Here is a 142,239-nt window from a genome sequence, read left to right as displayed (position 1 = left end):
TTATTGCTGTTGAGGCTCCTATAGCTGCAGCAGTTACTCTTTATCAGAAAATATTATGTATGTCGAGTAGCTGCTGTGTTGGTTTGCTTTCCTTGCATCTTGTAGCTGACTAAAAATAGCTTTCAAAGCCAGTTGTTCCAGGAATATTGCGCTGATTTGAAATATATGACCTCAGAATAAGACTCTTATGTGATCTGATGTTTGTGTGTGTATGTGTGATGCCGTATTCATATGAGGTGTGTGTTTATGTGTGTGTGTATTAGTGCATGTTTATGTGTGTTTGTGTCTTTTAGCCACACAGAGGAAACCTGGGACACTTTGTGCCCCCTAGAGAGAAAGAGACGGAGAGATCCAGTCTGGCAGGCTGACTAACTGTGTGTCTCACCTCAGCTGTGTCAGCCCCACAAGGTCAGCCTGGAAGACACTCGGACTGGCTGGTGGCCAGGGGATTAAAGTTCACACTACAGGAAACACTAACAGGGTCATTATGGGGTCAGACAGACCTGACTTCATCTGTCAGTTTTAATCTCTGAAACTCTTTATTTATCCAGATGGAATAGGTGTAAATGGTGTGGCGGCAATCAGGTGGAAGCAGGTGCTAACAGCTACTCAGTCAGCTGAGAGCCCTGTAGAGGAGTCAGGTAGGGCAGACAGACAGGAGGAGGCAGCGTGTTGGAATGTCCTCTGTAAAGCTAACACTACTCTACTGGTGGGTCACCGGACATCAAGTAGCTCAGTGTATTAGCGCCTCAGTGAGACATATAACTGACTGGTTTAATTCAATACTTCTACAGTCTACAGATGTAGCATGACACACACACACACTGTACACACACACTCAGTGTACACACACAGAGAAGCAAACCCCCCAGAGAGAGAAAGGGGGGAGACAAGGCCACAGACTCTGATAAAGAGAGCGAGCGCCCAGAGACGGCTGCTGTATTTAAACTCCATTACCACCAATGTCTCACTAATTAAACCCGTGTTTTAATTAGGATTTGGACAGCCAGGAAAAGAGGAGGGATAATACAATGCATTAATCCAACACAATGTTGGGAATGTACTTCAGGTTCCCTTTGTCCCTTTGTCACCCCCAGGAAGGATTCACAGTGTGTGTGTGTGTGTGTGTGTGTGTGTGTGTGTGTGTGTGTGTGTGTGTGTTGAAGTCAGAAGTTTACATGGTTTTAGCAAATCCATTTAAACTCAGTTTTTCACAATTCCTGACATTTAATCCTAGTAAAAATTCCCTATTTTAGGTCAGTTAGGATCACCACTTTATTTTAAGAATGTGAAATGTCAGAATAATAGTAGAGAGACTGATTTATTTCAGCTTTAATTTCTTTCATCACATTCCCAGTGGGTCAGAAGTTTACATACACTCAATTAGAATTTGGTAGCATTGCCTTTAAATTGTTAACTTGGGTCAAACGTCTCAAGTAGCCTTCCACAAGCTTCCCACAATAAGTTGGGTGAATTTTAGCCCATTCCTCCTGACAGAGCTGGTGTAACTGAGTCAGGTTTGTAGACCTCCTTGCGCACACGCTTTGTCAGTTTTGCCCACAAATTGTCTGTAGGATTGAGGTCAGGGCTTTGCGATGGCCACTCGAATACCTTGACTTTGTTGTCCTTATGCCACTTTGCCACAACTTTGGAAGTATGCTTGGGGTCATTGTCCATTTGGAAGACCCAATTGTGACCAAGCTTTAACTTCCTGACTGATGTCTTGAGATGTTGCTTCAATATATCCACATAATTTCCCTCCCTCATGATGCCATCTAGTTTGTGAAGTGCACCAGTCCCCTCTACAGCAAAGAACCCCCACAACATGATGCTGCCACCCCCGTGCTTCACGGTTGGGATGTGGTTCTTCGGCTTGCAAGCCTCCCCCTTTTTCCTCCAAACATAACGATGGTCATTAGGGCCAAACAGTTCTATTTTTGTTTCATCAGACCAGAGGACATTTCTCCAAGTACAATCTTTTTCCCCATGTGCAGTTGCAAACCGTAGTCTGGATTTTTTATGGCGGTTTTGGAGCAGTGGCTTCTTCCTTGCTGAGCGGCCTTTCAATTTTGGACTCATTTTACTGTGGATATTTCCTCCTGCACTTATCGCACCAAAGTACGTTCATCTCTAGGAGACAGAAGGCGTCTCCTTCCTGAGTGGTATGACGGCTGCATGGTCCTATTATTTGTACAGATGAACGTGGCACCTTCAGGTGTATGGAAATTGCTCCCAAGGATGAACCTGTCACGACTTCGGCCGAAGTTGGCTCTCCTGCCTGTTCGGGCGGTGCTCGGCGGTCGTCGCCGTCTTACTAGCCGCTACCGATCCCTTTATCGTTTGTCTGTTGGTTTTGTCTTATTAGTTTCACCTGTGTTTATTTTGGTTTAATTAGCTTCCCTATATGTAGTAGTTTGACCCGCCCTTGTTTTGTGCGGGATTGTCTTTATGTTACGTGTGTGCATGTTAGGTAGTGGTGGATTGTCTTTGTTACGTGTGTGCATGTTAGGTAGTGGTGGATTGTCTTTATGTTACGTGTGTGCGTGTTAGGTAGTGGTGGATTGTCTTTATGTTACGTGTGTGCGTGTTAGGTAGTGGTGGATTGTCTTTATGTTACGTGTGTGCGTGTTAGGTAGTGGTGGATTGTCTTTATGTTACGTGTGTGCGTGTTAGGTAGTGGTGGATTGTCTTTGTTACGTGTGTGCATGTTAGGTAGTGGTGGATTGTCTTTATGTTACGTGTGTGCGTGTTAGGTAGTGGTGGATTGTCTTTATGTTACGTGTGTGCGTGTTAGGTAGTGGTGGATTGTCTTTATGTTACGTGTGTGCGTGTTAGGTAGTGGTGGATTGTCTTTATGTTACGTGTGTGCGTGTTAGGTAGTGGTGGATTGTCTTTATGTTACGTGGGTGCGTGTTAGGTAGTGGTGGATTGTCTTTATGTTACGTGTGTGCGTGTTAGGTAGTGGTGGATTGTCTTTATGTTACGTGTGTGCGTGTTAGGTAGTGGTGGATTGTCTTAATGTTACGTGTGTGCATGTTAGGTAGTGGTGGATTGTCTTTATGTTACGTGTGTGCGTGTTAGGTAGTGGTGTATTGTCTTAATGTTACGTGTGTGCATGTTAGGTAGTGGTGGATTGTCTTAATGTTACGTGTGTGCATGTTAGGTAGTGGTGGATTGTCTTTTCTTTACTTGACACCCTGTGGTTTTGGGGTTGTCTTGTATAGTGTCCTGCGCCCTGTATTTTGTTGGGCTTATTATTTTGGTGTGCAAGAGTAAAGCACTTCAACTCAGTTACTCTCTGCGTCTGATTCCTGCACCCACCTAGTCCCACGTGACAGAACCAGACTTGTGGAGGTCTACAATTATTTTTCTTGGCTAATTTCCCATGATGTCAAGCAAAGAGGCACTGAGTTTGAAGGTATGCCTTGAAATACATCCACAGGTACACCTCCAATTGACTCAAATTATGTCAATTAGCCTATCAGAAGCTTCTAAATCCATGACATCATTTCCTGGAATTTTCCAAGCTGTTTAAAGGCATTGTCAACTTAGTGTTTGTAACCTTCTGACCCACTGGAATTATGATACAGTGAATTATAAGTGAAATAATCTGTCTGTAAACAATTGTTGGAAAATTGACTTGTGTCATGCACAAAGTAGATGTCCTAACCAACTTGCCAAAACTATAGTTTGTTAACAAGAAATCTGTGGAGTGGTCGAAAAACAAGTTTTAATGACTCCAACCTAAGTGTATGTAAACTTATGTGTGATTCTATTTGTGGGTGTATGTTGAGTAGCAGTGTCTTGTGGTCAGTCAGTGAAGTGATGCTCTTCTCTCTAACACAGTTAGACAGTAATGATTAGCCTACTGTTTTATGACTGTTTAGTGTTACAGCCAAAGTCACACCTTATCCCCCTGACCATGCTTCTCCCTCTCTCTATTGGCAGTGTGATGGAACTTGTATTTACATTGCCAAATCAAATTCAAACGACGTATCTCTCTTCTCTTCTTGTTCTTCTTGTTCTTCTCTCTCTCTGTCTCTCTCTCTGTCTCTCTCTCTGTCTCTCTCTCTGTCTCTCTCTCTGTCTCTCTCTCTGTCTCTCTCTCTGTCTCTCTGTCTCTCTGTCTCTCTGTCTCTCTGTCTCTCTGTCTCTCTGTCTCTCTCTCTGTCTCTCTCTCTGTCTCTCTCTCTGTCTCTCTCTCTGTCTCTCTCTCTGTCTCTCTCTCTGTCTCTCTCTCTGTCTCTCTCTCTGTCTCTCTGTCTCTGTCTCTCTCTGTCTCTCTGTGTGTGTGTGTTTTAGCGGCAGATGGAGTGCCAGTAAAGGATGGGGAACAGGTAAGCCTGACATTCAGGTCTTTAACTATCACTCTTAATTCACACAGCTCAGCCACCCTGTTACACCCAATGGCTCCAGCAGTGGGGTGCTCACTATTCCACGAATGGGGATCTTGATCCAAGATGGTGACCAACATCAACTTTAGCTCTCTACTACTGAAGCCATGAGTGCTACTGCATCTGCTTGTAGAGTAGCTAGCTAGCGCACATGTTGCTGTTGGTTTGCTAACTTCCTCTACACTCAAAATGGCTGCTGTAGCTGGAAGGAGAACCAACCTCTGTGGTTGGCTAGTTGCTGGTGCTATGACGTCTGCTGCTTCTCTGTCACGCCTCAGTGCTGGCTCACTGTAGAACAGTAGGGGCATCACCCACCTCTCCTCCTCTCACTCCATCCCTCACTACTCTCCTCTCAGATCCTTTCCTCTCCACTTCTCCTTTCAAGTCCTCTCTCCTCTCCTTCCTTTTGAGATACTGTTACTAAAATGATCTTCAGCACTTCTTGGATGATTTTGTGGCAGAAGAAAGAGGACCATTTAAATTGAAACTGAATGTACTGTACTGTGGATCGATCATGTGTTTCTCCTGACACACTTGCCCTTCAAACATGTAATAAAAAAAGAGTGGGGGAGAGAGAGAGAGAAAGAGACACAGACAGACAGACAGAGTGTAACAATCAGAGAAAGAACATGAGAGCTAGGTTTTCTGGAGACTGAACACATCTGTATGGGGACATGGCACCATGCCGTCCTGCTGGTCCCGGCTCTGGTATTGTCAGGAACAATTCAGCTGATACAGGACTCAAGAGGTGGTGTGACAGACGCTGGTGCTTATCTAGACTGTCACCATCCCCCTTCTGTTAGCCTGCTCCTCAGCCACCTGTCTGTGTGTCTGTGTGTCTGTGTGTCTGTCTGTGTGTCTCTCTCTCTGCAGACACAGATCTCACCAGAGAGGACACTGACACCTCTACCATCAGCCAGCTTACATCAGTTATAACACAAGCACGCACACACACACACGCCCCCACACACACATAGATTGCACACACACACGCGCACACATAAACACATGTGCACGCATTCACACACACATTCACAAACACGCACATTCACACACACGCACATTCACACACACGCCTACACGCTTGCACACAGACACTTCTGTATCAGCCCCCCCACTGGCTTGGATGTGTGTTTGGCTCAGTGCTTGGTGTGGCAGACGTAACCAGAGGAGGAAATGAGAGGAGAGAGAGAATCATTCAGTCATAACATATTCACTCTGCTGTACTATGGAACTGATCAGCCTTTCAACCCCTCCCTTCTCTCTGTCGCTCTGGACCTTGAATCTACTCCTCCTCCATCTTTCTGGTCTTTGACTCTTCTCCTCCTCTGTCTTTCTGGTCTTTGACTCTTCTCCTCCTCTGTCTTTCTGGTCTTTGTCTCCTCTCCTCCTCTCTCTTTCTGGTAATTGACTCTCCTCCTCCTCTATCTTTCTGGTAATTGACTCTCCTCCTCCTCTATCTTTCTGGTCTTTGTCTCCTCTACTCTGTCTTTCTGGTCTTTGTCTCCTCTCCTCTATCTTTCTGGTCTTTGTCTCCTCTCCTCTGTCTTTCTGGTCTTTGACTCCTCTCCTCTGTCTTTCTGGTCTTTGTCTCCTCTCCTCTGTCTTTCTGGTCTTTGTCTCCTCTCCTCTGTCTTTCTGGTCTTTGTCTCCTCTCCTCTATCCTTCTGGTCTTTGTCGCTCATCCTCTATCTTTCTGGTCTTTGTCTCCTCTATCTTTCTGGTCTTTGTCTCCTCTCCTCTGTCTTTCTGGTCTTTGACTCTCCTCCTCCTCTCTCTTTCTGGTCTTTGACTCCTCTCCTCCTCTCTCTTTCTGGTAATTGACTCTCCTCATCCTCTGTCTTTCTGGTCTTTGTCTCCTCTCCTCTGTCTTTCTGGCCTTTGTCTCTTCTCCTGTCTTTCTGGCCTTTGTCTCCTCTCCTCCTGTCTTCCTGGCCTTTGTCTCCTCTCCTCCTCTATTTCTGGCCTTTGTCTCCTCTCCTCCTCTGTCTTTCTGGCCTTCGTCTCCTCTCCTCCTCTGTCTTTCTGGTCTTTGACTCCTCTGTCTTTCTGGTCTTTGACCCTTCTCCACCTCTTTCTTTCTGGTCTTTGACTCCTCTCCTCTGTCTTTCTGGCCTTTGTCTCTTCTCCTGTCTTTCTGGCCTTTGTCTCCTCTCCTCCTGTCTTCCTGGCCTTTGTCTCCTCTCCTCCTCTATTTCTGGCCTTTGTCTCCTCTCCTCCTCTGTCTTTCTGGCCTTCGTCTCCTCTCCTCCTCTGTCTTTCTGGTCTTTGACTCCTCTGTCTTTCTGGTCTTTGACCCTTCTCCACCTCTTTCTTTCTGGTCTTTGACTCCTCTCCTCTGTCTTTCTGGTCTTTGACCCTTCTCCACCTCTGTCTTTCTGGTCTTTGACTCCTCTCCTCTAAAACCCTATATTTGTCTCTCGGTGTTCTTCTCCCTCTTTCCCTCTCCTATCCTTCTTTCTATTTCTGCATGTTGGTTTTACTACTCTACCCCTGTCACTATCACTACTCTCGTCCTCCTCTTTGTCTCCTCCCATTTCTTCCATGCATGTGTACGTCTTTCTCTCCTTCTCTCTTGTTCCTACTCTCTTCCTCTCTCCTGCTCCTTCTTTCCCCATCCCTCTCTCCTCCTATTTTTCTCCTTCAGCATGGATGTTCAGACTTTTCATGGGAAGGAATCAATGTAAGTGTTGTGACATCATTCCTTCATCTACCTTTATTTCTCTATCTTATCTTTCTCTATTTGTTTTGATTTACTTGATTTAACTCACCTTAGGTAACCTACTACTTTGTCCCCTCACTCCCCCTCCCATCTAACTCTCTCTATACCGTATCGTTAACTCTCGCAACACTTCCCATAATGCACTTCAGCACTGTCAAGCAGGAAGTTGTTCGAACAACGACCTTGGGAAATGTTGATTTTTTTTGTCAAATGATGACATTGTTTCTTTTTGACGCTGTATTAACCCAATATCGACCTAACTTCTCCTCTCACCTACCCTCTGAACTATGTGTGCTTCTGTGGCACACATCTCTTCCTCCATCTCTCTATCATCCTCTTCCCTCGCTCCTCTAGCTGTCTATGGAAGACACCACGTCCATCCTGCCTCGTCTGAAGAGGAACAACTCCAATAACTACGGGATCGGTGCTCTGGCTAAGTCCTCACTGACAGGTGTGTCAGGTGTGTGTCTGTCCTGTAACTGGTAAACTGACCCCATGTCAGCTCCCGCCTGGACAGGCGCTGGAGCCAACATGGCCCCAGAGTGGGTTCCCCTGATTCACTTCCTTTCTTCATAATGATAATACTCATCAATGGCTGACCCCCCAGTCATTGGTGGAATATCACTTAAACCTAACGATAACCCTATAAAAAAATACACTACCCACAGTACATTGTTATGTGGCTTGTTGAGTTAACAAGAGGTGAGTGGGAGGTGTAGTTGTTTGTCTGTTAAGTGGTTGTGAAGCAGCGTTGAACTACTCTAGTGTCTGTGTGATGTGTCTACTGTCTCTGAGTGTAGTCTGAGTTTGTGTCTGTGTGTTACAGTGTGTATAACTGTGTAATGTGCATTGTGCACTGCGCAGTGTGGTGCAGTTGAAATGTGCAGTGAAGTGTATTGGAATGTAGTGAACTGCTAACTCATCATATATTGACTTGGACACATTAATTACTGAGCAAAGCCATAATGTAACCAGCAGACAGAATACAGACCGTCATGGCGGAACATGATTTCTAAAGTAGAGTGTCTTCCGCAGTGCACTGTATGCATCAGCTGAGGATGTCTTAACAGACACTGCAGGGGGAGTGGGGTTTCTGCTTAGCCAGCGCAGGCAGCTTAGCAGAGGTGTGAAAGCTATCATGTCAACAAGCCAACCTCTCATTACTGACACGCCTCTGGCCATCTCACCCCAATTAACCTCCTCTGTCCCATGATGCACCTCTCCTAGAGTAGACGTATCCATTTGCTCCTCCCTGTGCCCCATCATACTCCTCGGTTCCACGCGTCATCTCATCTACATTATAAGCATCTTCTCCCTATTCATTTAGCCATGAATCTAAAGCATGTTCATTAAGCCGCTCATTTAACCACTCATCCAGAGGCCCTTATCAGCACCAGCTAAATACTGACAGTATCAGACAGACCTAAATGTGGAATAATAACATCTCATCTGTTTCCTTCCCCCTCTCTCTCCAACCTGATGCCTGTCTCCTAACTCCCCCAAACTCCACATTCACCCCTTCTCTAAACCCCTTAATATCCCTCCAACCCTCCCTTAATCCACTGTCACCCTTCTAACCCTCCCCAATACCCGCATCAATCCCTACATCCCTCTTCACTTCTCCCCCCTCCCCAGGTGTGAATCGCTCCATGAAGGACAAGGTGACCAAGCCTACATCCATGGCCCAAGGCCGGATGGCACACATGATCGAGTGGCAGAACTGGGACATGTCTGTGGTGGGCCCGGGGGGTGTCTCCGTCCCACGCAAGTCCACGGCAGAGCAGGAGATGGAGAGACGGTTAGAGAGCGACGCCTACAGCGACCTCAGCGACGGGGAGAAAGAGGCTCGCTTCGCCGCAGGTCAGAGGGGGAGGGGAATTTGTCACTGTGAGAGGAGACAGAAGCAATAAGAGTGGTTGATGCTGATTTATACCCCCAGGGTGGTGTTCAGAGGAAATGCTCACAAAATGAAGCCTTTAGGAAAAAGGGTTCTCATGTGTTGAACCCCACATCATAACCAGACTGGTTATAGGTTAACTAATCAGCATGGCATAACACCAGCCAAATATATCAATATTGGCCTAGGCAAAGCATAACCATAGATATTAGACTACATATTAAATCTTTATTTAAATTAGCCATAGATATTAAATCATTAAGGCGCTGAGGGAAGGCAGCAGCCAACTGAGCCGTTACAATGACCCTGACTTACCCTCTGCACTCCAGGTATCCTGCAGCAGTTTGCCATCTCCCAGGCAACGCTCATGGCCTGGACCTCCATGGATGGAGAGAGCATGAGGTCAGGGTCTAACCAGGGCAGTGTGGCCCACCTCAGCGAGGTTAACCAGGAAAGCATCACCAGCCGAGGTAAGGGACTACAAATATGGCCTCTAAACCAGCATGTATCAGCCGAGATAAGGGACTACAAATATGACCTCTAAACAACCATATGTCAGTTGAGGTAAAGGACTATAAATATGGCATCTAAACCAGCATGTATCAGTCGAGGTAAGGGACTACAAATATGCTTGACAAACTTCAGTAGCACCAATCAACTAGGGCAACCAAGTTTAAGGGATAGTTTAAGGAGCTAAACAGGATCCTGCACTGCGGAACCTTGTCTAAAATGTGCAGACAAACACGTTCATGCATAGGCTTGAGATCAGGCAACGCTGGAGTGTAGTGTGTGGGCTACACTATGCGTCGTTTTGCTCAGTAACGAAGGCATCTTATTCCGTCTCAGCCTGGAGGGTTAACGCTGTGCTAATTTCAGATTCACAAACACAGCCTGGGGGAATGCAAGACCAGGGATTTCCACTGTATAAATAGTCCACTTGGTCATTATTATTCCACATCGCTGTGCTGTCCGTTACGGTGCTCCTGTATTTCTCCTTCTCATGCAAAGAGGCGTTCAGACATGGAGACATGTTGAAATCATAATGTGGTTTTCTCCCTGTGGTTTGTTATTGAGAGATAACAAATGGCCTTGAGGCTGTGTGATGATCATTAGTTGAATCACAACTTCAGGCCAGTTATTTCATGTAATTATATTGAAGTCAAATAACTGTAGAATGTTAGTATTAAACATGATTTGGATGTCTCTGGATGTATTTTGACAGTTTTGAGTCATCATTAAAGTGATATCATGTGAGGTTGCCGGCATGATGCTTGCTAACTCTTAGCGCTGCCATATCAACTCAGCACACCATGAGGCTCTTTTGTCAGATTATGTGAACTCAGCAAAAAAAGAAACGTCCTCTCACTGTCAACTGCGTTTATTTTCAGCAAACTTAACGTGTATATTTGTATGAACAAATTCAACAACCGAAACATAAACTGAACAAGTTTCACAGGCATGTGACTAACAGAAATGGAATAATGTGTCCCTGAACAAAAGGGGGTCAAAATCAAAAGTAACAGTGAGTATCTGGGGTGGCCACCAGCTGCATTAAGTATTGCAGTGCATCTCCTCCTCATGGACTGCATCAGATTTGTCAGTTCTTGTTGTGAGATGTTACCCCACTCTTCCACCAAGGCACCTGCAAGTTCCCAGACATTTCTGGGGGGGAATGGCCCTAGCCCTCACCCTCCAATCCAACAGGTCCCAGACGTGCTCAATGGGATTGAGATCAATCAAATCAAATCAAATGTATTTATATAGCCCTTCGTACATCAGCTGATATCTCAAAGTGCTGTACAGAAACCCAGCCTAAAACCCCAAAAAGCAAGCAATGGAGATGGAGTGGAGATTATAACAGAACATGGCCAAGATGTTCAAATGTTCATAAATGACCAGCATGGTCAAAATAATAGGTCTGGGACAGGTAGCACGTCCGGTGAACAGGTCAGGATTCCATAGCCGCAGGCAGAACAGTTGAAACTGGAGCAGCAGCACGGCCAGGTGGACTGGGGACAGCAAGGAGTCATCATGCCAGGTAGTTCTGAGGCATGGTCCTAGGGCTCAGGTCCTCCGAGAGAGAGAAAGAAAGAGAATTAGAGAGAGCATACTTAAATTCACACAGGACACCGGATAAGACAGGAGAAGTACTCCAGATATAACAAACTGACCCTTGCCCCCCGACACATAAACTGCTGCAGCATAAATACTGGATGCTGAGACAGGAGGGGTCAGGAGACACTGTGGCCCCATCCGATGATACCCCCGGACAGGGCCAAACAGGAAGGATATAACCCCACCCACTTTGCCAAAGCACAGCCCCCACACCACTAGAGGGATATCTTCAACCACCAACTTACCATCCTGAGACAAGGCCGAGTATAGCCCACAAAGATCTCTGCCACGGCACAACCCAAGGGGGGGCGCCAACCCAGAAAGGAAGATCACATCAGTGACTCAACCCACTCAAGTGACGCACCCCTCCTAGGGACAGCATGAAAGAGCACCAGTAAGCCAGTGACTCTGGCCCCTGTAATAGGGTTAGAGGCAGAGAATCCCAGTGGAAAGAGGGGAACCGGTCAGGCAGAGACAGCAAGGGCTGTTCGTTGCTCCAGAGCCTTTCCGTTCACCTTCCCACTCCTGGGCCAGACTACACTCAATCATATGACCCACTGAAGAGATGAGTCTTCAGTAAAGACTTAAAGGTTGAGACCGAGTTTGCGTCTCTCACATGGGTAGGCAGACCATTCCATAAAAATGGAGCTCTATACGAGAAAGCCCTGTCTCCAGCTGTTTGCTTAGAAATTCTAGGGACAATTAGGAGGCCTGCGTCTTGTGACCGTAGCGTACGTGTAGGTATGTACGACAGGACCAAATCAGAGAGATAGGTAGGAGCAAGCCCATGTAACGTTTTGTAGGTTAGCAGTAAAACCTTAATCAGCCCTTGCCTTGACAGGAAGCCAGTGTAGGGAGGCTAGCACTGGAGTAATATGATAAAAAAATGTGGTTCCAGTCAGGATTCTAGCAGCCGTATTTAGCACTAACTGAAGTTTATTTAGTGCTTTATCCAGGTAGCCGGAAAGTAGAGCATTGCAGTAGTCTAATGTAGAAGTAAAAAAAGCATGGATGAATTTTTCTGCATAATTTTTGGACAGAAAGTTTCTGATTTTTGCAATGTTACGTAGATGGAAAAAAAGCTGTCCTTGAAACAGTCTTGATATGTTCGTCAAAAGAGAGATCAGGGTCCAGAGTAACGCCGAGGTCCTTCAGTTTTATTTGAGACGACTGTACAACCATTAAGATTAATTGTCAGATTCAACAGAAGATCTCCTTGTTTCTTGGGACCTAGAACAAGCATCTCTGTTTTGTCCAAGTTTAAAAGTAGAAAGTTTGCAGCCATCCACTTCCTTATGTCTGAAACACAGGCTTCTAGCAAGGGCAATTTTGGGGCTTCACTATGTTTCATTGAAATGTACAGCTGTGTGTCATTCGCATAGCAGTGAAAGTTAACATTATGTTTTCGAATGACATCCCCAAGAGGTAAAATATATAGTGAAAACAAAAGTCCTAAAACGGAACCTTGAGGAACACCGAAATTTACAGTTGATTTGTCAGAGGACAAACCATTCACAGAGACAAACTGATATATTTCTGACAGATAAGATCTAAACCAGGCCAGATCCGGGCTCTTCGCTGGCCATGGCAGAACACTGACATTCTTGTCTTGCAGGAAATCACTCACAGAACGAGCAGTATGGCTGGTGGCATTGTCATGCTGGAGGGTCATGTCAGGATGAGCCTGCAGGAAGGGTACCATGTGAGGGAGGAGGATGTCTGTAATGCACAGTGTTTAGATTGCCTGCAATGACAACAAGCTCAGTCTGATGATGCTGTGACACACCGCCCCAGACCATGACGGACCCTCCACCTCCAAATCGGTCCCGCTCCAGAGTACAGGCCTCGGTGTAATGCTCATTCCTTCAACAATAAGCGTGAATCCGACATCACCCCTGGTGAGACAAAACCTTGACTCGTCAGTGAAGAGCACTTTTTGTCTGGTCCAGCGACGGTGGGTTTGACCCATAGGCGAGGTTGTTGCCAGTGATGCCTACAAGCCCTCAGTCCAGCCTCTCTCAGCCTATTGCAGACAGTCTGAGCACTGATGGAGGGATTGTGCATTCCTGTTGTAACTCTGGCAGTTGTTGTTTCCATCCTGTAACTGTCTCTCAGGTGTGATGTTTGGATGTACCGATCCTGTCCAGGTGTTGTTACACGTGGTCTGCCACTGCGAGGATGATTAGCTGTCCATCCTGTCTCCCTGTAGTGCTGTCTTAAGCATCTCACAGTACGGACATTGCAATTTATTTCCCTGGCCACATCTGCAGTCCTTATGCCTCTTTGCAGCATGTCTAAGGCACGTTCACGCAGATGAGCAGGGACCCTGGGCATCTTTCTTTTGGTGTTTTTCAGAGTCCGTAGAAAGGCCTCTTTAGTGTCCTAAGTTGGTCATTAACTGTGACGATAACTGTGACCCTGCATACCGTCTGTAAGCTGTTCCACAGGTGCATGTTCATTAATTGTTCATGGTTCATTGAACAAGCATGGGAAACAGTGTTTAAACCCTTTACAATGAAGATCTGTGAAGTTATTTGGATTTTTACTAATTATCTTTGAAAGACAGGGTCCTGAAAAATGGATGTTTCTTTTTTTGCTGAGTTTATATACACCATTCCTCTATCAGAAACTTGTTTGGCCAATGTCCCAAAGACATTTCTGTGAATAAGTGTGATTTACCTCATCCTTTTGTGTTTGACAGCCTTTTTGTACATAACAGCATTGGCAACACATAAACTGATATATTCTTCCATTTATTTTCCTCCTTCGCACAAAATGTCTACCATACTTCAAAAGTTTTAATGTGGTTATCAGTCAGTGGGGGATATTAGTTGCCTTGTTCATCCGTAACAAAACCAGATTGGAATATGAGATGGCAAAAACTACCATGACTTTCCCTTATTCATATCAGCCGTGCTATTGGCTGAATTATATGTCATTTTAATGCAGCGCAGACAGACTCCCCAATGGCTATACAGAGTCATAATGCTGATGTATTGGACTACTCGGTGTAGCTACACTTGGTGTCTGTCTGGGGATTGTTCAAGTAAAGTCATTTTCTCAATTATATATTTGGGTGTGGGAGGGTTGGGGTGTCCCCCAGGGATATCACACGATTCCTCTTCAGGTTTCCTCTTCCTCTGATGTCAGCATTGTAGATTTATTTGCAGTTTGATGTCCATGAGGTCCAATGTAGTGCATCCGTCAAGGACAACCAACCGTTTATCCCGCCTCTTCACTCTTCTATTTTCTCGTTCTTTTCATCCTCTCAGACCAGATATTGCACCACTCCTCTGCGGACATGTGGCCCAACACCTATGTCGCCCAGGGCCTCTACTGCCTCTCCTCCTCTGACGCCTGGGAGCCAATCAGCAACGAGCCCTCCGGAGTGGCCTCTCCCGCTGCTGGCTCCTACGTGATGCAGCAGGGCGGGACTTCCTGTGATGGGTATGATGGGAACGCGTTGCAGCAGCAGCAGCAGCAGCAGTTCAACCTACAGCAGCAGAGTCAGCTCCAGCAGCTGCAGCAGCTACAACAGATACAGCACTACCAGCAACAGCAGCTCCTGTATCAGCAACAACAGGTGAGGGAAAATCAACAGTCTAATATGAGAGGGAAGTAATAACAATCTATTTCCATGGATAGACAATATTCATTCATGGCGTAGTCCGGCGGCTGACGTGGGTTTTTCTCTTTTTTCTCTGGGGTATTTTGAACGAGACAAGAATACTGATCAATACATTATTCATCAATACATTATTGTATCTCACTTCTTAGACAACAAAATGACCCTGTCCCTTTCAATCCAACATTACGCTTAAAGGAAGAAACATCCCTTATCCACAGATTTAGGATCATATTTCCAGATTTTTTACCATTAGGGGGATAAACAAATATCTGATCCTGTATCAGTGGTGAAGGGGAGCCTCTACCTACCTAAGTCTCCTCATTGTCTCGTCCTTCTCTCAACAGTCTCTGGAGCAAAGGCTGCACAGCGCCAACCACTCGTTGCAAGCCACGCCCAACAGCACCATCCACAGCCTGGCCCCTGCTACCCACGCCCCATTGGTGGACCTGTGGGGGGCGGGTCAGACAGAGTCCTATCAAGCGGATATTGGAGGGTACAACATAGGCGTGGCAGCGGTGGTGGAGGCGGCTTTGAATGTTCCGTCTGGGGATGAGGGGGCGGGGACAGACCATTCCCATCTGCTGGAGCAGCAGGAGGAGGAAGATGAACTGAAGGTGAGGTCATATCAGATCACAGGGTCATCATGGCCCAGTTTTTCAAAAGTTATCTATCTGGATTTCGTCTATCGGATAGGATTAAATGCATAGAAATAAAATGAATAGAACGGGAGTCCTCATTCAAGACAATGATTGATACATTCTATTCATTATATTTCTATGCATTTAATCCAGAGATTTATTTTTTTTTAAACTGGGCACTGAGGTCATATCAGTGCAGATAGGTACATCCTTGATGCTTTATAAAAATACAATTCTACATTGTAGAATAATAGTGAGAGCATCAAAATTATGAAATAACACATATGGAATCATGTAGTTACCAAAAAGTGTTGAACAAATCAAAATATATGTTATATTTCAGATTCTTCAACGTAGCCACCCTTTGCCTTGATGACAGCTTTGCACACTCTTGTCATTCTCTCAATCTCTCTTCCAGTCACCTGGAATGCATTTCAATTAACAGGTGTGCCTTGTTGAAAGTTAATTTGTGGGAATTCTTTCCTTCTTAATGCGTTTGAGCCAATCAGTTGTGATAAGGTAGGGTGGGTATACAGAAGATAGCCCTATTTGGTAAATGACCAAGTCCTGCCGAGGTGGCAGGGTAGCCTAGTGGTCAGAGTGTTGGACTAGTAACTGGAAGGTTGTAAGTTCAAACCCCCGAGCTGACAAGGTACAAATCTGTCGTTCTGCCCCTAGGCCGTCATTGAAAATAAGAATTTGTTCTTAACTGACTTGCCTAGTTAAATAAAGATAAAAAAATATTATGGCAAGAACAGCTCAAATAAGCAAAAAGAAACAACCGTCCATCTTTCCTTTAAGATATGAAGGTCAGTCAATCCGTAAAATTTCAAGATCTTTGAAAGTTTCTTCAATTGCAGTCGCAAAAACCAACAAGTGCTATGATGAAACTGGCTCTCATGAGGACCACCACAGGAAAGGAAGAACCAGAGTTACCTCTGCTGCAGAGGATAAGGTCATTAGAGTTACCAGCATCAGAAACTGCAGCCCAAATAAATGCTTCACAGAGTTCAAGTAGACACAGACACATCTCAACGTCAACTATTCAGAGTAGACTGCGTGAATCAGGCCTTCAGTAGAAACACTAGTAAAGGACAGCAATAATAAGAAGATACTTACTTGGGCCAAGAAACATGAGCAATGGAAATTAGACCGGTGGAAATCTGTCCTTTGGTCTGATGAGTCCAAATTTGAGATATTTGGTTCCAACCGCTGTGTCTTTGAGACGCAGAGTAGTTGAACGGATGATCTCTGCATGTGTGGTTCCCACCATGAAGCATGGAGGAGGAGGTGTGATGGTGTGCTTTGCTGGTGACACTGTCAGTGATTTACTTGTAATTCAAGGCACACTTAACCAGCATGGCTACCACAGCATTCTGCAGCGATAGTGGGATTATCATTTGTTTTTCAACAGGACAATGACCCAACACACCTACAGGCTGTGTAAATGCTATTTAACCAAGGAGAGTGATGGAGTACTTCATCAGATGACCTGACCTCCACAATCACCAGACCTCAACCCAGTTGAGATGGTTTGGGATGAGTTGGACAGCAGAGTGAAGGAAAAGCAACCAACAAGTACTCAGCATACGTGGCGGCTCCTTCAAGGTTCCAGGTGAAGCTGGTTGAGAGAATGCCAAGAGTGTGCAAAGCTGTCATAGTACATGATTCCATATGTTATTTCATAGTTTTAATGTCTTCACTATTATTCTACAATGTAGAAAATAGTGAAAATTAAGAAAAACCCTTGAATGAGTAGGTGTGTCAACTTTTGACTGGTACTGTATGACAGGGAGACATTTCCATCTGAACTCATGAATAAACCCTTGCTTTCTCCTCTCCGTGGTCAGAGAATCATGTGGTATCTGTTATATTCTAAACATTTATATCTGACCAAGCCCCTGCTCTGTCCCCTGAACAGGACGAGGAGGTGACACTCTGCATGGAGCCGGAGTCTGCCACTCTAACACAGAGAGATGAAGCCATCACCTCCGGGGGCAGTAGTCCTGGGCAACGTAGTCCGGGGCGCAGTAGTCCGGGGCAACCACCAGCACAGCAAATCACAGAGCGGAAGGCCTCTGATGTCAGCTGTGGAGCCATCCAGATGCTGGAGGAGAAGGAAGAGAAGCAGGGGTCCACTGTTGCTGCCATGGCAACCAACTGATTGACAGATTGTCCTGAGAAACGTGACAGACTGACCCTTGGCGTCAGGAATGACTGAGCCTTATAATTAAATATTTATCAATAAATATGTTCCTTTTTCAGGTATCAAACACATTTTTGATGGGATATAAACTCTTGTGACCACTGAAGAGCAGAGGAGGAAGATTGGAAACAGACTCACGCAGTGACAACAGCTGGTCCAACGGACAACTTTTTTTTGGAAGCCTCACATTCCCAGACAGAAGGAGGAGGGAGGGATGAATAGAGGGAGGGGGAAAAAGACTGAGCGAGAAAAAGGAGGTATGAGGGGACGATAAAAAGAAGAGGAGCAGCTGAGCTTGAGACATTTGCATCAGGAAGAGGAAACGGAGGAGGAGGGAATTGAAACGCGCATGCTTTTTAAACAAACGACTTTATCCAGTCCAGCGTCAAATATGATAATGATCATTAAATCTATAGTAATAAAACATTATCATGACAACAATGATTTTCTAACAAAGAAAACAATCATGACAACACAAAAATCTATGTATAAGTGAATGATAAAAGAATATATATCAAAATCACTGTTTTTACAACACTATCTCTCAATGGGAGAACTACTCTGTTTACAGCTTACACTCAACACATCAAATAGAATAATGTCAACCCCCTAACTTGAAGAACAGAAACACTCACAAGTTATACCCTCTCCTCTTATGTCATTCACATCTAGCATCCACAACACTTATAGAACTAACTGCACGAATACAGAGCAACTTTAGTAGGTTGAGTTCATCATAACCCCCTAAAAATTACACCTATTCAATTATCCCCAAAAATGATTTAAATCCAAATTGGCTCTCTGCAACCTAACCACTGCAGTGAAATCTACTTGAACCCTCCTAACACAGTTAGAAAGACAACAACGTTACCATGTTGCTGTGTTCTCCAGATGTCCAAGGCACATAAAGGCTGCAGGCCTGTCGGCCACACACACAGCACTGCACAGTTAAAGGAATGTACTGTACAGTAAGATAGTGTGCTTCCTACTCTGTCTTTCCGTATGTTTCTTCAGAATACTATGGAGTACCTGTCCTATATTGAACTGTATAGACTTTGCACTGAACCAGAGAAGACTCAGGGCATGGAGCTCCTTGTAGTCTGCTTGACTGTGCATCATGACTGACAGGTCCGTGTCATGGAGTGAATGGTGAAGAGACAGCGCTGTAGTAGTGAATCCCTTTGTACTGATGCCATCCAACAGATCAGAGGCAGCCTTTGGACTCTGTCACACGTCAATGTCCTTGATTACTGTTCAGAAAGAGCCCTTAGCATCACCAAGAACCAAAACAGAACCACTAGACAAGATGGATTCTGAGCTGTTGTTCCAGGTTCCAAACTAGAGATGGCTGGAGGAAGAGGGAATGCTCTGGAATGTTTTGGTACCAACAGAAAGAGGATTTAGATTGAGATGTGCTTCTGTTTTAACCCAGATTGTTGTTTTGATGTCAGCTCTTGGGGACAATACCAAGCTTTTCTTTGTGGAGAAAAGATGAGGAGAAAATGTTTCTCTGAATGGTGTAGGTTAGAGCTGTTTGAATTGGGTGCTGATTCTTAGAAGGGAAAAAACACATCTTCAAAATTGTAACTAATTAGTGAGGAGCCAAACCCAGGTCTCCTAAACGGCTTGTGGCCACTACTGTCAGATAGATGTAAATACTAATGAGAGAGGATATAAACCATCTCTCACAGTCCCCACTGCAACAGTTTCTTTATTTTCTACACGTCTCAGTCCCAGCTCTTTCCTTTGGGAATCTTCCTGAGCTCCCAAATGAAGCGTATTGCGTTTAGATTGGTTTCTATCACCACACAAGTAAAAGGAAAAGGATAGTGGAATGTCAACATTGTAAATAGTGTGAACGTTAAAATATTGGATATCGGAATACTGTTATAAAATAATGCAAAGGACCTACTTTGACTGGGTTTAAGGAGAACATTGAAGTCATTCAGGGAATAGAGCTGAATACTAGAACCAAACACTAGAACCGAACAGAACCGGTATCTTCCTGTTCATGGTGACTACAGCGATGGAGCAGAACTCTGCCTGAGTCGAGTGTGACGTTTGAGTTAGCGTGTGTATTTCCTGAAGAGGAAAGTGTGTATCCCAACGGAGGAATGGTAGTGAAGTTCAGAGACATGATAGAATAGTGGAATTTTGGAGATACTGGTCTGGAGTATCTGTGCACGTGTCACTAATAAAAACCACAACAATAGCAGTTATTATTATTAGTAGTATTCTTATTCATATCATTATGAATATTATTATTATTATTAATATTATTATTATGTGACGGAGAACAACTTTCTCCTTTCACTCTGATGATTGTGTGAAAAAAACTTTTAAGATAGAAAAAAGGTTTATTGACTTGAATTCATGAACTTATTGATTGATTATTTATGCAATGTTGGGACAATGTTTATTTTTCTACTGAATGATTGACATACCCCTCCAGTATAAGACAGAATATGTGTGGTTGATGTAGAGCAGTTTCCTGTTGGTTGGGGCTCTCTCTGATCCGACAAACAGACAGTGATTATAATACCCTAGGCCAGTGGTGGAAACTTCTGGAGGGCTTCATTGTGGCCACAATTCATTGTAATCAGTTGTGTTAAAGCTGGGCCGGAACAAAACCCTGCACACACTGACTGCATCCCTCCAGGACAAGGGTTAAGGTTAAGGTTACCCACCTCTTCCCTGGAGCTGTCCATCATGAAACACACAATGATGTCATTTATATAGTCATAACCAGTCATGAAGATTCATGTCACAGCTGCCATGATCACCCAGGCAATGACAACGCAACCTCAACCACACAACTTCCTTTAGGCTACTAGTCATAAGTGTCCATCAGCTGCCATGACACGTGTGACGTGTCTGCAAGACAGGATGCACATTGGTGTTAGAACTAACCAAGGCTAGGAGTCTATCCTGACCACGTGACCTGACCAGGATAGACTCAGCGCCCCTACTTCTAACAGATGGTTCTGGTGAGCTGCAACCTTGTGGTGTTCTTCAGTTTGTGTTATGCATTAGTCTTCACCTGTCTGTCTCAGACTGGCTCTGAGAGCTACAACCTACAGGATGTCTTTACCCAACCACTCTTATTCATTTATTTATTTCATGATTATTTGGGGGGAGGAATAACATGACAGCCTGTACATAGTTTATTATTTATTGTAGGTAAGTCTTTTTGAAGCAGTATTGTTCTGTGTGTTGTCCTTGGGACTTTCTGTAGTGATAGACCTTTGACCCCAGAGAGATTGTTCTGCTTCTTTGAAAGCACCAACATGGACCCAGAGAATGATACTACTTCAACAAAGATATTTTATTGATTTTTGGATAATTAAGAACTTAATAATTGAATAAACTAATAACAAGAAGCCAAATGTATTTCCTTGATGTTCCTGTTTATTGATTGTCTTTGTTGATTGATTGACTGATTGATTTCCAGTTGATTTCTTATTATGTATGATTCTACTGCCATCTTTCAATACGTAACTTGTCTGCAGGCAGTCTTCTTGCCTTTCTACCCCTTGCTTTCTCTCTTTGTACCGGTTCTGTATATTTGTGTCTCTGTCTGTCCGAGTCTGTCTGTCCATGTAGTTGTCTGTTTTATAGTTGGAAGAATCACTGCCAGAAAACATTGCTTAAAAAAATCTGACAGATTGACCAAAGGTGGATTTGAGGCAAACAGACATTTTAAAAAAATTATGTAGTCAGTTGGAACTGTGTGGCACAGAACCCTGAGGTAAATACACTTGTATACAATTGGGTTGATTGAATGTTTTAATTTGAGATGATCAATGTAAACTGGCAAGACCAGTATATTAAAGCCCATACCTATGCATGCTTATGGGAAGGTTGTGACGGGATGGTTCTTCCACGTGGTCTCCCCTCCCTTCCTCCTCGGCCGTAAACCTATATCTTTCTCTCTTCCTCCCCCTCTCTCTTTCCCCTGCACGAGCGAACACCCTCTTCCATCCCTTTCTCCTCTACTCCATTCTCTTTCTTCTCCCCTCCTCCCCTCCGCCCCAAATAAAATAAAAACAGCGGAGAAAGAGCAAATAAACTCAAAGAGAATCCTGATGTGTATGTGTGTGGACGTCTTTGAACAGTGAGAAGGGACATTGTTTTTTATATTGTGAGGATGAGGAACGTCACCGAAAGCGTGCTTTTCTTTATGGTCAGTGAACACGGAGATGCAAAGCCTGTTGGGGCTTTGTGACGCAGTTCTTCTATCATGTTTCCATTCCCTCCCTGGCAACCCCAAACACTAGGTGTTTTCATCCTGAATACATGACAGTGCATCCATCCTTCCTGCCTTCATGTACAGTGCCTTGCGAAAGTATTCGGCCCCCTTGAACTTTGCGACCTTTTGCCACATTTCAGGCTTCAAACATGAAGATATAAAACTGTATTTTTTTGTGAAGAATCAACAACAAGTGGGACACAATCATGAAGTGGAACGACATTTATTGGATATTTCAAACTTTTTTAACAAATCAAAAACTGAAAAATTGGGCGTGCAAAATTATTCAGCCCCTTTACTTTCAGTGCAGCAAACTCTCTCCAGAAGTTCAGTGAGAATCTCTGAATGATCCAATGTTGACCTAAATGACTAATGATGATAATCCACCTGTGTGTAATCAAGTCTCCGTATAAATGCACCTGCACTGTGATAGTCTCAGAGGTCCGTTAAAAGCGCAGAGAGCATCATGAAGAACAAGGAACACACCAGGCAGGTCCGGGATAATGTTGTGAAGAAGTTTAAAGCCGGATTTGGATACAAAAAGATTTCCCAACCTTTAAACATCCCAAGGAGCACTGTGCAAGCGATAATATTAAAATGGAAGGAGTATCAGACCACTGCAAATCTACCAAGACCTGGCCGTCCCTCTAAACTTTCAGCTCATACAAGGAGAAGACTGATCAGAGATGCAGCCAAGAGGCCCATGATCACTCTGGATGAACTGCAGAGATCTACAGCTGAGGTGGGAGACTCTGTCCATAGGACAACAATCAGTCGTATATTGCACAAATCTGGCCTTTATGGAAGAGTGGCAAGAAGAAAGCCATTTCTTAAAGATATCCATAAAAAGTGTTGTTTAAAGTTTGCCACAAGCCACCTGGGAGACACACCAAACATGTGGAAGAAGGTGCTCTGGTCAGATGAAACCAAAATGGAACTTTTTGGCAACAATGCAAAACGTTATGTTTGGCGTAAAAGCAACACAGCTCATCACCCTGAACACACCATCCCCACTGTCAAACATGGTGGTGGCAGCATCATGGTTTGGGCCTGCTTTTCTTCAGCAGGGACAGGGAAGATGGTTAAAATTGATGGGAAGATGGATGGAGCCAAATACAGGACCATTCTGGAAGAAAACCTGATGGAGTCTGCAAAAGACCTGAGACTGGGACGGAGATTTGTCTTCCAACAAGACAATGATCCAAAACATAAAGCAAAATCTACAATGGAGTGGTTCAAAAATAAACATATCCAGGTGTTAGAATGGCCAAGTCAAAGTCCAGACCTGAATCCAATCGAGAATCTGTGGAAAGAACTGAAAACTGCTGTTCACAAATGCTCTCCATCCAACCTCACTGAGCTCGAGCTGTTTTGCAAGGAGGAATGGGAAAAAATGTCAGTCTCTCGATGTGCAAAACTGATAGAGACATACCCCAAGCGACTTACAGCTGTAATCGCAGCAAAAGGTGGCGCCACAAAGTATTAACTTAAGGGGGCTGAATAATTTTGCACGCCCAATTTTTCAGTTTTTGATTTGTTAAAGCAAGGCACTGTATGGTAGTGTAGAAAACTTGCTGGTATACATCAGGGATTACTTAAAGGATGGATAGATTTTTTAAGTACTCATATAGGGCCCCAGCCTGGTAGCCAGATCTGTTTCTTGTTCAGCCAACTTCTTGGTCAAATGCCAAAGATGACAATCACAGAAACAGCTGCAATCGTCCTGCTGGGGACTGGCAACCATGGTTGAAGCCTACAGTTAAACCTCCCTGTCTGTCATTATGGTGTCAGGAGAATGTTAATGTCAAACAAATTCCCAGAGACTTGTTTCTCCTGGCTCTTCTCTTCTCGTGTGTGTGTGTGTGTGTGTGTGTGTGTGTGTGTGTGTGTGTGTGTGTGTGTGTGTGTGTGTGTGTGTGTGTGTGTGTGTGTGTGTGTGTGTGTGTGTGTGTGTGTGTGTGTGTGTGTGTGTGTGTGTGTGACTAAAATACACTGTTGACCTTCTCAGCTGGAAGTGTTTATTCGTCCACAGCCTTTCTATAGACACACTTTTAAGAGACTGGAGTGAACAGTGCATCTGGTATTATGCTGGAGCTGATTATTGCCCTGCTCCATTGCTGCTTATTTTAGAGCAAGTCCAAAGAAATGTTACTGAAAACAATATTTATTGTATTCCATAAGAATAGTAGATAGGCAACGGTACGAACAATTTCAATATTTACTTTAGTGGTTACAGTAATCATTTAAAGCCTGTATATTCATTAATCAGTAAACGTTCAATCGATTTGATGAAATATAAATCAGTCCATTGACAGACATGGTCATGATTAATGATGTGATTTCATTATCAAACATTTCATTGCTGTCATATACAGTGCCATAAAGATACATGGAGTTCAGTGATACAGACATACACTACCATGTAGCTACAAACACATTCATACATTCAACAATACCGGGACAAGGAGACCAACAATGATAGGTACAGATGAAGAACTTAGAACATCTGTCCATTTTTGTAGTTTGAAAGACACGGAGAGAGACCTGAGAAACTGAAATAGTGAAAAGGAATAGGCTGTCTGTCTTGAGTAGAAAAAAATAATTAAAGATGAGTGAGATCCACAGAAAAATAAGGAAAGAGGCTACCATGGTACAAAAAGTATTATTAGCTACTAGAAATTCCAAAACTACAAGTCCCAGAAGCACTGTGTACACCTGTTCTTCCTGCTCCCTGAAAGCTGAACATCTTCAGAGCCTCGAATGAGCCTGCACAGAACTCCATTACCCAGGATGCACCTTGACACCCTCTCACTGAATGAGGCCAGAGAGGTCTTGATTTAAGAAACAGAATCCACAGAATTCCCTCAGTCGCCATCTAAATCGGCTCTTCAGAATCTTTGTTCTCCCTATCTCCATCCGTATCCGGCACGGTAGGAAGGGATGACACAATGAAGACACGAGTGGAGGAGGAGGGTGGTGAGGTGGGGGAGACGGGGGAGGAAGGCTCCTGAGGGAGACAGTCTGTCCCTTCGCTGTTGGGGGTGGAGGTATCACACTCTGCACCTGCACTGGAGCCACCTGCTCCTCCTGTGTTCCCCCTGGGTTCTTCCTGAGCCTCATCCATGTCACCCTTTCCCTCTGTCCTAACCACCTCATCCTTCCACCTTTCCATCTCTTCCTCCCTCTTTTCTCCATCTCTACCCTTTTCTTCCTTAACCTCCCACCTAAACCCCTCGCCCCCTTCCTTCCTCTTCCCCCCCTCACCCCACAGCTCCCTCTTCCTGGTGGGGGAGGAGGGGGTGGTGGGAGGAGCCTCATGCTTCTTGGCTTTACGGTTGGCATTTCTGAAACTGGCCAGAGGGGGGCGCAATCTCACCCCACTAAGGGTGGAGCCCTCGATGGCCTTCTGCAACTGTGAGAGGTAAGAGCGAGGGAGAGATAGAGAAGGAGACATTAAAGGGGAGAGATAAATAGAGGGGGAGAAGAGAAAAGGGATGGCGAAGAGAAAAGGGGAGAGAGAGATAAAGAAAGAGGGGAGGGAAATAGAGATAGAGATGGAGGGTGAGAGAGGAAGGGAAAGAGAGTGAATAGAAGTGGTTAACATAGCATGTCATAACACAAGCAAAGCATGTTAATACAGGTTTTACTGTGACGTTGTGATAAGTCAGAGACGAACACAGTTGATGGTGTAATAGTGTGACTCACTATTCGAGTACAACAGAACAGCAAAGCAACAGCCAACTGAACAGGCTCCATGTATTTGTATGTGTATTTATTATGGATGCTCATTTCTTCCTGCCAAGGCAGCAGCTACTCTTCCTGAGGTCCAAACAAGATTAAGGCGATTAAATCACCTAAAAATGTAACAGTACATCATACAACACATTACTAGACCACTACTCTACCACTACATATCTACAATACAAAATGTATAATTTTACAATGTACATGTGTGTAAACTGTGTGTGTTAGCGTGTGTGTGTGTTTGCGTATGTGTCTCTTCACAGTCCACGTTGTTCCTTATGTAGTATTGCACACGTCTGTTCTGGACTTGGGGACTGTGAAGAGACCCCTGGTGGACAGGCGTGTGGGGTATGAATGAGTGTCTGAGCTGTGTGCTAATTGTTTTAACAGACAGCTCAGTGCTTTCAACACGTCAATACCTCTCACTAAGACATGTAGTGATGCAGTCAATCTCTCCTCTACTTTGAGCCAGTAGAGATTGACATGCATGTTAATGATGTTAGCTCTCCATGTACATATGTTCTTCTATGTGGCACTTGACCATATGACTGGGCAGTAGTCCAGGTGTGACACAGCTAGGGCCTGTAGGACTTGTGCTACGGGGCAGGAGTAATTTAGTTCAGTTATCTTTGCCTTCTTGGGTACAGGAACGATGGTAGCCATCTTGAAGCATATGGGGATAGCAGACTGGGATAGGGAGAGATTGAAAATGTTCGTAAACACACCAGCCAGCTGGTCCGTGCATGCTCTGAGGACGCGGCTAGGGATGCCATCTGGGCCTGCTGCCTTGAGAGGGTTAACACGTTTAAATGTTTTACTCACATCTGCCACTGAGAAGGAGGGGGGGGGGGGGGGGGGTCTTTGTTAGCGAGTCGCGACGGTTTCACTGTATTATCCTCAAAGCTGGCAAAGAAGGTGTTTTGTTTGTCTGGAAGCGTGACATCAGCATCCATGACGTTGCTGTTTTTGTTTTGTAGTCCGTGATTTCCTGTAGACCCTGCCACATATGTCTCGTGTCTGAGCCGTTTAATTGCGACTCCACCTTGTCCCTGTACCTGCATTTCGCTTGTTTGATTGCCCTGTGGAGGGAATAACTACACTTTTTATATTCAGCCATATCACCAGACCTCTTTCCATGGTTAAATGCGGTGGTTCGCTCTTTCAGTTTTGTGCAAATGCCGCCATCCGTCCACAGTTTCTGGTTTGGGTAGGTTTTAATAGTCACCGTGGGTACGACATCTCCAATGCACTTATTTATACACGCACTCACCCAGTCAGCGCCAATGTCATTCTCTGAGGCTGACTGGAACACATTCCAGTCCGCATGATAAAAACAATCTTGGAGCGTTGCTTCTGATTGGTCAGACCAGCATTGAATGGTTCTCGTCATTGGTATATCCTGTTTGAGTTTCTGTCTATAAGCCGGGACGAGCAAGATGGCGTCGTGGTCGGATTTGGAGGGCGGGGGAGGGCTTTGTTTGCATCGCGGAGGTTAGAGGAGCAGTGGTCGAGAGTATTACTACATGTTGTGCAATCAATATGCTGATAAGATTTAGGTAACATTGATCTCAAATTTGCTGTGTTGAAATCTCCAGCTACAATAAACGCAGCCTTCGGGTATATAGTTTCCAGTATACATAGAGTACAGTGAAGTTCCTTGTGTGCCGTCTTGGTGTTCTTAGTATCAATTTCTCTCAGCCAATCATCAGTAATTTGTGTAAGTGCTGTACATGCTGAGTGCCCTTCTCTATAAGCATGCTGAAAGTAATTTGTTTACTGTGATATAGCATTGTCTCTGGTCAAAAATGTTTTTCAAACGTCTACTAAGGGTTGGTAGCAGGCTGATTGGTTGGCTGTTTGAACCAGTAAAGGGTGCTTTGCTATTCTTGGGTACCGGAATGACTTTTGCTTCTCTCCAGGCCTGATGGCGCATGCTTTCCTGTAGGATTAGTTTAAAGAGATGGCAAATAAGAGTGGCCATATCATCCGCTATCATCCTCAGTCATTTTCCATCCAAGTTGTCAGACCCAGGTGGTTTGTCATTGTTGATAGACAACAATAATGTTTTTACCTCATCCACACTCACTTTACGGAATTAAAAAGGACAACGCTTGTCTTTCATAATTTGGTCAGTTATGCATGGATGTGTAGGTTCAGAGTTTGCTGTTGGCATGGCATTCCTCAGTTTGCTAATCTTGGCAATGTAATTACTGTGACACTGTGAGATCATCATCAGAGAACGATGACAGAGAGGCAGAACAAATGGACAAGCTGTGTGAGAGAGACAGAGAGAAAGAGAGATAGAGATAGAGAGAGAGAGAGAGAGCTTGTGTGATCTCACCTACGACTCCCACCAGTTTCCCAATGCTGGTAACCTAGGCATGACTGAGACCCAGCAAGGAGAACAAAGTGTGGGTCTGTCAGAGAGAGAGGGAGGCATATTTGTCAATATCCTACAGCATGTAGTGTTTATAATGTCTTAAAGTAGCTACATAAGAGCACAAGGTGCTAGCTACAGTTGATACCTTGTGAAGGGGGGTTCTCTCCACCAGTTGAAAGGTGGAAGGATCAATCCATATCTCCTCCATACTGATTGGCTTATCCAACTCTTCTTCTTCCCAGGCTTTGATCTGCATTAGCCAATCAGAGAGCAGAGAGGGTGATTGACAACATAAAGAGGGAGTAATAATTTATGATATTTGATTCTACTCGTGGAATCCTTTTAGTGCTAGATGAAGTGCCCAGGTTAGGGTGTAGAGGTCAGGGATCAGGGGTTAAAGGTTGATCAGGGTGAGTGAGACACATTACCTCCTCTGAGGACATGGTGTCAGTGAGTGGAGGTGGGGTGGATTCCTGGAGAGAGGAAAAGAGAGAGAGGAAGAGATAGAGGAAGAGAGAGGGAGAGAGAAAGAGAGAGAGAAAGAAAAGAAGGAGTGTGAGACAGAGGGGGGTGTTGGTTTAGAGATTTTAGTTATTTTCTCCCTCCAGGTTTATAAAGTGTCAGATCAGATGCCCCCTTGTGGTGCTATTTCTCCATCACACAGAATGACAAAGTTGCTAATTACATATCATATCATACATTATAGCAAGGTCATGCCATTGACGTGAGCGTGTGTCCCCTACTGGACAGAATGTGATATTGCTCTTCTTTGAGCTACCAGAGGAACGCTTGAGGTTGATGTTGGCCTTAACCACAGATCCAGGATCAGGTTGCCCTAAACACCAATCCAAACCTCAACCATTATGGGAATGAAAAACCTCTTCTAATATATCTGACCCTGTATCAGTGGTATCATCCAACCTATATCTTGATATGGAATGATACCTGAGCTTCAGCCTGGCTGGTTGAGGAAGAGGAGAAGAGGCGCTGAAATATTCCCCTCACAGACTGGAGGGAACGCTTCTCTGAAAGACAGGACAGACATTTAGAAGTGAGTACATTGGGTAAACATTCTCACTCCAACACAATACTTATTTTCCACCATAATTTGAAAATAAATTCATTAAAAATCCTACAATGTGATTTTCTGGATTTTTTTTCTCATTTTGTCTGTCATAGTTGAAGTGTACCTATGATGAAAATGACAGGCCTCTCTCATCTTTTTAAGTGGGAGAACTTGCACAATTGGTGGCTGACTAAATACTTTTTTGCCCCACTGTATATCTCACTGGTCACCCCCAAAGCCAATTCCTCCTTTGGTCGTCTTTCCTCCCAGTTCTCTGCTGCCAATGACTGGAATGAACTGCAAAAATCTCTGAAGCTGGAGACTCACATCTCCCTCACTAACTTTAAGCACCAGCTGTAAGAGCAGCTCACAGATCACTGCACATGTACATATCCTATCTGTAAACAGCCCATCTATCTACCTACCTCATCCCCATACTGTATTTATTTATTTATCTTGCTCCTTTGCACCCCAGTATCATCAACAGCACCATTCCAGTGTTTAATTGCTATATTGTAATTACATCGCCACCATGGCCTATTTATTGCCTTAACTTACTTCGTTTGCACTCACTGTATATAGACTTTTTGTTTTCTTTTGTTCTACTGTATTATTGACTGTATGTTTTGTTTATTCCATGTGTAACTCTGTGTTGTTGTATGTGTCGAATTGCTACACTTTATCTTGGCCAGGTCGCAGTTGCAAATGAGAACTTGTTCTCAACTAGCCTACCTGGTTAAATAAAGGTGAAATAAAATGTTTAAAAAATTAAATTATTAACTTGTATTAGCTAACACAACGTACCTTTGGGGCGGCAGGGTAGCCTAGTGGTTAGAGCGTTGGACTAGTAACTGGAAGGTTGCAAGTTCAAACCCCCGAGCTGACAAAGTACAAATCTGTCGTTCTGCCCCTGAACACTGTTTCTTATTTTCCTCATTGAAAATAAGAATTTGTTCTTAACTGACTTGCCTAGTTAAATAAAGGTAAAAAAAATAAATTAAAAATTAAAAATTGGAACACAGGAGTGATGGTTGCTGATAATGGGCCTCTGTACGCCTATGTAGATATTCCATAAAATCTGCCGTTTCCAGCTGCAATAGTCATTTACAACATTAACAATATCTACACTGTATTTCTGATCAATTTGATGTGATTTTAATGGACAAAAAATGTGCATTTCTTTAAAAAACAAGGACATTTCTAAGTGATCCCAAACTTTTGAACGGTAGTGTGTATACTCGTAATAAGACAAAGCAATTGGCCTATTAAAATGTTTATCTGTCTCCATAAAGATAATTAGCAATATGCAAGAGACTATGGTTGAGTTACACTAATAGACAATGAATAATAAACATCTGAGTTGTTTGGACTCAAAACCTGAGTTGTTGACCAATAGTATTACTGTAAAGTTAACCTCCAATCAGATGTCAGACCTACATGATGTAACCTCTCAGAGGTGTGACAATGGGGGTTGGCAAGACCAACACAGAGAATGCTGAATTCCGAAGATAACACATAGCAAATTATTGCATACAGCTGATAAGAAGAGCCACTTCTGGGGCTTCCCTGCAACAGCAGCAAGGCAAGATGAGACTTCAGAGGAGACTCACCAATGACAGCATAGCCCCCGGGGAGGATGCGATAAACTATCCCATCAAACAGGATACCGTTTGGGAAGAGAGTGGCCATGATCTCCCTACCAGACGCCCAAATGCTGCCCCTGGGGGAGAGGGATTTATAGGCAATACATGGATTTATAAAAGGTTATTCTATAAGTCATGAACATAAACTCTAATAAGCTCAATAATGCTCTCTGACCTCTCCAGCCATGAACTGGCCGAATCCAGGAGGAAAGGTCAGGGTGGCGATGACAAACGTCACTGCACCTGAGTAGATCAACCGACTGAACACACACAATCGCACAAACACACACGCATGCGCACAAACACACACACACAACACACAATATTATTAAACAACTGGGATACTCAGCCTTTATAACAAACCACAATGTCATTACTTAAATGTGAAGCATTTTAGGGTAATAACGTAAATTGTCAGGAATCTCATCCCAGTTCATTGTCTGGCTGTCAGGCTGTTGAGTTCATGGCAGGACACCTCTACTGCTCTGCCCCTCCTAATGTGTGAGCTCAATGTACCTTGACTGGTGAGTCAATGGCTAAGTGAATGTGTCTAACTGGGTGAATGGCTGGCTGTTAAGCCCTGCTTGTCTGGGTCAATGTCGTGTAACAGATTACTTTGGAAGAAGAGGCTACCCAAATGAAACTCATCTGGAATGGAATGTGGAAAGTGTCAGGGATCTGGGTAATAGTGTCTGCTAAGCATTACAATTGTGAAGACATTTGAGTGAGTGTAACAGTGTGTGTGTACTGTGTGTATGTACTGTGTGTACATATTGTGTGTATGTACTGTGTGTATGTACTGTGTGTACGTATTGTGTGTATGTACTGTGTGTATGTACTGTGTGTACGTATTGTGTGTACGTAATGGGTGTATGTACTGTGTGTATGTACTGTGTGTATGTACTGTGTGTGTGTACTGTTTGTGTGTACTGTTTGTGTGTACTGTGTGTATGTACTGTGTGTATGTACTGTGTGTATGTACTGTTTGTGTGTATGTACTGTGTGTATGTACTGTGTGTGTGTACTGTGTGTGTGTACTGTGTGTATGTACTGTGTGTGTGTACTGTGTGTGTGTACTGTGTGTGTGTGTACTGTGTGTATGTACTGTGTGTATGTACTGTGTGTATGTACTGTGTGTGTGTACTGTGTGTGTGTACTGTGTGTATGTACTGTGTGTATGTACTGTGTGTATGTACTGTGTGTGTGTACTGTGTGTGTACTGTGTGTATGTACTGTGTGTATGTACTGTGTGTGTGTACTGTGTGTGTGTACTGTGTGTGTGTGTACTGTGTGTATGTACTGTGTGTATGTACTGTGTGTGTGTACTGTGTGTGTGTACTGTGTGTGTGTACTGTGTGTGTGTACTGTGTGTGTGTGTACTGTGTGTGTGTGTACTGTGTGTGTGTGTGTACTGTGTGTGTGTGTACTGTGTGTATGTACTATGTGTATGTACTGTGTGTGTGTACTGTGTGTGTGAACTGTGTGTATGTACTGTGTGTATGTACTGTGTGTATGTACTGTGTGTGTGTACTGTTTGTGTGTACTGTTTGTGTGTACTGTGTGTATGTACTGTGTGTATGTACTGTGTGTATGTACTGTGTGTGTGTACTGTTTGTGTGTACTGTGTGTATGTACTGTGTGTGTGTACTGTGTGTATGTACTGGGTGTATGTACTGTGTGTATGTACTGTGTGTGTGTACTGTTTGTGTGAACTGTGTGTATGTACTGTGTGTGTGTACTGTGTGTGTGTACTGTGTGTGTGTGTACTGTGTGTGTGTGTGTACTGTGTGTGTGTGTACTGTGTGTATGTACTGTGTGTATGTACTGTGTGTATGTACTGTGTGTGTGTGTACTGTGTGTGTGTACTGTGTGTGTGTACTGTGTGTGTGTGTACTGTGTGTGTGTGTGTACTGTGTGTGTGTGTACTGTGTGTATGTACTATGTGTATGTACTGTGTGTGTGTACTGTGTGTGTGAACTGTGTGTATGTACTGTGTGTATGTACTGTGTGTGTGTACTATGTGTATGTATGCGAGTGCGTGCGTGCGTGATGTCTCATTGCTTGGTCAGAAAGCGCGTGAGAGACGTCTGTCTCCTCATCACTAGAACCACCTGTCTGTTCAGGTAGACAAAGAAGGCCCCCAGGAACCCACAGGAGATTCTACAACAGACAGACAGGGGACAGAGAGTCAGGGACCTACAGGAGATTCTACAACAGACAGACAGGGGACAGAGAGTCAGGAACCCACAGGGGATTCTACAACAGACAGACAGGGGACAGAGAGTCAGGAACCTACAGGAAATTCTACAACAGACAGACAGGGGACAGAGAGTCAGGAACCCACAGGAGATTCTACAACAGGGAGTCAGGAAGACACACACAATCCCATTGATCCCCACACCATCACTAAGTGAGTGCAGTTCAGTTGAAGACTGTAGGGTCTAAAGGGGGTGTGTAGAATGTTTACTAAGCGCTCTCACCCAATGATAGCGAAGGCTGGGAGCTCCTGCAGGTCAAAGGGAAAATCCATCCGGAAGTTGGTCCGGAAAAGAGCTGTGATGGTGACTGTGACAGGGACAGCGAGAGAGTGAAACTGATCCTATTCTAAAACACCTGGCATGAATAAACATATGACATCATCATGAGAGGGAAGGTGTACAGTGGGATTCAGTTGTTTTGCTTACCAGCAAAATGAGTGAATCAGAGACATGACTGTCGGCAAGATGAATGGAGAATATAAAATACAATATTTGAAATGTGTTTCCATGCTATGCTAAGGCTATCAAAGCACTGTAGATTACTGTTACAGGAAGGGGAGAGGGGGGGTTAGAGGGACAGAGATAAAGGGATGTAGAGAGAGATAGAGAGGGTTAGAGGGACAGAGAGGGATGTAGAGAGAGATATAGGGGGTTAGAGGGACAGAGAGGGATGTAGAGAGAGATAGAGGGGGTTAGATGGAGATAAAGGGATGTAGAGAGAGATAGAGAGGGTTAGAGGGACAGAGAGGGATGTAGAGAGAGATAGAGGGGGTTAGAGGGAGAGAGAGGGATGTAGAGAGAGATATAGGGGGTTAGATGGAGAGAGAGGGATGTAGAGAGAGATATAGGGGGTTAGAGGGAGAGAAAGGGATGTAGAGAGAGATAGAGGGGGTTAGAGGGAGAGAGAGAGAGGGGGGGATGTAGAGAGAGATATAGGGAGTTAGAGGGAGAGAAAGGGATGTAGAGAGAGATAGAATGGGTTAGAGGGAGAGAAAGGGATGTAGAGAGAGATATAGGGGGTTAGAGGGAGAGAGAGAGATATAGGGGGTTAGAGGCAGAGAGGGATGTAGAGAGAGATAGAGGGGGTTAGAGGGAGAGAGAGGGATGTAGAGAGAGATATAGGGGGTTAGAGGGAGAGAAAGGGATGTAGAGAGAGATAGAGGGGGTTAGAGGGAGAGAGAGAGAGAGGGGGGTGTAGAGAGAGATATAGGGAGTTAGAGGGAGAGAAAGGGATGTAGAGAGAGAGAATGGGTTAGAGGGAGAGAGAGATGTAGAGAGAGATATAGGGGGTTAGAGGGAGAGAGAGAGAGATATGGGGGGGTTAGAGGGAGAGAGAGGGATGTAGAGAGAGAGGGGGTTAGAGGGAGAGAGAGGGATGTAGAGAGAGATATAGGGGGTTAGAGGGAGAGAGAGAGGGGGATGTAGAGAAAGATATAGGGGGTTAGCGGGAGAGAGAGGGATGTAGAGAGAGATATAGGGGGTTAGAGGGAGAGAGAGAGGGGGATGTAGAGAGAGATATAGTGGGTTAGAGGGAGAGAGAGGGATGTAGAGAGAGAGGGGGTTCGAGGGAGAGAGAGAGGGGGATGTAGAGAAAGATATATGGGGTTAGAGGGAGAGAGAGGGATGTAGAGAGAGATATAGGGGGTTAGAGGGAGAGAGAGGGATGTAGAGAGATATAGGGGGTTAGAGGGAGAGAGAGAGGGGGATGTAGAGAAAGATATAGGGGGTTAGAGGGAGAGAGAGAGGGGGATGTAGAGAGAGATATAGGGGGTTAGAGGGAGAGAGAGAGGGGGATGTAGGGAGAGATATAGGGGGTTAGAGAGAGATGTAGAGAGAGATATAGGGGGTTAGAGGGAGAGAGAGAGATATATAGGGGGTTAGAGGCAGAGAGAGAGAAAGAGGGGGATGTAGAGAGAGATATGGGGGGTTAGAGGGAGAGAGAGGGATGTAGAGAGAGAGGGGGTTAGAGGGAGAGAGAGGGATGTAGAGAGAGATAGAGGGGGTTAGAGGGAGAGAGAGAGGGGGATGTATATATAGGGGGTTAGAGGGAGAGAGAGGAATGTATGTGGAGAGAGAGGAATGTATGTAGAGAGAGAGGGAGTTAGAGGGAGAGAGAGGGATGTAGAGAGAAATATAGGGGGTTAGAGGGAGAGAGAGAAGGGGATGTAGAGAGAGATATAGGGGTTAGAGGGAGAGAGAGGGATGTAGAGAGAGATATAGGGGGTTAGAGGGAGAGAGAGAGGGGGATGTAGAGAGAGATATAGGGGGTTAGAGGGAGAGAGAGAGGGGGATGTAGAGAAAGATATAGGGGGTTAGAGGGAGAGAGAGGGATGTAGAGAGAGATATAGGGGGTTAGAGGGAGAGAGAGAGGGGGATGTATTTGACCTACCTAGGGGTTAGGGACAGGGGCTGACTTGGAATTGGGTAGTAGGCCTAAATTGATGTCAAATACCTCATGATATTGCTCATCTGTTTTTATCCTGTCTTGTATGGCCATCTAGTGAGGGAACCTGGTCTGCTACAGCCACATTGGATTATGGGGACTAGTCATGTACCTTGTAAGCTCTTGGCACTGGTGTAGTCCATGCTCCAGCTGACCAGGGCCATAGTGAGGCCCAGCAGCACCAGGAAGATCCAGTCCTCCCCCAGCTTGGTCACGATGTACCGCTGTATACGAGCCACACAGTCTGGACCAACACAATAAGTTATATTACTGTATGTGTTTAGGCCTCAAAATAACTTTTACCGGGGGTTATTTACAGTGATGTAGCTAGAACTAGTCCTTGTCTCTCACCTTGGCATTTGGAGTAGGGGCGGGGCTTCTTTGTGGAGGAGGTGTGGCTGACATATGACTCCATGGTGAAGGTGTTGTTGGCCACGCCCCCGTCTGGCATTGACCATGTTGTTTTCTGCTTTCTCCATTGTCTCTCTGTCAGCAGCCGTGTGGCTGGGAACAACCGAGTTGTTCCCTGTACTCCCCGTAGAGCTGGGCAGAGGAAAGACTACATTACCCAGGAAGCAATGTTGAATCTACATTATATTACCCAGCTGTCCCATGGACCTGGACAGAGCAGGATACTACATATAATTACCAAGATCAATAGATCTTACCAGAGATAGAGCAACGACTATATAGTATTACCCAGAAACCCTTGCAGTTTCCTGGACAGAGCAGACTTCATTACCCAGAAAGCCTTCTAGTTGTCTTCATTACCAAGAGGCTCGCTAGAATCAGAGGAAATTAAAAGGGGGATCATAAATCGGAGCAGTAGAGAAAACTGAATCCGGCACAGTGGGATAGCTGGAGATAACGAGGTAGAGAGGGAATGTGCGGCGTATCTGTAAGGGATACACACCAACCTGAATACCCTGCCGCAGGCCAGAAATAGACAAAATGGGCCAAGAGATCGGAAAAACCAGAAATAGACAAAACGGGCCAAGAGATCGGAAAAAACTGAAATAGACAAAACGGGCCAAGAGATCGGGAAAAATCCCTCCCTGAGTGGAAGCTGGACAGGAGCCAGGTTGCCAGAGGAAGAGATCCCAGGAAGACAGAACATGCCACACCTTCCTCTTCAAAGAAAGAAAGAAAGAAAGAAAGAAAGAAAGAAAGAAAGAAAGAAAGAAAGAAAGAAAGAAAGAAAGAAAGAAAGAAAGAAAGAAAGAAAGAAAGAAAGAAAGAAAGAAAGAAAGAAAGAAAGAAAGAAAGAAAGAAAGAAAGAAAGAACGAACGAACGAACGAAAGAACGAAAGAACGAAAGAACGAAAGAACGAAAGAAAGAAAAGACAGACAGACAGACAGACAGACAGACGGGTAGAGAGAGACTCACAGAGTGAGTGAGAGAGACTCACAGAGTGAGTGAGAGCTGCTAACAGATTCAGAGAGTGAAGGGCAGGGTAACATTCAGAGTTAATTAAAAAATACTAATAACCACAGATTCCTGGGTCCCTGGTGAGTGTGTGTCTGTGTGGTGCCTCATGTCCTAATATCTGTGTCTGTCCGTCAGTGACTGGGTCAGATTATATTATTAACCTTGTGTCCCAAGACAGGGCTATATTGTCAGGGCTGACCACACATGCACACAACTAACTAGGGACCCCTCGCAGGGAATGGAAGTAGTAGTGATTTAATAATATTTAATAACAATATTATTAAATAATAATAAGTCATATTTCATATTGTACTTTGACGATGTCAGATATGGAAACTAGTTTGTGACTGACAGTACAAATATAATATATCAAATCAAATGTTATTTGTTACATATGCCGAATACAACAAGACCTTACCTTGAAGTGCTTACTAACAAGCCCTTAACCAACAATGCAGCTCAAGAAATAGAGATACTAAATAAACGAAAGCAAAACAAATTCTAATCAATCAAAAAGTAACAAAATAAATGTACATAACAATAGTGAGGCTATATATAGTGGGTACCGGTCCGAGTCAATGTGCAGGGGTACAGGTGTGCCGAGGTAATTTGTAAAGTGACTATGCATTGATAATAAACAGCGAGTAGCAGCAGTGTAAAAACAAACGGAGGGGGAGGTCAATTTAAATAGTCCAGGTGGCTATTTGATTAGTTGTTCAGCAGTCTTATGGCTTGGAGATAGAAGCTGTTAATGAGCATTTTGGTCCTAGACTTAACGCTCCGGTACCACTTGGAACTCCAAGTGGTTCCTCTGGTTGCACATGTGACATGCTAGTAGAAATGAGGTAAAACGGATTTAAGTTTGCTTCTCTTAAAGTCCCTGGCCACTAGCAGCACCTCTTCTGAGCATGTTCTTGTTGTATAAGGCTTATGGCCTTATACAGCTGGTTGAGTGCGGTCTTAGAGCCAGCATCGATTTGTGGTGGTAAATAGACGGCTACAAAAAAAACAGATGAGAACTCTTGTCGTGGGATTATCAGAATTTGTTGGTAACATATGTAAAGATGTTTTATATTTATCAAATGTGTGTAAGTTAATTCTCATCAGAATGGTATTTTTGTATAATACTGTGGCCAGGTTGCAGTTATCTGTTCTATGTCAAAACTAAGTTGCATGGGCCGGAGAGAGGGGAGAGGTCAAAGTATCATCGTGTGTAAACATGTATTTTGCTCCACTGTGTGTGTGCCAGTTCACTCCCTAGTTTTCCCATCGGAGAAGGCAGTGTCTGGAATCATTCTCCTCTCCGTGAGCTTGTCCAGGATTGGTTGTATTTAGAGTTGGTTGCATCTAAATTACAATTTGATATATGCCTGTTTATATGGAGGGTTGGTTTATGGTTCTGGGGTTTGAGTAAGGAGACAAAGCTGAACGATTTATTATGTCTAAGCTGTCTTATCCTGTGTGTGTCTTTACTATAAAGGACCTCATTTACAATGTGGAAGGGGCTCTCAGATAATTCATGGTTAGACACTGAATCGATCTGAGAGTCACAGGGTTGTGATAGAGCTCATATAATTAAAGATGGACTTTGCTAACTAACTCTGACTTGTGTGTGTGGTTTGCTCCCATGATTTGGTAAATAGAGGAAATTTCCATGACACTCTCTAGGTAGATAGTCTGGTCTACAGCTTATCATGATGAATTCTACCTCAGGCAAGAAATACCTTGAGATTTCTTTCATATTAAACATCGCGGACCAGCAGTTATTGACAAATAGACACACACCCCTCCTCTTATCTCTCTCTAAGATCTGTGTAACAACCTAATTAGACCATTTGGTACAGATAGTAATATAGTATTTAACAAGATGAACATGGTGAACATGTTTAACATGGTGAAAAAGACAAATCAGGTGACCAAAACATTCCAAACGTCGGATGGATTGTCTCTCCCATGATGTGATGTTCTCATACTATAGCAAACTGACTGACTATAGCTTACTGACTTACAATAGCCTACTGACTGACTATAGCCTACCGACTGATCATAGTCTACTGACCCAGACAATAGGCTACCGACTGAATATAGCCTACTGACTCACTTAACTGTAGCCTACTGACACAGACTATAGCCAACTGACTGACTATAGCCTACTGACTGACTACAGCCTACCTTCCCAGACTACAGCCCATTGACTCAGACTATAGCATATTGACTGACTATAGTCTACTGACCAAGACCTTAGCCTACTGACCGAGACTATAGCCTACTGACTGGCAATAGCCTACTGACCCAGAGTATAGTCTACTGACTGACTATAGCCTACATACCCATACTATAGTCTACTGACCCAGACTACATCCTACTGACTCACTACAGCCTAATGACCTAGACTACAGTCTACTGACTGACTATAGCCCACTGACTGACTATAGCCTACTGACCCAGACCAAAACCTACTGACTCAGATGACAGCCTACTGACCCAGCCTACAGAATATTATAGTCTACTGATTGTCTATAGCCTACTGACTGACTACAGCCTACCTACCCAGACTACAGTCTACTGACCCAGACTATAGCCTACTGACTGGCAATAGCCTACTGACTGACTACAGCCTACTGACTGACTATAGGCTACTGACCCAGAGTATAGGCTACTGAATGACTATAGTCTACTGACTGACTATAGCCTACATACCCATACTATAGTCTACTGACCCAGACTACATCCTACTGACTCACTACAGCCTAATGACCTAGACTACAGTCTACTGACTGACTATAGCCCACTGACTGACTATAGCCTACTGACCCAGACCAAAACCTACTGACTCAGATGACAGCCTACTGACCCAGCCTACAGAATATTATAGTCTACTGATTGTCTATAGCCTACTGACTGACTACAGCCTACCTACCCAGACTACAGTCTACTGACCCAGACTACAGCCTACTGACTGACAATAGTCTACTGACCAAATATAGCCTACCGACTGACCAAAGCCTACTGACTGACTATAGCCTACTGACTGATCATAGTCTACTGACCAAGACAATAGGCTACCGACTGAATATAGCCTACTGACTCACTTGAATGTAGCCTACTGACCCAGACAATAGCCTACTGACTCAGACTATATCATACTGACCCAGACTATAGTATACGGACTGACTATAGTCTACTGACCCAGACTACAACCTACTGACTGGACTGACTATAGCCTACTGACTGAGTACAGCCTACTGACCAAGAATATAGCCCACAGATCAAGACCATAGTCTACTGACCCAGACTACAGTCTACTGACTGACTATAGCCTACTGACCCAGACTATAACCTAATGACCCAGATGACAGCCTACTGACTCAGACTATAGCATATTGACTGACTATAGTCTACTGACCAAGACCTTAGCCTACTGACCGAGACTATAGCCCACTGACTGGCAATAGTCTACTGACTGACTATAGGCTACTGACCCAGATTATAGGCTACTGACTGAGACTATAGCCTACTGACTGACTACATCCTAAGGACCCAGACTATAGCCTACTGACTAACTATAGTCTACTGACTGACTATAGGCTTTTGACCCAGAATACACCCTACTGACAGACTATGGCCTACTTGCTGACTATAGCCAACTGAATGTCTATAGTCTACTGACTGACTATAGTCTACTGACCCAGACTATAATAGCCTACTGACCCAGACTATAATAGCCTACTGACCCAGACTACAATCTACTGACTATAGTCTACTGACCCAGACTATAGCCTACTGACCCAGACTACAGCCTAGGGACCCAGACAAAAGCCTACTGACTGACTACAGTTTACTGAGCCAGACTATAGCCCAAAGACCCAGACTATAGTATACAGACTGGCCCACTGACCAAGACCATAGTCTAATGACTGACAATAGCCTACTGACTGACTATAGACTACTGACCCAGAACAAAACCTACTGACCAAGACCATAGCCCACTGACCGAGACTATAGCCTACTGACTGACTATAGCCCACTGACCCAGACTACAGCCTACTGACTATAGCATACTGACCCAGACCATAGCCTACCGACCCAGATGACAGCATACTGACCCAGACTATAGCCTATTGACTGACTATAGGCTACTGACACAGACTATAGCTAACTGACTGACTATAGCCTACTGACTGACTACAGCGTACCTACCCAGACTACAGTCTACTGACCCAGACTACAGCCTACTGACTGACTATAGCCTACTTACCCATACTATAGTCTACTGACCCAGACTACTGCCTACTGACCCAAACTACATCCTACTGACTGACTACAGCCTACTGACCTAGACTACAGTCTACTTACTGACTATAGTCTACTGACTGACTACAGCCCACTGACCCAGACTACAGCCTACTGACTGACTATAGCCTAAGGACCCAGACTATAGCCCACTGACTGACAATAGCTTACTGACCCATACTACAGCCTAAGAACCCAGACAATAGCCTACTGACTGACAATAGCCTACTGACCCAGACTACAGCCTACTGACTGACTACAGCCTACTGAATGTCTATAGTCTACTGACTGACTACTGCCTACCTACCCAGATAATAGCCTACTGACCCATACTACATCATAAGAACCCAGACTATAATATACTGATCAAGACTACAGCATACTGACCCAGACTATAGCCCACTGACCCAGACTATAGCCTACTGACCCAGACTATAGCCTACTGACTAAGACAACAGCTACTGACTGACTATGGCCTACTGACTGACAATAGGTTACGGACCCAGACTATAGGTTACGGACCCAGACTATAGGTTACTGACCCAGCCTATAGCCTACTGACTGAATATAGGCTACTGACCCAGACTACAGCCTACTGACTGACAATAGCCTACTGACTGAATATAGCCTACTGACTGACTATCGCCTACCTTCCCAGACTACAGCCTACTTTCCCAGACAATAGTCTACTTACCCAGACTATAGCCAACTGGCTGATTATAGCCTACTAACCCAGAATATAGCTTACTGACTGACTGTAGCAAATTGAACCAGAATATAGCCTACTGACTGACAATAGCCTACTGACTGACTATAGACTACTGACCCAGACTAAAGCCTGCTGACCCATACTATAGCCTACTGAATGACGATAGCCTCAAGACCCAGACTATAGCCTAAGGACCCATCCTATAGACCACTGAATGACAATAGGCTACTGACCCAGACTATAGCCTACTGACCCAGTCTATAGGACATTGACTGACTATAGTCTACTGCCCCAGACCACAGCCTGCTGACTGACTTTAGCCTACGGACCCAGACTATAGCCAAATGACCCAGACTATAGCCCACTGACCCAAACTAACGTCTACTTACTGATGATAGGTTACTGTCACACACTATAGCCTACTAACTGACTGTAGCCTACTGACCCAGAATATAGTCTACTGACTGACTATAGCCTACTGACTGACTATAGACCCAGACTACAGTCTATCGACCCAGACTATAGCCTAATTACTGACTATAGCCTACTGACCGAGACTATAGCCTCAGGATCCAGACTATAGGTTACTGTCACACACTATAGCCTACTAACTGACTGTAGCCTACTGACCCAGAATATAGTCTACTGACTGACTATAGACTACTGACTGACTAACGTCTACTGACTGACTAAAGGCCTACTGACTGAGAATGTAGGATACTGACCCAGACTATAGCCTACTGACCCAGACTTTAGCCAATTGACTGACTATAGATTACTGACCCAGACTATAGTCTTCTGACCCAAACTATGGCCTACTGACTGACTATTGCCTACTGGCCCATACTATAGCCTTTTGACTGGCTATAGCATAAGGACCCAGACTATAGTCTACTGACTGACTGTAGACTACTGACAGACCATAGCCTACTGACTGACTAACGTCTACTGACTGACTAAAGGCCTACTGACTGAGAATATAGGATACTGACCCAGACCACAGCCTACTGACCCAGACTTTAGCAAATTGACTGACTATAGCATACTGACTGACTGTGGCCTACTGACCCAGAATATAGCCTTCTGACTGACTATAACCTACTGACTGACAATAGCCTACTGACCCAGACTATAGCCTACTGACCCAGACCACAGCCTACTGACCAGGACCATAGCCTACTGACCCAGACTATAGCCTACTGACCCAGACTATAGCCTACTGACTGACTGTAGCCTCAGGATCCAGACTACAGCCTACTGACTACTATAGACTGACTACGTCCGTCCGTCCGTCCGTCCTACTGACCAGGACCATAGCCTACTGACTGACTGTAGCCTCAGGATCCAGACTACTGACAACTATAGACAGACTTTAGCCTATAGTCAGTCAGTAGGCTATGGTCCTGGTCAGTAGGACCAGTAGGCTATGGTCCTGGTCGGTCGGTCCGTCGGTCCGTGGTGCGCTCAGTCCAGTACATCACTGTGGCCAAGCTCCCTGCCATCCAGGACCTCTATATCAGGCGGTGTCAGAGGAAGAACTGAAACAATTCCATAGACTGTTCACTCTGCTACCGTCCGGCAAATGGTACTGGAGCATTGGCTCTTGGACCAATAGGCTTTGAGACAGCTTCTACCCGTGAGCCATAAGACTGCTAAATAGCCAGACTACTAAATAGTCAGTGAATAGTACCCAAACTATCTGCAATGACTATCTTGCACTGACCCTACGCACACTCACCAGGTGATATACTGTATACAAAACATATGCACACACTAACTCACACACATTACATTGACACTCCCACACATACACGCAGACCAACTCAACACAAAAACACATACATACACATTACACACACCGTTACACGGCATTTGCTGCTACTACTCTTCTTTAGTTTACACTTATCTATTCTGATGCATTCACTTTACCCCGCCTTCATGTACATACAGTTGGACGTTTACATACACTGAGGTTGGAGTCATTAAAACTTGTTTGTCAACCACTGCACAAATCTCGTTAACAAACTATAGATTCGGCAAGTCGGTTAGGACATCTACTTTGTGCATGACACAAGTAATTTTCCCAACAATTGTTTACAGATTATTTCACTTATAATTCACTGTATCACAATTCCAGTGGGTCAGAAGTTTACATACACTAAGTTGACTGACTTTAAACAGCTTGGAAAATTCCAGAAAATGATGTCATGGTTTTAGAAGCTTCTGATAGGCTAATTGACATAATTTGAGTCAATTGGAGGTATATCTGTAGATGTATTTCAAGGCCTACCTTCAAACTCAGTGCCTCTTTGTTTGACATCATGGAAAAATCAAAAGAAATCCTTCTCTCTACTGTTATTCTGACATTTCACATTCTTGAAACAGTGGTGATCCTAACTGACCTAAGACAGGGCATTTTTACAAGGATTAAATGTCAGGAATTGTGTAAACTGAGTTTAAATGTATTTGGCTAAGGTGTATGTAAACTTCTGACTTCAACTGTATCTACCTCAAATACCTCGTTCCTCTGCACATTGATCTGGTACTGGTACTCCCTGGATATAGATCCATTCTTGCATTTTATTTGATTCCTTGTGTTACTATTATTCAGTTTTTTTACTCTGCATCGTTGGGAAGGGCTCATAAGCAAACATTTCATGGTAAAGTCTACACCAGTTGTATTCAGCGCATGTAACAAATAACATCTGATTTGAAAATGATAGAAGTGGACGGATGGACAGACGGGTAGAGAGTGACGGATGCACAGACGGGTAGAGAGTGAGAGATGGACAGACGGGTAGAGTGAGGGATGGACAGACGGGTAGAGAGTGAGAGATGGACAGACGGGTAGAGAGTGAGAGATGGACAGACGGGTAGAGAGAGAGGTGTACAGACAGGTAGAGTGAGAGATGGACAGACGGGCAGAGAGTGAGAGATGGACAGACGGGCAGAGAGTGAGAGATGGACAGACGGGCAGAGAGTGAGAGGTGTACAGACGGGCAGAGTGAGAGGTGGACAGACGGGTAGAGAGTGAGAGATGGACACACGGGCAGAGAGTGAGAGGTGGACAGACGGGCAGAGAGTGAGAGGTGGACAGACAGGTAGAGAGTGAGAGATGGACAGACGGGCAGAGAGTGAGAGATGGACAGACGGGCAGAGAGTGAGAGGTGGACAGACGGGCAGAGAGTGAGAGATGTACAGACGGGCAGAGACAGAGATGGACTGCGATGGACGGACACTCGGACAGGTAGAGAGTGAGAAGTGGACAGACGGGTAGAGTGAGAGGTGGACAGACGGGTAGAGAGTGAGAGGTGGACAGACAGGCAGAGAGTGAGAAGTGGACAGACAGGCAGAGAGTGTGAGGTGTACAGACAGGCAGAGTGAGAGGTGGACAGACGGGTAGAGACAGAGATGGATTGCGACGGACGGGGTAGAGTGAGAGATGGACAGACAGACAGAGACTTACCAGGGTCTGTTGGTATCTCAGAGCCTTCCTTTGCGACACATCTGCAGCCATTGACACGCTGTCACTGACCCAAAAATAGCCCTGATGGTGGCTTCAGCATTTCCACCCGCACACTCTCAGCTAAACACACACGTCAAGAGTGTACACACTTTCTTACATATGCATTCTAACACACACAGCAGTTCAGTGCGCACACACACATTTGAGATTGATACTTGTTCAGATCCAATCTTGTTCAGTTGATCCAGAGGCGGTGTTCCCTCCACCTGTCCTGTAAGACAGTCAACAGAAAGACGTCTGTACAGAGACTCCTGGTAGTGATGAGGCAGAGACAGACGCAGCACTTTCCTTTATTAGAACAGCAGACACCTAATCACACGCACAGCAGGGCTCACGTGAACGACACCGATACTGACATACACACCTCTTGTCCCTGTGAGCAGGCCAGCCAGACCCGTGGGCCATTATATTTGTTTTTGGATGGAGTGTTCTTGTTTGGACAGTCAGGGGTGAGTGTGATGCCACCCCCCACGGGGCTGCCCCTGCAACGTGAGGGTGGGTGCACATAACACCCCCGTGACAGGTATCAACTCATCAGCCAATGATGCAAGGCTATCCCTTCGAACCCCTCACATGCTCCAAGCCCTCATCCCCCCCTGCTGTATCAACATACTTCTTCCCTAGGCCAGATGTAACAGTCACCATAACGCACATTGCCATCTATCCCATCTGATATAATGGTTTTCAGTCTGGGTTGTAGGCGTGCAGCTCAAAAGTCTGAAGTGGTTCTCACTCAATCATGTTTACTGCTCTGAAATCACCTGTTTCCATTTCAGCAGGATGAGACAGCGTGGCACATGGCCCACCTAAAGAGAGCGAGAGAGAGAATGGCCCCGGCCCCACCAATCCCTTAACCCTTCTCTGCTTTGGAGACCCCACGCCACCACATTACAACCTAATCTCACTGCATGGTGGTGGCCAGAGAGAAATGTGTCACTCCGACCGCAGGCTGTGTGATGTGTGTCAGGGAGAATGATTATGGACAGCTGGCTGAGGCACTACCTGATACACAGAGAACATTATCACAGTGGTGGTGGTCAGTGTGTGATGTGTGTCAGGGAGAATGATTATGGACAGCTGGCTGAGGCACTACCTGATACACAGAGAACATTATCACAGTGGTGGTGGTCAGTGTGTGATGTGTGTCAGGGAGAATGATTATGGACAGCTGGCTGAGGCACTACCTGATACACAGAGAACACTATCACAGTGGTGGTGGTCAGTGTGTGATGTGTGTCAGGGAGAATGATTATGGACAGCTGGCTGAGGCACTACCTGATACACAGAGAACATTATCACAGTGGTGGTGGTCAGTGTGTGATGTGTGTCAGGGAGAATGATTATGGACAGCTGGCTGAGGCACTACCTGATACACAGAGAACACTATCACAGTGGTGGTGGTCAGTGTGTGACTCATGACGCATATCATACAGTCCTTACTACAGGGTTATGCGAGTTATACCATACCAGTACAGTGAGGGGGACTGGATGTACACTGCAATATAAACAAACAGCAACAAGGAGAGATCAAAATATAATATCATGCATAGTGTACATATGTACAGTGATCTCTCTCACACACACACAGCGCATGTCAACACAACTCAAAGAAAGTCAATTCATAGAAAAACCAAAAGGCTGTTTATTTTCCTGAACATTTGGCAGTCTTTGTTTTAGACATAAATAGTCATCTTCTCCCCCCATCCCCAGCAGCTCCTTAGCTTATGGCAGTGAACCCCAGCCCTCAGTACTTCACTTTCAAGGGATAACCTACTTCACCACAAAATCCACCTTTGGAACATTTACAATTACAAAAAAATATGACTTTCCACCACACCAGTTGTGTAGATGCTATATTGTACACATTAAGTTAGTTCAAACCGAACTAGAGGCTTCAAACCGAATGGAAAACGTCTAACATCTGGCACTTTGATTTTGGGGTGAATTGTCCATAGAATTAGAATACTAATTTAACAGGATCTCTATAGAACTATCCCTTATAAAGATGATCACTACGCATTGTCTCTGTGATTGGTTGGTCAACAGCTCAATTCATACTGTTCCTGTCATATCACTCTTCCCTACAACACTGTTAGAACCAAACACATTGCTGCTCATTCTGAGAAACATCAATATTGCTGCTCATACAGTTGAATGTGATGCATCGTCCTATGTAAATGATTAACTAAGTATTTTAAAGACAATACTTACCACAGCTTTCACATGGCACACATTGCTATGGAATATTGCATATCAAATTTAAAAATACTGTAGCTGCTTTAAAACCAATCCATACATCTTTAAAACATCCATGTACATCCATCTTGTGAACTGAAATCTTAATGGTCAAGGAAACATTGACAGTGGATAACTTAGGTCTCAAGTTGACCAGAGATAACAAGCAGTTACATAGAATTCTAATATAATTCCTTGGTGTAACATATAAATGTAATTCATTTAAATAAAATGTTGACGTCTTTCAACACATCTAAGTAATAACAGTCTGGTTACCAGTGTAGTTACAACATTAATTAACCTAAATGGTTTATTTAACTAGGCAAGTCAGTTAAGAACAAATTCTTATTTACAATGACGGCCTGACCTGGCCAAACCTGGATGACGCGACGCTGGGCCAATTGTGCGCCGCCCTATGGGACTCCCAATCACAACCAGATGTGACACAGCCTGGATTCGAAACAGGGACTGTAGTGACGCCTCTCTCTGAGATGCAGTGCCTTAGACCGTAACGCACCCATGGAGGTAGAGAGATGGGAGGGGGAGGAGGACAGTTGTTTGTGAGAGAAATGGTCATGACTCCATTCTATTCAAATGGAATGCAGTACACTTGTTGCCTCAATAACACATCAAATCATTGCTAACAAACATGAAACTCCCAATATCACATCTACTTGTCCCAGTATCCTTCAGTGGAAGACTCCGATTACTAGGAGGGTATTGAAATGCAGCTCCCTCCATGCTGCATCCTCAGCCAATACCCCTACACCACCACCTGTCTGCCCATCAGATGGACACAGATACATACCTTCATTTGGTCAGGGGGGATTTCCTATTATAATGCATATAATGTTATGCATTTTATAATAAACATTTTTGAATACAAAAAGGAGACAAGGGCTTTAAAATTCTTACAAAAAAAGAGCTTCAAAATGATTTGATACAAAATAAATGGATAAAAATAGATCTGCATACAAAATACATGTTTATAAAAAGAATAAACTTCAAACCCAAAAGTTGCTGTTTAGTAAGAAATTAAAAGCGATACATTTAAATATATTCTGGTGTGTTAACGAGCTAAAAATGTTTCCTAGAACATTTCAATCCCATTTCTAACTGGCACAGATACACATATAGCAAGCCTAGCTGATAGGTAGGTACACACATCAGCTGCATACCAGTCATGTATACTTCATGCCCATTACCAAGCACATAGATTTACAACAACTCGGTCCTTTTTTCTTTCCAAGAGTTTGTCTGTGAGAGAATTTGCACAGCAAATGTGAATTCATTAATCCTCTGTGAGTGTGTGTAACAGCATGTGTGCGTGTCAGTACTGAGGGTGGTACTTGGGGAACAGGTAGAGGTCTTTGCAGAGGGAGCTGGTGAATTCAGACATCTCCTTACAGCGATGGTGGGGGGTGCCAGGAGCATAGCCTTCTCTGTCTTTAATACGACCATTCACCTGAGGACAGAGGTTACAAAAGGTTACTAGCACTGAACTTGCTGATAACTACTTTATTGAGGGAAAATGTACTTACTATGACTGTGATATGTGGTGTGTGTTTGTGTTTACCTGCACCAGTATGTCTGATAGGTGTGTGTCTCTGGCTCTGAAGCGGAGTGCTGAGTTGACCTCTTGGATGAACCAGGATCCTCTCTTGGTGTTCCTCATGGCTGCAGTGCCTAGTAGGGCCCAACAGACACTACATTACCTAGCAGGGCCCGACAGACACTACATTACCTAGCAGGGCCCGACAGACACTACATTACCTAGCAGGGCCCAACACACACAAAGAAATAACACCAAATACTCCAACATTCACATCATAAACCGACTCAGACAACACACATAAGCACACACACCTTTGAGGGAGGCGAAGCCGCAGATCATGTCAGAGCGCTGGGGCAGTTTGACTCTGAGCCTGCCTCTCTCCTCCGTCTGCCTGGTGTCTCCATCTCCCTCTCCCTCCCTCCCTGCATCCCTCTGTTCACAGCCAGGAGACTGGGTCCTCTCTGGCCCGTCTGACTGCTCCACCCCACAGTCCATCTCCTCTGGAGAGAGACAGAGAGAAGACGGGTTAGAAGAAGAGAACAGGGGAGGGAGTGTTGGGGAAAGGGAAGGAGGGAGAGTGAGGGCAGAGAGATTGTGTGTGAGCTCACCTCCTCTGCAGGCCTGGATGAAGAACATCTTGGGTTTATTCTGCAGTAGAGGACAGTGGGCATTGTCAAATGCCTCAAACACCCAGTCCAACTGAGAGAGAGACAGAGATTCAATTAATTATCATCAGAAAGGGTTTCACTCTCAACTGAATGAGGTCACACACACCTCCAGTAGCTGTCCGTCTGTGCCGTAGATAGCCCCCTCTACTCCATGGGACAGCAGACACACCACACAGCTGGATACGGTCTGGTGCTGCTGCCGTCTGCCAAACTGCTCAATGCACTCCCGCATGCCCTGTCATAGAGAGAGATCAATCAAGTATTAAACTATATTCTAATTACATAGAACTTTTAGAATTATTTTGGTACATTTTGTCACAAAGTGCAAGCGCCACTAGTTATACAGAGAGGAAGTGTAGAGCTGTAAATTCACCCTTTGTTCTTTGCATTAAACATGGTCATGGAAAGACCAACGCTACAGACAGCTGTCTCCACTAGCTAACAACATGACTCTAATAGCAACAGGTCTATGTGAAGATCAAGGCAAACAAATGCCTGAGTGCCACTGATTGAAGCCAGTGGGGGATCCACCGATACAGTCCATGTTGTTGAAGCACTGCTGTACCTTTGGCACCACTGTCTTACTCTCTGTGTGTGTGTGTACAGTTGAAGTCGGAAATTTACATACACTTAGGTTGGAGTCATTAAAACTTGTTTTTCAACCACTCCACAAATTTCTTGTTAACAAACTATAGTTTTGGCAAGTCGGTTAGGACATCTACTTGTGGATTTTCCAACAACTGTTTACAGACAGATTATTTCACTTAAAATTCACTGCAACACAATTCCAGTGGGTCAGAAGTTTACATACACTAAGTTGACTGTGCCTTTAAACAGCTTGGAAAATCCAAGAAAGTATGTCACGCGAAGCACGGGGGTGGCAGCATCATGTTGTGGGGGTGCTTTGCTGCAGGGGGGACTGGTGCACTTCACAAAATAGATGGCTTCATGAGGATGGAAAATTATGTGGATATATTGAAGCAACATCTCCAGACATCAGTCAGGAAGTCAAAGCTTGGTCACAAATGGGTCTTCCAAATGGACAATGACCCTAAGCACACTTCCAAAGTTGTGGCAAAGTGGCATAAGGACAACAAAGTCAAGGCATTGGAGTGGCCATCACAAAGCCCTGACCTCAATCCTACAGAAAATTTGTGGGCAGAACTGAAAAAGTGTGTGCGAGCAAGGAGGCCTACAAACCTGACTCAGTTACACCAGCTTTGTCAGGAGGAATGTGGCAAAATTCACCCAACTTATTGTGGGAAGCTTGTGGAAGGCTACCTGAGACGTTTGACCCAAGTTAAACACTTTAAAGGCAATGCTACCAAATACTAATTGAGTGTATGCAAACTTCTGATCCACTGGAAATGTGATGAAAGAAATAAAAGCTGAAATAAATCACTCTACTATTATTCTGACATTTCACATTCTTAAAATAAAGTGGTGATCCTAACTGACCTAAGCCAGGGATTTTTTACTAGATTAAATGTCAGGAATTATGAAAAACTGAGTGTAAATGTATTTGGCTAAGGTGTATGTAAACTTCTGACTTCAACTGTATGTCTCTGTTACCGGAGCTGTGAGGTCTCTCCGGACGGTGACTATGTAGTCCAGCTCAGTGAACACCTTCCTGAGGACCTCCTCGTCCACCTCCCCTCCCTTCCTGGAGTCCAGGTCAGGAGCAGCACAGGGGTCAAAGGAGACGTTACTGATCACCAAGGCCAGGCCACGAGGACTGGACACCATACTATAGGACTGAAGGGGAGAGAAAGGGAGAAAGAGAGGAGAGGGGGAAGAGAGAGAAAGTGTGAGGGGAGGAGAGAGAGATGCAAAGGGAGGAAAGAAAAAGGGAAGGGAAGGGAAAGGAGGAGAAAAGAGAGAGGGACGAGACAAAAAAGCAGCGTGAGAAAATGACATGGTTTACCAGAAGGAAAATAATGTGCTTATGTTGCTGCTGTTCTCAGTAGTGTTTGTTGTGGTTTCTGTCCCTGTACTTCAATGACAGTTTTACAACCCAGTGGAGCTCAGTGATGAATCATCCTCAACCTGAGCAGGTTTACAGAGACTTCAACACATGGGCTGGGGGAATTCTCCCCGTGTCTCTTTCCTGTCAAACTGACTGTGGTCTAGACAAACACTGTCTTCTACGGACCAGTGGGACTTGGTCCTGGTACGGTCTAAACTCTGTCTATACCGCAGAAGTCTAATAGCTGTCTGTTTAGAGCGGAGACACTTCAACAGCTGTTACAGGTTGAGGTGGTTGAATAGGAAGATCTACTCTCCTGCTCCCTAGAAATACCTTGGGGAACAATGCAGCTAAACAGCATCTGGAAACACATTCTGGACACAGGAAGTGCATGCATGTGTTCGTTGCAAAGGTGCACGTTGCAGTGGCTGCTGCCTTGAAACTAACTTCCCTATTGTATTATAACAGTTGTATTTGCAGTGACAAATATGAGAACCAAAAATACACATCAGTTAACAACGTTAATTGTCTCAGGTAAGAGATACCAGACAGAGACTGTGTTGTACCTGTTGGCAGTGACATGGTACAGACAGTGATTTACTGGTTTGTATTAACAGTGAGCATTGTACCTGTTGGCAGTGACATGGTACATACAGGTGATTTACTGGTTTGTATTAACAGTGAGCGTTGTACCTGTTGGCAGTGACATGGTACAGACAGTGATTTACTGGTTTGTATTAACAGTGAGCATTGTACCTGTTGGCAGTGACATGGTACAGACAGGTGATTTACTGGTTTGTATTAACAGTGAGCGTTGTACCTGTTGGAAGTGACATGGTACAGACAGGTGATTTACTGGTTTGTATTAACAGTGAGCGTTGTACCTGTTGGCAGTGACATGGTACAGACAGGTGATTTACTGGTTTGTATTAACAGTGAGCGTTGTACCTGTTGGCACTGACATGGTACAGACAGTGATTTACTGGTTTGTATTAACAGTGAGCATTGTACCTGTTGGCAGTGACATGGTACAGACAGGTGATTTACTGGTTTGTATTAACAGTGAGCATTGTACCTGTTGGCAGTGACATGGTACAGACAGGTGATTTACTGGTTTGTATTAACAGTGAGCATTGTACCTGTTGGCAGTGACATGGTACAGACAGGTGATTTACTGGTTTGTATTAACAGTGAGCGTTGTACCTGTTGGCAGTGTTTTAAGTAGAAGTCTGGTGTACAGGGAAGAACAGAGCTGGTGATGGGACTGTCTGCATCCAGACACATCTCCATTGACTCTGAAACACATATTAGGATGACATTACACCCTGAATGTATTTCATTCCAGAAATTACACCAGTGGAGACAAACAATTACAATAATGTCCATCAGAGCAGGGTTCCAGTCAAGGTCACGTTTCTGCCTTGAAAGGGAAGCTGTTAGCAACATATAATGGTGTTGTAACAACCTTTGTACTACAGCTATGTGAGCAAGTCACACGGGCGTGGTGCCTGCAGGTGGCGAGACTGGCTGGGCAGTGGCACTCCATACCAAGGCTACAGCACACTGCTTCCACACTGATCAAATTATACAACTGGACTCAATTGGGACATTTTCATTTACAGTTTAATTGGGTTTATTAAAAATAAGCTTTTTACCGAGTTGCAAGACAACAAACAGAATGATTACATTTTAGTTTTTTTTTCTCTCCAAACAACCACACAAACGACCCCTCCCACGATCTCCTAGGAAACGTGCAAATATTGTGAATGAAACAGTTGTAAAACTGTGATCTTGAATGCACCCACCTCAGATGACTGCTCTACTCACCTTGTGTTCTGGCTCTCTTGGCTGGAACAATCCCCTCCTGGGTGGGAAGTGGGAGGGGAGAGTCCACATATCTCTGAAGGACAAAGGAAATCGATCATTTAACCATCTTTGAACTTACCTTCGACGTCAATACAATCTAAACATTTATAGGTGAAACCAGTTCATTCCTGATTTTTTCTCTCTCGCCTGCAGTGTGAATACCAAAACATCCAGAGGAGGCTTGGGTTGGGAGTGATGGCTGACTCTCACCTCTCTCCCAATCTACAGCTCTCCTCCTCTTTTCTTATTCCCCTCTTTCTCCCTGTTACAGCAGTCTGTAGCTTGGGTTGGGAGTGTTGTGGTCACTTCTTTCTCTAGTGACTATCTGGGGACTCTGGGGGGGACAGTCTGTAGTCGGGTTGAATGGCAGGAACCCAGTTTCCGAGATTTACCGTCCAAAACCACTCCCCTGTGCTCCGCTGGCCTCTCTAAAAAAACGCTCCTTAGCGCTGAATCCCATGCAGGAAAAGCTAGACAATCTGTTTTGCATTTCTTACACCAATAGACTATTCGAAGAGGGATGCAATTGTTTGTTGTTGTTGCTGAATGTTAAATACAGCAGCCAACAGAACCCACAGGTAGTTTGAAAGAACAGTGACTGCGTGCCAAGGCAGCAGGCTAATGCAGTTATTTATTCAGACCCATAACCACTGCTTTATCATGGTTTGAACGATGTGCGTAATTCCAGTTCATATAATACAGTATAATACAATACAGTAATACAGTTCACACTGAAAAAGATTAGTCTACTGGAGCTTGTTTCATTGATTTACCCAAGAGCATATAGCTAGCTACATCTATGGGTTGTAATGCTTCCCTGTCGTGCATAATGTGCAGTAGCCTATATCCTATAGATAATGGAACAATTATTTGGGCTTTGGGCTCATTAAATGTCTTTAATGTAGGCCTCGTAAAATGTAGCAGACTCAGGTAGCATTAGGTTTGAATGTTTTTCATTACATATGCTTTATAATGTTTTTGAATGACACTTCCAGTTTTGGAGGGAAATACAGGGTTACTAGGGAGAGAAGTTGTTTTATTCTTGGGATGGAACATTTGTAAAATGCCAGGAAAATATTCCAACTTAGTCTGTAGCTTGGGTTAGGTGTTGGGTAGAGCTCACCTCTTTCTCTTCATCCCCCTCTTCCTCACTGTCTTTGACTGGGGTCTTTGTGAATGGGGCGTTGCGGTCTGAAGCTTGGATTGGGTATGCTGTGGATATCACCTCCTCAGCCCTGTCTTTCGCCTTAGCTGTCTGGGGACACTGTGTAAGGGCACAGTTTGAGGCTTAGGTTGGTTGTGGCGCTCACCCCTCTCCCTTTCTATCTTTGTCCTTCTGCTCATCTGTCTGGATCAACATCTTGTGTGGCACCCAGTGCCCACTCACCTGTCTCTCTCCATCCCTCTCTGGTGACTCTGTGAGCAGGGCACATAGGTGCTGCTGCTCTGTGTCTCTCAGTGCTGAGCAGAAGCTGCTGAAGGCTCTGGGACCACGCTTGGGGAGCAGGGACAGCAGACGCCAGCTCCGCTTGTGGGAGGTCGGCTCCACCTGGGGAACAATGGATATCAACACAGATTACAAAAAATAGAATGTGAAAGACATGGTAATCTACACCATGGTTTCTGAAACCGGGTGCATATTTTGGTTTTTGCCCTTGCACTACACATGATTCAAATGATCAACTCATCATCAAGTTTTGATTATTTCAATCAGCTGTGTAGTGCTATGGCAAAACATTTTTAAACATGCACACAAGGGGCAAGGACAAGTTTCAAGGACCGAGTTTGGGAAACCCTGATCTACACTAACATTCATATTTGATTACATTATTGAAGTTAATGACATACATCAACAATAAGACATTTGGGCCATGAATGCATGCATATTTTGGACGTTGATAGTGTCATAAGTCACCTGACCTGGTAATAGTATCGAACTACACAATTTAACATGGTGAACACAACATACCAGGATGCTTTCTGCCATGCTGTCGGTGAGAATGTCGTCTGTCTGCAGGGACTGAATGAACAGCTCGTCCACCACCATCTCTTTGCAGAGAGTCACAGAGCATTTCCGAAGCCCCCTTCTGTCTCGTTCCAGCATACCGCATTCCCCCAACATTCTGCTACGAGACAAGACACAGGAAAACGCTTCATTTACTGTCAACTTACATTCTTGCAAAACCGTGGCGCGGTATATAGGCCTAGCTTCTCAACAACAACGTATTAACGTTACTCATTGGCATTGTATCGAGCTATTATAATAGCTCAACATACCTTGTTTTCTAAATCGGAGTGGTAAGGATGCTGAATGTGTCTTTCTGTAAGACAACTAACATTATACTAGCTAGCTATAGTAGCTGTCTGGATGAATTCGAGAAAGTAATTGGTAGTTATATCTCCTATTCTTTCCAAAGTCTGGTAACACTCAGCAGCAGATACTTACAAAGGCTGTCAGGTAACGTTAGCCAGCTGTCTCCAGCTAACGCGTTAGCTAGCTAATAATGAATGTGTCAAGGAAAAGTTGACATCATTTTGACGTCCGAACAATACTAAATTGTAAACAAATGTCAGTCAGTATCGTTGCATTTCAGAAAACAATGTACACTGAACTTTAGATATGCAAATAACTAACGTTAGCCAGTCAGGTTCGCTTAACACATTGTTACATCGGCATGCTAACGTTGGGATGTTATTTTTTTCGAGAATTTCAAACATTCAGAACACTTTCAATGCGTTCATCTGCTCCCAAACCACATGTCCTTAAAAACAGATTTAACTAACTGTATTTGAAATTATTTCGCACAATATAACAACATAACGTACCCTACGAAACCAACTTCCGCGCCTCTGCAATGTGTGGAAATGGTAGTGGTCTAAATTCATTGTGTTGAATTACAGCCAATGCAGTTCGAAGAATTTGGATTGACGTTTTCCTGGGCGAATACAAGTCAGCTTTCCCATGAGGAGGGCGTGGTTGGAAACATAGTAATCAAATGAATTTAGAATTTGTATCTGTTGTTACAGTAAATAATCAACAAATTGATAAGAAGATCATGGAAGACTAACATAAACTGCTATCTAATATTTAGACGAGGTAGAGGATGGCATGTCATTTGTAGGAAATAAGAGAGTGAGAGATTCAGAGATACAGGAATGAACTGGGGCCTGTTGCACAAAACTAGGATAAGGGATTAAGCCAGGATATCTTGGTGATCCTGGCTCAATTGATCCGTAATCCGGTTGCACTAAAGATGGATAGGGGGCAGGAGGATATGTTATGGTATAAATTACCATGGAGATTTATTCTGTGGAGCTAGCCTGCTCCAGACCAGGCTAAATTCCAGGATCTATTTAATCTCATCCCTAATGTCAGTCAGCAGTCACCACAAATGGAAACCAATAGTTATTTCACTGCTCACTATACATTGTTATCACATATAACTAGACCCACTGTTATTTAAACGTTTGTGATCATTAATTTCAATGATTTTGGATAAAAAATGATTTTTAGATGATGTTGCTATCATTAGATAATTTACAGTTTCCCATAGACTATAAGGCTATATATAAAATGCTAGAATATTAGGGCCACAGAGGGGAAAAAAACACAAGTCATAATATTGTAACCAGTTGTTTTAAAGGAGGACAGTTGTTAAAATGACAGATGTGGGGCATTTCGTGAAATTGTACTTCAGTATGGTTTCATAAACAAAGACATGCTGATGTGCCAGAATATTAAGTATCACATTGTCATAAGTATCAAAACTGTAAAAACAATATGTAGCTTTTCTGCAGAAAGAACCAGCCTCATAAATTTATGACTTTATCCTTTTTCTTCAGTGTGGCCCTAGTACTCTGTCATATAAACAAATACACATTCCATATGAATATAAAAACACAATGTGTAACATTATGTTCCTTTATTGAATAAGGACAAAACAAAGCAGGTAAACCATCAGCTCCTTTCAAAACTGAAGTCACAGTGACTCTACAAGATGGAAAGCACAGAATCTAAGCATATTATACAAAATGATACATATACAGACCTTTGAATGTGTATAACACACCCTGCATGTCTGCACACTAAAATAAATGCAGGACAAATCCATACACATCAACTGAACAGACAAATGAATGGATGCAGTAGCCTCCCTGCAGCCTTGTATTACACACAGTATACCGCACAAACATCATAAGAGGCCAAATTCGTCAAAAAACGAACCCAAAAAAAACCAAATTCCTCTGCCACCGCAGGACATATTTAACCAAAATTGAAAGCACACATACTAACTAAAATAATTCAACACATATTGGTCCCTCAGCAGCCGACCACTGTCGTCATCAGGGAAGATTGCCGGATTGTCCCAGTCCATGGCTGGTGGCACTCTGGGGGCCCTCTCCTTCCTCAGGCAGGCCACATTGTGGAGGACAGCACAAGCCACAGTAATATCACATGCCCTAACAGGGCTGACCCTTAATTTGTGAAGGCAGTGAAAGCGTGCCTTCAGGAGGCCAAAGGTCATTTCAACTCTGGCCCTGGTCCTGGCATGGGCATGGTTGTAGGCCTGCTGTGCTTCCTGGGGGTCTGTGAAAGGTGTCAGGAGAAAAGGCTGGCAGCCATACCCCCTGTCTCCCAGCAACACACCAGAGAATTCACCTGTCAACACAAAATCTCATCATTACTACCTCATAAACACAGTGATATTCTTGACACAGCCATGATGGTTATAAATAGGGGTTGTGTGGCTTACCTTGTGATAGGCACTGATAGATTTCAGAGGCCCGAAAGATTCTGGAGTCATGGACTGAGCCAGGCCATTTTGCCACAACATTGCTGATCACACAGTCAGCATTGCAGACCATCTGAAATCATAAGATGAGGAATATTACACCAATCAATGCACATCACTGGCAATGCAGAGTGTTCGTCAATGAACAATATCAAAAAGTTATGTTCACCTGAACATTAATGCTGTGAAAGGATTTCCTATTCACAAAATCGGCCTCATGGGCACCTGAGGGGGCTTTTATCCTTATGTGTGTGCAGTCCACTGCACCAATGACATTGGGGAAACCTGTCACACAAAGTAATGAGTATCCTACTATGTGTTAACAGTTGTCCTGTAATTTGTAGATCCTCTTACCTGCAATCCTATAGAACTCCTCTTTGATGTCACAGAGTCTTCTGTGGCCAGGGAAGGAGATGAAGACATCTGCTAATGCTTTGATAGCCAGACACACACTCCTTATTGTGCGGCAAATTGTGGCCTTGTTCAGCTGTTCTGCATCCCCCACTGAGTACAGGAAGGCTCCACTAGCAAAAAAGCGCAAGGCCACACAAACCATTTGCTCCACACTCAGTGCATGGCTCCGTGCAGTGCGGTGCTTAATCCTGGGACCCAGTAGTCTGCATAGATACCTGATGCCATCTGCAGAAAACCTGTATCTTTCATATAGATGGTCATCAGGGAAGGCCAGTGGGTCCAACCGGTCCCTGAAGACCCTTTCTCACCTGAAGGCTCTCCTCAGCACAAGTGCTTCTTCATCCACCACATCTCGCACGAATGGGCATGCCATTGTCAGAGCAGAAAGGAACACACAATTTTGGGCCTTCATATAGGCTAGTGGCCACACCTGGTGCTGGGGGGGGTGGGCAAAAGAGGGCGATGCCTTATAACGATGACTTGGTTGTACTGATTGCTGGGAAAATAAAAAAAACCTTAGAAAGATGCCACCGTCCTGTGTGCTCACAATAAGAGCTCATATGTCATGGCTCACTTGACTTTACGAGAATATACCTCATTTTTATTTTGAGCTGTGTCATCTTCTTGGAGCTGGGGGAGGAAAGAAAAATAATGATTAATACATTTGTGTTACAGTTAGCATACAGTGTACATTGAAGGCATATCTCACCTCCCTCTCAAGTTTTTTTATTTCAAGGTCCAGTTTCCTAATTGTCCTCTTTTTTATTTCGAACTCCAGTGCAAGATTTTCCATCTTTTTCTTCTTGTACTGAATGTCTATGTCTGCCAGTTCTATTTGGCACCGGAGGTGGTTGCCATACAACTTTCTGATAGCTTGTGAGCTCTGTGAACACAATACAATTAGCGCAGCTGGAATTTGGCAGGATGTGGTGTCCTTTTATTAATACGCACTATGTTGCCAGGCTGGTTTTCCCACTGTATAGCATCTGGGTCCTGTAAAAGAAATTAGATTTTTTGATTTTGATGAGGACTCCTCACCATTGTAGAGTAAATAGTACTTTCACAGTCTTAACATGATACCTCATGCCTTCTGGAATCCAGAGAGATGGTCTCCTCCTCATCATCGTCTCCATCATGTGCTGTTGCTGCTGCACTGGGGCCTTCACCCTATCACATTTAATCGGATTCATATTGAAGCTAGTAGACAAGACATGCCAGGCCTACAGTATGCCTTTGATGGAGTACTCACTGGATCAGCATCGTCTGGTGCTTGTGCTGGTGGCTCTAACAGGAACACAGTGCTGCCAGACACTGCAAGGCAATAGGTAAACCAAAGTCAGACAGTCCAAATTGATTCAATATGAATGTGGTTGTATCCCATGTAGAGATGGAAGGACATACCTTGAATGAAGCGGGTGGCATCTTGGGAGGAACCTATGCTCGTCTCTTTCCCCCCAGGGATCCCCTCTAAGACGGGCCTGCCTTTATTTAGCTCCAAGGCCATCATGTCCTCTGCTGGGGTAAGGTCAGCCTTTGGTGACCCACCACCCGTGCCTTGTCTGTGGGTATTCTTTTTCACTGCTAAAACAGTACAGACAATGTGTGAGCAGGCACCTTCTGGGTACAATATATGCTTGTGCTTTGTTAAATATTAGTCAGGGACCATACCATTCTGCAGAATGTTCTTGTATTTGATTTTGACCTGCTGCCATGTCCGTTTTGGCCCGTTCATGTTTAATCTACACACACACACACACACACACACACACACACACACACACACTTAATGGAGTCACACTGCAAAAAATCACTTGGTATTTTTGTCTTGTTTTCAGTAAAAATATCAAAAATTTTATCATAGCTTTATACAGTGTGATGGAGTTACTTTACACAATTTCACTCATATCTGCAGTGCATTTCAATAAAAAAATTTAACCGTTTCATAATTACAGTACAACTGCATTTTTGGAGATGTGAATTAAATATTTGAATTGTAATTGTGATGTTTCAGCGGAGCGGTGAGTGTGTAATTGTGCACTACTTACGCATTCAGGCGGTCTGCAATACTTTGCCACGCTTTTTCTCTTTGCTTTATCACTGTGGCGGTGTTGCCTTTCTTCTTAATTATATCTTTTACCTCCTCGTATGCCTCCATGAGGATTTGTGCTTCCGACGGGGAAAAGTACGCGGCTCTAGTTGCCATGGTAAATCAGTTAATCTGTGATCTGTGGCGGGGTCTATTTGAGTGAGCCGTGAGCGCGCACCTATCCAGGATTGGTTTCACCTGGCTTAATGAATCCGTGTCTGCTCATCCTGGCTTGGTCTTTGTGCAACCAATTAAGCCTGGACGCACATGTTTTGGCTTCATTGAGCTCAGCTGAGTCATTTATCCCGGATGTCTTAATTCTACTTTTGTGCAACAGGCCCCTGGAAACAGCTCACATCTGTCCACAAGGAATTTTTGATTGTGAAAAATCCATGTTTTCCCAAATAATGTTGATTGATGTGAGAAATGATACTTAAAATGGTACTACATAATTGACCCTATTGTGCAAATGGAGCCAAATATGTTGTATTTATAGATGCACAGTATGTTCATAGTGTATTCGGAAAGTATTCAGACCCCTTGATTTTTCCCACATTACAGCCTTATTCTAAAATGAATTAAATATATTTTTTCCTTGTCGATCTACACACAATACCTCACAATGACAAAGCGGTAACAGGTTTTTCAAAATGTTTGCACATTTTATTTACATAAGTATTCAGACCCTTTGCTATGAGACTCGAAATTGAGCTCAGGAGTTTCGACAATTTGATTGGAGTCCACCTGTGGTAAATTCAATTGATTGGACATGATTTGGAAAGGCACACACCTGTCTATATAAAGTCCCACAGTTGACAGTGCATGTCAGAGCAAAAACCAAGCCATGAGGTCGAAAGATTTGTCCGTAGAGCTCCGAGACAGGATTGTCGAGGCACAGATATGGGGAAGGGTACAACAAAAATTCTGCAGCATTGAAGGTCCCTGTAACGATGTACGCTGAGAGTCGGGAAGCAAGTTCAGGGAGTGAATACATTTAATTAATAAATGAACAAAACAGAAACACAAACAGCGCACCGACATGAAACAGCAGCAATGACGACTGGGAAAGAAACCAAAGGGAGTGACATATAAAGGGCAGGTAATCAAAGAGGTGATGGAGTCCAGGTGAGGGTCATTATGCGTGTAACGCTGGTGAGAGGTGTGCACCCTAACGAGCAGCCTGGTGACCTAGAGGTCGGAGGGGGATTACACGTGACAGTGACAGTACCCCCTCCCCGACGCGTGGCTCCATCTGCAGGACGCTGACCAAGATGACGATCCCGGGGATCAGGTGGGGACCGGTCACCTCTGCTAAGGTGCGGGAACCTGTAGATCCATAGAATAACGCCTCACCCAGGGAGTGTTTTTTTCCCGGCGGGAATGACGTTGGGTCCGGGTGCCGCTACAGGCTCTCATGCCTCAGACAGAACGCCAGGCTCCCCTGCTTCCGCCGGCTCGTCAGGCTTTTATGCTTTAGCCGGATCGCTAGGCTCCCTGCCTCAACCGGCTCGTCAGGCTTTTATGCCTTTGCAGGATCGCCAGGCTCTGACCATGAGAAACAAGGTTCTCTGGTCTGATGAAATCAAGACTGAACTCTTTGGCCTGAATGCCAAGCGTCATATCTGGAGGAAACCTGGCACCATCCCTACTATGAAGCATGGTGGTGGCAGCATCATGCTGTGGGGAGGTTTTTCAATGACAGGGACTGGAAGACTAGTCAGGATCGAGGGAAAGATGAACAGAACAAAGAACAGAGTCCGTACTGTACTTCCAACAGGACAACGACCCTAAGCACACAGCCAGGAGTGGCTTCGGGACAAGTTTCTGACCGAACTTGAGTGCCATAAAAATGTCAGACTATGGTTTGCAACTGCACATGGGGACAAAGATAGTACTTTTTGGAGAAATGTCCTCTGGTCTGATGAAACAAAAATAGGGTTAAATGTCAGGAATTGCGAAAAACTGAGTTTAAATGTATTTGGCTAAGGTGTATGTAAACTTCTGACTTCAACTGTATATGGATCTGTGCCATTTACTTTGAACTGGACTGTGTTGATAGTGTCACGGCCATTAAAAGAAGAGGATCAAGGTGCAGCGTGGTGAGCGTACATTCTCTCTTTATTTGGAAAAAAAGACGAAGTTTTAAAATTCTCCTGTAGTAATACAATTTTAGGCAGAAGTTGGTACAGAGTACAATATAACAGTATATGACAGTTCTCCCCAAGTTCTGCAAAATGTCTAAGACTCATATAGCCTCTCCCAGTCCTCCTTGCGTGAGTTTCCCTGGCAACAACATTTTAATAAATCTAACATCCTCCTGTCAGCAGAAACCATCTTATCAGCAATTAAAAGCTCAGAAGTGGGTTTGACCAAAACTTGACCTTTCATCACAAGTATAGAGTCATAACAATGTGAACAAGTGTAAGCATCTTCTTGTGTAACCTTGTGTTCTCAGAAAACCAGATAACCACGGTGGGATCCAGACAGGAGGAGTCTGGATCCTTCTGATAGTGTCTGAAGGTCACAACACGCAAAACAGGTTTTAACACAAACAGAGGTCTCCTGAAGAGGAAACCTTACAGTTTATCATAACATCATTTATTAACCCTTTAAAAGGTATAAGGCCTTGGTTTAACCCTCTTCAGTAGATGTCCTTGTTTTGAGATCAAAACAAGAGCTACATGTGTGCACATGTAGTGTGCACATTTAGTTCATATCCTTCTCTAGTTAGTGAGTTTTTATCCCTGTTAGATCATTTGTAGTCAGCAATAGGGAAGTGATTGCTTCCTACAAGAGGACAAACGTGCACATTCCTAGGCATCTTTGCAAAGCGAGTCAGGTAAAGAGCTTTTTTTTTGTCTTAAAGGGCCAGTGTTGTGTTTTGAGACAGAGTTGAATAAGCTAAGTGGCCAGTAAGGCAGAGGGTAGCATAATGTGTCTGATTCTCTGTAATAATGGTGTGGGAATAATAATGCATTTTATTTTGTAAAGTGCTTTCTTGCATCAAACAACACAACAACATAAGTCTCATGGAATTAGGCCTACATTGAACACCACTCATTGGCTGCTGCTGTAGGCTTAATGACAGAATAGCTATTTCTATATAACAATGTTATGGGTTGCATTTTCTCCATTGTTTTTGATGGTAGCCCACTCTAGTAGGTCTACAAATAGCCACAGAAGCCTACTTGGCCACTGTTAAAACTGTAACTTAAAGTGTGTACAGCCTCTGTGTTCACAGAAAACGTGTGCTGGAAGTTGCACTAACCTTTCACTGACTTTTCAAGTTTGCGCACTGCAGACCTGAAATTTGCTGTGCCCCAAAAAATGTGAGTGAACATTGCACATGGCTTGTATTGGATTTGCGCCACAAATGCTAATGTTTTCATGTGCAAACTGCTAGGAAAACTAAACCAAATCATGGATTGCTTTCATACCTTTCCCATAGACTGCTTACAGGATAAGTAAATCAATGTCATTTTTTTATTAGGGTGAACTTTCCCTTTAACAACACGTGATGATCAATCCTGGTTCCAAAGGATAAGCTACCCAATGCAAGGTTTAGTCCCGGTGTACTGTACATTAGATAACCTTGGTAATATACTGCTAAAACAGTGACGTAACTTTTAGGAAATCATAGAAGCAACTGGTATTGCCTATTTGTTAATAAACAGCTGCAGAAGTCGGGCTGGCACAATAAACATATAGCTGGCCGTATAACCGACAATTATAGACAAAAAATTATAGCATTTTGGCTAATCATGAACTACAAACAATAATAGTTATAATCTTTTTTGCTAAAACATTTTGAACATAGTAGATATATTTTCAGGTATAGACGTATAGTTTACCCAACAGCAGTTTTTCATTTTTACATGAAGAGGATAAAGTTGGTATTCATTTTAGGAGAAGAATGCACTTAGCTTATAAATGAACTAGAGACAACATCCAAGATGGATGCCCGTTGTTTTCAAAATAAACTACTCACTTTCGCATGGTCGTTACTAGATGGGATACAGTTTATCAAATTGATGTCAAAAGTTGAGAAATTTTTCATTTTAGCTATCCCTAACCTTTTTCCCAAATCTAACCTAATTCTTCAAACATGCTACGTTTGTTATCCGAGCCTGCAGTGTAAGTTCTCCTAACCTGCTACGAAACGTCATTTCTGACAAACTAACCATCTAGGCAAAGCCTGTTTGCAAAACCTGTGTTTATTGCCCTCTTTTTAGATTTGGTTTAACAGAGCAGATAACACCTGCACACTAGCACAGCTCAATGTGCACTTGGATCTGTGCTATCCAAAATCCTTGGGACGTCCCTACCCCATTGAAGTTGACATTTCTGAAATGTAACATGGTTAATTAACAATTAACAGCCAAAGCATGGCTTCCACTGTCTTGATGGCCTTCCTCCCTGTGGTGCCTAGTAGTCACAATGCCCTGTAGAAGAATTGACCTACGAACCTTCTGCATCCCACTTCGACAGACTCAGACCTTGCTCTTCAGTACTGCTCCACCAGGTCCTCGTACTTTGGCCTATTTTCTTTCATTCTCCTCCTCAATGCGGTCCTCCCAAGGGATAGTGAGCTCCGTTAAGATGACCTGCTTGGAGGTTTTGGAAAACAGCACAATGTCTGGCCTCAGTGTTGTCGCTGTGATGATGTCTGGGAACTTGAACTGCTTTAGTAGGTCAACTTTCAGCCCCCAGTCTTGAGCTGTTGCGAAAAGACCTGTGGAGGTTCTGGTAGCTGGTGTTGGCTTTTCCCCGGCTCTGAGGATTGCAATGGCCTACTTAGCTTGTCCGAGGCGCTTGCAGTGGCTGATCCCACTGAAGATGTGTTTTTGTCTTAAACCATAATACCTGCATTCTGACAGATGGTTTCCACAATGGCTTTAGGCACCAGGTTGTGGCACCAGCGGTAGTGACCCTCGCCTAGGGCTTTTGAGCAGCAGTTGAGAATGGATGTACTCCTCTCTTTAGGCAGAGAGCATGATTGTGAATCGATCCTTGCCCCAGCAGAACAGGTTAGATGAGCTTGGTAAGACGTTGTAGACTATACCCTGATGAAGACAGCTTGGCTGTTTATTGAATTATTGCATCTGAGCTCCTAGAGTGTGTGGCTCTTCTTTTCTTTTTCAGGACATCGTAGACTGCCTGGATCAAGAACTTGATGCGATGGTGCTCGGCCTTCCGCAGCTCGGAAAAGGGCTGGGCGATATGACGATATATATCGTGTGACGATAGAAAAACATCTATCGTTTCAAATTATGCTCTATCATTTATTTTGTTATGTCGCAAATCACACTCTTTACGCCAATATTTTTTGTTAATTGGACGTCGCTTTGAGTTGTGTGGAAGAAAATTTGCAACACAAACAAACATGGAGGAGAGTGAACGTGACACAGAGCACGGAGACCGTACCTAAAAGAGGGGCTACTTCAGTTGCATGGATGTGGTTTGGGTATGAAAAGTCTGACATGGACCAGAAAACCGTCCTCTGCAAAATATGCCGCAGTCCGGTCCTGACAACAGGCTTAAACACCACTAACCTCCTTTACCACCTACGCAAGAATCATGTGAAACAGTACGAAGAGAGTCTACGGATGACAACCAAAAAAGTACAGTTGAGTGCTCAAAACAAACCCCCGACTCAGGCGTTGCAAGAGGCTGTTGCCCGCGGCACACCATATAACAAAAATCACGAAGATGGAAGGAGATAAGTTGCCATTACAACTTACATCTGCAAAGACAAGGCCCCAATTTGCACGGTCGAGAAACGGGGGTTTCGTGAGTTGGCGCTAACACTCGACCCAAGGTATCAAATGCAAATTGGTATGTGACACGTATTAATACCAAAATAACATACAAACAGGCAAGACCCCCCCCCCCAAAAAAAAATAAATATATATTAGGCCTATATTTATTTTGTTTGCAACTATAGTTGAAGTGTTTTCTGTTTACCTCTTTAGATTTTATGCATTAATATTTTACATTTTGTTAAACGCTTAATTGAACATTTGCACAAAGATTCTAAATAAAATGAGAAATAATCAAATATGAGTAAGTACCTTTATTTGTTGAGTATAATTCAAAATGTAATAAGAAATAGACCTTTACTTATGGTCATTTTATATAAACTATTTATTCATTGAATTTACAGAAAATGTGCTATGTCGTTATATGTATCGTCATATGAAATGACCTTTATTGGGATATGAGATTTTGGCCATATCGCCCAGGCTTAGCTCGGACCATGTGCTTTCCACCATTTTCTCCCATCTTGTTGCTGCATTCCTACCATCCTGCTGGCTCCCTCCTCCTCAACTGTTGCTCACACTTCCTCCTGCACCACCAGTAATGCTACCAAGGTCAGCTCTTCCCGGAGTCACATTACCCACCAGCACACTGTGCCGTAGCCGTGACTCAGCCTGCTCTACTGCATCCTAAGCCCTCCACTTCCTTCCTGTCCTCACCTCTATACCTGTCTAGGATACTTTCGGGTTGCTTGACTCCCTGTATTGCAGCACCTCCTTTGTACGAGTCACCATTAATTCCTCATTCATGCTGATGGGTAGCTTCAGTTGGTTCTTCTGACTGTATAGGGCAGTGCTGCTCAGGCTTCGTGGTAATCCCATCCATTAGCTCGACTATAGAAATTGGGACCTTGTAAACCAGGAGGGGTCAGAGGTTCCGTGGGAGGACACCATGTTGGTATATCCAAGCCTTGAACTTGCCGAGTAAACCTGACTTGTCCACTGCAGCCAACCACACTCCCAGCTCCTGGTTGGATGTCTTGATGGATGCTGTATCCCTCAGGCTGCTGTCAAACATCTTGCCCAGACTCTTTACCGGTTTGAATGGTGAACCGGAACTTGTCCACCGTCTTCCTCCTTTTCAGCACCAGGTATCTAGACTTTGCTGGCTTGAAGTTCAAGTGGAAAACTTCCCCAACCCCTTCAGAATCTATCTGTTACATGTGATTTTAAAATGTCACTTTTTTTGTAAGGTCGATTCTTAGAAGGAGTTTCACAACAGCTCACTGATACGGATGATTCTGCAATGTTACCATGAGTTGTGCTTGATCTCTAGGAAGGAGCTGCTTGAAATCAATAAGAATGTTGCCACTATGGAACCAGTTGTGAACTTTGGTCTCCATCAAAATCAATATTTGTGGTGGATTAACAGAACAAGATTGAGCAAATTCAGACTTCTTCCCTTCAATGTTCATGAATACAATTACATGTATAATGTGTTCCTGATATATTTTATTTATCAGTCAAACTGGGGGAATTATCAGAGTATGCGCTACTGGTGTTGAAGTCAGGTGCAGGAGAGCAGAGAGTTGTGCTCTACTGGTGTTGAAGTCAGGTGCAGGAGAGCAGAGAGTTGTGATCTACTGGTGTTGAAGTCAGGTGCAGGAGAGCAGAGAGTTGTGCTCTACTGGTGTTGAAGTCAGGTGCAGGAGAGCAGAGAGTTGTGATCTACTGGTGTTGAAGTCAGGTGCAGAGAGTTGTGCTCTACTGGTGTTGAAGTCAGGTGCAGGAGAGCAGAGAGTTGTGATCTACTGGTGTAGAAGTCAGGTGCAGGAGAGCAGAGAGTTGTGCTCTACTGGTGTTGAAGTCAGGTGCAGGAGAGCAGAGAGTTGTGATCTACTGGTGTAGAAGTCAGGTGCAGGAGAGCAGAGAGTTGTGATCAGGCGCACACTTTATTCAGCAGAAGCAACAACAAACGGATGCAACAGTGTCCAACAAACTTCCAGCCAAAGGCAAAAGTGCAAAGCGTCACAAATAAGCAAAAATATTTAACAATTAAACGTACTCCGGGCTGAAACATAGTATCCGGGGAAAAACTAGATAGGCGCGTCAATACAAAACACGTAACAAAACAATCCCACACAAAGACATGGGGGGAACAGAGGAATATATACTGTATATGCAATTGATTTGGGAATGTTGGCGTCCCACCTTGGGTTGTGCCGTGGCGGAGACCTTTGTGGGCTATACTCAGCTTTGTCTCAGGATGGTCAATTGGTGGTTGAAGATATCCCTCTAGTGGTGTGGGGGCTGTGCTTTGGCAAAGTGAGTGGGATTATATCCTTCCTGTTTTGCCCTGTCCGGGGGTGTCCTCGGATGGGGCCACAGTGTCTCCTGACCCCTCCTGTCTCAGCCTCCAGTATTTATGCTGCAGTAGTTTATGTGTTGGGGGGCTAGGGTCAGTTTGTTATATCTGGAGTACTTCTCCTGTTCTATCCGGTGTCCTGTGTGAATTTAAGTATGCTCTCTCTAATTCTCTCTTTCTCTCTTTCTTTCTCTCTCTCTGAGGACCTGAGCCCTAGGACCATGCCCCAGGACTACCTGACATGATGACTCCTTGCTGTCCCCAGTCCACCTGGCCGTGCTGCTGCTCCAGTTTCAACTGTTCTGCCTGTGATTATTATTATTTGACCATGCTGGTCATTTATGAACATTTGAACATCTTGGCCATGTTCTGTTATAATCTCCACCCGGCACAGCCAGAAGAGGACTGGCCACCCCACATAGCCTGGTTCCTCTCTAGGTTTCTTCCTAGGTTTTGGCCTTTCTAGGGAGTTTTTCCTATCCACCGGGCTTCTACACCTGCATTGCTTGCTGTTTGGGGTTTTAGGCTGGGTTTCTGTACAGCACTTTGAGATATCAGCTGATGTACGAAGGGCTATATAAATACATTTGATTTGATTTGATTTGATGTAAACCAGGTGTGCGGGGAACAAGACAAAACAAACGGAACAATGAAAAATGGAGCGGAGATGGCTAGAAGGCCGGTGACGTCGAACGCCGCCCGAACAAGGAGGGGAGCCGACTTCGGCGGAAGTCGTGACAAAAATATAATGTTTATTGACTGCCATTCAGCATGCCAACTGAAGGGTTTTCATATAGAAGTATAGCAATCTGTTCATCCAACATAGCTAAAACTAAATACCGCGAACGTTATCTCCATTTGAGAATCTTGAGTTTCATTGAGTTTCAGCCCGGCTCTATAGCCCGGCTCAAAAGCAAGTGGGGCTCCTATGCTCACAGCCAGCGGAATAGATCCTTTGTCTGGATAGGACAAAAAAATGGACAAGTCACTCGTATGCAAATGAGGTGCAAGATTACAAAGCCTACATCTCAGCTCCTTGCGAACGGTGCCATCTGAATGTGGAGAGCTGTTTTGCTGAATTTAAAGCAATTGACGTTGCACTGTTCATAGACGTTCTGTACACAAACATTTTGGTCACTCTGAACCAGTCCAGAACCGCTTCTAGTCCCCTAGATAAGGGACTTTACATCAGAGGTTTACAACGTACCCTACTAACAAACAACTTCCGCACCTCTGCAGAATAAATTTAGGATTATAGCCAATGACAGTTCAGGGAATTTTGATTGACGTTTTGCTGGGCGAACACTTTTTTGGTTTCTCATACACTTAAAATGTTTTGATTATTGCTTGAATAGTCGCAAAGATTATATTTGTTTGTGATCTTTAAAAAACATATTTTGGATGTAGCAGTTGTTAGCTAGAATGCGAAAATCCAATTATAATCCCTAAGTAATGTGAAATTAGGCGGCAGGTAGTTGAGCGGTTAAGAGTACTGGGCCAGTAACCGAACAAATGTACAATTCTCAAATGTGTATAACACACACTTGTACATGTGTGAAATAGGACAAATGTAAGCACCCAACTAATTATTATTATTATTATTATTATTATAAATCTACTCATAAGCAACATGTAAATGGAGGCTTTCTTAGCTGGCCGTCTATGAGAACTTCCAATATGGCGCGCATCTCCCCCCTGCGGAAATATTTGCAAACACAGAAAAGGGTCTTTTGATTGATATGAAAAATCTACCTTGATAACAAAGATTTGTTTAAATACTACCAATGCCACAACATAATTGACCTTGTTGCACAAATGAAGCTTAATGTTGTGTTCATAGATACAGTATTTCTAACCTCCCTTCCTCTTTTGTATTCCCCCTTTAGCAGGGTGCCTCAACACCCCTCCCCCTCCACTACCACCCCTCCCCATTCCCCTCCTCTCTCCTCTCCTCTCCCGCTGCCTTGCACCTCTCTCAGTATGTGCTGTCAATAATTGATGGTTCTACAGACTCAAAGGGTAACAGGTCTAAAGAGGCAATCGCTCATGCGTTTATTTATTTATTTACCATTCCTATCTTTACACACACCCAGTCAGTAAGACCACTATCTGTGTGTCTTAGAGCACGGCGATCGATACCCAGCGACCCCTCTGTCTCTGCGTCCATACATGTACTGTATGTCAGGGCAGGGTCATGGGGGTTTGTTATCCATCAGTGCGTGTCCCTGCGGCCAAGATGGGGTTAATATTGCTCGTCTGGCTGACAGCAGGATATAGGGAAGGAAGTATAGAGATTAAATGAGTGAGAGGCAGGGGGCAGAGAGGAGAGAAAGAGAGAGAGAGAGAGAGGGAGGGGAGTGATTTAATTCATCCCTAGGCAGTACTGATTGACTATAGCTAGCACACTGGCACTCACAAGCACTAACACCCACACAGAACGATGGAGAGAGACAGCAGAAATGAGAAGTTCTTCTCCAGAAAGAGAAGTTTCACTTTTGGGGCATATGGAGGGTGAGTAACAGTCACAGTATTGAGAACAAATGAAAATGCTTTGGATCTAGTGTCAGAATCTGAATAAAATCTTCAAATAGTTGATAATAGGAGTAGTTCTTAATGTCATGCGGCACATTGTCTAAGGAGTTACCACTTTCCCTATTCACAGTGTGGACAAGTTCATCAGTGAAAATGAGACTAGGTGAGAAAAACTTAAAAACACCTTTATTTACCTTTATCCACATTAGATGTAGTTTATTTCTCACTGGTCATTTTACACTGGATTTAAAGCTTGATACACTTGCAGTTGATGAATAGGAAAAGTGATGGGTTGCATTGCTTTGCTCTGTCATTCCACCTGTTGCAGCAGACCAGAACCTTTAGAACACAGCATTCTGGATATTTCGGACTCCCCTACCAGCGAGACCAAACCGTTCCTTTCTGCTGGCAGCAACCAGAAGGTAAAAGGACTTAATTGTGATAATGTGTCTTTCATCATATCCTTTTTGCATTTGTTGATCACAACGTCACTAATTTAGTCTCCCTGCATTTCTCTGCATCTGTGTTTGTCTAACGTTGTTTCTCTTTCTCTTCCTGTTTCTCCCTGAACCTCCTTTCTGTCTCTGTCTGTCTGTCTGTCTGTCTGTCTGTCTGTCTGTCTGTCTGTCTGTCTGTCTGTCTGTCTGTCTGTCTGTCTGTCTGTCTGTCTGACTCTGTATGTTGGTTTGTCTGACTGTATGTTGGTCTGTCTGTCTGACTCTGTATGTTGGTCTGTCTGACTGTATGTTGGTCTGTCTGTCTGACTCTGTATGTTGGTCTGTCTGTCTGACTGTCTGTGTTTTCCATGTAAGGTGACAGAGCTGTTTGAGATCATTGAGAAGTTGCAGGTGAGTGTACAGCATCATTCTCTCTCTGTTTTGTGTAGTCTCTGTGTGTACAACAGTTCTCTCCCCAGTTAGTCAATCAGTCAGTCACTGTTACCTTCACTCTCCTTCATCAGAGCAGCAGGCTAGATGAACAGCGCTGTGAATTCCCTCTGCCTTTGAGGGTGAGTCTTTCTCCTAAAATATAATGTCAAGATTTGTGTGCACACGTGTGTGTGTGTTGACATTGACCTTTCAATATTCTCAACGATACAGACATTTTTGTTCCCTAAAACACCGACATCACAATAGTTATAGTTATAACACTCATACCAGCATTCATAAAACTCATTATTAGGTTTGCTGATGCAACCATGAGCATGTCAGTTCAAACATCATCCTGCGGATACTGCTAGATCTACATTTAATTGGATACACCAGACGTTTAATTATCATCTCACCCTTTTGAAAGTCTCAGCTTTTGAAGATAGGTCGTGACCTTCCTCTGATCCTGCCTCCAAAGCTGGGTGGTTACTGGATAGACCCCCCGCTACAGAAGTTTGCTGAGACCAGTCCGACATCCTCTCATTATGGACTAGACCCAGAGACCTATGACATCATGGAGAGAGACAGCGAGGCCACATACTACCAGGAGTTCTTCCGCTCACGAGTTAGTAGAGTACCGCCCATAGGACTACTCTTATTCTGTTCCATTTGATGGTAGCGATGGACTATGATCCAAGATGATGAAATACATACATAGTAGCTGTGTAACTTTCTCTCCTACGTCAGTATCATCACTCGTTCACAGCAGTGGACCCCTCCCTGGGACCCCTCCTTCTCTCTGTCTGTTTGGAGGAAGAAGAGAAGAGGCTGAGAGTAATCCTGAGGTTATATCTGAAAGAATATAATTTATTCAATTAATGTAATGAAACACCCTGGTGAATTCCATGAGCAACAGTTATTACGTCTGTCTTTCCTTTCCAGGATGAGGGAATGCTCTATGCATGGGGTTTTCTCTGTGTCTCTGTTCCCAAACATCCCGTCTGCTGTGGAGCTGGCCAAGGTACCATTACTAGTCTCTCCAACAGACGTGTGTATTTTAGATGAACCTTTACTGTGCTTTTACTGAAAACATTTACCATCATTGAAAAAACCCAAACTGACCATGTCCTTTTCAGATGCTATGCGACAGTGTGACTGTGTCCAGATTTGATGTGGTCAGTTACCTCAAGGTACTTATTTTTCACTGTACACATTCCCAAATGCTTTAGGCCTTCATGTTACACAGAATGTACTCTTCAAATGACCTCTAAACCCTGAGACCATTTTGACAAAAAATGTGTGCTCTCTCCTTCCCCTTTATCTCTCTATCTCTCTCTCCCTCTCTTTGCTTCTTTCTTTCTTTCTCTCTTCCCCTCTCTGTCTTTCAGGCACCAGATCTTATAACAGCATTTGATGAACACAGAGTGTCTCTGAATTTCAAGTTTGGTGTCTTGTATCAGAGAGAGGGACAGGTAAATAACTGGAATGCAGGCAGAAGCTTGGAAGCATTAAATAGTAGCACTTGTCTACTGTACATTACCTCTCATATTTTCTCTCTATCTTTTACAGTTGACAGAGGAGGACATACTCTGTAACAATGAGGAAAGTGAAGAGTTTCAAGAATTCCTCTCTATTTTGGGAGCTACAGTCGCACTTCAAGGGTTCACTGGGTAATGTACAGTAACCTACATGGTGACATGGCCTTATGGAGAAATGACAGAAATATGACATTGTAACAGGAAGAGATGAATAAGAAGATACCAGCAGCTTACTGTCACTCCCTCTCCCCGACTGCCTCTTCCCTCTTTCTCTCCCTCCCTCTCTTCCAGGTTCCGAGGAGGTTTGGACGTGTATCACGGCCAGACAGGAAATGATGCGGTCTTCACTTCCTTCCACGGCAGAGAGATCATGTTCCATGTGTCCACCAAATTGCCCTTCACAGAGGGCGATACACAACAGGTTAGCCTGAATAACGACACCAAATCATCCTCACCCACAGTCAATCACTTCAACCCAGCTCCAGTGGCTCCCGCTTACCCTCTGCTCATTACTCCTTACAGCTACAGAGGAAGAGACACATTGGCAACGACATCGTTGCTGTTGTTTACCAGGAGGGCCACACCCCTTTTCTGTCTGATGTCATCGGCTCACACTTCCTGCACTGTTTTCTAGTGGTCAGGAGGGTGAGGAAGAGAGTGGGGGACGAGGGGGAGGGGGAGGAAGCAGGAGGAGGAGGGGTGTTCCAGGTAAGAAGATAAAACAAAATGAGAGACACATTGATCTTTTATCACTGAATGGAAAGCCTTTTTCAAACCTGGAAGTGGTCTGTTTGCAGGTGTCAGTCACAGCCAGAGAGGATGTACCTCCCTTTGGTCCCTCCCTCCCTGATCCTCCCATATTCACAGAGGTGAGCAGAATTCACATCTGAACTTGGTGACATGGTAAAGGCCATGATGCATTCTCAGTGTGTCTCTATTGGCCTATCTTCCAGAGCTCCCTGTTGAGAGAGTTCCTTCTGACCAAGCTTATCAATGCAGAGATCTCCTGTTATAAGGCTGAGAGGTTCAGTAGACTGGAGGTAACCACAGAAGAACAACACTAACACCATTATAAATGTATACAGTAATGCTTGAGGCATTACATGCACACAGGCAAAGACTTTCTAGATGCAAATCTGGTATATTTTTAAGTGGAACAGAAATCTAAGAAACAAGTATTTCCTCTTCTCTAATTCCTCTCTTCTGCTCCCCATTTCTTACTTAACTCCTCTATGCTGCCTCCTTCTCTCCTCCGTCTCTGCCTCCCTCTCTCCTCTCATCCTATCTTTTCAAGCTGCGCACTCGTTCGTCCCTCCTGGAGGGTCTGCAGGCGGAACTGTCCACCCGCTCCCAGTGCATGATGGGAGATTCGCCTGTGTCCACCCTCTCGACTTCTGAGGGGATGAGGGGTGTAACTGAGGGGAGTGGAGGGTTCATCGAAAACTTTAAGGTGAGGTCAGAAATCCTTGGCTTTTCACTACAGTGTGGGGAAAGGGTGGGTTTTCGACTTGGCATCCATATTTCCTGTCTTTGTTGCAGAGAGCCATTAGGGTACGCAGTAATTCTTTTGACACTCTTGGGGGGCCTAGAAAGATGGGCGGGGTGCCACTCCCACAGAAGCCCAAGGTAACCCATACTGAAGATGGAAGCACTTTCTCTTTTATCACTGAATATCTAATTGATATGTTTTTGGGAAATACTGACCACCCCTGTTGGTTTTTGTCTCCCTCTCCAGGCTGCTACAGAGAGAGATGGAGAGAGGTAAGACACTACAGAGAACGGACAAATCAGACAGATGGATGGACAGACAGACAGACAGATGTTTTTTTTTTCTTTCAGTGAGTTGGCCTACAAGCCCCCTGAACCCAGCTTTCCGCCCACAGACAACCTGGGCTCCACAGAGGTCAAAGACTACTCCAGTCCCCAGGAGAATACGTAGGCAGACAGAATTATGTGTATATTTGAGTAATAACCAAGTGGATACTTTGTATGTACAGTGCATTCGGAAAGTATTCAGACCCCTTGACTTTTTCCACGTTTTGTTACGTTACAGCCTTATTCTAAAATTGATGAAATAGTTTTTCCCCCTCATCAATCTACACACAGTACCCCATAATGACAAAGTAAAAACAGGTTTTTAGATATTTTTGCAAATTCAGTACTTTGTTGAAGCACCTTTGACAGCCATTACAGCTGTTATTTTCAGGTCTCTGCAGAGATGTTCGATCGGGTTCAAGTCCGGGCTCTGGCTGGGCAACTCAAGGACATTCAGAGACTTGTCCTGAAGCCACTCCTGCTTTGTCTTGGCTGTGTGCTAAGGGTCATTGTCCTGTTAGAAGGTGAACCTTCACCCCAGTCTGAGGTCCTGAGCACTCTGGAGCAGGTTTTCATCAAGGATCTCTCTGTACTTTACTCTGTTCATCTTTCCCTCGATCCTTACTAGTCTCCCAGTCCCTGTCGCTGAAAAACATCCCCACAGCATGATACTGGCACCACCATGCTTCACCGTAGGGAGGGTGCCAGGTTTCCTCCAGATGTGACGCTTGGCATTCAGGCCAAATAGTTCAATCTTGGTTTCAGCAAACCAGAGAATCTTGTTTTTTCATAGTCTAATAGTCCTTTAGGTGCCTTTTGGCAAACTCCAAGCGGGCTGTCATGTGCTTATTACTGAGGAGTTGCTTCGGTTTGGCCACTCTACCACAAAGGCCTTCTAGGTGGAGTATTGCAGAGACAGTTGTCCTTCTGGAAGGTTCTCCCATCTCCACAGAGGAACTCTGGAGCTCTGTCACAGAGGGACCATCGGGTTGAGGTTCACCTCCATGACCAAGGCCCTTCTCCCCTGATTGCTCAGTTTGGCCAGGCAGCCAGCTCTTGGAAGAGTCTTGTTGCTTCCAAACTTCTTCCATTTCAGAAAGATGGAGGTCACTGTGTTCTTGGTGGACCTTCAATGCTGCAGAAATGTTTTAGTATCCTTCCCCAGATCTGTCCCTCGACCCAATCCTGTCTCGGAGCTCTACGGACTATCCCTTTCGACCTCATGGCTTGGTTTTTGCTCTGACATGCACTGTCAACTGTGGGACCTTATATAGACAGACAGGTGTCTTTCCAAATCATGTCCAATCAATTGAATTTACCACAGGTGGACTCCAATCAAGTTGTAAAAAACATCTTAAAGATGATCAATGGAAACAGGATGCACTTGAGCTCAATTTTGCATCTCATAGCAAAGGGTCTGAATACAAATATAAATAAGGTATTTTCACTTTATCATCATGGGATATTGTGCTTAGATTGATGAGAAAAACAAATATTTAATCCATTTTAGAATAAGGCTGTAACGTAACAAAATGTGAAAAAAGTAAAGGGGTCTGAATACTTTCCAAATGCACTGTACAAGCTGTAAAATGTTGAAATGTATGCTTTCATAGCAAGTAATACAGATATATTATTTTAGAATATTTTCAATGTTAATATGTGTACATCATTGTAGTAAATGTATGATAACGAAGTCATGCAATATGTATTACTATTTTACTATTTTAGAGCATTGTAACAATTCAGGGCTGCCACATTTGAAGACAGTTTGGAGTGAGATTTGCTATGTGAATGTCACTGCCCCCTGGCCAATCCATAGACGAGGGACTGGGGGTTTACTGTTTTAAAGTGAATATCCTGAAATTCTATGTATTTTGACATGGCTTAGGCCTATTACCAGGGTGGAAAATTAGGTTTATTCAGGATGCTTTGAACATTAAATGAACACTCCAAATTTGACTACGTTGTTACTTTTTTGGGGTAGGTAATGTGAAGAATGCTAACATGTTTTCTGTACACAGTTTTAGGTAGTTTGACACTTTGACACAGTAATTAAATGAGGTAGAGAGACAGGCAAATGCTAAAAACAGTGGGACGGTTGGAAGCTGGGATTGATCCATGTTATCAGGTGGAAAGTTGTATGAGACACATGGAGAGGAGTGTTAACACTACATCAAGGCTCTGCACAGGAAATGTTACTATTAATGGTTGATGGTAGTGGGTAACCAAATCATAGATTGGAATCTGCTTGTCCATAGACTGCTTTGAAGGTAAGGAGACAATATTTTGTCATTTGGGATCAATCTCTTTAAAATAGGGATGGAAAGAAAATCCTGCTTTCTCTCCAGGAGATTTGGCCAAACAGATCTGTGCTGGATGGTTGAAAATGTTCTTGATATAAAAATACATTTTTAAAGATGACACAACCTTCAAGAAAAAACAAATGAAGATCAATATTCAGGTGGTTTATGACAACTAGTTGAAGATCAGTATTCAGGTGGTTTATGACAACTAGTTGAACATCAATATTCAGGTGGTTTATGACAACTAGTTGAAGATCAATATTCATGTGGTTTATGACAACTAGTTGAAGATCAATATTCAGGTGGTTTATGACAACTAGTTGAAGATCAATATTCAGGTGGTTTAATACTACTAGTTGAAGATCAGTATTCAGGTGGTTTATGACAACTAGTTGAAGATCAATATTCAGGTGGTTTATGACAACTAGTTGAACATCAATATTCAGGTGGTTTATGACAACTAGTTGAAGATCAATATTCATGTGGTTTAATACTACTAGTTGAAGATCAGTATTCAGGTGGTTTATGACAACTAGTTGAAGATCAGTATTCAGGTGGTTTATGACAACTAGTTGAACATCAATATTCAGGTGGTTTATGACTACTAGTTGAAGATCAGTATTCAGGTGGTTTAATACTACTAGTTGAAGATCAGTATTCAGGTGGTTTATGACAACTAGTTGAAGATCAGTATTCAGGTGGTTTATGACAACTAGTTGAAGATCAGTATTCAGGTGGTTTAATACTACTAGTTGAAGATCAGTATTCAGGTGGTTTATGACAACTAGTTGAAGATCAATATTCAGGTGGTTTATGACAACTAGTTGAACATCAATATTCAGGTGGTTTATGACAACTAGTTGAAGATCAATATTCAGGTGGTTTATGACAACTAGTTGAACATCAATATTCAGGTGGTTTATGACAACTAGTTGAAGATCAATATTCATGTGGTTTAATACTACTAGTTGAAGATCAGTATTCAGGTGGTTTATGACAACTAGTTGAAGATCAATATTCAGGTGGTTTAATACTACTAGTTGAAGATCAATATTCAGGTGGTTTATGACAACTAGTTGAAGATCAATATTCAGGTGGTTTATGACAACTAGTTGAAGATCAGTATTCAGGTGGTTTATGACAACTAGTTGAAGATCAGTATTCAGGTGGTTTATGACAACTAGTTGAAGATCAGTATTCAGGTGGTTTAATACTACTAGTTGAAGATCAATATTCAGGTGGTTTATGACAACTAGTTGAAGATCAGTATTCAGGTGGTTTATGACAACTAGTTGAAGATCAGTATTCAGGTGGTTTATGACAACTAGTTGAAGATCAGTATTCAGGTGGTTTATGACAACTAGTTGAACATCAGTATTCAGGTGGTTTATGACAACTAGTTGAAGATCAGTATTCAGGTGGTTTATGACAACTAGTTGAAGATCAGTATTCAGGTGGTTTAATACTACTAGTTGAAGATCAATATTCAGGTGGTTTATGACAACTAGTTGAAGATCAGTATTCAGGTGGTTTATGACAACTAGTTGAAGATCAGTATTCAGGTGGTTTATGACAACTAGTTGAAGATCAGTATTCAGGTGGTTTAATACTACTAGTTGAAGATCAATATTCAGGTGGTTTATGACAACTAGTTGAAGATCAGTATTCAGGTGGTTTATGACAACTAGTTGAAGATCAATATTCAGGTGGTTTATGACAACTAGTTGAAGATCAGTATTCAGGTGGTTTAATACTACTAGTTGAAGATCAATATTCAGGTGGTTTATGACTACTAGTTGAAGATCAATATTCAGGTGGTTTATGACAACTAGTTGAAGATCAATATTCAGGTGGTTTATGACAACTAGTTGAAGATCAGTATTCAGGTGGTTTATGACAACTAGTTGAAGATCAGTATTCAGGTGGTTTATGACAACTAGTTGAAGATCAGTATTCAGGTGGTTTATGACAACTAGTTGAAGATCAGTATTCAGGTGGTTTATGACAACTAGTTGAAGATCGGTATTCAGGTGGTTTATGACAACTAGTTGAAGATCAGTATTCAGGTGGTTTATGACAACTAGTTGAAGATCAGTATTCAGGTGGTTTATGACAACTAGTTGAAGATCAATATTCAGGTGGTTTATGACAACTAGTTGAAGATCAATATTCAGGTGGTTTATGACAACTAGTTGAAGATCAGTATTCAGGTGGTTTAATACTACTAGTTGAAGATCAATATTCAGGTGGTTTATGACTACTAGTTGAAGATCAATATTCAGGTGGTTTATGACAACTAGTTGAAGATCAATATTCAGGTGGTTTATGACAACTAGTTGAAGATCAGTATTCAGGTGGTTTAATACTACTAGTTGAAGATCAGTATTCAGGTGGTTTAATACTACTAGTTGAAGATCAGTATTCAGGTGGTTTAATACTACTAGTTGAAGATCAATATTCAGGTGGTTTATGACAACTAGTTGAAGATCAATATTCAGGTGGTTTATGACAACTAGTTGAAGATCAATATTCAGGTGGTTTATGACAACTAGTTGAAGATCAATATTCAGGTGGTTTATGACAACTAGTTGAAGATCAATATTCAGGTGGTTTATGACAACTAGTTGAAGATTCAGGTGGTTTATGACTACTAGTTGAAGATCAGTATTCAGGTGGTTTATGACAACTAGTTGAAGATCAATATTCAGGTGGTTTATGACAACTAGTTGAAGATCAATATTCAGGTGGTTTATGACAACTAGTTGAAGATCAGTATTCAGGTGGTTTATGACAACTAGTTGAAGATCAATATTCAGGTGGTTCATGACAACTAGTTGAAGATCAATATTCAGGTGGTTTATGACAACTAGTTGAAGATCAGTATTCAGGTGGTTTAATACTACTAGTTGAAGATCAATATTCAGGTGGTTTAATACTACTAGTTGAAGATCAGTATTCAGGTGGTTTAATACTACTAGTTGAAGATCAATATTCAGGTGGTTAAATACTACTAGTTGAAGATCAGTATTCAGATGGTTTAATACTACTAGTTGAAGATCAATATTCAGGTGGTTTATGACAACTAGTTGAAGATCAATATTCAGGTGGTTTAATACTACTAGTTGAAGATCAGTATTCAGGTGGTTTATGACAACTAGTTGAAGATCAGTATTCAGGTGGTTTATGACAACTAGTTGAAGATCAGTGTTCAGGTGGTTTATGACAACTAGTTGAAGATCAATATTCAGGTGGTTTATGACAACTAGTTGAACATCAATATTCAGGTGGTTTATGACAACTAGTTGAAGATCAATATTCATGTGGTTTATGACAACTAGTTGAAGATCAATATTCAGGTGGTTTATGACAACTAGTTGAAGATCAATATTCAGGTGGTTTAATACTACTAGTTGAAGATCAGTATTCAGGTGGTTTATGACAACTAGTTGAAGATCAATATTCAGGTGGTTTATGACAACTAGTTGAACATCAATATTCAGGTGGTTTATGACAACTAGTTGAAGATCAGTATTCAGGTGGTTTATGACAACTAGTTGAAGATCAATATTCATGTGGTTTAATACTACTAGTTGAAGATCAGTATTCAGGTGGTTTATGACAACTAGTTGAAGATCAGTATTCAGGTGGTTTATGACAACTAGTTGAACATCAATATTCAGGTGGTTTATGACTACTAGTTGAAGATCAGTATTCAGGTGGTTTAATACTACTAGTTGAAGATCAGTATTCAGGTGGTTTATGACAACTAGTTGAAGATCAGTATTCAGGTGGTTTATGACAACTAGTTGAAGATCAGTATTCAGGTGGTTTAATACTACTAGTTGAAGATCAGTATTCAGGTGGTTTATGACAACTAGTTGAAGATCAATATTCAGGTGGTTTATGACAACTAGTTGAACATCAATATTCAGGTGGTTTATGACAACTAGTTGAAGATCAATATTCAGGTGGTTTATGACAACTAGTTGAACATCAATATTCAGGTGGTTTATGACAACTAGTTGAAGATCAATATTCATGTGGTTTAATACTACTAGTTGAAGATCAGTATTCAGGTGGTTTATGACAACTAGTTGAATATCAATATTCAGGTGGTTTAATACTACTAGTTGAAGATCAGTATTCAGGTGGTTTATGACAACTAGTTGAAGATCAATATTCAGGTGGTTTATGACAACTAGTTGAAGATCAATATTCAGGTGGTTTATGACAACTAGTTGAAGATCAGTATTCAGGTGGTTTATGACAACTAGTTGAAGATCAGTATTCAGGTGGTTTATGACAACTAGTTGAAGATCAGTATTCAGGTGGTTTAATACTACTAGTTGAAGATCAATATTCAGGTGGTTTATGACAACTAGTTGAAGATCAGTATTCAGGTGGTTTATGACAACTAGTTGAAGATCAGTATTCAGGTGGTTTATGACAACTAGTTGAAGATCAGTATTCAGGTGGTTTATGACAACTAGTTGAACATCAGTATTCAGGTGGTTTATGACAACTAGTTGAAGATCAGTATTCAGGTGGTTTATGACAACTAGTTGAAGATCAGTATTCAGGTGGTTTAATACTACTAGTTGAAGATCAATATTCAGGTGGTTTATGACAACTAGTTGAAGATCAGTATTCAGGTGGTTTATGACAACTAGTTGAAGATCAGTATTCAGGTGGTTTATGACAACTAGTTGAAGATCAGTATTCAGGTGGTTTAATACTACTAGTTGAAGATCAATATTCAGGTGGTTTATGACAACTAGTTGAAGATCAGTATTCAGGTGGTTTATGACAACTAGTTGAAGATCAATATTCAGGTGGTTTATGACAACTAGTTGAAGATCAGTATTCAGGTGGTTTAATACTACTAGTTGAAGATCAATATTCAGGTGGTTTATGACTACTAGTTGAAGATCAATATTCAGGTGGTTTATGACAACTAGTTGAAGATCAATATTCAGGTGGTTTATGACAACTAGTTGAAGATCAGTATTCAGGTGGTTTATGACAACTAGTTGAAGATCAGTATTCAGGTGGTTTATGACAACTAGTTGAAGATCAGTATTCAGGTGGTTTATGACAACTAGTTGAAGATCAGTATTCAGGTGGTTTATGACAACTAGTTGAAGATCAGTATTCAGGTGGTTTATGACAACTAGTTGAAGATCAGTATTCAGGTGGTTTATGACAACTAGTTGAAGATCAATATTCAGGTGGTTTATGACAACTAGTTGAAGATCAATATTCAGGTGGTTTATGACAACTAGTTGAAGATCAATATTCAGGTGGTTTATGACAACTAGTTGAAGATCAGTATTCAGGTGGTTTAATACTACTAGTTGAAGATCAATATTCAGGTGGTTTATGACTACTAGTTGAAGATCAATATTCAGGTGGTTTATGACAACTAGTTGAAGATCAATATTCAGGTGGTTTATGACAACTAGTTCAAGATCAGTATTCAGGTGGTTTAATACTACTAGTTGAAGATCAGTATTCAGGTGGTTTAATACTACTAGTTGAAGATCAGTATTCAGGTGGTTTAATACTACTAGTTGAAGATCAATATTCAGGTGGTTTATGACAACTAGTTGAAGATCAATATTCAGGTGGTTTATGACAACTAGTTGAAGATCAATATTCAGGTGGTTTATGACAACTAGTTGAAGATCAATATTCAGGTGGTTTATGACAACTAGTTGAAGATCAATATTCAGGTGGTTTATGACAACTAGTTGAAGATTCAGGTGGTTTATGACTACTAGTTGAAGATCAGTATTCAGGTGGTTTATGACAACTAGTTGAAGATCAATATTCAGGTGGTTTATGACAACTAGTTGAAGATCAATATTCAGGTGGTTTATGACAACTAGTTGAAGATCAATATTCAGGTGGTTTATGACAACTAGTTGAAGATCAATATTCAGGTGGTTTATGACAACTAGTTGAACATCAATATTCAGGTGGTTTATGACAACTAGTTGAAGATCAGTATTCAGGTGGTTTAATACTACTAGTTGAAGATCAGTATTCAGGTGGTTTATGAGAACTAGTTGAAGATCAGTATTCAGGTGGTTTATGACAACTAGTTGAAGATCAGTATTCAGGTGGTTTATGACAACTAGTTGAAGATCAGTATTCAGGTGGTTTATGACAACTAGTTGAAGATCAGTATTCAGGTGGTTTATGACAACTAGTTGAAGATCAGTATTCAGGTGGTTTATGACAACTAGTTGAAGATCAGTATTCAGGTGGTTTATGACAACTAGTTGAAGATCAGTATTCAGGTGGTTTATGACAACTAGTTGAAGATCAATATTCAGGTGGTTTATGACAACTAGTTGAAGATCAATATTCAGGTGGTTTATGACAACTAGTTGAAGATCAATATTCAGGTGGTTTATGACAACTAGTTGAAGATCAGTATTCAGGTGGTTTAATACTACTAGTTGAAGATCAACATTCAGGTGGTTTATGACTACTAGTTGAAGATCAATATTCAGGTGGTTTATGACAACTAGTTGAATATCAATATTCAGGTGGTTTATGACAACTAGTTGAAGATCAGTATTCAGGTGGTTTAATACTACTAGTTGAAGATCAGTATTCAGGTGGTTTAATACTACTAGTTGAAGATCAGTATTCAGGTGGTTTAATACTACTAGTTGAAGATCAATATTCAGGTGGTTTATGACAACTAGTTGAAGATCAATATTCAGGAGGTTTATGACAACTAGTTGAAGATCAATATTCAGGTGGTTTATGACAACTAGTTGAAGATCAATATTCAGGTGGTTTATGACAACTAGTTGAAGATCAATATTCAGGTGGTTTATGACAACTAGTTGAAGATTCAGGTGGTTTATGACTACTAGTTGAAGATCAGTATTCAGGTGGTTTATGACAACTAGTTGAAGATCAATATTCAGGTGGTTTATGACAACTAGTTGAAGATCAATATTCAGGTGGTTTATGACAACTAGTTGAAGATCAATATTCAGGTGGTTTATGACAACTAGTTGAAGATCAATATTCAGGTGGTTTATGACAACTAGTTGAACATCAATATTCAGGTGGTTTATGACAACTAGTTGAAGATCAGTATTCAGGTGGTTTAATACTACTAGTTGAAGATCAGTATTCAGGTGGTTTATGACAACTAGTTGAAGATCAGTATTCAGGTGGTTTATGACAACTAGTTGAAGATCAGTATTCAGGTGGTTTATGACAACTAGTTGAAGATCAGTATTCAGGTGGTTTATGACAACTAGTTGAAGATCAGTATTCAGGTGGTTTATGACAACTAGTTGAAGATCAGTATTCAGGTGGTTTATGACAACTAGTTGAAGATCAGTATTCAGGTGGTTTATGACAACTAGTTGAAGATCAGTATTCAGGTGGTTTATGACAACTAGTTGAAGATCAATATTCAGGTGGTTTATGACAACTAGTTGAAGATCAATATTCAGGTGGTTTATGACAACTAGTTGAAGATCAATATTCAGGTGGTTTATGACAACTAGTTGAAGATCAGTATTCAGGTGGTTTAATACTACTAGTTGAAGATCAATATTCAGGTGGTTTATGACTACTAGTTGAAGATCAATATTCAGGTGGTTTATGACAACTAGTTGAAGATCAATATTCAGGTGGTTTATGACAACTAGTTGAAGATCAGTATTCAGGTGGTTTAATACTACTAGTTGAAGATCAGTATTCAGGTGGTTTAATACTACTAGTTGAAGATCAGTATTCAGGTGGTTTAATACTACTAGTTGAAGATCAATATTCAGGTGGTTTATGACAACTAGTTGAACATCAATATTCAGGTGGTTTATGACAACTAGTTGAAGATCAATATTCAGGTGGTTTATGACAACTAGTTGAAGATCAATATTCAGGTGGTTTATGACAACTAGTTGAAGATCAATATTCAGGTGGTTTATGACAACTAGTTGAAGATCAATATTCAGGTGGTTTATGACTACTAGTTGAAGATCAGTATTCAGGTGGTTTATGACAACTAGTTGAAGATCAATATTCAGGTGGTTTATGACAACTAGTTGAAGATCAATATTCAGGTGGTTTATGACAACTAGTTGAAGATCAATATTCAGGTGGTTTATGACAACTAGTTGAACATCAATATTCAGGTGGTTTATGACAACTAGTTGAAGATCAGTATTCAGGTGGTTTAATACTACTAGTTGAAGATCAGTATTCAGGTGGTTTATGACAACTAGTTGAAGATCAGTATTCAGGTGGTTTATGACAACTAGTTGAAGATCAGTATTCAGGTGGTTTATGACAACTAGTTGAAGATCAATATTCAGGTGGTTTATGACAACTAGTTGAAGATCAATATTCAGGTGGTTTATGACTACTAGTTGAAGATCAATATTCAGGTGGTTTATGACTACTAGTTGAAGATCAATATTCAGGTGGTTTATGACAACTAGTTGAAGATCAATATTCAGGTGGTTTATGACAACTAGTTGAAGATCAGTATTTAGGTGGTTTATGACAACTAGTTGAAGATCAGTATTCAGGTGGTTTATGACAACTAGTTGAAGATCAGTATTCATGTGGTTTATGACAACTAGTTGAAGATCAGTATTTAGGTGGTTTATGACAACTAGTTGAAGATCAATATTCAGGTTGTTTATGACAACTAGTTGAAGATCAGTATTCAGGTGGTTTATGACAACTAGTTGAAGATCAATATTCAGGTGGTTTATGACAACTAGTTGAAGATCAATATTCAGGTGGTTTATGACAACTAGTTGAAGATCAATATTCAGGTGGTTTATGACAACTAGTTGAAGATCAATATTCAGGTGGTTTATGACAACTAGTTGAAGATCAATATTCAGGTGGTTTATGACAACTAGTTGAACATCAATATTCAGGTGGTTTATGACAACTAGTTGAAGATCAGTATTCAGGTGGTTTAATACTACTAGTTGAAGATCAGTATTCAGGTGGTTTATGACAACTAGTTGAAGATCAGTATTCAGGTGGTTTATGACAACTAGTTGAAGATCAGTATTCAGGTGGTTTATGACAACTAGTTGAAGATCAATATTCAGGTGGTTTATGACAACTAGTTGAAGATCAATATTCAGGTGGTTTATGACTACTAGTTGAAGATCAATATTCAGGTGGTTTATGACTACTAGTTGAAGATCAATATTCAGGTGGTTTATGACAACTAGTTGAAGATCAATATTCAGGTGGTTTATGACAACTAGTTGAAGATCAGTATTTAGGTGGTTTATGACAACTAGTTGAAGATCAGTATTCAGGTGGTTTATGACAACTAGTTGAAGATCAGTATTCATGTGGTTTATGACAACTAGTTGAAGATCAGTATTTAGGTGGTTTATGACAACTAGTTGAAGATCAATATTCAGGTGGTTTATGACAACTAGTTGAAGATCAGTATTCAGGTGGTTTAATACTACTAGTTGAAGATCAATATTCAGGTGGTTTAATACTACTAGTTGAAGATCAGTATTCAGGTGGTTTATGACAACTAGTTGAAGATCAATATTCAGGTGGTTTATGACTACTAGTTGAAGATCAATATTCAGGTGGTTTATGACAACTAGTTGAAGATCAATATTCAGGTGGTTTATGACAACTAGTTGAAGATCAGTATTCAGGTGGTTTATGACAACTAGTTGAAGATCAATATTCAGGTGGTTTATGACAACTAGTTGAAGATCAATATTCAGGTGGTTTATGACAACTAGTTGAAGATCAATATTCAGGTGGTTTATGACAACTAGTTGAAGATCAGTATTCAGGTGGTTTATGACAACTAGTTGAAGATCAATATTCAGGTGGTTTATGACAACTAGTTGAAGATCAATATTCAGGTGGTTTATGACAACTAGTTGAAGATCAATATTCAGGTGGTTTAATACTACTAGTTGAAGATCAATATTCAGGTGGTTTATGACAACTAGTTGAACGTCAATATTCAGGTGATTTATGACAACTAGTTGAAGATCAAATATGTTGGAGTAAACACCGTACTCCTGGCGACCGTGTCAGCGTGCATACGCCCGTCAGCGTGCAAACCCTCGACGCTTGTCCAATTATGCGCCTCCCCATAGTCTCCCAGTAGCGACTGTCTGCGAAAGAGACTGGAATCGAACCAGGATCTCTAGTAGCACAGCTAGCAACTGCGATAAGTGAATTGATTATCTTGACAAAGGATAAAATACTCACTAACACAGCTCATGAAACATGGGACCAGAACTTAACATGCCGCGTTTATATTTTTTCGTGGATGGCGGCAAACTATTATTAGGTCAGTGTTTTTTAATCAAAACAAGCAGAGCGGTAGAATAATGTCTTGTGGTATAGGTACGGTCTCGTGACTAGCCTCACGCTCCATCCAATACAGTAGGTGGCGTTGTATGCACCTATCGTTCAAGATTTAAGAAGAAGAATATAGAAAGTAAGCCTACACGATTTTGACTAGATATAAAACAGTTTATGTCACAATTGACTAGAATTTACTTTTCGTAGCAGGGAAGGAGATCTTACGCAACAGGTTGGGAGAATTAGGTTAAAGTTAGGAAAAGGATTAAGATTAGCTATGGAAAAAACTACTTTAGATGTAATTTAACACAATGTATCCCTTTCTGGCCATGACCCAGAAGCACTGGGCCCTAGACTGCAAGTTATTATATCCGGGTTATTTAAAGCAGCTCCAGTTGAGTGTCTTTATCGGTAGGTTACATGTACCCTTGAAATAATAAACGAAAGAACAAAGATAACAACTGGTTTGACTTTTGCACGGGTAATTTCAATGGACTCTTGGTGCATATGTGCACATTTCTAAACTTGAAAACAATCCGAGTGTAAAGTGCATTTGATTGTTTTCAATGGTTGAACTTTGACACAGTTTTTTCTTCAACAGACAGACAGCCAGCTGGTGGTCAAAGGTAACGTGCAAATAATTAATTTACTCCTCAAAATAACGTTATAACTAAGTGTTTGTGGCTACAGGAACGTTTTTACTTGCAATGCAATGACAATGTTACAGGTATGTTACAACTAGCTAACTGTATCCACACACCAGTTGCCTGGTGTTCTATTATAAAAAATAGAAAATCATTGTGTTCACAGGAATGTCCCTGTATTGATGTGTAATATTTCAATAATAAATAATTATAATAATAATATTTAAGTAATAACGAAATAAAATCATTCAGATGGCAAGTTCCAGGAAAGTGATTGAACTGTTTTATGACGTGGTCTCTCCCTACTCATGGCTTGGCTTTGAGGTTAGTGTCTTTAGATTGTACATTTTTTTATTTCAGAGGTAGAGTTATATGCATTGATTAATCATTGTGCATGCATGTATCCGATCTTGAGGTCATGTGCCGTTACAGAAATGTGTGGAACATTGACCTTAAACTACGTCCTGCGTTCTTGGGTGGCATCATGCAAGGATCAGGTAAGTAGCTAAGATCAACATCACACAAACCAGGCTTCACAATAGGCTATGGATGGATTGTTATGTTTACATTGCACATGTTGTCAGTCAGCCATTAAGTCATTATGATGAGTCATCTGCATTGTGACGTAAAGTCTGTACTTTTATCCTGTATTCCAGGTAATAAGCCCCCAGGTCTGGTCCCAAACAAGTTCCTGTATATGACCACAGACCTGCACCGTCTAGCCCAGTACTTCCAGGTCCCCATCAGTCCCCCTGCTGACCCCTTTGAGGCCATGTTCGAAAAAGGTGCACCCCCCTGCATGTCCTTTATGTAAATATGCCAGTAGCCTATTTTGCCAAGCTTATAACAGCGCTATTGGATATATGTTCACATAGGGTGGGAACAGCACTAATATGCCAGTACTGTTTCTTATATAGAATGTATCTTAACATATCTTAAAGATCAATGAAGGTTTCCTAATGTAGATCAAACAGCATCTTTAACAGGTCTTGGCCTCAGTGTAGTAGAGCAAGATTTGGTAGCTCAACATTCCATTGAGTACTGCTGTCTGTTGGGGACACTCAAGGAGAAAAACATCTGTGCTTTCAACATGTCTGTTCTATATTATCAATGAGCTTTATCCCTATGAACCTAATACACTGCTCTGTATGGTCTCTATGAACCTTTTTGTGCCTCGCCATCAAGCAAAATAAACTCCTTGCTGGCCTCACGGTCACCACATTATTCTCTTGCAACCATGTATTTGTCTGTCCCAGGCTCGCTGTCTGCCATGCGCTTTGTGGCGGCGGTACAGGAGAGGGAGGTGGGAGGAGATAAGCAGGTAGAGCAGGTGTCACGGGAGCTGTGGATGAGGATCTGGAGCCAAGACAAAGACATTACCCAGCCTGCATCACTCTCTGAGGTACCAGAATGTACTCAAGTCACTGAGCTTGAATTCAAGGCTTCTCTCCATTCATCATCTGTCTCGTGTTTTTCCCATGTGCCTTTCACATAATATCTGAAAAATGTGCATTTTACTAAAGTGTTAAACATGTGTTATCTTCCAACACTAATGCCATTGTTCTCAAGATCACAATCCCTGAGTGCTGGGGGGCATAATCCTCCTAGAGCATTTTGAGATTGGGTCTGGGTAGATAGTGGCGTCGTGGATTTGAACATTGCAGGTTGTTTGTTTTTAATGTGATTCGTGTTTTTTTCCAGGCAGCCATGAAGGCAGGGCTCTCAGCCAGTGAGGTGGAAGAGCTGCTGAAACTGTCCACCTCTAAGGAAATCAAAGACAAGCTGAAGAGATCCACCCAGGAAGCACTGGACCATAGGGTCAGTGTCTCCCCCTCCTCTCCCTGTTCCCTCCCAACCAACCCCACCCCATACATGTAGATGGTTTAGATGGCTGTTAATGACAATAGCAGCCATCAGTGTGGGAGTGGACATCAGTATCAGTACATTCACTTCTTTCTCTATCTCACCTTGTCTCTACTCTCTACCTCAGGCCTTTGGTTTTCCTCTGGCTGTGTGTCATGTGAATGGAAAGGCGGAGGTGTTCTTTGGCTCTGACCGGTTTGAGCTTATTGCCGACTGCATAGGTGAGCCCACACTTACTCTGGCATCATAAGGTGTCATGTTCCTGCATAAACTCCCACTTCGGATGCATCAGAATATTCACAAATAGCATATTATAGAATTTACTTTAACCAATATGACTTATCAATCCACCATCATACCAGGGGATGTAATGCTTAAAAACAAATTGGATGAATACAATATTTAGCTACAGAAGGGCCATTTTTTACCGATCTCTATATCTTCTGTCCAAAAATGAATCCTGTGATATTACATCAACACATACTGGAGGAGTTACTGGCTAGCTACAGTGGCTAGCTTAGGTAATGAACTAGCCAAGTTGGTCGCGGGCGCGCATGACCAGAATGACACATCGGCGAACCACCAAAGTCACACCCCAAATTGAGAAAGGGGCGGAGTTCGACCGTTTTGTGTCCAAAATCAACCTTTAAGATGATAACAATTACCATAGGCTATATACTTACAGCAATTTGGCATTTCACATCATTTAGCAGACGCTCTTATCCAGAGCAACTTACAGTAAGTAGTGAGTGCATACATTTTAATATTTTTTTTGTGCTGGTCTCCTTGGGAATCGAACCCACAGTCCTGGCACCATTTTCTACCAACTGATCTACACGGGACTGCAATCAATACTGTACATCTTATTGTAATACGTCACATGTCATTGTACACGTTTTATGTCATGCACCTCACAACCTTTTGACAGATTTATCTAGGTATGTAATCACTCAACTCGAGACAGTTATCATTGTTGCATTATTGCTTCCTGGTTGCTAGATATGGTAGATTCTATTGTTTAGAATATTGGTTCCTATATCATTACTGTCATCTCTTTGAGCCCATCAAGATTCACCTCAGTGTAGACCTTATCCAATCATATCCTTGTGTCTTCTAGGAGAGAAGTGGATGGGACCCCAGCCTACTGCTGCCAAACTGTGACTTGAAACATGAAACTGGGACGTGACTGGGACTTGAAACCTGTCACATATGGAATTCATTAAGATGAATAAATATAATCGATATGATTTGAAGTTGTCTATTTTCTAAATCGGACTGAAAATTATTATTTGAAATAGATAGATGACTGTCTGTTCACTAATCATTTTTACTGCCACAGAAAGAAACCTGACATTCATATTTAAGGACAAGCAAGGCTTTAGGAACATTTGTTGCCAGCTAGGGTGAGAGAAAATGCCAGATATGTGAAACAAAAGGAAGAGGACAGAAAATAGACTGGAAAGAAGTGGAAGAACCTGTTTCCCCAGGTCAAAAGAGAGATGGCGAAGGGTTAGCAAACACAACAAGAGTTTGACAGGTCAAGACAGAATGAGGGAAATAACTTCTACAGAGGGAGAGAAATACATCCACTAAACTGGTGTAACAACATTACGATAGACTCCCTGGATGAGGAAAAGGGGGAGAGGGGGAGGAAATGGAGTGAGAAACGATGGGAGAGAAAGATGGATGTAGTGCAGGTGAAGAGGGCGGAGTTGAGACAACACTGAATGTGTGACTTAGACAAACACAGAGCTACACAACACAGTTATCCCTGGAGCCTCACAATCCCCCTGAGAGGAGAGAGAATGGGAGAGAAACCACAACATTAACCCTGGACTACACACACTGACACACAACAGTAATCCCTGGAGCCTCACAATCCCCTTGAGAGGAGAGAGAATGGGAGAGAAACCACGACACTAACCCTGGACTACACACACTGACACAACAGGGAAAATGTATGAAATTTGTTGGTTTCTGTGACGGAAAGGGCCAAGGATTATATCACTGGATTGTTAAGGTTTATTTCTCAAGGTCTGAGGCACACAGAGGGAGAGAGGTAAGATGACTGACTACACTGTGTGTTTACTTTGTCTATGTGATTGTTTTATATTGATTTCTCTGAACTAGATATTGGTTCCATTACTGTATTACTGTATATACGAGATAGAGATTGTTTGTGTTCCTCTGCTGAGTGTGTTTTACCGGTTTGTCTATGGGTGTGTGTCATTGTGCTTTACCTGGTTGAAAAAAATGCAGCTGGACAAGTTAAATAATCACTGCACTGACACAAACATGTGATTAGGGAGATTTATTTTCCTTGTTTGTTTCTCTTTTGGAGGAGGTGTTGGGATAAAACAGAAGTCCAATTTCAGTCTTAATTCACATCACAGGATCTGATCTAGTTAGTCCACTATAAACAGAGGATCTGAAACTCACTATTACTGGCCATCATGTGAGGACGATGTTGTTCATCATTCATGTGATTCATCCGTTCTTGTGTTTTAATGTTTAAGCAGGTTATGTGTGTAAGTGTGACCTTTCATCATGGGAAAAAAATAAACAGAGGATGTGTTACGTGAATATTCCTCTCCCAGGCACTGAGCCGCCTGCCATTGAAACCTTGTTTTAAACCTGATTGAACCAGTGATTCGTACAGGATTTCAGAAGCAACATGACTCGGTTGAAATGTGAAAGTTCAAGACAAAGTAAACGTGGGAAATCTCAGCACAGTTCCCCTGGGAAGGTCTAAAAAAGGACTCAATGTCAACCATTTAACCAATTACATTGGTTATGCACTGTGATCAAGAAATGTAATGTCACCTCTTGACATACGGTACCAGTTTGGACACGCCTACTCATTCAAGGGGGTTTTCTTTATTTTGACTATTTTCTACATTGTAAAATAATAGTGAAGACAAAAAAAGGTTGGAATCACATATGGAATCATGTAGTAACCAAAAAACTGTTAAACAAATCAAAATATATTTTATGTTTGAGATTCTTCAAAGTTGTCACCCTTTGCCTTGATGACTGCTTTGCACACTCTTGGCATTCTCTCAACCAACTTCATGAGGAATGCTTTTCCAACAGTCTTGAAGGAGTTCCCAGATATGGTGAGCACTTGTTGGCTGCTTTGTCTTCACTCTGCGGTCCAACTCATTCCAAACCATCTCAATTGGGTTGTGGACGGTGATTGTGGAGGACAGGTTTTCGGATGTAGCACTCCATCACTCTCTTTCTTGGTCAAATAGCCCTTACACAGCCTGGAGGTGTGTTGGGTCATTGTCCTGTTCAAAAACAAATGATAGTCCCACTAAGCGCAAACCAGATGCGATGGTGTATCGCTGCAGAATGCTGTGGTACACATAGTGGTTAAGTGTGCCTTGAATTCTAAATAAATCACTGACAGTGTCACCAGCAAAGCACTATCACACCTCCTCCTCCATGCTTCATGGTGGGAACCACACATGCGGAGATCATCCGTTCACCTACTCTGCATCTCACAAAGATACGGCGGTTAGAACCAAAAATATCAAATTTGGACTCATCAGACCACAGGACAGATTTCCACCAGTCTCATGTCCATTGCTCGTGATTCTTGGGCCAAGCAAGTCTCTTCTTCTTATTGGTGTCCTTTAGTAGTGGTTTAGTAGCAATTCAACTATGAAGGCCTGATTCACGCTGTCTCCTCTGAATAGTTGATGTTGAGATGTGTCTGTTACTTAAACTCTGTGAAGCATTTACTTGGGCTGCAATTTCTGAACTCTAATGAACTTATCCTCTGCAGCAGAGGTAACTCTGGGTCTTCCTTTCCTGCGGTGGTCCTCATGAGAGCCAGTTTCATCATAGCGCTAGATGGTTTTTGCAACTGCACTTGAAGAAACTTTAAATTTGCAGGATTGACTGACCTTCATGTCTTAAAGTAATGATAGACTGTTGTTCTTGAAGCTGGTTGAAAGAATGCCAAGGGTGTGCAAAGCTGTCCCCAAGGCAAAGGGTGGCTACTTTGAAGAATCTCAAATATAAAATATATTTTGATTTGTTTAACACTTTTTTGGTTTCTACATGATTCCATATGTTATTTCATAGTTTTGAAGTCTTTGCTATTATTCTACAATGTAGAAAATAGTCAAATAAAGGAAAACCCTTGAATGAGGAGGTGTCCAAACTTTAGACTGGTACTGTACAATGTTGTAACCTACAAGGCCTCATGTTTTACCCACTCTGCCTTGCTTTGTTGTTAGAATGTCTTCAATGTCAGAAGCAGACTCCCGCTGTCAACCAGGAGACACCATCTGTAGTAAGTGTTACACACGCCACGCACACACACACACACACACACACACACACACACACACACACACACACACACACACACACACACACACACACACACACACACACACACACACACACACACACACACACACACACACACTACACACACACACACTACACACACAGTTATCTTTCGTTGTCTTAATGCTCACGTCTGTTCCTCAGATATCCGTGTGTACGAGCAAGAAGTGATCATCGTGCCCATCCTCCTATTGGCTAGCTTCCTGGTCGTGCTGGTCTTCATCATCCTGCTACGGTACTGTCCTGAGAAGGTGGACCGCATCCGACCACAGAACACCGTGGCCACGTCCAGATCACAGCGCTCCAGAAGACAACTGCACGGCATTGATGGTGAGTGTGTGTGTATGTGTGTATATTTGTGCTCAAGGATGTGACTTTGAAAGACTGTTTTCATAGGGAAATACTGTAGGTAATTTGAGGTAATGCGTGTGTATGTTTCTGTCTAAGTCAACAACATAGGCGCTTATTCTATTTGCACAGGCTAGTAATGAACAGAATCAAACCTGTTATTATACTGTAGCTATCTACTTCTAAACTTCAGGCAATAACCTCTTCCTCTCTCTTCCCTCTCTGTCCTCTCCCTCTCCTCTCTCTATTCATCCTCCCCTCCCGCTCCGCAGCTCCCCTGGGTATCAACCCGCTGGAACATGAGACTATTGCTCTCGATACCCCATCCTACTCTACCTTCTCATCAACTCACTCCCACCCCTCCTCCAACCGTCTCTCCTTCTCCATGAGGACTCCCTCTCTCCCCCCTATCCCCCCACCCAAGACCTTCATCCCATCCTCCCTGTCCAGCCCCCTGCCCCAGGTGTTGACACCTTCTTTCACCCCTATGGTCCAGCCTAGGGAGCTGCCTCGCCAGAGGCTGCCAGAGTCCTTCAACCTAGTGGCCTCGCTGCCCACAGCCTTCTCCCTGCGCTCTGACAAGGCTGTCTCTCTCTACAGGGCCCGCATGGACAACAGGAACGCTGTGCTCCGAGTGCTCAACGGTGAGAGGATGAAAAGCAGCTACTACTCAAACAATCTATTTAATAATGGCTTATAAGCAGTGTATTAGCATACCAAAGTGATGATATAGTCAGAACTACTTAGGGTTAGGGTAAGGGTTAAAGTTAGGGTTGACATTAGTGTAAAGTAGAATTTGTGGTCAAAGCATGGTACTTCAATCTTTCCAGCATGGTCAAAAAGTGAGGAAACAGCCACTGTAAAGAGCCATTGAATGGGGGCACAGCGTCATTAGGCAGTTTCTTCCCTGGTTTCAATAGGTGTGGCTGGTGCTTGGGGATTGTTAGACAATCACCACCATAATTACAGCAACTGTTTACTTTGTAAAACTGGTCTCTCTACAACCTGTTTCTCTGACCTCCCTTTCAGAAATGTAATTACCAACTGGTACAGCAAGTCTGCTTCAAGGTTTTGAGATACAGACAAAATATATTCAGCCATAGCAGTTGTTTATCAAAGGCTTGGGAAGGCCATTTTCGCACAGCATGTTGCAGGCAATTTCATCTTCCTCTCCTCCTCCTATCCCTCAGACTCTGCGAGCGCCACAGAGAGGCACAACTTCCTGGGCTTTGCTTCCTTCTTGTCTCAGTTGGGGCCACACCCCTTCCTACCGGAGCTTCTGGGCGTGGTCTCTCTGCGTGTGCCCCTAGTTACCGTTGTTGAGGAGCTAGAGAACAGAGATCTGCTCAGCTTCCTGTGGCGGTGCAGACAGGTAGGAACCACATTGCCCATGAGGCATTGTCTCTACAAGCCCATTATTTATACTAAAATTAGGAGCTGTTTGTGATTTTGCGTATGAATTGATTCTCTTTGTGTGTTATGTCAGGATGGTGTGGGCGGGGAACCTCCATGTGAGATCACAGAGAGACGTATATTTACCATGGCCAAACAAGTAGCCTCTGCTCTGGTGAGTAAACTATGCTAATATGTTGGCTTAATGTGTTTCTGCCACAGAAATCAACATGTTTAAACCATGATAATGCCCCATGTTCAAACCATCAAACCATGAACCTGCCCCATGTTCAAACCATCAAAACATGAACCTGCCCCATGTTCAAACCATCAAAACATGAACCTGCCCCATGTTCAAACCATCAAAACATGAACCTGCCCCATGTTCAAACCATCAAAACATGAACTTGCCCCATGTTCAAACCATCAAACCATGAACCTGCCCCATGGTCAAACCATCCTGACATCCTCATTGTCTACTACTAACATTATCTCTTTACCTGGTTTGCTTTTCCATAATTAGGATCTGAAATGATCTTGAAAGATGTGTGTGCTGTCTCAAAAGTCCACAGTGGCTTCCTGTGCTTATGTATTTTCCACAGTGGTTTCCTGTGCTTATGTATTTTCCACAGTGGTTTCCTGTGCTTATGTATTTTCCACAGTGGTTTCCTGTGCTTATGTATTATCCACAGTGGCTTCCTGTGCTTATGCATTTTCCACAGTGGCTTCCTGTGCTTATGTATTTATCACAGTGGCTTCCTGTGCTTATGTATTTATCACAGTGGCTTCCTGTGCGTATGTATTTTCCACAGTGGTTTCCTGTGCTTATGTATTTTCCACAGTGGCTTCCTGTGTTTATGTATTTTCCACAGTGGCTTCCTGTGTTTATGTATTTTCCACAGTGGCTTCCTGTGTTTATGTATTTTCCACAGTGGCTTCCTGTGCTTATGTATTTTCCACAGTGGCTTCCTGTGTTTATGTATTTTCCACAGTGGCTTCCTGTGTTTATGTATTTTCCACAGTGGCTTCCTGTGCTTATGTATTATCCACAGTGGCTTCCTGTGTTTATGTATTTTTCACAGTGGCTTCCTGTGCTTATGTATTATCCACAGTGGCTTCCTGTGCTTATGTATTTTCCACAGTGGCTTCCTGTGCTTATGCCTTTTCCACAGTGGCTTCCTGTGCTTATGTATTTTCCACAGTGGCTTCCTGTGCTTATGCCTTTTCCTTCTCTGCATTGATTTGGTCAGCTGAATTCCATGGTAGGTTTCCTGTATGTCAGTGTACTGCACCTGTCCTGTGTATTCTGTACAGAAGAGGGAAAGGAAACAAGAGGACAAAGTCACTGTGGACTTTAGAGACTAATTGAATGAAAGGGAATAATTTACGAATGTTGAGATATGACACTGTCCCACAGCTTTAACCTCTGACCTTTGACCTCACGTTATCCCCTGTCATCCAATCAGGAGTTCCTCCACAGCCGAGACCTTCTTCATGGCAACGTCTGTGCTCACAGTGTATTGGTCAGCCGGGAGCTGACGGCCAAGCTGTGGGGACTGGGCGGGGTCTACACCAGGAATACCCAGGGAGCTACTAAGACTGAAGTTCCCAGCTTGAAGAAATGGCAGGCCCCTGAGCTATTGGCTAGGAGGCCTGCCAATCACAGCAGTGACGTGTGAGTTACCCTACTTAGTCTGTGCTGACATTTCAATCAATTCTCAAGGTACGCAAAATACACTGATACATGTTTGTCTTTCTTTCACTAGCTGGTCGTTTGGCATCTTGTTGTTTGAAATGGCAACCTTGGGTGAGTTACATGAAATCTATTCTTCTGACTTTGAGTGCCCCTTTTGGCCAATGATACACATAACAACCACTCTCATTTATTCTGATATAATCTCTTTCTCTGAGCTACAATCTATAATTTGTGTCATTAACCTTTCCTTCTCTCCCCTCTTTCTCTCTTTATCCCTCTCTCAGGTGATGCTCCGTTTTCAGATATCTCCGTCAACGAGCTTCTACAGTTTCACCAGAGAGGGAAAACACTGAGAAAGCCAGCCAACTGCTCCAACTCACTGTAACTATCCATTATACTGCACTATTATTATTTTGTTATTGCCAGGAGAAGGAGCTTCTTTAGACCGAGATCAAAGAGAAGATAGAGGAATCTAGTGCCTAAAAGCCTGTTTAGTATGGGCAGCACCATTGAGGAATTTCATCATTTTGTAGTAGTCAAATGGATGGGACTTCCTATGGGTTAAGGAAGGGTCACATAATTCCATCCAGGTCTTCAGGAGAGATCGGCAAATGAAATATACCTGTGAGCAGGAGTGAAAGTAAGGCGGTACAGCGTCCCGGCAAAATAAATAGTTGAGGTACACCATACCGGCAAAACACGAATGAGCCTATAGCAATAATTCAAGCAAAATTACAAAACTGTAGGCTATTCCACCACTTTATATCATTACCGAAAGTCAGAGGCATGAAAAATGAGTGAACTGACTTGAAAACGGGTGTTATAGCCTACGCTCCAAAATTCAATGTTGTTCGACGAGAACACTGAAATTTGGCAAGGCAGCAGTGGACGCATAATTTATTGCCTAATGTCATTACACTTAGTGGGGTTTGGTGTAACAGATTCACGTGCCTGGATAGCCTAGTAAAGGAGCCCTGTGAAGTGATTGTTTGACAATCAGATGAAAACATCATGACAGGTTGTGTTTATGCTACAGTAGAAGGTAATACATTGTAAAAGTTAATTGACAAATCTTTAGTACTAGGCCCACAGAGATCCTAATGAATGAATAGGGGATTCTATATGTAATTAATGATTAATCCCATACATGCAATTATTTATGCACATGCTTATAGGAGGTCCTGTACCAGGAAGAAATTAATTATACTTTCACCCGTGCTTGTGAGCAAACATTCCATAACTGCAGGTGGCAGTAAATCACAAACCTTGGCTTTATACCTGTTCAAACAACACGCTCTAGGTGGCAGTATGCAGCCTTTCAGTTTGTTTACCAACTCATAGAAGTAGTAGAAGAAGAAAATTGACTAGTTCAAAATGGAGATGGCCTCAATGACGCTGCCCATGCTCTCACAGATGCCATAATGGGACAGACAGATACACTGTTCTCTGTCCTCTGTCTTTATGATGGAGATATGCCTCTATTCCCCCGTAACCACGCCCACCCTTGTCACAGGTACTCCATCATCAAGGCCTGCTGCCAATGGAAGGAGCAGGATCGCGCCACGTTGGCCGAGGTCGACCGCAAGCTCCAATCAGGAGAGAAGAGTGCCAATGACAAAGTCCTCAAGGTGCCTGAGCCAATCAACATCGAGCAGTACCTGCAAGAGGCTGGATATGGGGAGTCCAACAGCTACACTGTTTTCTGAGTGGCGGCTGTGCCGTCCAACGAAATGTACTATGCCGAGGGACGACGGTGGATGTTTATATATGTATGCCTCCATTCATTACAGAAAGATATTCACTTCCTTCTGCTCTTTTTCAGTCCCCTTCATGGAGGACAGAATTTTTTTGTACCATAGACTTATGATAGGTATACTTGAACAGATACAATCGTTGAGTCAACTTCAGTTTGTAGATGATTGTGTATATCAGTGGCTGCTGAGGGGAGGAAGGCTCATAATAATGGCCAGAATGGAGTGAATGGAATGGTATCAATTTCATGTGTTTGATACCATTCCATTCACTCAATTCCAGCTGTTCCACTCCATTCCAGTCATTATTATGAGACGTCCTCCCCTCAGCAGCCTCCACTGATGTACACTACCGTTCAAAAGTTTGGGGTCACTTAAACATTTCCTTGTCTTCCATGAAAACATACATGAGATGAGTTGCAAAATGAATAGGACATATAGTCAAGACGTTGACATGGTTATAAATAATGATTTTTCATTGAAATAATAATTGTGTCCTTCAAACTTTGCTTTCGTCAAAGAATCCTCCATTTGCAGCAATTACAGCCTTGCAGACCTTTGGCATTCTAGTTGTCAATTTGGTGAGGTAATCTGAAGAGATTTCACCCCATGCTTCCTGAAGCACCTCCCACAAATTGGTTTGGCTTGATGGGCACTTCTTACGTACCATGCGGTCAAGCTGCTCCCACAACAGCTCAATAGGGTTGAGATCCGGTGACTGTGCTGGCCACTCCATTATAGACAGAATACCAGATGACCGCTTCTTCCCTAAATAGTTATTGCATAGTTTGGAGCTGAGCTTTGGGTCATTGTCCTGTTGTAGGTGGAAATTGGCTCCATTTTTAAGAGCCATCCACAGGGTATGTGTAACGGGTGTCGTCATCGGATGAGGAATAATCGGACCAAAGCTCAGCGTGGTAAGTGTTCATGTTTTTTATTTAAACTGAACACTATAACAAAATAACAAAGAGAATAAACGAAACTGAAACAGTCCTGTCAGGTGCAGAAAACACTAAACAGAAAATAACTACCCACAAAACATAGGTGGGAAAAAGCTACCTAAGTATGGTTCCCAATCAGAGACAACAATAGTCAGCTGTCCCTGATGGAGAACCATACCCGGCCAAAACAAAGAAATACAAAACATAGAAAAAGGAACATAGAATGCCCACCCAAATCACACCCTGACCAAACCAAAATAGAGACATAAAAAGCTCTAAGGTCAGGGCGTGACAGTATGGCATGCCATTGCAAAATGGACTTACAGCTTTCCTTCTTCAAGATCCCTTTTACCCTGTACAAATCTCCCACTTTACCACCACCAAAGCACCCCCAGACCATCACATTGCCTCCACCATGTGCTTGACAGATGGCGTCAAGCACTCCTCCAGCATATTTACATTTTTTCTGCGTCTCACGAATGTTCTTCTTTATGATCCAAACTCCTCAAACTTAGATTCGTCTGTCACTTATTCCAATCTTCCTCTGTCCAGTATTCTTTTGCCCATCTTAATCTTTTATTTTTATTGGCCAGTCTGAGATATGGCTTTTTCTTTGCAACTCTGCCTAGAAGGCCAGCATCCCAGAATCGCCTCTTCACTGTTGATGTTGAGACTGGTGTTTTGCAGGTACTATTTAATGAAGCTGCCAGTTGAGGACTAGACACTCTAATGTACTTGTCCCCTTGCTCAGTTGTGCACCGGGGCCTCCCACTCCTTTTTCTATTCTGGTTTGCGCCGAGTTTGCGCTGTTCTGTGAAGGGAGTAGTATACAGCGTTGTACGAGATCTTCAGTTTCTTGCCAATTTCTCACATGGAATAGCCTTAATTTCTCAGAACAAGAATAGACTGATGAGTTTCAGAAGAAAGTTATTTGTTTCTGGCCATTTTGAGCCTGTAATCGAACCAACAAATGCTAATGCTCCAGATACCCAACTAGTCTAAAGAAGGCCAGTTTTATTGCTTCTTAAATAAGTACAACAGTTTTCTGCTGTGCTAACATAATTGCAAAAGAGTTTTCTAATAATCAATTAGCCTTTTAAAATGATAAACTTGGATTAGCTAACACAACGTGCCATTGGAACACAGGAGTGATGGTTGCTGATAATAGGCCTCTGTACGCCTATGTAGATATTCCATTAAAAATCTGTTGTTTCCAGCTACAATAGTAATTTACAACATTAACAATGTCTAAACTGTATTTATGATCAATTTGATGTTATTTTAATGGACAAAAAACAAGGACATTTCTAAGTGACCCCAAACGTTTGAACGGTAGTGTATATACTGTATATCAGGGATGGGCAACTCCAGTCCTCAGGGGCTTGATTGGTGCCACACTTGTGTTCTAGCCCCAGCTAACATACCTGACTCCAATAATCAACTAATCATGATTTTCAGTTTAGAATACATTTAGTTTAATCACCTGCGTTTGCTAGGGATGGAGAAAAGTGACACCACTCCGGCTCCCGAGGACTTGAGTTGCCCATCACTGCTGTTTATGAAGGTTCACAAATCTCGTCTTCAAAACGATTGTGTAATAGCAGTAATAATATATGACTAGAAATCATTATTTTTGTTGTGATTTGAGGGACTGAAAGAACACATGGGTGGAGACACCAGGCTTCATAAGAGATTTATAAGGTGTTTATAAGTTGTTTTGTGACACTTCATTTATCATTTTAAGTCCAAAAATGTATGTAGCAACTAATGATTCTAGCTTTAAATATGTCTGTCTCGTAGGTAGGACCAGAGTTTAATTCTCCTGCGGAAAAACTCAGGACCCTGGTTGCGCCTCAAGTTTGTTCTGGTCAGGTCATGTGATTATGAAACCTCCCGGAAGAGGAAGCGAAATCTGTCACTCCTTTTTTCTGATTCATAAACAGTTAATGAAATTAAGCAGACCAGACCCAACTGCTAAATCCATGGAGACCGGAACTGTAGAAATGTTTGTTTTATGGTAAATTACCTAAGTGGGATATTTGGTACAAGCTATATGGAAGGTCAGATTTCAGTGGTTGATGTTCTACTGTAAATGAGTACAAACTGAACTGACATTATTTGCACACTCTCCACAATGTGAATCAATGTAGAAATTTACCAATGTCAATTAAAACCATTCACACTGATGCTTTTTCTCATCTGAATTGGTCAGCAGTACTCTGTGCCAGTGGCTCCCAAACCTTTTTGTCTTTTGAATTCTTTACTCATTTTTTCTACTTCTACTTAATGCTTTTCTACAAGCCAGGTGTTATAGGAGTTTGGCCTTGAATGATTGTAACATTGCACAGTGAGAACCCTACAAGTCATTGAAATGCCACTATAGAGTCAGGGCTAATTATACTGAACAAAAACAGTTCATATGAGGAAATCAGTCAATTTAAATAAATTCATTAGGCCCTAATTTATGGAATTCAATTGAGGGGGAATACAGATATGGATTTATTGGTTACAGATACCTTAAAAACAATAGGCCTCAGGATCTCATCGCTGTATTTTTGTGCATTCAAATTGCCAATTGATAAAATGCAATTGTGTTTGTTGACAATAGTTTATACCTGCTCATACCATAACCCCACCGCCAAAATGTTGACATTAGCAAACCGCTCGCCCACACAATACCATACACATGGTCCGCGGTTGTGAGGCCGGATGGACGTACTGCCAAATTCTCTAAAACGACATTGGAGGCTGTTTATTGTATAGAAATGAACATAAAATGATTTGCTAACAGCTCTGGTGGACATTCCTGCAGTCAGCATGCCAATTGCACGCTCCTCAAAACTTGAGATGTCTGTAGAATTGTGTTGTGTTACAAAACTGCGAGTGGCTTTTTATTGTCCCCAGCACAAGGTGCACCTGTGTAATGATCATGCTGTTTAATCAGCTTCTTGATATGCCACACCGGTCAGGTGGATGGGTTATCTTGGCAAAGGAGAAAAGCTCACTAACAGGGAAATAAACAAATTTGTCCACAAAATTTGAGAGAAAAAAGCTTTTTGTGCCTACGGAACATTTCTGGGATCTTTTATTTCAGCTCATGAAACATGGGACCAAGACTTTACATGTTGTGTTTATATTTTCGATCAGTGTAATTCTGATCCCGGAGGGCTGAAACATTTCTAATTTTCATCTTCTCCTAATAAGGGACTGGTTCAGACCTGGGACACCAGGTGAGTGCAATTAACTACCAAGTAGAAACAAAAAAACAGAAGTGTTTCAGCCCTCCAGGACCGGCGTTGAATAGCCCTGAATCTGTAGCAGCCATATACAAACAACACTCAGAGCTAAAGAGCATAGTTCCAGTAACAGGAACCATATTATTGGTAGTACTGCATACACAGAGTATCTCCCCTCTCAGGACAAATACCCATATTCAGGTAGTTCAGTCAGTTACTAATACTCACTACATCCCCCTCCATGAAAAACTTCCACACCAAAAGAATAACTTTGATTGTAGTACAAAAGATCAAAGCTTTAAAACAGGGTTGTATCTGGTAGAAAAAAAAGTGAATTAAAGCTCTTCAATGTCCTTTCATACACTTAGAGCCTGGCATCTACATTAACATTACAAATCCACTTTGTAGAAAGAAAAGTGAAATGGACCATTTTCAATAATAACACTATGGTTATAGCACCGTTGAAATGTAGAAAAAGGCAACTTGAACTGTCCTAGCTAGCTAGCCACGGTTACTGTAGGTGACCACGTTTGCAGTGTCAAATGAGTATATGTTTCTCCTGACAGACACACACACACACGAACTCACCCATACTTTGTCAGTTTACCTCACAAACATGAACTCTAAAGACAGACTATCAGATTTTTTTGCACATTCCATGTCCAGGAAAGTCTAAGCATATTCTAATTATTTCCCCTCTTACCTATCTATATTCAACCCCCTTCTCTTCATCTAGTCTCTAAAATGATTGAGGTTTATGATTAAAATCAACCCCCATTTTCCCCTCCCTTTCAGTCTTGGTCTCAGGCTTGAACGTCACTAATACAAGTCTTTAGTGTGGGTCCCAGTTTGAAGTTCATTGGAACCCCTCTTCCTCATCCCTCCCTCCTTCCCCCGTCAGTCTCGTAGGCTGTTGATGAAGGCACAGATCTTGAGGGCGGGTCCTAGTTTGATGTTCATGGTGGAGATGAGGTGTTCTTCTCTGAGTAGCAGCAGGGCCTGTCCGTCAATCTCCTGGGACAGGAACTGGGCTGCCAGCTCCTCGCAACCTGGGAGGAGAGTGAATACGCTATGAAAAGGGACTGCTCACTAGCAATGAACATACACCTAAAATACACATTGGCGTGGGTTATGGACAAACCAGAACTGTTGGATTTCTTTGATCTATTTCAGGGTTACCCAAACTGGGTCCTTGGGGCCCCCCCTGGGTGCACATTTTGGTTTTTGCCCTAGTACTACAAAGCTGATTCAAATAAGCAACTCATCATCTCAGGCTTGAACATTTGAATCAGCTGTGTAGTGCTAGGGGGAAACCCAAAACGTGCCCCCAGGACCCAGTTTGGGAAACCCTGATCTAATTGACCAGTTGGCCATGGGTTCCATTTTTACAGATTCCCATACTATGAAGACTCTTAATTCATTTTTTACTTCATTGACTGTTAATGAATGAGTACTGACCTTGCAGTGAAGAGATGAACCTGCAGACCTCCTCCACACCCCAATGGGCGGGGCTCCCAGACAGGAAGTTGGCCTCATCCAATGGGAGGCTGCCTTGAGCTGAGTCGTCCAAATGGGGATCGCAGTGGGCGGGCCTAGGGCAGGAGAGGGAGGAGCTAGGGGAGAGTGATGGGGAATCTTCTTCCTCCTCCTCATCACAACTGGACACATCCTCTGAGCGACTGGACTCAGAACGACACTACAGCCAATCATAGAGAGAAGAGCGTCATTCATGTAGGCCTGCACAGTTTAATGGTACTGGAGCTGACCCTGTATGTATGTATTATACATAATCACTGAAGAAAACTATAAACACATCATGCAACAATTTCATTGATTTTACTGAGTTACAGTTCATATGAGGAAATCAGTCAACTGAAATAACTTTTTAAAAAAGTGTCTCTATCTCTTCACTGTATTTTTGTGAATTCAAATTGCCATCGTTAAATTGCAATTGTGTTTATTGTCCGTAGCTTATACCTTCCCATACCATAACCCCACCGCCACCATGGGGCACTCTGTTCACAACGTTGGCATCAGCTAACCGCTCGCCCACTTGACACCATATGGACCGCAGTTGTGAGGCCGGTTGGACGTACTGCCAAATTTTCTAAAACAACGTTGTAGGCTATTTATGGTAGAAAAATGAATATTAAATTCTCTGGCAGCAGTTCTGGTGGACATTTCTGCAATCAGCATGCCAATTGCACGCTCCCTCAAAACTTGTGACATCTATTATGTTGTGTGACAAAACTGCACATTTAGATTGGCTTTTTATTGTCCCAAGCACAAGGTGCACCTGTGGTATGATCATATTAGCTTCTTGATATGCCACACCTGTCAGATGGATGGATTATCTTAGCAAAGGAGAAATGCTCACTAACAGGGATATAAACAAATAAGTGGACAAAATTTGAGAGAAATAAGCTTTTTGAGGGTATGGAAATTATCTGGGATCTTTTTTTTCAGCTCATGAAACCAACACTTTACATGTTGGGTTTATATTTTTGTTCAGTATAGTATGCTTACTTACTTCATCATGTTCTTCTATCTGGTGTGTTTCAGTTCTACCTTGTTATTTTTAGTGTTACATTGTTATTGATTACTGCAGTGTTGGGGTTAGAGCTGGTTAGAAACTATTTTCACTGTACTTGTGTATGTGACATTCAAACTTGAAACAGGAGGAGAGTAAACAACATTTCCATTTCATGGATCAGAAACATCCACTTTACCTCCTTGACAGGTAAATGTCTGCCGGCTATTTTAGCGCAGGCGATCTCCGAGCTACTCCTGCGAGGACCCCTGCGTCTGACGATGTTGTCTGGGGGAACGGGAGGACCAGGCGGCCGTGCAGAAGCTCGCCCCCTACTGACCTGGAAGTGATGACTGCAGCTCACATTGTATCTGGAGGAGAGTGGACAGGTAATAACAAGGAGTCAATAGTGTTGGCTGCACCCAGGACAAAAATGTGATGTCAACAGTGCTGACTTTAAAGTGTAGACCTGTTCTGGTCAGAGAGGTGTGTGATATAGTGAGAAGACAGGTGAGGTGGCTAGGGTACCTCTTAGCGCAGGTCTTGGAGCAGAACCTCTTGGAGCCTCTGAACTGGCTGGCAGGAGCCAAGCTCTCACAGTACTCACACTTCAACACTGGTGAGGAGAGAGTCAGACTGTTAGTAGAGAGATGACTATGGGTCAGAGGAGGCTGGTGGGAGGAGCTATACGAGGATGGGCTCATTGTAATGGCTGGAATGGAATAAATGGAACGTTGTCAAACACATTACAATGATTCCATCCTCTTATAGCTCCTCCCACCAGCCTCCTATGCTAGGGATGACAACTACTGTACAGAATCAAGCTATAGTACTGCAACCTCTCACAAACAACTGGATCAGAGGCAGAATCAAGCTATAGTACTGCAACCTCTCACAGACAACTGGATCAGAGGCAGAATCAAGCTATAGTACTGCAACCTCTCCCAGACAACTGGATCAGAGGCAGAATCAAGCTATAGTACTGCAACCTCTCCCAGACAACTGGATCAGAGGCAGAATCAAGCTATAGTACTGCAACCTCTCCCAGGCAACTGGATCAGAATCAAGCTATAGTACTGCAACCTCTCCCAGGCAACTGGATCAGAGGCAGAATCAAGCTATAGTACTGCAACCTCTCACAGACAACTGGATCAGAGGCAGAATCAAGCTATAGTACTGCAACCTCTCACAGACAACTGGATCAGAGGCAGAATCAAGCTATAGTACTGCAACCTCTCACAGACAACTGGATCAGAGGCAGAATCAAGCTATAGTACTGCAACCTCTCACAGACAACTGGATCAGAGGCAGAATCAAGCTATAGTACTGCAACCTCTCACAGACAACTGGATCAGAGGCAGAATCAAGCTATAGTACTGCAACCTCTCACAGACAACTGGATCAGAGGCAGAATCAAGCTATAGTACTGCAACCTCTCACAGACAACTGGATCAGAGGCAGAATCAAGCTATAGTACTGCAACCTCTCACAGACAACTGGATCAGAGGCAGAATCAAGCTATAGTACTGCAACCTCTCACAGACAACTGGATCAGAGGCAGAATCAAGCTATAGTACTGCAACCTCTCCCAGGCAACTGGATCAGAATCAAGCTATAGTACTGCAACCTCTCACAGACAACTGGATCAGAGGCAGAATCAAGCTATAGTACTGCAACCTCTCACAGACAACTGGATCAGAGGCAGAATCAAGCTATAGTACTGCAACCTCTCACAGACAACTGGATCAGAGGCAGAATCAAGCTATAGTACTGCAACCTCTCCCAGGCAACTGGATCAGAATCAAGCTATAGTACTGCAACCTCTCACAGACAACTGGATCAGAGGCAGAATCAAGCTATAGTACTGCAACCTCTCACAGACAACTGGATCAGAGGCAGAATCAAGCTATAGTACTGCAACCTCTCACAGACAACTGGATCAGAGGCAGAATCAAGCTATAGTACTGCAACCTCTCACAGACAACTGGATCAGAAAAAAAATAAATGAAAGGCTAGTGCATCAGTCTGCTGGTATGGAGTGTATTCTTTAAGGAAGGTAGAAAATATACCCCCCTACTAACCTGCAGGGCCTCCATTGTCAGCCTGTTGAACACCCATGGCTAGTGGCTCCTTCACTGGCCCAGTCACCTGTCAATCAATGTCAGGTTTGGGTGTTAGAGAAGGATATGTTCTGGCCCTAAAGCAAAGTTCTGTGCAAACAAAACCACATCTTCTCTCCTGATCCATGGTAAGCAGGTAGCTAGGTGCTAGCCAGATATGTGAACTCACAGGGAAAGGCTCAGCTCCCTCCTGGATGACAAAACCCTCTATGAGGTGGGTGAGGACCTGAGGTTTGACCACCGCCTGGGGCAGAGGGGCTCTGTCTCCCTGACCCCCCACCCCCCAAGACAGGGGTAGAGACAGGGTGGGGGGAGAGGAGAAGGCTGGCACCACTTTAGGAGCTGGAGAAAGAGAGCGAGAGGAAGTGAGGGAACCAAGGTAGAAAAGAATGTGGGTGAAATGTCAGAGTTTGGGAAATTACACTATTGATTCAAAAAACAAACATGAATTTACACTATTGATTCAAAAAACAAACATGAATTTACACTACTCATTCAAAAAAACCACGACTTAACCAAATATGAATCATTCTGTGTTTTACAACTTAACCTTAAATCCTTGTATCAGGCGATCGCCAACCTTAGATAGGAATCAACTAAACAAGAACATACATTATGTCTTCAGACATCTTACCTGAGTCCATCGTGGGGGCGGGAGATAGAGGGGCAGAATCTCTCATTGGTGGACAGCAAAGTTGGGAAGGTTCGACTACCATCTCATTGGTTGCATCAGTTTCCGACTTCCTCTTCAATGAGCCAATTGCAGGCTTTGCCTAATGCAACAGGAAGAGACTAGTTTTTATTCACACATACACAGACACACCCCAACTCTTTCAGCTTCTAAGAGGATTACCGTGGTGTTCCCTCCAGTAGAGGCTATAGCGATGCCGTTGTCCTGGGGGCAGCAGCTTCGGGCCTGTGCCAAAGCCTGGGAGTTTCCTACTGAGCCCTGCCTAGCTCCCACCAGCTGGACTGGGACATGGGGCGGGTGGTTGCCCCCCGTGTTGGGCGGAGCCGGGAGGATAGGTGGAGGGTGGCGTGGGGAAAGCTGGACAGGTAAGCGGTGACCCTGTGAGGTTTTGGGCTGTATGTGCACAGGGCCAGAGCTGTGGCTCACCTTGTCCAAGTTAGTGTTGGACTGCTGCAGTGGCTGCACCACCAAGGTCTGGGTGTTGACGTTAGTTTTGGGGGCGACTGAACCTATGGGGTAGCCTTGAGAGGAGGTAGGAACGTTGGAGGTGGGGACTAGGATGTGCGTCACCGTGGCAGCAGGGGTAACTGTGGTTACCGCCCGGGCCTGACATAGGCCTGAGGGGGAGATGAGGAGCTGGGAGAGAGGGAGTGTGGGAGAGGGGGAGGAGGAGGCGGGAACTGAGGTGGCAGCGGTTGGGGCCATATTCAGCTGGTTTCCAGTCTTGACATTTATACTGGGGAGAGCAGTGGGATGAGTGTAGCTAGTCAGTTTGTTGGCCATATGTTGCTGTTGCTGCTGGGTGTTCTGAGAGAACTGCTGCTGTTGCTGCTGAGGATGCTGTTGTTGTTGACTTAGAGAATAGTTGGCTGATAAAGGGAGAGAGTTTAATGCATGTTTAAAGTTGGAATGAGAGATGGTTCTCTGCATCTTAGTGGCACACAAATTGATATAGAATTGTGTATGCATATTGGAGGCAAAGATAAGTCCTTTCACCTGCGTCTCTCCTGTCTGGAAACTCTGTCTTCACTGCGGCCACTCTGGGAGTGGAGATACAGTGGAGAGCCAGGTTTTGCACCTGAGAGAGTAAGTAGAGGGAGAGAGAAAATAAGGCAAACAATTAGAAACAATATTATCTGTGCAAAATCTCAATTGCAGAGACAACTGTTGACTGAAAAAATTTAAAAAAAATGCTTCTCACAACAGGAAGTGGTCACTACCTGGTCATTGTCGGATTGGGCATTGGAGGTGGGATGGACTTCCTGTTGCTGCTGTTGTTGCTGAGGCTGTTGCTGTGCAACTGTCGCTACCGCAGCCGTTGCTGAGCCACCAGGCATGAAGATGAGCTGGGAGGCTGCGAGGGGTGCCCTGAGGGAGCGGTTGACCTGTGGGCTCATAGGTCAGAGGTTATTGAATATAAAGAGGCTCCTTCTCAATTGACAAAAATATCAGTCTTCTCCTCATTCAACTCACTCTCAGGTACATCTGGCCCTGTCCGGCTGAGTTCCCACCCAGCAGCACTGATTGGCTGAGAGCTGATGATGTCACTGATGTGGCAGGGCCGAGGGGGCGGGGATTGGTCATGGTCCCTCCCCCAGAGGTGGTGCTCAGATTGACCTGTGACAAGAGGGAAAATGTTGACGCTGCCATATGTCAGGAATCTCAAAGAAAGAAGCTAAGAAACTGCAATTAAGGATAACAATGCTTGCCACGTTTTATTTGAATTATTGACTGTGAAACTTACAGTGGTGGTTGCTTGGGAGACACTGTGGTTGGGAGAGTTGGACTGGCGACTAGCAGCGAGGGTGGCCTGAGAGAGAAACACAAAATGAAAGAGGTCAAGAGAAAGTAAAAACTTTGAACGTTGTGGCAGTGCATTCCTCTGCTTAGTGTTATTATTACCTGTTATTGTGTTATTACCTGTTATGTAAGGGATAATTAACGAGGGGCTATGTGTTCTATGGAAAATAATGAATGGCGTGCAAAGTGTGTTCCACGACGCGCTAGCGAAGTGGAAGTGACGTTCCACGGGGTTGCATTATTTTCCAGAGAACGCAGTGCCGAGTTGATTATCCCTTTTATAACATGGCTATAATTGAACACATTTGCCACTAGAAATGTGTTAATTTGCCGGTAGAAATGTGTTCAACATCCACTGAAGTGTCTAGCAAGTTTACTAGATAGCTACAGTTGTCTTACTAAACAAACAGACTTGCTAGTTTAGCTAACCAAAACGTAATACCTAGCTTGCTACTATGAACATTCAACAATACCAATGCTTTCAATTCAACTTTTTCTTTCAAAAGAAGCTCAAACAGAACATGCAAGAATGAACTATAGCCATTGAATTCTACCGTGTGTTATAGGGATATAATGCATGCTCTAGAATGCCATTCAAGCCAATCAGAAACAAGTATTCAACAATGCCATGGTATAATAGTGTTATTACTTGTTGTGTCACCTGCAATTGTGTTATTGCCTGTTATTATTGCGTTATTAGATGTTGCGTTACTCATTAGTGTAATTACCTGTTCTGTTACCTTTCATTGTGTTATTAGCTGTTGTGCTACCCGTTATTATTGTGTTATTATTACCTGTTGCACGGCAGCCAGGTTGTGAAGCTGCTGGGCACTGTTGATTTGCTGCTGCAGCATGAGCTGCTGGAAGTACTGGGCTGCGTTCGGCTGTCTCTGCAGCGCCTGAAGGGCCTAGAGAGTACAAATCACCACCATCAACATCATATTCATTAAGATTAACATCACTTCATTGTTCAAATGAAGGGGGGTTAAGTGCCTTGCTCCAGGGCACAACTGCAGGCAATGGCATCTAGGATTTGATACCAGCAACCCTCCAGTATGCACATGCTCTTCTTGACTGGTCATTCCTAGGCAAGGCTAGTAGTTCAACATTCAGTGCAGACATTCGCCCTATTGTCAAAGATAATGATTCATGCAGCAGGCTTAAAAATAATAATAAAATAATCACCTGCACAGCTTGCCTCTCATACAGAGACATGTGGGCTATCTGGGGAGGGCGGGAGTTCCCAGCAGACGGCGCATTCCCATTGGTAGGACCCGTGTTCTGGTCATCACCTGCATCCATGCTCTCTGCACAAAACACAGATATCAATCAAATCATGGACTGTAATATCTTACAGTACTGTCAAATAATACTTTTTTCTTTCTTATATGAAAATATATACCACAACAATTGCAAAGCAATTTTATTACCTAGAAATCTCTCTTCTCAGTAGCAGACATTTGACCTCAATAGACCCCTACCCAGTTATCACGTTCTAATCTAATCTATAAATTAACTGGCCATAACTGCTAAAGCTATATCTTGCTGTATGTTGTTGCAGTTCTTAGCTGTTCTTAGCTAGCGAATGCAATGGGTGAAATTGTGATTGGCGGTAGGAGGCCGGCTGGCTGTCAACAACATGATCGATGACCGAAAGGGAAGCAGCCAGGAGGGAACATGGACGGACAAGTGTGCTCTTCCAAACGTTTAAAACGTTCAATTAGACATTCAAAATTAAGGACAGACAATTGCGTTTGATATTAGATAGCTATATAATTTACTTTCAATGACTGGCAATGTTGAATTAGAACAAAACCTAGGCGAGATCATTGCAGCAATAGTGCATCTGGCTAACGTTAGCATAGCTAGCTAGCTATCAAGCTAGATCATAAGTTAATTGCAAGGCTTTGTGAAATTTTTCTCTTACCTCAATCTCCTGGACCTTTATTTTTTTTAACCTTTTAAATATAAAATCCAGCTTCTATCCGTAAACGTTTTACGCATTTGCTTTTGGAAGGAATCTTTGATGTTTTTCTGATTATTGTGTGAAGCAAACAACGGTGAGCCAGATGAGAGAAATCCCGCCCCCTCTCATTCTTTACCATTCCTTTTCCGGCGCCAAAAATACGTCATTGAGATGCATCAGAGAGGGAACAGTAGCCCAATCTAAAATCGACCCCTAGACCCGACACCCCATGCACTTGTGGAGATTTAAGACGATTTGACAGGTGTTAGTAATATGGCAATAGCTCCACATTGCCCTCTGATAGTCGAGGTAGAGTTATTAATTCTCTCTTATACATTAATAAGGCGGATGCTACCAGGATAGTCTTGAATGAATCGTGAATAATGATGAGTAAGAAGTTACAGACGCACAAATAGCATACCCCCAAGACATGCTAGCTTCTCACATGACAATAAGGGGGAGGTTAGCATTTTTTGAAACTCACCCTTTTGTTTGCTTTGCCTACCTATTTCAGGGATTTAGAAGAATGTCTACCATTTGTTTCCTATTTTATTTCCTATTGCTATTTTATACAAAATAGAAGGGAAAAATGTGTAATCTTCATAATTTGAAGAAACAGAGGGAGAGTAAGAGGACTCGCATGCTATAAAGTTCATGCACACCTGAAGACAACTCCAAATACAAGGCTGACATGACAGAAAGAGAGAGAGAGTGTGTGACGTGCTCTCACACCAAACAGGACAATCCAGTTCAGGATGACACACAGCAGTGGAAACTAAGGTGGAGACTTAAGCAACAACAGTATCTGCCATTGACAAAGGCTAAATTGTACAGTACAACATATCACAACGACCTATCAACAGTAGTACATTTCAGAAAGGCTACTGTTCTCAGCAAGGGTCCAAATAAAAGACCTGGAAGACTTGAATGAAGCCACTTGAAAAAGACAGTGAGCCCATATAATTATTTGTTGTAGAATAACAGATGCGTAATAAAGATTTTGTATAATTTCAGCCAGTAGTTTTGAAAGTAGAGCTCACGAGCCAAAACAGGTCCCCGAAAATTGTGCACAATTGTGTATAACTTCATCCATTTCGTATGATATTTTACATCCTGCAAAAATATGTTTTCCTGCAATTTGTGTAATGTTACAAATACCAATTTCTACAATATGTTGCTAATTTGTAACTGCTTTGGGGCCTTTTCAATATCTTTAACAGTTGCCTCTTTTAGGCATATGCCAATGATTACACCACTATCATGGAGAAAACAAACTGACAAGAATGAGAGAGGATATTGTGAAATAGTGGGCTGGCAGATCCCAGTCTTTTCTACTTTGAGGCATGTCTGATTGTGAGTCACTTCAACAAAGCACCAAACCAACTGGTCTTTCTTTTCATTTTTCCATTTCCATCCACTACAGAGGCTAGTCTCTGACCGCAACTCTGCCAACATGACAGGCTTCCACATGAGATCGTAGCTTTGGCAGAGGAGGAAGAAGGGAAAACAGAGGAGTGAAGGAGCGACAGACAAGGGGAAAAGGAGGTAGTGCCGAAGGGGGTGAGGAATTAAGACCTCCAGTTAAGGGAAAGAGAAGCGAAGGGAGGTCGGTCAGGAAAATATTGGAGGAAAGGTTGCAAAGACCGGTGTTGGAAAGGGGGGAGGCAGAGTAGGAGCAGCATGGAGTAAATACAGGGGGGGGGGGGGGAGTTGCAGGCGGAAGTACAGAGCTAGTAATCAAATCGGTTATAAGTGTCACAAATGTCAAAGGAACAAATGGAAAGAGGAATATTAGAGAGAATGGAAAGGTCGAAGGGATAGAAAATGGCGAAGAACTCAAAGTAAGGGACGGAGGTCCAGGGAGACGAGGGAGAGGAAGGGGGGGGGGGGGGGGCTGCAAATAGAGACGGTCTAGGCCAGGGAGATGTAGAACCAGTAGAACTGAAGATAGAGAAGAGAGTAAGAGTGAACAGAGGGGTGGGTGGGAGAGGTGATGGAAGTTTAGGTGTAAGAGGTGAAGGGGGAGCTGGATTGGGAGGAGGGGTGAGGATGAGGTAGGACAGAGAGGAGATGTTGAAGCTGGAGATAGCGCTGTGGTTGGTGGAAGAACAGGAGAAGACTCACATCTAACCCAGCAGGACTACCTCCAGCTGATGAAATCACTGAGCGTCAGGCTCCCTGAAGGTGTCCTAACCCCAGATGATTGAGCTGGCTAACATGGAGAGCAGAATCCAGGATGTCCAGGCCATCATCCCAGACCTGGAACACTTTAACATCCGGTTCAAAGCCGTTCCTCGACTGGGCTGCCGGGAGGTTAAAAACTTTCTGTCCATGAAAAGGGACAATCAGGTCCTTCAAATCATAAAACTCCTCTTCTTTGACCAAGAGGATGATAAAGAGCAGAGTAGGAAACACTGGAGGGAGAACAAGACCAACACAGGCCGAGGGTTCAGGCTGAGGAATAGTGATACGGCTGTCTCAACACCGGCTATGTACACCAGTGCCACCAGGAGTTGGGCTAGGTTGGAGGTGGGGGAGGTGTCTTCGATAGTGACTAAAGGAACCAGAGTGAATGTGAAAGACATTGTAAGCAAAGAGTATTGTGACAAGTCAGTGTTTTGGAGGAACGGAGTGTCACCCGGGCCTTGGAGGTTCGGTATGTTCTTCCAGAATGAAGCAGATGAGTTGGAAATGCTCAAGTTCTTTCATGAGCTGGGAGAGGGCGGGTCAGGTGGAACCAGGACAGCATCATACACCAAAGGCAACAAGGTGGAGTATGGATTCCTCAGCGGAAGGTTGGACTTCCTGCCCCAAATCCAGACGGGCAATTCTCTAAAAAACAGAAAGGCGGCTGAAAAGAAGAAACGTGAGCGGCTCGTGATCGAATGCAAATGCACTACCGGCAACATGGTTGGGAAACTGGTCACTAAAATCCCCAACAGTCACCAGTACAGCTACCAGGTCCAGACCTACATGTACATTCTGAATAGGGAGGGGGAGGTAGAAAAGTGTTCTCAGACGAAGAGAGCAGTGATGATTGTGAGACACTACCACCAGGGAGGGGACCCTCCCAGGGACTTCCGCTGGAGTTACCTGCAGATAGAGCCCTCTGTCCAGGCTGATAGACAAGATGAGGGCCCTACTCCAGGTGGAGGTGTTGGCTTGCTACTTAGCCCTCCACAACCTCATATTCCAGAGGGAAACTCAACCTCAATAACTGTGGTAGTATGATAGTCTACTTGACAAAGTACAGGCTCAGTGAGCACAGCCTTGCCATTGAGAAGGGTAGACACAGGAAAACCTGGCTCCCTGTAGAGGAAAGGCTGTGCAACCACTGCACCACAGCAGAACCTGAGACAGAGCTGCATTTCCTGACAAAATGTAAAAAATATAAAACAATTAGAGAGTGTCATTTCCCCAAATTTGAAACCCTTATTCAAGGTTTCATGGCTTCTCCTCTACAACGAGTCTCCACATGCCACAGCCCTCCAAATACAAGAGAGAAACAGATGCCAAATAAGACAGAGGGAGACCGAGAGAAAGGAGAGAGAGAGAGAGAGAGAGAGAGAGAGAGAGACAGAGACAGAAAGCGAGACAGAGAGAGAGACAGAGACAGAGACAGAGAGAGAGAAGGAAAGACAAGGAGAGGGAAGACATTGCTGCGGTACCAGCTTCATTATCTTGGTCTGGGCCATATCATGTCCTCTGATTCCACCCCTGGTCTTTGATAATGTAGATCCCCACGGTAGTGTCCTCAATGGAAAATGCCTTGATGGACTCTTCATCCTTGCCCTGAAAAACTTGTCAATCATACAAAATGAGTCATTCATCAATGAAGTGTTTACAGTTAGGGACTCTAGATTGCAAAAAAAAAGTATAGCTCATGATGCACATGAGCATGATACAGATATGTCAGTAATATGACTTATTAAACTGGAAAATCTTAATTTATTTTTATCTAAACTCAGCAAAAAAACGAATGTCCTCTCACTGTCAACTGCATTTATTTTCAGCAAACTTAACATGTGTAAATATTTGTATGAACATACAATTCAACAACTGAGACATAAACTGAACAAGTTCCACAGACATGTGACGAACAGAAATGGAATAATGTGTCCCTGAACAAAAGGGGGGGGGGGGGGTCAAAATCAAAAGTCAGTATCTGGTGTGGCCACCAGCAGCATTAACTACTGCCAGTGCATCTCCTCCTCATGGACTGCACCAGCTTTGCTAGTTATTGCTGTGAGATGTTACCCCACTCTTCCACCAAGGCACCTGCAAGTTCCCGGACATTTCTTGGGGGAATCTAGCCCTCACCCTCCGATCCAACAGGTCCCAGACGTGCTCAAAAGGATTGAGATCCGGGCTCTTCACTGGCCATGGCAGAACACTGACATTCCTGTCTTGCAGGAAATCACACACAGAACGAGCAGTATGGCTGGTGGCATTGTCATGCTGGAGGGTCATGTCAGAATGAGCCTGCAGGAAGGGTACCACACGAGGGAGGAGGATGTCTTCCCTGTAACGCACAGCGTTGAGATTGCCTGCAATGACAAGTTCAGTCCAATGATGCAGTGACACACCGCCCCAGACCATGACGGACCCTCCACCCCCAAATCGATCCCCTTCCAGAGTACAGGCATTGGTTTAACACTCATTCCTTCGACAATAAACGCAAATCCAACCATCACCCCTGGTGAGACAAAACTGCGACTCATCAGTGAAGAGCACTTTTTACCAGTCGCCTGGTCCAGAGACGGTGGGTTGTTGTCTGTGATGTCTGGTGAGGACATGCCTTACAACAGGCCTACAAGCCCTCAGTCCAGCCTCTCAGCCACGGCTAAGGGCTGTATTCAGGCACTCTGCTTCACGCCGTGCATTAGAACAGCCCTTACCAGTTGTATATTGGTTAAATATGAATCATATTTTATCAGTACATACAGAGAGCAGTTGTTTTAAAAAATATATTTATTATGTTTTACATTGTGTTGCTTAGGGAGGTAATTGCCCCTGCTAACACGCCAGCACACTAAAACGTGTCATACATGACAGATTCAGAACTGTAATCAAACACTTTATTCATATTTAATTTTGATGCAAAAGCGCAAAACAAACTAAACAAATTCTCTTTTACTCTTCCCCTCATCTGCAAGTACAAATAGCATCACAAACTAAAGCCAAAGACCGAACTAGCCAAATCCATTGAACCCAGACCTGGTTTGGTTCTGATCCATTTCGCCACATCTCATTGGGGCCTGTTGTCCCGGGCCGGGTCTAACTAATGCCATCTTTCAGGTCTTGATTGAACTAAGCGAGTGCCATGGGCCAAGTTTTTTTTTGTTTTAAAAACACCATAAAGAAGCAAAAACAAAATTAAAAAACAACATTCACCCACATGTCACAGATAGTACATGTGTATTTTTCTTGATTATATAAACTACTTAAGTTCCTCCATTTTACTGTTGAACACAAAGTGCCTTCTGTTGCCTTATAAAGGACCTGTTCAATCACAGCATTATATTACAAAATCATCATCAATGTCCTCAGGATCATTAATGCTGCATTCATAACCAAGTGGGAAGGTGGTATTTACCACATACGACTGGGATTTATCCACTTGAACACCCTTCCAACTGGTAATTACTAGTGGGAAAATTGTCTATGATCCCTGTGCTCCGACTTCTCCCTCATGGTGACCTCTGACATCACCTATAAGAAAATTACCTCGATAACAGCATATTTTGGCTGTTAAATGCAACAAAACATCATTTATAAAAATCCATTAATATGTTTTTTTAACACTATAATTTGTTTACAAGTGTGAAAGCTGTACTTTTAATTTACAGTCGACGCTGCTTGTTGGCCATTAGCCAATCAGTGTTTCTCAACGATTTCAAAGAACGTAAAATGCATCCAACTAGTATTAACAACTTCACAACTGGTAATTACCACCTTCCCACTTGGTTATGAACACAGCATAACAGTAGGCTACTACTCAGTACCATGGTTTGGGTCAATGCATTTTCAATTTTGTCAACATAGGAAGTGAACTGATGGGAACAGAATTAAAATGGAATTGGTTCCAACCCTACTCTTCAAATAGCTAAGGAAAAGGTAGAACGGGTCAAAAGTACATTTTGGTCAAGGCCCAGTCAGCATCCTACTCTAAAACAGCAATACGGACTAAATGTGTGTCTAGCAGTGCATTGGATGAAATGGCTCTGTACTATATTGTGGTACAACTTCATTTGAAGGTCGTTATTACATATTTTTACCCAGTCGAAAACTTTAGGCTAAGAGTGTTTATTATTTCTTAACAATCGTAAATATAGCTAACCATTTTAAATGTATAAACCATTTAATTACAATGACCTGTAAGCATATACATCATGAACAAAAGCCTGCGTATTCACTTACTGTAATATTACCATGTAAAAATTATTCTAAGCAGTGTATAAGCAGACCTTCAAATAAAGTGTGACCTACGAGTCAGTACACAGCCATCAGCTACTGAAACAAACTGGATGGGAGTCACATGTTAGGAACAGCTTCTATGGTTGCATTGTGTCAGCACTAACACGTCAGAAAGGCCTTACGGTTTCCACTAGATTAGACAGCCACAAAGTCAAAATTGGCTCTATCATGAAAATTAATGAAATTTAATTTAAAAGTCAGGCTTAGGCATCAGGTTATCAGTGTGGCTAAGGTTAGTTAGGTTTAAAAATCAGATTTTAAATTGTAGAAATAGACGGGTTTCATGACTTTGTGGCAGTGTTAACTAGTAACGACACCTATTGTGCCAGATGAACCAGATGTAACAGAGTCTGAGACGTCACTCTCCATCCAGAGGTGGCCACTCCAGTTCATGAAAGGAAAAAAAAGAAAAGTGTATCCAGGTTTTTGTTGCCACCTCCAAATAATGACTCCTGGGCCATGCAAACCAGGGCAGGTGACTTACCATCTAATATAACAAACTAAGTGTTTAGGAGTAGATCCTAAACACTTAGATCCTCCAGCCTTCCATAAACTAGTGTGCCCACCTCTAAACTCATCCCTGAAACTGTCAAAATGAACTAGGATGAAGTTGCACCTAGACACTGAACTGAGGTCAGTTTTATGTTTCTCCAGACTTGGAGAGAGTAAGTGATGACCCTAGATCTGTGCCTAAGGGCAATATCTATCCGAAGTATCAAAAGCTTCACACGGGATAGATCCCTCCCACTACTGACATCAGATCACATGGGAAGCAAGTGGTCATCCCTCTCTTCTGGTTGCTCCTCTGGCTCTGTGGACACACCCCTGTATGTGGGAGGTTCCTCTTCGGGGCCCTGTGTCCTACACACAAAATTACATCCATCCTGAGGGTGAGGGAGAGAGAGTGAGAAGAGTTATGACTGACCAGCCAATCTGAGCCCTCAAAAGAACAACGAAGTGCCCTCAAGTAATGCACAACATAGACACAATCCCAAATCAACCCATATACCCTCCAACATTTTATTTTGATTTAAAATGTATTTAACTAGGCAAGTCAGTTAAGAACTAATTCTAACTTACAATGACGGCCTAGGAACTGCCTTGTTCAGGAGCAGAATGACAGATTTTTTATCGTGTCAGCTCAGGGATTCGAGCCAGCAACCTTTCGGTTACTGGCCCAATGCTCTAACCACTAGGCTACCTGCCACCCCAAACATAGACACTAAAATACCAAATCAACCCATATACCCTCCTTCAACAGACCCTGAATCCCAAATCAACCCATATAACCTCTTCCAACCTAAAACACTCATAGGGGATAGGGTTTGGGATTGTACCAGAGAGATATGTGACATCCATAGTCTCACGTTAGATAGTTCAGTGCAGATGGCCGTTGTGCTATCTGATAACTCGCAAAAACTCATGGCATAGCTAGAAAGAAGCTCAGAAATGTTACCAAAGTGACATCGTCCACTAAACTCCCTTTCACCTTCAAAAGAGTCAAGAGTTAATATTACCAAAAACAATAAACCTGTAGCTAATATTGATGTTTTTTCATGAGCAAGTCTTCACTAGCTAATTCTCTAGCTAGGTATTTTGTGGTGGTAGAATCAGTATTTATGAAATTCGAAATGTGCACAGAAATTTGTTAGCTGTCTGCTTACTGAACCAGTCTCAAATAAATCCATATGAAATGAAAGGCCGGAATGTTAATAATGCCAGTTCACACACTCCATGCTGAATAATCCCTCTAGCTAGCTAGTGTAGTGAAGTTCCAGCTAATGGATAAATGAGTTAATGATATCTGTTCTGCCGTGATTAGCGCGCAGAGTTCTAGGGCACAGATGACTGCTCTCTGGGACATTATCGCGTTGGCCAAATGTTCCAAAGTAGCGAGGCACAGTGCTATCTGTCCGAGTCAGATACATGCTGATTTCTGAGAACAGTCCCAGAACTTTGCTGCCGTACCTCATCAATAAGCTGGCAAACTAGCTACTGTATGGCCATTCAAACACCTTGCACTGGGCAGCTAGCTGGAGCAAGTTTGCGCAACTGAGCGAGCATAATTTGCCGTAGTAGCCAGTACGTCATAGCTACCAAGGGAGGAGCGATTATCGGAATTAGTGTTAGGCGGATGAACAAAAACTAGATTTTTTTCCCGATTAGGTCCTCGTCCTACAAGACAGAACGGTTGAGGGACGAGCTTCACGTAGTAGTGACGCCGCCTGACGTGAGACAGTGATGTGACTTCTACAAACACTCACCGCTGCCAGGTTGCCAACCTGCGTCCAGAAGACATAGTTGGGGAACTGCTGCAACCCTTTGGCCCCGACAATCAAACGCTGGTAGAGGAATCCACAAATGAGGTACACTGACAAGAGGACGAACCCACTGGGACAGAGGAATGAATAAACATTTTAAAAAGGTGTCGAATCCCCAGTTGGAAACCCATCCCATTAATTAACACATGAACAAACATCACAATGATTCACAGTGATAATTATTCTGGTGTTCTGTTTTGTTAAGCGTTGAGGAAATAAGAGACCATTATCATAATGAATACCAATAAATATGTAATATTTATGATCTGTTTTGCTTGGTCTTGTAGCTTTGTTCGTTGTGAGCAAATGACAAGTCCATTTCATAGGGCATTGAGTATTTGTTGGAGAGAGAAATGGAGAGCTTTGGTTGCTACCCTGCGTGCCAGTCAGCGGGTTGGGGATAAGTCTGAGTATTTCTGTAGTTGCCGGAATGTGTGTAATCAGGAAGGATGCATAATCTTAGTACTAACATGATGAGTATTATGGAGCCTGCACTGAGCTGAGATGGCAGAGCGGGACAGACCGCACTGGAGTCCAGTTCAAACAGATAGAAACAGTCCCTGTCCCTCTCCCTCTCCTCCAACACCACTTCCAGCTTCCCCTAAGAGATACATGGGGAGAGAGAGAGAGAAAGAGAGAGGTTTGAGCAAGAGGGAGGACGATAAGGAGGGGATGTAGAGAGGTGTGCGTCAATGTGTGACAGGGAGAGGGGCATGTCAAATCACCACACAACAGTGATCCAAACCCTCCCTTCCCTCTCTCACCATTTCCACTCCTCTGTTGCAGGAGATCATGACAATGGCTTTCCTCATCTCCTTGGAACAGTGGCCGTCATACTTGGTGCCGTTGCTGTAGATCAACATCACCCAGTCACCTGTAGGGGGTGATGGGTAGCAGAGAGCGAGAGAGAAAAAGCGAGAGAGAGAGAGAGATGGAAGGGGAGAGAGAAAGGGCATCACTATATCTGGTCATGCTAGAGCTGACTTACAGAGATATTATAATATACCGTAACACACTGATAAGACCGGCACATGACTTTTCCAAAGGAAAAGATAAAGAACTGGACATTCTTACTTCCTCCGATAGCCTGTGTTGCAGTGTACAGGCCAAGCACTGTCTCACTTTCTTTTTCCGTATGGTCGATCTGAACGAGTCCCGCTCCTACCATTTTCCCCGCATCCCCACACACCTGGAACTGGTACGTGTAGCTCTCCTTGCCGCTTGTCGTCGCCACAGAGAAACTGTAACCAAGGGAACCGTGGAAAAAAAACTGTGGTAACGTTACCTTGTATAAGTGTTACGTGTGATGTTACATGAGTGATGTAGACTAAAATTAACAATCTCTGAAAAATTAAAACTAAGGGAGTTTCCAAGCTTAATGTAGCCTCCTGACTGCTGAACAATAACCTTTTTATACCATCATGCAAAGCTAATTTCTGTGACAGCTGACAAAGTATAATTTCACCTCCCCAAGCAATGGACGTCAGTGTGTGTGGTCTTACTTTTTTCTGATAACCCTTGCTTTGATATCCCTCACCTGGTAAAGCAATAGGATATACCACGGATATTTTTATGTTTTCACTTTCTAAAACGGTAATTCCTTACTTCTTGTTAGTGAGTGGTTCTAGAAGACTGAGGACCTTCCGTTCTGTCGGGGACTCAGAGAACAGCTTACACCTCTTGGTGTCGTCACGGGCCTGGCTTCCACACACCAACAGGACCAGCTGAACAGCCAGAACTAACAGCCGCACAGACGTCGCTGTGTGTGGGGGGGACATGGACACCTGGGGGAAATATATAATGGTACACGATTAAAATAATATACTTAGTAAGGCTTATTTGGTCTGTTTCACTGCATGACTGATTCATTGCCTAACCAATTCATTTGACACAGTGACACCGATAAAAGCAGTAAACGAGTGCTGCACTTTTAACGCTGTAGTAGGACTACTGAGAAAAAACACCTGCCGTGTGATATTTACAATGAGTGTACAAAACATTAGGAACACCTGCTCTTTCCATTACAGACTGACCAGGTGAAAGCTATGATCCCTTATTGATGTCACCTGTTAAATCCACTTCAATTAATATAGATGAAGGGGATAAGACAGGTTAAAGAAGGATTTAAGCACATGGATTGTATGTGTCATTCAGAGAGTAAATGGGCAAGACAAAATATTTAAGTGCCTTTGAAGGAGGTATGGTAGTAGGTGCCCAGGCTCAACGGTTTGAGTGTCAACAACTGCAACGCTGCTGGCTTTTTCCAAGCTCAACAGTTTCCTGTGTGTATCATGAATGGTCAATCACCCAAAAGGACATCCAGCCAACTTGACACAACTGCGGGAAGTATTGAAGTCAACATGGGCCAGCATCCCTATGGAAAGCTTTTGAGTCCATGCCCCAAAGAATTGAGGCTGTTCTGAGGGGAAAGCAGGTTGCAACTCAATATTAGGAAGGTGTTCCTAATGTTTTGTACACTGTCACCATTTCTGTGATTCCCAAGACATGAGATACATATCATGTGCAAGTAGGCCTACCAAGACAAAACTCTGCTACAACAGCGAGTCAGACCATATGAAAGAAATTACGCAGCAAAGCGGTTTACAAGAATGGTGCGTTCAAGAGAACTCGGAAAAATACGAGGTCAAATCATGACGTCACTGATTTATAGCTCGGAAAGTCGGAGCTCTAGAGGCCCGCGTTGGAATTAGGACTTTTTTTTAATGATCGGAGCTCGTTTCTTAGAGTTTCCTGTTGTCTTGAACGCTCTTTTAAAACCTTTTTAACTAGGCAAGTCAGTTAAGAACAAATTCTTATTTTCAATGACGACCTAGGAACAGCCTGTTCAAGGGCAGAACGACAGATTTGTACCATGTCAGCTCGGGGATATGAACTTGGTTACTAGTCCAACGCTCTAACCACTAGGCTACGCTGCCGAAATTTCTGAGGTCAGTTGTTTAGTACGCGGCATAACATCTCTGTTTGCAGGAGGAAATGAAACTATCCCGCCATCTTGACTTGCACACCCCTGACCTAGGTGCATTCAGGATGGTTGCTGCAACGTTCCGTGAGCGCTCAAGGCAAAACTGTCGAACATAAACTGTGTTGAATTGAACGTTCAATTACAGAAACGAGCTTGACATGAACACCGTGGTAGATGTCGTAAATCATTGCGAAATAGGTAAGGCCGTAATTAACAAAGCAGCTGTCATGCAACTTTTGAAACGCTGTAGAACGTTACGCATCCTGAATACACCCCTAGCCCGGCTGATACTGTAACACAAACAACTTTTAGACATACCTTCATTCTGAAAAGATGTAGCCAGCTATTCCGTTAGCGTAGCCAATGAATAGTGTAGGTTGAAGTGGCTACAATCTAGCTGGTCTGGTCAAGTAGCTAGCAAAAGCAAGCTAAGCTAGCTAAATGGCACACCGTGTCGCCTGTTTTGTCATGCAAATGCAACAGACTAACACCTGGTAATCAATTTCGATCACGCACAATTACAAAACCATGTTCGTTAACAGTCCGCTATAAAATGTACTTTAATACAAACTATTTATGCTATAAAATCATTATACAGCGTCTAGCGTTACTTTATGTCAGATGCGGAAGTGGAATTAAACAAGGAAACGCATTTGACTGTAGCAAAGATTTAACTAAATCAAGACACACCACAAGCTTGTCGTTTCCAATGGTATCAAATGAGTCGTAGAGGGCAGAGCTAAGCACGTGCTAGCGATATCCTATTGGCGCGTTCTAGTATACATCTGCATATTTACGTTAGGGCACGCCTACTCTGTGAAGTGTGTGCAATAACCAAATTCTCATTTGCACTCCTAAACAGCGCGATAAAAAAAATAAAAAAATCATGACAGGGTGAAGTCTACAAAACGTAGTCCATTCTGTTCATAACAGATTCTAGTTTTGGGAACATAAAAATGTATTGAGATCAAATGTTTAATTGATGATAATATTGCAGGATCTCGGCAAAATTCCATATCGTTCCATCTTCTCCCAGTGGGGAGGATTTTTCACATTTATACAGCCAGTGAAATAACTCTCATTGTTCTAACCATTCAATTCATGGGGCATTATTGTCATGGGAAACATTTTTTTTAAAAATGTTTTTATCAACAACAAATCAATACATGAAGTACATGTGGGAACACAAGTATATATAAATAATATCCAATGGACAATTGGGCTGGGGGCGGGGCTAGAGGGTACAATATCACATTACACAAGGACGTTAAGGGACAAGCATAGGCTTATAATTCTAACAGCTTTTTTGTTAGTAGAGTATTTCATTGTCTTAAAATACAGTTCAGTTTCTTTTTGTAAGGTAAGAAAATGTGGTGTTTTGTTTTGTAAATTTACATTTGTGAATATGAAATAATGAAATTAATTACATAAAAATGTTTCAGGTTATTTTATTTCTATTGTAGGTAAAGAATCCAAGCAGTACATCTCTCTGCAATAGTGTAAGCTCTTCATAAATGTGTTAAATTATAAATCTACTGATGTCTTGCCACAGTTTTCTCACATGAATACAATGCCAAAAAAGATGCAACACTGTTTCTGGGTGGTCATTACAAAAGGAACAATTTGAGTTGATGTTTTCCTTAAACTTCTTCATATAGTGGTTGGCTGGATAATATTTATGAATAATTTTGTTAAGTTTGTTAACAAGTAGGTATGTGTGTGGCAACATCCAAACTTTTTTCCAACAGATATGATCAATAAATCCATTCCAATAAGGCATGACATAAGGTATACAACATCCTGCTGAAACAAGGATCGTATCGCTCTGTTGTTGAATGGACCAAAAGAGAAAAATCTTTCCTACTGATGAGTCAACAGGGTCAGTGGAAGGTAGGCTAAGGGTCAGGTCTTGACACATTCCTGAATAATAAAGCAACTCCTGAGGGAATGGCATCTAAAACAATTGCAAAATCTTTAGGTGTTACAGGGACCTTGTAAAGTGATAAGAATTCTTTATAACTGAGTAAAAGACCCTCTGCATTTACCAGTTGGCTCACCAATAGGATATTATTTCAGAAACCAATATTCTAAAAACAAAAGTATTTTTATACGCTATATCATGATTATTCCATATATAATATCTGCGTGAAGAAAAATTATGTTTATAAATTAAGGACCATGACAAGAAAACCTGCCGATGAAAAGCAGAAAGTTTCACTGGAACTTTGTCAATATTATAATTGCAAACCAACATGAAGTTAAGTCCACCAAAAGTAGAGAAGACATGATGAGGAATACAATTCCACATAGAAGTGGGTCTTCTTAGGAATTGTTTTATCCAATTGATCTTAAAAGTATTATTTAAGGTAGTAAAGTCCAGAAAATTCCGCCCACCATTCTCATAAGTGTTCATTACAACAGTTTTCCTAATGTAATGGGTATGGTTTCTCCACAGAAAGTTGAAAAGCATCTGGTCTATCTCCTTGCTTATTTTACCATCACGACATAAAGATAGAGCACCATATGTTAGTCTAGAGATACCTTCAGCCTTGCTTATTAGGACTTTTTCTTCCTTTTAAAGATAAGTCCCTCTGTAGCCGTTGATTTAGCTTCTTCTGTTTTTTTTAAATAAGAGGGTTAAAATTTAGTAAGCCTCTAGACTTCTGATCCTTTGTAATGGTTATGCGTAAATATGTAAGTTCTTCTTTTACTGAAATACCATAATATAAAGGTGTCACACAATATTTGAAAGATATGAGTTCACATTTATGCATGTTAAAATATAGACCAGATGCTTTGGAAAAGGATTGCATCACATTGATCGATATGGGAATTTGGTTAGCGTCTTTCAGACAAAGTGTAGTATCGTCAGCCAGCTGGCTTATAATAATTTCTTTACCAGCTATGGAGATACCTTGTACAGGACTATTATTTAAAGAATTTGTAAGAAGTTGGGTGATTAATAAAAACAGGTACGGAGAGATAGGACAACCTTGCCTAATTCCTCTCTTTAACTCAAATCTCGGTGAGGTGCCCTTATTTCAATTTGATAGAGCTGTTACCATTTGTATAGAGAGTCTTAATAGACTTACAGAAAAAATCCCCAAAGCCAAGTCGTTCAAGGGAGTGGAAGAGAAACTGATGCTCTACTGTGTCAAATGTTTTATAAAAATCTAAAAATAATATGAAACTATCCTCAGTTATTAGGTCTGAGTAGTCAAGTATGTCTAATACTAGTCTGACATTGTTAGAAATATGTCTGTTCCTCATAAAGCCAGACTGTGTTTCATCAATGATTGCCTCCAGGACTTCTTTAATTCTTTTTGCAAGTAGTGAGGCTAATATCTTATAGTCATTATTAAGAAGACAAATTGGACGCCAGTTATCGATGAGCAGCACTTCTTATTTAGGCTCAGTGTTATTAACCCCTGACTCGTTGTAGGAGGGAGAACATTGTTTTTAATACTCTCTAAAAAGACTTCAAATAGGAAGGGTTCTTGTTCAGAAAATAATTTGTAAAATTCTGATGTAATTCCATCAACACCTGGTGATTTATTGTTCTTTAGATGTTTGATAGACTCTATAATCTCTTCAACTTTGATGGGTTCATCACACTGTTTAGATTCTATATCACTGATAGAGTGAACATTATTCAGTGAGTTAAAAAACATATCTGTGGATTCCTGACAGTACGTAGAGCTATACAATTTTCAGTAAAAATTGCTACAGTATTTAGCGATACATTTTTGGTAATCTGTATTAACACCATCAATGTTTAACTTATGGATAGTGTTATTTGTAGAGTGAAATTTCACAAGTCTAAAGAAATGGGATGAATTCTGTTCTCCCTCCTCAATCCATTTTTCCAAGACCTAATAAAGGCTCCTTCTGCTTTTAATCTACAGTGCCTTGCGAAAGTATTCGGCCCCCTTGAACTTTGCGACCTTTTGCCACATTTCAGGCTTCAAACATAAAGATATAAAACTGTATTTTTTTGTGAAGAAGCAACAACAAGTGGGACACAATCATGAAGTGGAACGACATTTATTGGATATTTCAAACTTTTTTAACAAATCAAAAACTGAAAAATTGGGCGTGCGAAATTATTCAGCCCCCTTAAGTTAATAATTTGTAGCGCCACCTTTTGCTGCGATTACAGCTGTAAGTCGCTTGGGGTATGTCTCTATCAGTTTTGCACATCGAGAGACTGACATTTTTTCCCATTCCTCCTTGCAAAACAGCTCAAGCTCAGTGAGGTTGGATGGAGAGCATTTGTGAACAGCAGTTTTCAGTTCTTTCCACAGATTCTCGATTGGATTCAGGTCTGGACTTTGACTTGGCCATTCTAACACCTGGATATGTTTATTTTTGAACCATTCCATTGTAGATTTTGCTTTATGTTTTGGATCATTGTCTTGTTGGAAGACAAATCTCCATCCCAGTCTCAGGTCTTTTGTAGACTCCATCAGGTTTTCTTCCAGAATGGTCCTATATTTGGCTCCATCCATCTTCCCATCAATTTTAACCATCTTCCCTGTCCCTGCTGAAGAAAAGCAGGCCCAAACCATGATGCTGCCACCACCATGTTTGACAGCGGGGATGGTGTGTTCAGCTGTGTTGCTTTTACGCCAAACATAACGTTTTGCATAGTTGCCAAAAAGTTCAATTTTGGTTTCATCTGACCAGAGCACCTTCTTCCACATGTTTGGTGTGTCTCCCAGGTGGCTTGTGGCAAACTTTAAACGACACTATTTATGGATATCTTTAAGAAATTGCTTTCTTCTTGCCACTCTTCCATAAAGGCCAGATTTGTGCAATATACTTGTTGTTGTTGTCCTATGGACAGAGTCTCCCACTTCAGCTGTAGATCTCTGCAGTTCATCCAGAGTGATCATGGGCCTCTTGGCTGCATCTCTGATCAGTCTTCTCCTTGTATGAGCTGAAAGTTTAGAGGGACGGCCAGGTCTTGGTAGATTTGCAGTGGTCTGATACTCCTTCCATTTCAATATTATCGCTTGCACAGTGCTCCATGGGATGTTTAAAGCTTGGGAAATCTTTTTGTATCCAAATCCGGCTTTAAACTTCTTCACAACAGTATCTCGGACCTGCCTGGTGTGTTCCTTGTTCTTCATGATGCTCTCTGCGCTTTTGACGGACCTCTGAGACTATCACAGTGCAGGTGCATTTATACGGAGACTTGTTTACACACAGGTGGATTGTATTTATCATCATTAGTCATTTAGGTCAACATTGGATCATTCAGAGATCCTCACTGAACTTCTGGAGAGAGTTTGCTGCACTGAAAGTAAAGGGGGCTGAATAATTTTGCACACCCCAATTTTTCAATTTTTGATTTGTTAAAAAAGTTTGAAATATCCAATTAATGTCGTTCCACTTCATGATTGTGTCCCACTTGTTGTTGATTCTTCACAAAAAAATACAGTTTTATATATTTATGTTTGAAGCCTGAAATGTGGCAAAAGGTCGCAAAGTTCAAGGGGGCCGAATACTTTCGCAAGGCACTGTATATATATTATCCAGTTTATTTTGTTACTCAATCAGTTCCATCTTCTCCTCCCCGAAAGGCTGGCTGGGGACCTCTGAGAAAGGGAAGTTATCTTAATGAATCACCTTTTCCTCCTCAGCTCTTCTGGTCTCAGCAAGATTACTACCATATTTTCTAAGGTATTTGGACACCTCAAATTTAAAGAGTTTTTACCCCTTTTTCTCCCCAATTTTCGTGGTATCCAATTGTTTTAGTGGCTACTATCTTGTCTCATCGCTACAACTCCCGTACAGGCTCGGGAGAGACGAAGGTTGAAAGTCATGCGTCCTCCGATACACAACCCAACCAAGCCGCACTGCTTCTTAACACAGCGCCCTCCAACCCGGAAGCCAGCCGCACCAATGTGTCGGAGGAAACATCATGCATCTGGCAACCTTGGTTAGCGCGCACTGCGCCTGGTGCGCGATGAGACAAGGACAAGGATTTCCCTACCAGCCAAACCCTCCCTAACCAGGACGACGCTAGGCCAATTGTGCGTCGCCCCCACGGACCTCCCGGTCGTGGCCCGGTCGTGGCCGGTTACGACAGAGCCTGGGCGAGAACCTAGAGTCTCTGGTGGCGCAGCTGGCGTTGCAGTACAGCACCCTTTACCACTGCGCCACCCGGGAGGCAGCTCCCAGTTCTTGAAATAAGATTTTTCTTCACAAGCCCTTTCCCAAAAGTGTGAAAGCAGATCTTTAACCTCAAACTTAACTATATCATTATTTAATAATGAGCTATTTAGCTTCCAGTAGGATGCTCTACCAAGGTTCGTATCAGGGGTAAATATTTTGATATCAATGTAAATAGCCTTATGGTCTGTGAGGGGAGTAGTACAAATATTTGTAGTAACACACTCACTATCAATACATTTGGATATAAGCCAAAAATATATTCTGGATTGTCTGGAACCTGTTTTGTTACTCCAAGTGAATGATCTTTCGGCCGGAAACCTCTCTCTCCATATATCAGTAAGATCAAACTTTTCCATAAAAAGTATTAAACCCACATTCTGATTGGTTGGCCTACCTGGGGGCCATCTATCAGTTGAATTATCTATAGTAATGTTAAAGTCCCCTCCTATCAATAATAACGAATTGGAAATTTAGATAACCAATGAAGTATATGTTTCTCTATAGATTCAAGCAACTCATCATTCTCATGTTTGGTGTTGTACCAGTAGAAGTTGACAGTAATGAGCGTAATGTCATTGTAACTTATCATTCTCATGTTTGGTGTTGTACCAGTAGAAGTTTATAGTAATGAGCGTAATGTCATTGTAACTTATCATTCTCATGTTTGGTGTTGTACCCGTAGAAGTTTACAGTAATGAGTGTAATGTCATTGTAACTGATCATTCTCATGTTTGGTGTTGTACCAGTAGAAGTTTACAGTAATGAGCGTAATGTCATTGTAACTTATCATTCTCATGTTTGGTGTTGTACCCGTAGAAGTTTACAGTAATGAGTGTAATGTCATTGTAACTGATCACAAGACAAATAAAGTGACCAAAGGGGTCACATTCCGAGTGTAGAATATTACCACCAAAGGTATTTTTCATTGTAGTGACACCAGCAGAGCGTTCAGATCCATGGGAAAGCCAAATATCATTGCCCCACTGTGACCTCCAGAAGTTGGCATCAGCCAAAATCGAGTGAGACTCTTGAAAAAAGCAAAAATCTGTTTGAAACTGTTTAGCAAATCAAAAATAAGGCCTTGCGCTTCACACTGTTTCGTAACCCCCTAGCATTAAGAGATAATAAAGACAAAACAGCAAAGATTATATAAAAGTATAAACTGTAGTAGGATGAGAAATAAAATACAAAATAATAATTTCAATAAAAGGGTACCTACTATTTTAGCGCATGTGAAAACTGATCATTAAAAAAGATGAATAAAAAATGTTACATGTTCCTAAGACATTTTTCACTTGGAAATAAGTATTAATAACTAAATAGAACAATAACCGTGTAAAGTCAGAGCAGACCTGTATGCCCTTTAAAACAGTATCTTAGTTACTGTATACATCAAATATAAATACAACTTTCAGTCTTCTTCGTAAGTTACTAAACAAAATAGGTCTTCTGGTCATACAAGAACAAACTAATAAAAATAGTCACCTGATGCTTGTTAGGTAAACAATATAAGGAAAATGAGAATACCATGGCTGAAACCATCAACCTGTTCCTTCTGGTGAGATTTTAGGGAGGAATATGGATTTCTGAACCGTTGATGAAGCCTCGTCCTCCGACGAAGTAAGCAGCCTTCCCCTCATTTCGTGCTATCTTGATCGTTGGCCACAACCTGTTCCTTCTTTCTATGTCCTCCGGGCTGAGATGCTCGGCGAAACACATACCATGCCTCTGAAGGAAGGCGTTCTTCCTAGCAGCTTTCCAAACAGCATCCCTATAGAATCTGGCAGTGAAGAGGATGATGATACCCCTTGGTCTTGAATCGTTTTGCTGTTGCTTCTTGGCGAGGCGATGCACAACGTCGATGGCATCACCAACTTTGTTCTTCTCTGCAGGCATAACTTCTTGGCAGATGCGGATAGCCTCTCCTCGCACATCTTCATTCTCCACCTCTGGCAAGCCGTAGAGTCTCAGGTTCCATCTTCTTGTGTATTGTTCCAGATCAGTGAGACGTCTATGGTAGACATTATTATTATTTTCTACACTTTTTTCAACTTTTGCCACTCTCGTTTTCACATCCTTGATTTCACCACATGCAAACTCCAGTCTTTTTCAAGCCTTCGATAACCATGGTGTTCGCGCCTACCATTTTCTCAATGGCGTCAGACCTGGAGTTGATGAGTAAGGAGAGGGTAGCCACGATGTCAGAGTTCATGTTGGGTTTTTTGGAGGGTGGAGGTTTGCATGGAGTAACCGGTAAACAGGGGAATTCGTCATCTTCAACAGCATGATATTATCCATAGGCCAAGCGTAGTTATGGCAGTTGTCTATAAGCACGTTTCTCTTGTTGATTAGCAATAGAACGGATAACTTCTTCCTTTCTTTTTTTGTCACAATTTCACATGGACATGCCAAAATAAATGATCCAATTCTTATTCCAGTCACAGGAAAGTTGGTATATCTTGAACAAAAAAAAACAGTAATAGTAGTGACTGTAAACTTGTTGTTTTTTTTACAATCTTTCTGAAGTCTGGTGCGGAGCTCGGTAAAAGCCGCCATCTTGGCCTCCTTCGGCATGGGAAACATAAGTTAACATAGCCAAAGCAAGTGACTGTAGTTGTAACGAGCGGAACTAGTTGATTCTTCACTACCCTGTTCTTCATCGATTAAGTTTAACAGCGGTTGGCATCCAATAAATGTTGCATTACCGCCATCTACTAGACTGGAGTATAACTATCTACTAGACTGGAGTATAACTCCTTTATACTTTGCCTGGGAAAAAAACAAACAAATACCCTACCATCTAACACTAAACTCACAAAAAAAAAGTACTACATTTTTTTCCTAAAAATTCCATTCTCCACTATTTAAATATATTTAGTCCTACTTCAAGCCAACAGCCTGAAAGGATGGGACACCAACACTTAACACACCCTGTAACTATTCTGACATCAAACCTTGCACACCCAAATAGCTCTCTGCAGCTGCCACCACAACCTCAATTTTCTGCGATTTAAATTCCATCCCTGCAGTACAGTTGATAACCATTGCTATAAAATCACCAACATCCAATCTTACTGAAACATATCACTTGTTGGTTTATCCCTCTGTACAGGTACAGATCTTCTACTCAGAACCTCTCCTCTTAGGATCCCTCCCACTTGACCCATCTTCCTCTACTTTCTTCACTGCCTCAGCATATAACAACTTCTGCACTACTCTAACCCTGGAAACCTCAACCTGCCTCTATCGCACGGGGCATTTCTGATTCCCCTACAATTAACACATACCACTACTTTCCCCAATGTTACACATTCCTTTGTCTCATGCCCTTCTGCACACTTCTCACACCTAGGAACCTTCCTCCTACACAATGTTGCCACATGCCCATAAGCTTGACACCTGTAACAACGTAATGTATACCAAATAAAAGCTCGTACAGGATAACTTATATATCCTAACGTCACTTTGTCGGGCAAAGACTCAACATCAAAACAAAATAAGTTTACACCATTTTTAACTGACTCAAGCTCACCATCTTCCTCCCTCCCTCCCTCTCTTAGACCTCCTCTACCTCTCTTTTTGCCTCCATTCCTCCTCTGTATTCCAAGTATAAGTCTCCTTACGGTGACGCAATCTCAATCGCACTCCACACTGCCCTTTCCCACCTGGACAAAAGGAACACCTATGTGAGAATACTGTTCATGACTACATCTCAGCGTTCAACACCATAGGGCCCTCAAAGCTCATCACTAAGCTAAGTACCCTGGGACTAAACACCTCTCTCTGCAACTGGATCCTGGAGTTCCTGACAGGCCACCCCCAGGTGGTAAGGGTAGGCAACAACACATCTGCCACACTGATCCTCAACACCGGGGCCCCTTAGGGGTGCGTGCTTAGGCCCCTCCTGTACTCCCTGTGCACCCACGACTGCGTGGCCAAGCACAACTCCAACACCATCATTAAGTTTGCTGACGACACAACAGTAGACCTGATCACCAACAATGATGAGACAGCCTATAAGGAGGAGGTCAGAGGCCTGGCAGTGTGATGCCAGGACAACAACCTCTTCCTCAATGTGAGTAAAACAAAGGAGATGATCATGGATTACAGGAAATATCGACGGGGCTGTAGTGGAGTGTGTTGAGATTTTCAAGTTCCTTGGTGTCCACATCACCAACACACTATCATGGTCCAAACACACCAAGGCAGTCATGAAGAGGGCACGACAACACCCTTTCCCCCCCAGGAGACTGAAAAGATTTGGCATGGGACCCAGATCCATCCAGGACCTATATACTAGGCGGAGGAAGGCAGAAAAAAATGGTCAAAGACTCCAGTCACCCAAGTCAGACTGTTCTCTCTGCTACCGCACAGCAAGCAGTAGCAGAGCGCCAAGTCTAGGTTCAAAAGGCTTCTACCCCCAAGCCATAAGACTGCTGAACAATTCATCAAAGGCCACCTGGACTATTTACATTGACCCCATTTGATTTTACACTGCTGCTACTAGCTGTCTATTATCTGTGCATTGTCACTTTACCCCAGCCTACATGTGGAAACTATCTTGACTAACCTGTACCCCTGCACATTGACTCGGTACTGGTACCCCTTGTATATAGCCTCGTTATTGTTGTGTACTTTTATTGTCCTACATTTACTGAAGTTAATTTAGTAAATATTTTCTAAGCTCTATTTCTTGAACTGCATTGTTGGTTAAGGGCTTTTAAGTAAGCATTTCACGGTAAGGTAACAGCTGTTGTATTCGGCCCATGTGACAAATAACATTTGATTTGATAATACTACACTTCTGACATACATCTTGTTCTTGCCTTGTCAAGGTACGCCATTTAACTGTCTGTAACAATCTCTGAACATTCAGCACAAACCCCTCTGGATGTAGCACTCAACAGTGCCTCCCGCTTGTAAAGCAGCTGTTTTATCTTGATGTTCTTCTTTATCAAAGCTACCGCAACGCTTTTCCATTTCAAACAAGCGCGCTCTCTTTCTCCCGATTCCTTGTTTCGCTTGCTGTGAAGCAGCACAATAGTGGTCATATTCCTCCTTCAACGGCTTCACAACCCTGTCAGCTGATTTGGGAATTTGTAGTTGGGAAGTGCTTGGTAAGGGTGGCAAGAACGAACGAACATCACACAGTAAGTGATGTTCTGAATTTAAACCCTCGCCATTCTCTCGTGTTTTCCCATGACTTTAGCCAGTGTAAATCAGTGAAACGACATTGATGGCTTCAGCAATGCACAGCTTCAAATCAAATCACATTGTATTTGTCAAATGCGCCGAATACAACAGGTGTAGTAGACCTTACAGTGAAATGCTTACTTACAAGCCCTTCACCAACAATGCAGTTTTAAGAAGAATAGGTGTTAAGTAAAAAATAGATAAGTAAAAAATAAAAGTAGCAAATAATTAAAGAGCAGCAGTAAAATAACAATAGCGAGGCAATATACAGGGGGCACCGGTTAGTCGAGGTAATTGAGGTCATACTTACATGTAGGTAGAGTTAAAGTGACCAAGCATAGATAATAAACAGTAGCAGAAGCTTAAAAGATGATATAGGTTTAGGATGATATAGTTGATATAGGATCTAAAATACAATAAGGCCGTCTGTCTTTATTTATAAATCATATGTTTAAGGCCTGAATGGACCAGTCATGTGCATCATCACACAGATCAGAGGTCTGATACCATACACACAGTTTAAAACAGGAGAGATGTTTGATTTGATGTGGGTGGAAGTCACATGGATGTCTACCATGGCTGAATGTGTCACTAAATTCAACATGATGACCATTCTTCCCACTCTTCCGAGGAACCTCAACTCAGCTGACAGTGAAATAACTACATCAAGCGCACAATGGAATAGACAAAAGTATGTTCCAGGATCAACAATGTTTCTTCACTGATCACTGTGTGGAGTGGTGATGGTGATATAGTCCAAACCTGTTTTCTCTGTCTGATTGTCACTAACCTAATTGTCATCCTCCTTCGTGCATTTACATGAAAGGATTAGAGGTAGCCCACCACTTCATTTATTGGTTTAAACAGAGTGCCTGCACTCCAGGTATGTTTGATCTTGGGATGAGGGTACAATAGGATTATCTACAGGTGGAACGGACAGATGTGAAACTACAGTTTCTTCTCCACAAATATTTCTCAACAGACTCGATTAGTTTCTTTCCCCCAAAAATTATTTTCATCATTCAATTGCCATTGATTGCTGTCTCCCATCCTGAGGGGGTGTAGCTTCCCTCCACTCTGACACCCCACCCTCATTGAACCCCAGGCCTGAAAATACCAGAGGAAAGGAGCATTACAATACATCTATCTGACACCTTATCTTATGGATTTACATGATTTAGTGATCTTATAGATTCCAGTCATTCCTCATGGTTAATAAAAATACTCTGTTTACATACTTAAATCATTGGTATTTGTAATGACTCGGGCCCCAATATTTCCTAATTAGGTCACGTGGTCAGGGTAAACTCCTGGCCGCTAGCAACGCTGACAGTACAGCTGACATATATATATAAGTCCTTCCTTTTCTGTCATTGCCCAATCCTGTTACTGTGATCTGAAGAACTAGCTTTCCTTTCCCAATTTACTACTTCTCCATGAATTGTTAGGGAAGTTTTTATAAGCCTGCTGTAGGCTGTGTTGGTGGTTTGTTTGCTGAATCACTGTGTGAGTGTGTTCTCACTCCTCTTTGCCTCCCCTCCCCCTTCCTTGATTCTAGAATCTACAACCCTTACCTGCCTTAAGTGTGCTATGCAGACACACCCGGAAATCCTGCTTCAACCAATCACAGACAAGGGAGAGACACCCAGGAGGTGTACTTCCTGTATTTGGTGAGAGAGGAATGGAGCAGGAGAGTGAGAGAGTGAGAGAGAGATAGTGAGTCAGCGAGCTTTATCTCGGGGTCAACAGTAACTGATCACGTCAGTGTTGGAGGAAGGAGAACAGATTGATTTGTGAGATACAGTCCGCAGCCTTTCATTTGCTTTGTCCAGATTCCTCTGTTCATTAACAGCGGCTGTGAAGACAAGACAGAGACAAAAAGAGGAGGGGGAAGATAAGTGTCAATCTGTTCAGACTTGTTTGGGAATTTGAGCAGGGAAGGAGGGAGGAGGGGTGAAACAGCAACCGGGAGAAGAGCAGAGGGGAGAGGTTGACAGACAGACCGAGAAGGAAACCGATGCGGAGCGAGACAGAGGGTCAGGATTGGATTAAAGTTGAAATATAATTTTGTTCGCCATTCTGACACCCCCCCCCCCCCCCCCCCCTTGCTTGTGTTGTGCAATCGTTGTTAGTTTACACTACTGAACTAACTGAGAGCTGCAGAGAGAAGGGAGACTGGACATCTCTAGCGTACTAAACTCAGGTGAGTCCCTCAGATCTCTTTACTGTGTTTCTCTACTGATCTACCAGTCATTCTACAGTTCTAACATTAATTCATGGCTAATTTGTCTGGTGGTTTATGTGTTACATGTGTTTTCATTGTGTGTAAGAGAGTCCTGTTTTAGGGTTAGTTGGTGTGTTGAGCGATGTTATGTGGACTGTGCTATGCAGACGTGTGCTGTGCTGTGTTCAGTAAATCACTGTTCCCAGGTGTCACATAATCTGCTAGGCTGTTTCTGTCATTATCTACAACACTTTGCTGTTGGCTCTATTGTTGTATATATACTTGGTGCTTATTAAAGGGAAAATTAGTGGATTTTCCCTTTAAATTAACTCAAGCAGTTAGCAGTAGAATCTATTGAGTTAAAGTGTATTGAATTACAGGGTTAATTGTTGTCTGACTATGTTGTGATGCTGTGGTCTCAAACTGATCGCATAAACACATTGTTGCTTGTGATTCTTATCATCATAACACCTACAGTTATAACACATTGGACTTGTGTTGTATTATAGTTAGTATTTTCACCTTTTTGTAATTGACATGTTTTTGACTACCTATTTGAATAAATGCATAGTGAAGCATTGGTCAGGGCTGGTAAAGACACTATTCAGCTTCAGTGTTTGAGGACCACAATAGGCCTAATGCTGTTGTTAACCTTCCATTTTCATTGATCTCAACATTCCTTTATCTCCATTTAGTGATTGAAAGTGTTTCTACTTCAAGTGATTCTATTGGTTGTAGCAGTATCCTTGCAGAATGTCCAGATTGTGATGAATTATACATTAATGAATATTACCGTCTTTCAGGTTCTAAAAAAAGTATGTTACCATGGGGACCAAACGTCCCAGTCTGACTCCCTTTGATACATTTGATCCATCCAATCAAAGCGCTTCCTACCGGAACCCTCAGCCAATCAGCCAGATCTACCGCGAAACAAGTCCCAGACCTGGAACTGTGGCCCGGACAGACCGAGACAGGGAGAGGATCCAAGAGGAGGAATGGAGGAGAGAAAGAGAAATGGAGAGATTGAAGGACAAAACAAGAAATAGAAGAAAAGAGATGGAACCCGGACCAAGAGAGAGGAACAGAGAGAAGGAGTGTGCCCTCATATCCAGAGGGAGGGAGGAGGAAAGGGAATGGAGAGAGAGAGAAAGGGGGGGAGCGGGAGAGAGACGTGCCAATGGAAGACCTACTTCAAATCTGGAGATCAGGAACCACAGAGACAGAGAAAAGGAGAGAAAGAAAGGAGACACGTTTCCTAGAATGGTAAAACATAGCAAAGAGAGAGACAGAAGAATACGTGCATTTGTGGAGGAAGATGTGGGGAAAGAAGGAATGAGACAATTGGAGAGACCGAAGGGAACAGAGATGGACGACTGGGAGAGAGAACGAGAGACAGCAGCAAAGATACAGCGGTATCGAGATGCAGAGAGGGACTTCCAAAGGCACAGAGAGAGGGAGAGGGAGAAGGAGAGAATCGGGGCACAGGAGGACAGAGAGAGAAATGGAGGAAAGCCCATGGAGGATAAGACAGTGAGACGGAGGGAGAGAGCGAGGGAAGCGGAGCCAGATTTCAGAGAGAGGAGAAGAGAGAGGGACTCAAAGGGTAATGACCTACGGAGCAAAAGAGAGAGGTATATGGATGGAGAGAGAGAGAGGTCAAAACTCTGGCAGGGAGAAAGAGAGGATGGAAGAAGAGAGGGAGATTCACAGAACTATTCCGATAGAGAGGGCAGGGATGGAAGGAGGGAAGGAAATACAGAGGGACAGAGGGACACCAGGAGTGAGGGAGACAGTGATGGAGAGAAGAGGAAAGAGAGAGTGAGAGATGACAACAGAAGAGAACTGAAACATCTGCACAGTAAAAGTGAGGGGGACACTGAGGGGAACGCAGCATGGGATAGAGTGAGGGAGAAAGAGAAGGAGAGACAGAAATGGAGAGGGGGGGAGATATACAGAGAGAGGGATGGAAGGAGAGATGCTTATAGAGAGAGAGTTAGGGAAGGGGACAGGGATGGAAAGAGTGACATGGAGAGATACAGAGAGAGGGACAGGAGAAAAGTGAGGGAAGTGGAGAGAGAGAGGGATGAGGTGAGAGAAGGGGGCAGGCGAGAGGACAGACCAAGGGAAAGGAGGGACCTAGAGAAAGTGAGGGTGGGAACACAGCCCAATGTAACTGGAGAGAGAAGGAAGCGGATGGATGGAGAGAGATTCAGAGAGAGGGAGAGATATTCCAAGGGGGAGGATGAAGAGAGGAGGCGCAGGGAGAAGAGGGACAGAGAGACAGATCTCAAAAGGGAGGGAGGAGCAGACGGAGCTAGTCGATCGCTGAGCGAGACAGCCCCAAGGGTGCCACCACGAGTCCAGAGCAGCGGAGAATGGAGCAGTGACATAGAGAAGGAAAGAAAATGGAGAAGAGGAAGAGAAAGTCATGAAGAGAAGGAGTCAGAGGGAGAGAAGGATGTGGACAGGGGGCAGAGAGACTGTAGTGAAAGAGAGAGACCAGATAGAGTGAGGGGGAGAGAAGAAGGAAAGGAAGAGACGATACCAAAGCGCCCTGAGCAGAGGAGGATGTGGTTATTACCACAGAGGGTCAGATATAACAAAGACTCCTCTTTAGAGGATGAGGTTATAGAGCGAGAAAGAGATAGGCACACTAACAGATGGAGAGAGAGAAGTGAAGAAGAGGACAGATCCGTGGAACAAAGGACAGGCAGAGAAAAAGAGAGGAAGACAGAGGGAGAAGGACAAGAGGACAGATCCGTGGAACAAAGGACAGGCAGAGAAAAAGAGAGGAAGACAGAGGGAGAAGGACAAGAGGACAGATCCGTGGAACAAAGGACAGGCAGAGAAAAAGAGAGGAAGACAGAGGGAGAAGGACAAGAGGACAGATCCGTGGAACAAAGGACAGGCAGAGAAAAAGAGAGGAAGACAGAGGGAGAAGGACAAGAGGATAGGCCGGTGGAACAAAGAAAGTCCATAGACGAAGAGAGAGAAGCTGAGAGGGAGGGAGGGAGGGAGAGGTATTTGGAGAGAGGGTTAAATGTAGATGAAGACGATGAGACAGAAGCCTGGA

At 42.9% G+C, this 142,239-nt stretch overlaps 9 protein-coding genes and 1 long non-coding RNA gene across 29 annotated transcripts in view; 5 read left to right on the top strand and 5 right to left on the bottom strand.

Moving 5' to 3' along the window:
• The window catches only part of fam131bb (family with sequence similarity 131 member Bb), a 44,875-nt gene extending 23,422 nt beyond the window's left edge, over positions 1–21,453 (top strand). The window contains exons 1-9 of one of the 6 annotated variants that reach the window (XM_036968945.1): positions 3,063–3,418; positions 4,303–4,337; positions 7,042–7,077; positions 7,471–7,576; positions 8,752–8,976; positions 9,343–9,483; positions 14,401–14,711; positions 15,101–15,370; positions 17,316–21,453. In XM_036968945.1, coding sequence (XP_036824840.1) covers positions 7,477–7,576; positions 8,752–8,976; positions 9,343–9,483; positions 14,401–14,711; positions 15,101–15,370; positions 17,316–17,558 — 1,290 coding nt within the window. In that variant the 5' untranslated portion in view covers positions 3,063–3,418; positions 4,303–4,337; positions 7,042–7,077; positions 7,471–7,476 and the 3' untranslated portion in view covers positions 17,559–21,453. Of the gene's footprint in view, positions 1–3,062; positions 3,419–4,302; positions 4,338–7,041; positions 7,078–7,470; positions 7,577–8,751; positions 8,977–9,342; positions 9,484–14,400; positions 14,712–15,100; positions 15,371–17,315 lie in introns of those variants that run through there. The other 5 variants (XM_036968939.1, XM_021590216.2, XM_036968951.1 and 2 more) reach the window with 5 other exon arrangements.
• Positions 21,454–23,994: 2,541 nt separating this feature from the next.
• LOC118944486 lies at positions 23,995–29,014 on the bottom strand. The gene is made up of 5 exons (XR_005039824.1): positions 28,919–29,014; positions 28,402–28,446; positions 28,119–28,223; positions 27,935–28,010; positions 23,995–25,261 (listed from the first exon to the last, which is right to left on the bottom strand). It is a non-coding gene; the product is annotated as an uncharacterized LOC118944486 (long non-coding RNA).
• Positions 29,015–35,487: 6,473 nt separating this feature from the next.
• On the bottom strand, positions 35,488–45,523 carry LOC118944450 (chloride channel protein 1-like). The gene is made up of 3 exons (XM_036963860.1): positions 45,281–45,523; positions 35,735–35,926; positions 35,488–35,627 (listed from the first exon to the last, which is right to left on the bottom strand). The coding sequence occupies exons 2-3, from the start codon at positions 35,832–35,834 to the stop codon at positions 35,488–35,490; spliced, it is 240 nt and encodes a 79-aa protein (XP_036819755.1). The 5' UTR covers positions 35,835–35,926; positions 45,281–45,523.
• A 3,020-nt stretch (positions 45,524–48,543) lies between these two features.
• Positions 48,544–56,546, bottom strand: LOC110509281 (caspase-2). 4 transcript variants are annotated; one of them, XM_021590200.2, is made up of 12 exons: positions 56,457–56,546; positions 55,600–55,756; positions 55,018–55,179; positions 54,754–54,894; positions 53,592–53,664; positions 52,968–53,059; positions 51,371–51,553; positions 49,905–50,033; positions 49,739–49,829; positions 49,442–49,630; positions 49,152–49,261; positions 48,544–49,040 (listed from the first exon to the last, which is right to left on the bottom strand). In XM_021590200.2, exons 2-12 carry the CDS (start codon positions 55,750–55,752, stop codon positions 48,906–48,908), a joined length of 1,458 nt encoding a protein of 485 aa, XP_021445875.2. In that variant the 5' UTR covers positions 55,753–55,756; positions 56,457–56,546; the 3' UTR covers positions 48,544–48,905. The 4 variants fall into 4 exon arrangements, with proteins under 4 accessions (XP_021445875.2, XP_021445881.2, XP_021445878.2 ...); XM_021590206.2 differs by having other exon boundaries at positions 49,442–49,627; XM_021590203.2 differs by having other exon boundaries at positions 55,600–55,753; positions 56,457–56,543.
• Positions 56,547–70,953: 14,407 nt separating this feature from the next.
• LOC110509245 (rap1 GTPase-activating protein 2) lies at positions 70,954–76,062 on the top strand. Of its 3 annotated transcripts, none has more exons than XM_021590198.2 (19): positions 70,954–71,555; positions 71,707–71,739; positions 71,908–71,998; positions 72,389–72,424; positions 72,538–72,585; positions 72,873–73,070; positions 73,193–73,290; positions 73,388–73,466; positions 73,582–73,635; positions 73,834–73,917; positions 74,015–74,115; positions 74,275–74,404; positions 74,506–74,691; positions 74,781–74,852; positions 74,937–75,023; positions 75,278–75,433; positions 75,523–75,609; positions 75,719–75,744; positions 75,823–76,062. In XM_021590198.2, exons 1-19 carry the CDS (start codon positions 71,485–71,487, stop codon positions 75,920–75,922), a joined length of 1,737 nt encoding a protein of 578 aa, XP_021445873.1. In that variant the 5' UTR covers positions 70,954–71,484; the 3' UTR covers positions 75,923–76,062. The 3 variants fall into 3 exon arrangements, with proteins under 3 accessions (XP_021445873.1, XP_021445874.1, XP_021445872.1); XM_021590199.2 differs by having other exon boundaries at positions 70,957–71,555; positions 71,905–71,998; positions 72,879–73,070; XM_021590197.2 differs by having other exon boundaries at positions 70,957–71,555; positions 71,905–71,998.
• A 12,629-nt stretch (positions 76,063–88,691) lies between these two features.
• LOC110509171 (glutathione S-transferase kappa 1) lies at positions 88,692–92,202 on the top strand. Of its 9 annotated transcripts, none has more exons than XM_021590187.2 (9): positions 88,692–88,859; positions 89,050–89,074; positions 89,345–89,416; positions 89,525–89,589; positions 89,749–89,877; positions 90,349–90,494; positions 90,794–90,910; positions 91,083–91,176; positions 92,073–92,202. In XM_021590187.2, exons 3-9 carry the CDS (start codon positions 89,379–89,381, stop codon positions 92,114–92,116), a joined length of 633 nt encoding a protein of 210 aa, XP_021445862.2. In that variant the 5' UTR covers positions 88,692–88,859; positions 89,050–89,074; positions 89,345–89,378; the 3' UTR covers positions 92,117–92,202. The 9 variants fall into 9 exon arrangements, with proteins under 9 accessions (XP_021445862.2, XP_021445856.2, XP_021445841.2 ...); XM_021590181.2 differs by having other exon boundaries at positions 88,693–88,929; XM_021590166.2 differs by having other exon boundaries at positions 88,706–88,859; positions 89,508–89,589.
• Positions 92,203–92,330: 128 nt separating this feature from the next.
• On the top strand, positions 92,331–100,527 carry styk1b (serine/threonine/tyrosine kinase 1b). Its single transcript, XM_021590140.2, has 10 exons — positions 92,331–93,014; positions 95,203–95,258; positions 95,462–95,647; positions 95,938–96,309; positions 96,856–97,037; positions 97,152–97,232; positions 98,524–98,732; positions 98,824–98,864; positions 99,038–99,134; positions 100,267–100,527. The coding sequence occupies exons 2-10, from the start codon at positions 95,204–95,206 to the stop codon at positions 100,457–100,459; spliced, it is 1,416 nt and encodes a 471-aa protein (XP_021445815.1). The 5' UTR covers positions 92,331–93,014; position 95,203; the 3' UTR covers positions 100,460–100,527.
• Positions 100,528–104,512: 3,985 nt separating this feature from the next.
• LOC110509154 (polyhomeotic-like protein 1) lies at positions 104,513–113,932 on the bottom strand. Its single transcript, XM_021590127.2, has 15 exons — positions 113,750–113,932; positions 113,008–113,129; positions 112,617–112,730; positions 111,767–111,832; positions 111,496–111,639; positions 111,243–111,407; positions 111,019–111,100; positions 110,185–110,891; positions 109,966–110,104; positions 109,501–109,673; positions 109,293–109,359; positions 107,740–107,827; positions 107,411–107,582; positions 106,140–106,377; positions 104,513–105,730 (listed from the first exon to the last, which is right to left on the bottom strand). Exons 2-15 carry the CDS (start codon positions 113,122–113,124, stop codon positions 105,579–105,581), a joined length of 2,424 nt encoding a protein of 807 aa, XP_021445802.1. The 5' UTR covers positions 113,125–113,129; positions 113,750–113,932; the 3' UTR covers positions 104,513–105,578.
• Positions 113,933–118,741: 4,809 nt separating this feature from the next.
• On the bottom strand, positions 118,742–126,300 carry m6pr (mannose-6-phosphate receptor (cation dependent)). 2 transcript variants are annotated; one of them, XM_021590118.2, is made up of 7 exons: positions 125,888–126,300; positions 124,192–124,370; positions 123,661–123,827; positions 123,351–123,460; positions 123,057–123,187; positions 122,530–122,656; positions 118,742–121,149 (listed from the first exon to the last, which is right to left on the bottom strand). In XM_021590118.2, exons 1-7 carry the CDS (start codon positions 125,891–125,893, stop codon positions 121,027–121,029), a joined length of 843 nt encoding a protein of 280 aa, XP_021445793.1. In that variant the 5' UTR covers positions 125,894–126,300; the 3' UTR covers positions 118,742–121,026. The 2 variants fall into 2 exon arrangements, with proteins under 2 accessions (XP_021445793.1, XP_036824741.1); XM_036968846.1 differs by lacking the exon at positions 125,888–126,300 and adding an exon at positions 125,458–125,475.
• Positions 126,301–138,601: 12,301 nt separating this feature from the next.
• The window catches only part of LOC110510606 (trichohyalin), a 16,087-nt gene continuing 12,449 nt past the window's right edge, over positions 138,602–142,239 (top strand). The window contains exons 1-2 of the mRNA XM_036968814.1: positions 138,602–139,145; positions 139,970–142,239. The exon at positions 139,970–142,239 is cut by the window's right edge and continues 2,184 nt beyond it. Of these exons, the coding sequence (XP_036824709.1) occupies positions 139,992–142,239 (2,248 nt within the window). The 5' untranslated portion in view covers positions 138,602–139,145; positions 139,970–139,991. The remainder of the gene's footprint in view (positions 139,146–139,969) is intronic.

The sequence above is a fragment of the Oncorhynchus mykiss genome, chromosome 3, assembly GCF_013265735.2.
Source record: "Oncorhynchus mykiss isolate Arlee chromosome 3, USDA_OmykA_1.1, whole genome shotgun sequence".
Lineage (NCBI taxonomy): Eukaryota > Metazoa > Chordata > Actinopteri > Salmoniformes > Salmonidae > Oncorhynchus > Oncorhynchus mykiss.
Note: the sequence above shows the minus strand (reverse complement) of the source record. Positions and strands in the feature narration are given on the sequence as shown.

Excerpts from the sequence above, each read along its gene's own strand:
- LOC110509171 (XM_021590151.2), top strand. Across the intron at positions 89,417-89,507 it reads ACTCATGGCTTGGCTTTGAG|GTCATGTGCCGTTACAGAAA; the intron begins GTTAGTGTCTTT and ends TCCGATCTTGAG. Across the intron at positions 90,911-91,082 it reads AGGAAGCACTGGACCATAGG|GCCTTTGGTTTTCCTCTGGC; the intron begins GTCAGTGTCTCC and ends TCTCTACCTCAG.
- LOC110509245 (XM_021590197.2), top strand. The coding sequence starts at position 71,485 with ATGGAGAGAGACAGCAGAAATGAGAAGTTCTTCTCCAGAAAGAGAAGT. Across the intron at positions 72,425-72,537 it reads AGATCATTGAGAAGTTGCAG|AGCAGCAGGCTAGATGAACA; the intron begins GTGAGTGTACAG and ends CTCCTTCATCAG. Across the intron at positions 75,610-75,718 it reads CACTCCCACAGAAGCCCAAG|GCTGCTACAGAGAGAGATGG; the intron begins GTAACCCATACT and ends CTCCCTCTCCAG.
- m6pr (XM_021590118.2), bottom strand. Across the intron at positions 123,188-123,350 it reads GCAACAGAGGAGTGGAAATG|GGGAAGCTGGAAGTGGTGTT; the intron begins GTGAGAGAGGGA and ends TGTATCTCTTAG. Across the intron at positions 121,150-122,529 it reads AGGTTGGCAACCTGGCAGCG|GATGGATGTAATTTTGTGTG; the intron begins GTGAGTGTTTGT and ends CCTCACCCTCAG.
- LOC110509281 (XM_021590200.2), bottom strand. The coding sequence starts at position 55,752 with ATGTTGGGGGAATGCGGTATGCTGGAACGAGACAGAAGGGGGCTTCGG. Across the intron at positions 50,034-51,370 it reads GGAGAGACCTCACAGCTCCG|GGCATGCGGGAGTGCATTGA; the intron begins GTAACAGAGACA and ends TCTCTATGACAG. Across the intron at positions 49,041-49,151 it reads TATCAGACATACTGGTGCAG|GTGAATGGTCGTATTAAAGA; the intron begins GTAAACACAAAC and ends CTCTGTCCTCAG.
- styk1b (XM_021590140.2), top strand. The coding sequence starts at position 95,204 with ATGTCTTCAATGTCAGAAGCAGACTCCCGCTGTCAACCAGGAGACACC. Across the intron at positions 95,648-95,937 it reads ACAACTGCACGGCATTGATG|CTCCCCTGGGTATCAACCCG; the intron begins GTGAGTGTGTGT and ends CCCGCTCCGCAG. Across the intron at positions 98,733-98,823 it reads GCCAATCACAGCAGTGACGT|CTGGTCGTTTGGCATCTTGT; the intron begins GTGAGTTACCCT and ends TTCTTTCACTAG.
- LOC110509154 (XM_021590127.2), bottom strand. The coding sequence starts at position 113,124 with ATGGATGCAGGTGATGACCAGAACACGGGTCCTACCAATGGGAATGCG. Across the intron at positions 110,105-110,184 it reads CTACTGGAGGGAACACCACG|GCAAAGCCTGCAATTGGCTC; the intron begins GTAATCCTCTTA and ends CTGTTGCATTAG. Across the intron at positions 107,828-109,292 it reads TGACAATGGAGGCCCTGCAG|TGTTGAAGTGTGAGTACTGT; the intron begins GTTAGTAGGGGG and ends TCTCCTCACCAG.
- LOC118944450 (XM_036963860.1), bottom strand. The coding sequence starts at position 35,834 with ATGCCAGACGGGGGCGTGGCCAACAACACCTTCACCATGGAGTCATAT. Across the intron at positions 35,628-35,734 it reads CCCCTACTCCAAATGCCAAG|ACTGTGTGGCTCGTATACAG; the intron begins GTGAGAGACAAG and ends GTGTTGGTCCAG.